Source organism: Peromyscus eremicus, chromosome 8b (genome assembly GCF_949786415.1).
Source record: "Peromyscus eremicus chromosome 8b, PerEre_H2_v1, whole genome shotgun sequence".
NCBI classification, from domain to species: Eukaryota; Metazoa; Chordata; class Mammalia; order Rodentia; family Cricetidae; genus Peromyscus; species Peromyscus eremicus.
This window is the reverse complement of record NC_081424.1, coordinates 43650101-43794279: the sequence shown is the minus strand read 5'-3', so window position 1 is coordinate 43794279 and position 144179 is coordinate 43650101. Positions and strand designations below refer to the sequence as shown.

General features: G+C 40.4%; 2 protein-coding genes and 1 non-coding gene across 6 annotated transcripts; 2 read left to right on the top strand and 1 right to left on the bottom strand.

The window, feature by feature from the left end:
* Positions 1-22223: 22223 nt before the first annotated feature.
* Positions 22224-22356, bottom strand: LOC131918926 (small nucleolar RNA SNORA70). The gene has a single exon (XR_009381145.1). It is a non-coding gene; the product is annotated as a small nucleolar RNA SNORA70 (small nucleolar RNA).
* Positions 22357-34642: 12286 nt separating this feature from the next.
* Epm2a (EPM2A glucan phosphatase, laforin) lies at positions 34643-139694 on the top strand. Of its 4 annotated transcripts, XM_059272741.1 has the most exons (5): positions 64902-64998; positions 80355-80529; positions 118277-118487; positions 127866-128107; positions 137897-139694. In XM_059272741.1, the coding sequence occupies exons 3-5, from the start codon at positions 118339-118341 to the stop codon at positions 138172-138174; spliced, it is 669 nt and encodes a 222-aa protein (XP_059128724.1). In that variant the 5' UTR covers positions 64902-64998; positions 80355-80529; positions 118277-118338; the 3' UTR covers positions 138175-139694. The 4 variants fall into 4 exon arrangements, with proteins under 4 accessions (XP_059128722.1, XP_059128723.1, XP_059128724.1 ...); XM_059272739.1 differs by lacking the exons at positions 64902-64998; positions 118277-118487 and adding an exon at positions 34643-34958; XM_059272742.1 differs by lacking the exons at positions 64902-64998; positions 118277-118487 and adding an exon at positions 69005-69095.
* Positions 55460-116694, top strand: LOC131918736 (zinc finger protein 431-like). The gene is made up of 4 exons (XM_059272945.1): positions 55460-55715; positions 69003-69100; positions 80355-80529; positions 114441-116694. The coding sequence occupies exon 4, from the start codon at positions 114532-114534 to the stop codon at positions 116692-116694; it is 2163 nt and encodes a 720-aa protein (XP_059128928.1). The 5' UTR covers positions 55460-55715; positions 69003-69100; positions 80355-80529; positions 114441-114531.
* Positions 139695-144179: the final 4485 nt, after the last annotated feature.

Here is a 144179-nt window from a genome sequence, read left to right as displayed (position 1 = left end):
ACAGGGGTAACTTGGCAGCCTGTGATGAAGCCTTTAGTTTCTCCCAAAGTCAAGTAGCAGGCCAAAAACCTGTCTCTCAAAGGAATAGTTATCTGCAGAGAATGGCAGGGCCATGCTCCAAATTTCTAAAGGTCCACACTGCAGTCCTCCTATTAGGGTCTGCCAAAGGGCGCAAAGAGCTTCCTTATCTGAGCTGTACAAGGTAAAAATGCAGAGTAGGGAAAGGCTTTCGAACGGTTAGGACTCAGAATGGAAGGGAAGAACTGGCAAGGAGAGAAAGGACTCTGAAAAATATTGGCATAGCTTATATGAAAGCTTTCTGTGTTCCCTAGGAGATCGTTTGGAAGTCTTGACTGCTTTTCCAATGCAACTCCTGGTAGGGACCAAGCCACACAGAAGAGTTACATTCTGTTTACAAAGCTAGGATACTAGCCTTGTGTTATTTACTGTTTACTTAGCTTATTGTTAGACTGCTTCAGAGACAGGCAAGGAAACAATTTCATGACTAAAATTCATGTGTGGAGCTGAATCTCAGTATAGTGCGGGTAATGGGAATTTTATTGCAAGGGGCTACCTATGCAGTTGCAAAAAAAAAAAAAATCGGGCGCATTCTGCATATAAAGTAGAGCAGGGAAGAAAAGAAGAAGTTTCCTAGTCAAAAGATGGAAAATACGTAATGGGTTTGGCAGTAGGGACATGAACTGTGTGGGACAGAATAAGAGGAGAATGTTTCCATTGTGTTTTCAGGAAGCTATACACATGAAAGTATCTGGCAGTTCTTTAAAAACAAATAAAAAACCAGTGCAATTTTGGCTTATGCCCAGACTTTTGCTTTGAATGTGACACTGCCAATCAAACACAGAGCTGTACCCACAGGCACACACCATATTCATGAAGAAATGACTTTGTGATTTGGTTCCCAGGTTGGACAGAACACTGTTCTGGTTATAGACCCTTTAGTGGAAACGGTTTATTAGAGAAAGCAAGAGTATCCACGATTTGAGCAAAAGAAGCAAGGCACAAAAGCGTATACACTGCTTTGTTCACTTACATGGAATTCTAGAACAGGGAGAAAACTCGGGGGACATAAAGTCAGCAGGTGGCTTTGGGGTCCAGGAGTGAGTGGATGCACATTGCCTGCGGAGCCAGCCTCCAGCTTTGCTGCCTTTCTGCCAGTGTTTGCTGTTCCCTTGTTGTGCTGCACCGTTTTGACCTCAGCCTTCATGTCCTGTGGGGTTCTCCCTGCGCGCATGCCTGTGTCCAAACTTACCTCTTCGTAAGGACACCATTCCAAAAGGATTAGCAGAGTCCAACCTACTTAAGTGTAATTGAATCTTAACAGCTGTGTCAACGGAGACCGTATTTCTAAATAAGGACACAGTTTGATTGGGAGGCACCACATTTCAACCAACAAAAAGTGGTAAGACCTGGTGAGCAAGAATTAGCAAGTAACACAGACAATTTGGTATGACACTTGTTCATCAGTGGGAAGGAAATAAAGTCCACAAAACTAAGTGGTTCTGTCACCTTAGTGAAATGTCTATGATACAGTAATCTGGAGCATGTCCATCTTCCCCATCTAAGCTGAAGCTGCTTTATACTGCCTTCCAAAAACCAAGAAAGATGCACAACACTTACTGGGTGCCTTTGCATTTTAGAAGTAGTATGTACCTCATTGGACATCTATTTCTCCTTTTTTTTTTTTTTTTTTTTTTTTTTTTTTTTGCTGCATTGTGTCAAACAGTATCAATTTTTGTTGAAGCCAGAGCAGGAACACATACTATAACACCTAGGATGCCATGAAAACTACCTTGCCAATTGGACCATACAGCTCAATGATGTTTAAAGGGTCAGAGGTGGACAGTGATGGTGTATGGAGCCTGCAACAGATGGCTAATCACAGTGCTTGGCTGTGTAATATACTACATCTTTTTATTCTTTGTATTTTCTTGCTTTCTTGTATTGAGTAAACGACCTAGTTCAGTGCAAAGCAGAAATGAGTGAGGCAAACATTTATCTCCTTCTATCCACCTTAAATGGAAAGTATTCATTTTATCGTTAAATTTGGTGTTAGCCGTAGGTTTTACTCACTGTGTTGGTTTGAATGAGAATGGCCTCCATATATTTGAGTGCTTGCTCCCTCATTGGTGGAACTGCTTGGAAGGACTAGGAGATCTGGCCTTGTTGGAGAAACTTTGTCACTGGGGGTGGGCTCTTGAGGTTTCAAAGTACACACCAAGCCCAGTCTCACTCAGTCTCCAACTTGGGGGTCAGGATGTAAGCTCTTAGTCACTGCTCTAGTACCATGCCTGCCTGTTTGCTGCCATATTCCCTATCAGGATGGTCATGGACTAACTCTCTGAAACAGTAAGCAAGCCCCCAATTAAATGCTTTTTTAAAATAAGTTACCTTGGTCATGGTGTTTCTTCACAGCAATTGAAAAGTAACTAATACATCTACCTATCTACCTTCTGTCAAACTCAGGAAGTTCTTTTCTATTCTTAATTTTCTGAAAGATTTTGATTTTTTAGATCATGAATGGGTGCTGAATTGTATCAAATGCCTTTTCTACATCTGGCAAGATGATTCTTCAGTGTTTCTACTTTATCATTACTGCAATGAATTGCATTGATTTCTTAAAGGCTTCCAGAAAGCCTTGCTTCATCATTGTGTATTACTATTGTTATGTGATATATATATATATATATATATATATATATATATATATATATATATATATCATTGGTTAATTGATAAAGAACTTTTTCAAGGTATATGAAAGATTGTGTCCTATTCTTTCCTTTTGTTTTTGTCAAAGTTTGGTACTGGGATTATGCTTGATTCATAAAAAGAAGTGGGTTTCGTTTTTTCCTTTTACAGTTTCAAAGTTTGTCTTGATCACTATTGTTTGTTTTTAATGTGCTTGATATAATTTACCAGTGCCTACTTGGGTATGGCATTTTCTGTACACAAAATTTTGTGTTTTTTTAAATTGGGAATTAAATTTTTTAGTAGATATAGGAATTCACTAGGTTTGATTTACTCAGTGAATTTTAGTAAATTGAACATTTAGGGGTTGGGGATTTAGCTCAGTGGTAGAGCACTTGCCTAGCAAGCACAAGGCCCTAGATTCGGTCCTCAGCTGTGGGGGGGTAGGGGGGAATAAATTGAACATCTCAACTGATCTACTTTAAAATGTCAAATATTCACTTACTTTTATAGAAACTTTATGTTGTTCACAATTCCCTAATACCTTTTCCCTTCTCTTCATGCATATGTATGGGTGGTATGTGTGCATATGCATATGCATGTTTGCATATATGGGTGCATATATGTGTGAAGGCCTGAACTTGGTGTTAGGAATCTTCCTCTATTGCTCTTCTGCCTTGTTGTTTAGAAGCAGGGTTTCTAAACCAAAGCCAGAGCCTCATGTAAGGCTAGTCAAACTAGGCAGCTTGCTCCAGGGATCCCATTCCTCCACCTCCTAAGGCTGTGATTACAGGTGGGACCCCTCGCTCATCCAGTATTTATATGGATGCTAGTATGGCACCTGCTGTAACTGCTTAGCCATCTTCTCAGAATGACTAATACTGTTAATATATATAGGATCTGCCTCATAACCATCTCTCATTGCTGCTACTAGTAATTTCTGGTTTTTGTTTTTTTTCATTCAATCCACTACAGGGTATCTAGAAATAAGCCATTTTTTAAAAAACAGCCAATTGGGCTTGTTAATTTTTTCCTGTCGTTCACATTCACCTTATACCATGATTTCTTTTGTTTTCACCTTCTGGTCAATTTTCTCTTTGTTTACTGTTTTCTTTTAGTGGAAAAAGACAGCTAATTTTTAAATGTTTTCTTTTATCATGTAGACATTTTAACATATAAAAATTTCTCTAACTACTGTTTAAGTAACATTCCTGAGTCTTTGATATATGTGTTCCATTATAATCCTATTCAAAAATTTCTTTTATGCCTGTCTTTATATATTTATTTAGAAGTAATTTTATTAAATTTCCAATTTGGGAGTTTTATCAGTAGTAGTTGTTATCGGTTTCTAATCCTGTTTTGCAAAGAGAATATCATATGTATAGTTACAAACATTTTTGATTTATCATGATGTTTGTGTTATAGCCAATGTCAATGAAAAGCCAGTATTCACTTGGACAGAATGTATATTATAGTACAGCCTGTAACATTTAGTAATTGCCATTCAAACATTATAAAATGTTGGTGATTCCTTTTGCACTCTACCAATGATTGAGAAAAGAAGGCTTATTTCCTAATTATGATTGTAAATGTTTAGGAATGCAGCTCAATGGTAGAGTGTTTGCTTAGCATATACAAGGCCCTGGATTCAGTCTCCAGCATCACACACACACACACACACACACACACACACACACACACACACGAAGAATAGGGGAAAAAAAAGACCAATAATAATTTGGGATCTATTTTTTTTGATCCTGTCGATATTTGCTTGAGATATTTTGAAACATTAATTAGTTGTAGACTCCTTTAGAATTACTGTCATCTTAGTCGTTGAAGCCCTGGGTTCAGTTTCCAGCACTGCACAAACCAAGTGTGGAGGGACATATCTATATAACTGTAGCACTTGGGAGGTGGGGGCAGGAGAATCAGGAGTTCAAAGTCATCCTTGACTACATATCAATTTTGAGGCCAGCCAGGGATATATAAAAACTTGTCTATGATAAACAAATAGTGAATGCTATAGTATAAGTTGTGGCTCAATTTTGAAAGATGCTGTATGCGAAGTTCAGCATTAGGTCAGGTTAATGTTACTAATCTGAGTTGAGCTTTTATGTTTTCACCTGCACTTTATTTTACCATTTCCTCATTTGATTTTCAAAAGCATATGCTATGCTCAAACAAAATAATACTTAGATTAGTATCATTTGTATATTGCAAAGAAGATCTACCTCTCAAATTGTCTTCATTTATCATTGCTTCCTTCTGCATTAATAATTCAAAATAAAAGGAAAATTATTATGACTTCACAGTTCTTAAGCATATTTAATAATGCACAAGTCTGCAACAGTAAATGGTGCCACTGTGATAATTATTATCATTATTATTAATATGTTTGTCCCAGAAAAATGGATGTTTTATTATTTATCATTCTCTTCATATTGACTTTCACTTCTTTTTGTTCTTGCTCTACCAGATATTTCTGGAAAGCCAATGAGTGCCTTGAAAAGGTGATTGTTTGTTGTCAAGCTTAGGACATGTGATGGTAATAGCAAATTGATTATGCGACACCAGAATGAGAGCTTCAAGATGATCTGGTCTTAAATTATTGAAATATTAACTTCTTCTAATAGTTCAAAACATCCTTCCTGTATTACTGCATTTACAGTGTCACTTCCTGCCATTTTTCTCAGCTCTGATATCGCTCTAATCAGTGATTTCTTGTAGCAGTTTTCTCCTTGCAAGCTATCCTGGGTACCCCGAGTATTCATGGCGTCAAAGCTGTGCAGGGACTTTTACCCTTGTGTTTTCCTTGAGTGCCATCTAGGTGACAAACAAGAATCTTCTAGACAAAACACTGAAGAAAATGTACAGTTCCTCAGTTGATCTGTATCCCTGTCGGCTAAAACAACTCCACTCCTTCACTCACAGAGGGGAAGCACATCTCTAAAAGGACAGAGAGCAGAAGAGCTGCTAGAACATGCCATCGTTTTCCAGCCAGTGAATTCATCTCCTCTTCCCTTCAGATAGTTACCCCTCCTCAATTCCAAATGGAATCCCTTTGCCAGCACTTTCCCCCTTCTCTTCCACATTCAGGAGAAATTTGCTCCACGAAGTAGCATTCTTGCTCTATGCATTCAAATCCTATCTCTGCATTAACTTTTCCCCAGCACGTCAATAAACCTTCCTTTCATCACACAAGTGGAAATGCCATTACCATCCTCATTTCATCCTCTTTTGTTTTTTCAAATGTGGTTATTTATTTATTTTTAAATTATCATACAAAGTATGATATAGGACTTTTTCATATAGGACTTAAATTATTTTTATCCTTTATTAGCTTGAGTCTTATTCTCAGCCACCTTGAGCAACTTGATTTCCCTTACAAGACACCAAAGAAAGCATTTAAAAAATGTGAAATGTTCCATGGGATATTTTTCTGTTCTTATCCTACTCAAAATCTCTGACTGAAGACTTTTGATTGCAAACGTCCCTCTACATCATCTCCTCTTGCTTTGCTATTTAGTTATCTATTTAGGCTGCTTGCTAGCTTGACTTCTCAAGGATGCGGCCTCGGTTCTTATTCAAAGCCATTTCTCACTCGTATTACTAAGTTCAGTGCATCACAGAGATGCACAAATACTTGTTTCTTCTCAGTTCTGGAAGTCTTTTAATGTGCCCACAGGGCTTAATTCTCAGACTTTTCCTTCACTCATTCTAACAATTTTTAAAAACACTCTGTCTGTCTGTCTGCCTCTCTCTCTCTCTCTCTGGTTCTCTCTTTCTCTCTGGTTCTCTCTCTCTCTCTCTCTCTCTCTCTCTCTCTCTCTCTCTCTCTCTTTCTGGTTCTCTCTCTCTGGTTCTCTCTCTCTCTCTTTCTGGTTCTCTCTCTCTCTCTGGTTTTCTCTCTCTCTCTTTCTCTGGTTCTCTCTCTCTCTCTCTCTCTCTCTCTCTCTCTCTCTCTCTCTCTCTCTCGTGTATCTCTCAGTTTTACCTGGAGCGCAACCCACTTGTCTAGGCTGGTTGACCAGAAAGCTATTTCTTGGCTTGAATGATACTTTTAAAATGAAACAAGGCTTCTGTTCACTGAACTGAATTCCCAAACCTCTAGCTCATTTTAATTGATGTTTTTGTAATGTCACATCCTTGTTTTGGCATTGTCTTTACCGTCCAGATTAGTTTAATGTCATTTGGTCTGTAGCATTTTTTATGTTAGTAAATGAAATTACAGCTTCTAAATACTTAGAGTAAAGAAAAAACAAAACAAAACAGAAAAAAAAACACATAACCTTTCAGAAATTAGTCTGGTTTCCCATGTCAACTTAGCTGCTTAATTACCTGCAAAAGAGAAAGAATTTACATAGCCACTTGATCTTGTCTTACTCAGTCAAATTGGACCGTCATTTTCTAGTTCACACAATTATTAAGGAGATTTTATTTGGTAGTGTAGACAAAGGATAAAGCTCAGTGATGGCCACAAAGTAGTTCTCATTCAATAGATGCTCCAACTGTTATTGCCAAATTGCTTGAGAAAATTCAAGTGTCTCCAAGGCTAGACTTTTTCCCAAACTTTCTTCTTTTATTCAGATGTTTTGCTTATCTAAGTGATGGTGTGTGTGATAGACTGTTCTATAAAAACAAATACCCTGCAAAATTTCTGTGTGCCTAAAATAGTTTTGTTTTTGCATATTTCTGCTTGTAGAAAAATGTCACACTTACAGTTTCCCACGTACAAATTGTTAAATAAGTCTGATGTAAACGTGAAGTTTTCTGAAGTCAGTAAATATGAGAAAGAAATTAACATTTCCCCTTATTTCACCTTGGTTTTCCACAGTTACTTGGCAACCAGCTAATGCTTTTTTAAAAAAAAAAACTTCCCGTGAATATTAAATTACCATTTAGACATAATGGGTTTTTTTTTTTTTTTTTTTTTTGGTTTTTTTATCGAGAATCAAATACACAGTCACCAGGTCCTTAAAGGACACAGTTGAAACCTAGCTAACATTATCTCATTGTCATAAGCGGCCTATGCTTTGCCCTTCCTGTTCAGTGATATTGTTATGTGCTGTTTCTTATGCATAATAAATTCATAGTAAAATCTCTGGATCTGGCATTAAAAATAAGGACATCTGATGTGGTCAACCACCCTTCTCAATGTCTAATGTGAGCTGGTCCTCCATAAACATTCTTTGCTTGTTTGCAAACATACATAAACCATGTACTATGAATAAAATGACAGTGCATTCTGATTTGCTAGGGATGGATCTAGATTATATCTGCTATCACTGTTCATTACTTTGGCAATCCTTTCCCTAGTAGCCCGTTTTAGACAATAGCTTGCATGGTCATGCTAGATTTGAAAAATTCGAGTCACATATAAGAGCACAATGGGAGTGATTAGAGCATTAGAGACAGGCCTCACAAAAAAAGTGACTAAAGAAATTGGGTTTACTTACTAAAATAAAGAGAAAAGTTAAAGAGGTTATATACTCTTTGAGGAACAAATAGAGGAAGAATGTACTATAAAAAGAACTACACCTCTACCTTCTCTCCTGCTCTAAGGGAGTGTCTGGTGCATAATACTAAGTTGTGCACAGGAGTTATACTATGTAGAAACTGGAGATTAGGAGGATGTTGGACACAGTGCAAAGTAATCCTTGGAAGGATGTCTTTTCACCATTTGAATATTCTTTAAGGAACAGACAGAATAGAATACATGCTATACTTTAGCAGTTCTGTGCTAAAGAACATACTGTAGGAAACAGTTGTGGGCAAATGTACAATTTGCACCCACTAGGGTTTATTTGCTTCATGTTTTATATTAGATCCATACTAGAGATAAGTCATCTGCCCACTAATAAAACAATTTATAAAATATGGATTATTCAAACAATGGAGTATGTCATACATAAAGTAATTTAACTATAGCTATATGTTTTATAATATGTGAATTTCAAAAGTATGTGTTGAGCCCCAAACAAGAAATACTACAGGATACAAGCAGAATAATTTCATCTCTACAAAACAAAGAGTTGATGAAAACTTTTAGTGTGGGTATTCCCTGAAGCAGACCCTCCATAAAGATTTCAAGTTCAAGTGTTAAGGCAAAACATGAAATTAAAAGTCTGTAACCATTTTTGACCTATGAGCAATGTCAATATGGTTTAATCAAGTAGTTTATTTAGTAATGGAAGAAAAATACCACAGTGATGTAGTAAGGAGTGAAAGAGAAAACACAGTGTTTGTTTGCATGCCAGCTCTCACAGCATCTAGATTTTAATCTCATTAGAGACTCATGGGGAGTCCATGGAAAGTATGGAGAACAAATTTATTTTAGGGGTGAAGAAGTGGAGCTATTTCAACATTGTTTTTTGTCTGCTTTTGTTGGAAGGCTGCTGTGGAGTTTACAGAGGCTCCACACAGCATCCCAGTCTCCTGCTAACATCTCAAATATGATGAGATTAGTTAAGGTGCATGTTCTGGAAGATGTCATTCCTGAGTCCACAGGCTGAAATGCCACTGAACCATTTCTCTTTCTGGGCCCAACAAGCAACTGGCCGTTTTCTAGTTTATCCAGTGAAGAGTTGAAGTAATACTTTCAGATGGGGTATGTGTTTTCCAAAATATAAAGAATTTTGCTTCAATCTTAGTTGAAATGTGGGGTACTTGTCCGTCACTGGTTGGTGTTGCAGAACCTTGGACTTTTGAAGATCATATTCAAATGTCCATCTAGTATGCACATGCCACTTCTTGCTCTTTGGCTCCAATGATTCTGTCTCATGCCATGGCTTGTTGAAACATTCAGTAAAATGTTCAGATGATGGAAGTTCCTTGGAACTACACCATGCTTCAGGTCAGGTGGAGACTCTGATGTCCTGCCCGCCCCTCCCCCCAAAAAATGGTACATTCTACCACCATCCATCATAATGTATGTAGTTTAGAAAGAACAAAGGTGATGAACTGGATAGAATTATGATGAGAACCATGTCCCTAAATCTTTTATACTTTCAAGGGAGACACTAGTCATTGCCATTCTATCCCCAGTGAGGTGCTATTTCTAATTGATTGTCTTATACATTAAAGGAGGTTTCAGGGGCCTAAAAAACATTTTGTACTATATTTTATATAATTTTACTCCTCAGGTCAAAGAACCAATTTAAAACTCACCTGATCTACCAGCCCCCTAAACACACCCATTTTTATTAAGCATTCAAGGACTGGTGAAATAAGTGTGGGTGATTCCATAGATTCATTGGGACCAATGTAAACTAGGCAGCGACCAGGAATCAACTTACCATGGACTGCCTTTTCTCTAACTGGCTGCCCATGATATTTTGGATTCCTAATAATTCATGCTGGGCCCTATCTCTAAGAGCTCTTCAAAGACATGGAAGTTCTGATTTCAGCAGCATAAAGTTACTCATGCGTGTCCTTTTGGTGTGAAGATTTGAAAATAAGTGCACAGATGATTGCTGTGACATTGAAAATTCCTTTGTTGAGGGGCCAGAACTTCCCTTCAATAAACAATGCGACACAGGTAGTGGGGGAGTTTGCCAGAGTCCAGCTCCCACCTGCTCCTACCTTTCAAAGGGTTCTTGCGGGGGAGGAGATTGGAATGAGGAAAAATTAGGTGGAAAGATAGATCTAGATGAAGAGGAGAAAGACAGAGACACAGGATAGCTTCACGAGGGCCTGACTCAATACCCAGACATCCTAGGCATTTATTCAAAAGGGTTTTTTATAATATACCAAGGGGGAAGGCAAAAGGCCTCCCCCCCCCTTGCAAGATCAAAGCACACCGTACAGCCAAGTGTGGACCATTTCAAACACCTGGTAAACACACCCCTGGCCAAATCGTCCTATTGTGCAGCCCTGCTGGGTAAAGCAAGCTCAGATTCTCTGACCCTGAGTAAGGTCTCACTAGGAAGCCTCTGTGGGTCTCCACAGCAAATGTATTTCCTTCCTCAAAATTGTTATTCCTATTTGATAACATGGAGCTCAGTTCCATAGTGGTCTTTGCTGAGCTCTGATCTAAAAGAAGAGCTGTCACAGCGCCTACCTGACAGCCGGGTTTCCCTCAATAGTGCATCTGTTGTTGATGGAGCAAGATGAGAACCCTTACCTCCTTCAGTGTTTAGCTGGTGGCACCTCTGGTTCTGACTACGTTCTCTTGTGCTCACCCCCGTATCTATCTATCTCTCCTTTCCTTCATACTCTGAAGTAGTCATAACTTCATTCATAATCTGTCATACGACAGTTTCCACATCTTGCTTTATCATCTCACCCTCCCCCTATATTGTAAGGAACCATTCCACTAATGTATTAGATTCTGGCCTCGGCAGTCCTTGCTAAGACATTATTTACTGAGTCTCCAGAAAGTACCCTAAAGTTAAAAAGCATATCTTATATTATTCTAGGTCCTGTTTGAGACATGTCCTCACAGTTCCTGTCTGTATATAGTAGCTAGGTCCTGTGACACAGTATTTGTTCCCTCTTGGGGGTGAATAGTTCTCCAGTTAGGCCCTAATTGGACATAATCTTAGTAATGGCTGTATAAATCCTGAGAAACAGGGAGTAGAGTCTTAAAGATATAGAGGGATATGCTCCTTCACATCTGTACAGAATTACTGGAGTAAGTGAACACACACTCTCCCCTTTGATGAAAGATCATGAAAAAATGTCTAGTTAAGTCCTTGCTATAGCACTGAAAAATTCTTCCTGAAGAATCCCTGGCTTCCCCTTCAATTGATGGGGAATAGTTATAAGAACTGACTTAGGTTTGGAAATTGGGTAAGGAAACAATGTTTTCCCATTGTGACAGATGATTGTCCTCTGCTCTGGTCTTGCAGTTATGATTTTGTTGTTTTGATGTTTTTGTTTTGGGGTAGGGTCTCTCTATGTAGCCTCAGTTGTCCTAGAACTTTCTATGTAGACCAGGCTGGCCTCAAACTCAGGGATCCACCTGTCTCTATTGACAGCATGCCAGTTAGAACAGGCTAGTAATATACAAGTCTGAAAGCAAATCCCATGCTCCCCATTCTGGTTTACTAACTTTCATCCTCAAGCAGGGAAAGGCAGCTGTACTGCAGCTGGAGGTAGCAGTTATGCAGCTGAGGGTGTCCAGATAACCTGCTTCACAATCTTTAGGCCCAGGAACTGGAGAATAGTTCAATGGCTAAGAGTTATCAAACAGCAATAATAATAATAATAATAATAATAATAATAATAATAATAATAAATAGTTCCTCTAGTTGTTCTTCCTCCAGAGGACCTGGGTTGGATTTTCAGCACCCACATGGCAGATCACAACTGTCTGTAACTACCATCCCAGGAATTCTGACACCCTCTCCTGGCCTTTGTGAGCACCAGGCACACGGGTGGTACAAAGACATACATGTAGACAAAACACTCACCCACATAGAGACAATTAAAATAAAAATTTTAAGCCTGTAGGGCCAGAAATTGGGTTGTTCCTGTCCTAAGTCTCAGGGTCCCACTCCTTTATCAGGACTTTGGTTTGACATGGGACAATTGCTGGGACTTCTAACTCAGCATTTGGAACTCACAATTCGATCTTGTGCCTGATTTGTTAGTCGTCTACCCTATAGCCAAAGACAAGGAGGCAGAGTGTCCCCTTTTAGAATAATCATGGTCTTCCACATCCTGTAGTGAGCTGAGCTGTGTCCCTAAAAAGATATGTTCAGATTCCAATCCTTAGTGTCGGTCAATGTGACCTTATTTGGAATTCTGCAGATCTGGAGTTTTTTGCAGATGTAATCAAGTCAAGATGCAGTCGTGCTGGATTAGAGTCGGCCCCACGTCAGTGGCTAGCACTCCTATGAGGAAGAAAAAGGAGATTTTGAGATAAAGAGACAAAAGTGCAAAGGGAAGACTGCCATGTGGTCATAGAGGCAGAGCCTAGAATGGTTCAAACTGAAAAGCAAGGACCATGAAGGATTGCTGGCCCCACACAAAGTTAGGAAGCACCAAGGGACGACTGTCCCCAGAGCTTTCTTGGGAGCATGGCTGTGCCTCAGATACTGACTTCTGGCCTCTGGAACTATGAGAGAATGTGTTTCTAGTTTGCATTAGTTATGGAAGCCCTAGGAAACCAATATAATTAGTGTTACCAAACATGTATCTAATGATAGCATTCTGCGAACGCTCCATATTTGGCATTGATATGAAACCTCGGGATGAGCCTCTTCGTATTTTTTATTCTGCTTATTTGCTAACATTTTCACATATATAAATCTCATTCATTAAATCTGAAAAATCATCATTTTTATGTGGTGTTAGGGATTGGACCTACGGCTCTGTTTAAGCTAGGTAAGTGCTCTGCCACTGAGATTTACCCTCAGCCTTGAAAATGCATTTATTTTGAGACAGGCCTAGTTAAGTTGCTCAGACTAGCTTTGAACTCATTCTAGATTTTAGAAATGGACTTGAATCAGTGATCTTCCTACCTCAGCCTCCTGAGTACCTGGGAGTACAAATCTGTGCCACCAGGGCCTGTGGTGGTATTGTGTTCCCCAAAATATTGTGTACCTTAATAAATTTATCTGGGGTCAGAGAACAGAAAAGCCACAAGATACTTAGGCTAGAAAATGTTAGCACACGCCTTTAATCCTAGCATTCCAGAGACAGAAATCCCTCTGGATCTCTGTGAGTTTGGAAACAGCCAGGCATGGTGACTCATGCCTTTAATCCCAGAAAGCAGCCTTTAATCCCAGGGAGTGGTGGTAGAAAGCAGAAAGGTTTATAAGGCGTGAGGACCAGAAACTAGAAGCATTTGGCTGCTTAAGCATTTGGGTGGTTAAGCATTTGGCTGGTTAAGCGTTCAGGATTTCGAGCAGCAGTTCAGCTGAGAGCCATTGGGATGAGGACACAGAAGCTTCCAGTCTGAGGAAACAAGACCAGCTGAGAAGTTGGCCAGGTGAGGTTAGCTGTGGCTTGTTCTGTCTCTCTGATCTTCCAGTGTACACTCCAATATCTGGCTCAGGTTTGATTTTATTAATAAGAACATTTAAGATTCATGCTACAAGGGCCGGCTTTGAAAATTTGACCAGGACTTATTTATAATTGTCCTGCCCAATTCTCTCTCTTCTCTCTCTTGGCGCTCAATTATACATAACTGAGACATACTTTAATCATGAAGCCCCCACCTTTGGGGTTTCCTTGTATATGGCTCAATATAATTTTTCTTCTCTCTTTTAATTTTCGAACAACTTTAAACTTACAGAAAAGGTGAAAGAAGATCTTGAACACAAAACAAAACAAAAACACAAAATCCTTTGATGCAAGCTGTAGCCAGACCCACTGCGGGGAATAAGCGGTACACAGCTCTAAGCTCCCACCCTCCCCTAAGTTTCGGTGCCCTCTCTAAGTTACTGTCCTGTTCCCAGTTCCTGCATATCGTGTAACACCGTGGCTTCCTGCATGTGCCTGCCTAGCATGAACCTTCTGATAACTTCCTTGTCTACTTGTTAAAGTAGATTGGGAACACGTGAGCATGTGGGTGCGTTAAAACTTTACCAGAAAAACCAGGTCAATGAACTTATCAAATCTACCAGAGCAAGAATGAAACCTCTTACTTGGGTCATGTGAGATAAAAGGGGGCACTCCCAAGAGTGTGGTGGCAGTGGCAGTGGCTGCTCTCCCCTGCCAGTTCACCATTGGGCACATGTGCAAGGGATGAGCAGTCAGCTCTTGACTGCACCTGGGGCTTCAGTTCCACACAGCTCCCCGAATGATGCCACCCACTCGACTTTCTGCTCACCTGTCTGCCTTTCAGTCTGACTGTCCATCCTGATCATTCCTATGCCCTATCCATCCACAGTCCTGAATGTTGGCATCTAGGCACTGGGCGGATTACTGTCATCAACCACCTTCAGTGACTTTCTTTGTTTCATTTATTCATTTATTTGTCTGCTTTGTGTGTGTGTGTGTGTGTGTGTGTGTCAATGTGTGTATGTGTGTGTGCATGCATGTGTGTGTATATGTGTATGTGTGTGTGTGTGTGTGTTGGGGACTCTAAACTCAGTCCTTAAGCTTGTAGAGACAGCACTTTACCCACCTTGTTGTCTCACCAGTCCAATCCTTTTACATCTTTACTAGATCTCTGCTTCTGCCTTCAGTGAGGTTTCTTTGGACACATGCTTTAATTTTTTTTTTTTTTTTTTTTTTTTTTTATTGCTGTGAAGAGTCGCCATGACCAAGACAACTTACAAAAGAAAGAATTTCATTTGAGGGCTTGCTTACAATTTCAGAGGGTGAATCCATGACCATCATGGTGGGGAGCGTGGCAGCGGGTAGGAAGGTATGGCGCTGGAGCAGTACCTGAGAGCTTACATTTTATTGGGAAGTTGGAGGCAGGGGGGCGGTGGTATGGGCCTTTGAAACCTCAAAGCTCCCATCCCCCCTGAACACACCTCCAACAGGGCCAGCCCTCCTAGTTCTTCCCAACAGTTCTCCAACTGGAAACCAACATTCAACTATATTAGCCGATAGGTCATTCTTATTCCAACCACAACAATATGAGACCCTTTTAACCTTAGCCCATGCACACCCCCTCCATCTGTCTGTTTCTCTCTGTCTCTGTCTTCTACCCCCTCCACACACACACTACTGTGTACAGTATAATGCATGAGTTAATTTTAGTGATTAAGATTGCTAGTGGCCTCACTATCAAGAAAAATATGATTACTGGTAAACTGCAGTCAATGAAACTATTGTAGCTTGTGAATTTATTATTAGTCCAATAAATTTTAAAATTACAGAGAGATGCAAACATATTAATTTTTGTTTCTGACAGAACATATCCACCAACCATGAACAATGCATATTGGATATATAACCTTCACCTCCCTTCTAATTTTCTCTCACTTTACCTATGTGTTAATTATATTTATATTGAATACATATATATCTATATTTATGCACATAGTAGGTATACTATATAAACATAAACATATGGTTATGATGGTTTATAAAACATGCAGTCTGTTAACATCATATACATGTTAAATATTATATTAATATTACATATACATGTTATATTTATATTTATGATTATAAAGTGATCTGAGAAGAGTCCATTCTAAATTTTTCATTGATGGTTTCCTGATAGTAAAAGGCTATGTTCTCTTCATGAATGAATATTATAGAGTCATTAAAATTAAGAAACTTAACATAAGTACAATAATCCATATAGTCCTTTTACACCTTTGCTATTAGGTCCAGTAATGTCCTTTAGTGCATTTTTTCCAGGGTCAGGGTCCAATTTAAGATCATGAATTTTATTTTGTCAAGCTTTTATCACCTTTACGCTGGGTGACTCATCTGGCCTTTGTCTATCCCGGTATGGCATTTCTGAAAGGTATAGATCAATTAATTACGAAAGGAGCCTCAACTTGGCTCTGTACATCCTAATGAAAATGCCAGATCAATTTGGGTAAAGATTGTACATAGGAATAGTATATAAAGTTATATTGCATTACCCTGCACTCCCTTTCTAGCCCCAGATGGCATCTGTATAGTAGCCTGTGTTCTTTGTGGAAGTGTGGCTTGGCCTACTAGCAAGTGTGGCCTGAGGGTTCTGCCATGGATAATTGCACTGGACTCTAGCCGTGAAACCAATCAGATACGTACTTTCGATGACTTGGATTGAGTGACATTCAAGAGAAAGTTGGGCATAGGAAGAGCAATGGAAGGCACAGGAAAGAAAGGCTGAGTCATGCTCAGTGGCAGAACACCAGAGGAGAGATCAAAGGTTGCCAGCTTTTCAGCATTCAGTTCTTAGAGTTGCTGGGACACCAGAACCACACTTAGATCCAATGGAACATACTTTGGCTGTTTGAAACTTAGTTGTGTTTCTCTTCCTTCTACAATGAGACTCAAAATGAGCTAAATGTATAGCTTGCAGGATGCTATAATATAAATGAGCAGGTCCATACCCACTGACTACTAGGATTAAAGGAAGCTATGTGCCTAAAAGATAAAGTAAAGCATAGGAAACTCACTGCTGAGCATATGGTTTCTGCTTCAGCTAAATGTGCCAAAGCTGCTCTTCCTGTTTTAGATGGATGTAAACTGGAAAGATAGTCTCAAAACTTAGAATAGTATCCCAGCACAAATACTGCTTCCTAGAATGTTCTTTAAAAAAGAGTGAGGCTTAAAATGCTGTTTAAATACGGAACTGTTGCCTTCAAAGAGTAGTAGAAAATATTCTAAACAAAGCACTCTGTGGCTATATTGTCCATGGAAACAAAATGCAAGGCCTTCGTTCCTTCCTTCCTTCCTTCCTTCCTTCCTTCCTTCCTTCCTTCCTTCCTTTCTCCCTCCATCCCTTCCTTTTTCCCTCCCTCTCTCCTTCCCTCCCTCCCCCCCCCTTTCCTATTTTTGATACAGGTTCTTGTGTAACTCAGGTGGGCCTTGAACTCACTATGTGTTGCCATGGATAGCCCTAAATTTCCTCTAGTACTAGGATAACAGGAATTAACAACCATCCTCAGTTTCTGAAAGACCCCCTGATGGCAGTCTTCCCTCAGGAGAGACCCTTGCCCAAGGAACACACCGAAACCACGAATCAGATGCAAACAGCAAGAGGCTTTATTCCGGAACACGGGTACCTGGGGCGACACAGTCTCTCAAGAAGCTCAAGGGACTGGCGCGCCCACGGGCTGGAGCAGAGGGTTTTTATAGGGTTGGGCACGGGTACAGAAGCAAGAAGCCTGGTTACAGGGTTTTGATTGGATGATGCAAATGAGGCCAGTTCTGATTGGATGATTCATATGAGGCCAGGTTCAAACCCAGGTCAGCTCGTGGTTTCTCCCCGAGCTCGCCCACACCTAGCTTCTGTCTAGGGTACAGGGTGTTTTCCTGACCTTTTTCTGACCTTTTAGTTCCTCGCTCTGGGGCCAGGTGGCTAACTGAGCTCCTCAGTACCTCTCAGGCTTTATTCAAAAACAGCCGAGCTAAGCTATGTTAGGCGGGGAGGCTGGGGGTCTTTCATTTCCATGGTGCTGGGGCCAGAATCCAGAGCTCCGTGCATGTCAGGTGAGTGCTCCTCCAGCTGTGCTACATCCTCAACAGACTTTCTTTTCTTGAAGTAATGACTCCTCTCTGTCACAGACTGTATATGCTACTACATTAGGTGTTTCATGGACTCTTGATGTTGTGGTGTAGTCCTTCAGTTAAGGAGAAAAATCATTCATGTTAAGGGGACTGTATCTCTGTTAATCCCTCAGTTTCAGGAATCTTAGTTTATAGATGAAAACAAATACATAATAAACTTCCATATGACTCTATTTTCTAATGTATCAGACAACGCAACTGGAACGGAGGACTATGCCTCTTGTAACCTGTAGCTCTAAGCATAACAGTTCTGTCTTTGTTTAGCCATACAACTGAGTACATTAAACTGACTATTAAAGAGATTGATATATTGAAATAAAATTGTGTTTTTTATTTATTGTGTGGAAAAATTTCTAGTTACGATTGTGGCATAGAACCAATTGCCACCCCACCTGGAACATGTAAACTTGATTAAACTGTGAGCTGTTTTTTCAGGTGCTTTTAGGTGGCCTCGAAGTGACCTGGACATTTAACTGAAAGTTAAAGTTTTTTGAAATAAGTCAATCATCTCCTCAGAGCGAGATTACATCATATTTTCTAAAAAGAAAGTATGTTTTCAATACAAACATATTTACTTATGAAAAGCAATTTCATGTACTGAACACAGAACAGGATTGGTAACTTAGGGAGACTGTTAATTGTGTATTAGTCTCTCCACAACTGATAACATTTGCCAGATAAGCTTCTGGGTGCATGAACACACATACTCCTGAAAGTAATGAGCAAGTAGATTATAACAGCTTACACTATGCAAATTTCTGCCATCAGGAGAAAAGAGACAGCACCGCTGAACTCATGTCTTATTAAACAGGGGCTATGGAATGGTTTATCTCTTGATTTTAATAAGACGCATGTTCTCTCTGTTCACGTTAAATATCCCAAATATTATATCTTTATATATTTTCTTTGTTACAGAGATGTCATGCTTACCTCCTCATCTATTGTCTACATTACAAATTTCGAATTGGGAAACATATAAAGTGTATAATTAGTCTAAAAAGTGATTGAGAAAGGCAAAATATGTTTGCCATGTAATTATCTTAACATACAATCTATGAGACTCTGAAGTGATTACTCTAAAAGTACATGCTTGAGATGTTCTGCCCCTCTGCTTTTGCTGATATTGGTCCCTGGCCTGGAGACCAGCTTCCTTCTACCTGCAGAGAGAACATCCTTTTTGTTTTTTTCTAACACTCCAGGGTTTAGTCACAAATCCTCTGTGATGACATCTCAGAGCTGCCCAGGCCCTTCATGCTGCAGCCTATTCTGACTTGTAACAGGCTAAGGGGTAGGTTAGACATTACTCCATCACAAACAATTTAGGATCATTAAAATGTAAAGCCTGTGTTTTTATGTTCTCCAGCTATGCTGAGCTCTGTGTGGGCAAGGAACACCTCTTGGATAGATCTGCATGCTCCATGTAACCTAACTCAATGACAAACTTCTCAAAAGTATTTGTAATAGATTGCTTTACAAATAGGCCGGGTGGTGGTGGTGCATGCCTTTAATGCCAGCACTCAGGAGGCAGAGGCAGGCGGATCTCTGTGAGTTTGAGGCCAGCCTGGTCTATAAAGTGAGTTCCAGGAAAGGCTCAAAGCTACACAGAGAAACCCTGTCTCAAAAAAACAAAAACAAAAACAAAACAGAAAATAAATAAGCATTTACAAATAGATATGTCTTTGGGGGAAGAATCTGAATAAATAAAAAATTATTGTTGTTATCTACTTCTACAAAGTGCAAATCAGCACCCTGTTGTAGGGTAGCAGGAGCACATCTGCTTTTCTAAATTCTGAGTAATTAGATTTACGGGCATTCTCCATTGAAAGTTGGTGGACTGAGTAATCCTAATACTTCAGATTTTGAGGCAGGAGGATCATTGTGAGTCTGAGGCTAGCCTGGGTTACATACCAGACTCTGTCTCAAAAAAACTAGGGATTCAAAACTCAAAGAACTTAAAAACGCCAGACAGAATAATTTAGTAAAATTGACATATAAGTCATCTATTTTAAAAATCATTTTGATTATTATCTGTTTTATATGTATGGGTGTTTTGCCTGCATATGTGTCTGTGTGTCATGTGTATGAGGCTCCCATGGAGGGCAGATGTAGGCATCAGAGCTCCTGGGACTGGAGTTATAAACACTTGTGAGCCTCCATGCGGGTGCTGGGAATTAATCCAGTCCTCTGGAAAAGCAGCCGGTGCTTTCTAACCACTGAGCCATCTCTCTACCCCCCAAGTTATCTATTTAAAGTGTACAACTTAGTGACTGTGAAGAATATTCACAGTGTTGTGTAACCATCACTAAAATTAATGTTAAGACATTTTTTGTCATCTCTCCAAGGAACCCCAAATTCTCTAGTAGTTATTTTCCATTTTCTCTACTGTTGCATCCAATCCCTGGCAACACATAACTTCCTTCCTAAACCCTGCAGATCTCCTGAGTCTGCTCATTTCATACACATAGAATCATACTATCCACAATGCTTTGTGTCTTATTACTTAGCACCATGCTTTCAGGTTCATCTGTGTTGTGACAAGTATCATTAGCTCATTGGTTTTATTCCATTCCATCCCATGATATAACAGTTGTTGATCCATTTATTAGTTGACAAATATTTGGGTCGTCTCAGGATAGGTTTATTCTGGGTGATGTTTCCATAGGAATTCATGCAAAAGCTTGAGTGACATGTTTTCTTATAGAGGAAAGGAAGTGATGGGTTGTACAGCTACTGTATGTTTCACTTTCTGAGGAATTGTCGAATTGATTTCATTATTTTACGTTCTCATGAGCATTAGACGAAGCTCCCCAAACTCAATATTCGTGCTATATTTTAAAAAATGCCATTGGCTGAAGGGGCCTACCAAGTGGACTCTTCCAGTAGGAGACTCAATAAGAGCCTGGACTTAGTTTGTGGAACACAATTTGAGCAGTAGAGACTGGAACACCAGGACAGTCCAGCCCACCTGGCCCAGGCTGGGCTGGTATTTGCTTGTCTCCTCTTGCCTCAGCCACCTCCTTAGAGGGATTTGCCCAGCTAAGGATTATTTCATTTTCCATAAGCTTTCAATGCCTTTATTTATTTTACTATCTATTACTAAAGGCCAAGGTCCAATGTTTATTAGGTATGAAATTTTGTACATATTTATCTGTTAACAAAGCAGGCACGTTCTCTCTGGTATAATAGATCAACTGATAATGCAGTTTAATAGCCCAGTAGAAAGTTAATCAGCTTTTGCACTGTAACCTAGTCATCTTTCTCTAAGTTCCTTTCATTGTTGAATTCTCTTCAACTAGTTCACCAGCCTACCCATTCTCTCATTTTATTTACGTAAGAGCTACTTTGGAAAATTGTACGTTGACTGTATCCTTATTGCATGCTCCAATAAATATTTATCTTGGCATATATGGTTGGTTCCACTAATTAAATATGAGTATCTTACCTCCAGCTATTACACAGGTTCTTTAGAGGAACAAAAGCAATTGCACCTGCACGTGTCTGCGTGCGCATGCATATGCCCATACGCATTATAAATGGGGATCTATTAGATCCGCTTATATGATAGGGTCTTAGTCCAACAGTGGGCATATACACACTGGAGAGGTTGAAAAACTGCTCAGTCTATGAAGCTGGATACTTCAACAGTCCCAAAACAGCACTGGAGACCTGGAAGATCCCTCGAGGGTCTCTGGTATTCAGTCCACATTGGAAGGCCGAAGAAGCTGGAGTCTGATGACAGCAGAAGGTGGAGCAGAGGAGGTAGGTTCATAGCTGCACCACCCTCCTAGAGGCACCTTGTACTTGAAGGGTGAGACTCACCCAACTAAGCTCCCCTATACCCTCTTCTGGCTTCAACGGGGCACCTGCAGGCATATGAACATGTGCATATTAATACACACAATAAAAATGTCTAAAAAGAATGGTTTCAATCTTACCTTCTGTCTGGACCTAATCTACTTCATGTCTAAAACAGATTGATGTGAGAGTTATTGCTAAGTATGACTGGCAGAGTGTGGGATTCAGCACACAGACGTGCAGGGCCCACTGTTTGCTAGGAGACCATGATTGGGGATATATTTCGTCCCACAGCCACCAAGGATGAGCCACTTTTCAGTTACCACATCTTCAGACTCACCAGCTTTAAACTTAGTGGAGCCCCACTCACTTCCTTGAGATGTGGATCTTTGGGTTTCCAGGGAACTTGAACATGCTCTGCACAGGGCCTCCATCACATGTTCCGTGTTCTACAGCTTGGAGTGGAAGGACATGATGGCCTTGGCCATGTGAATCCTGGCCACTGTGCCCAATGGCACTGCATAAGTGTTTGAAGCTTTGCTTGGGAAAGCATGGAGATCAGACTTGGAATATCCACCAGAAGCAGTCTCCACAGATCCTCATGGAAACCCAGACAAGCTTAGGCTACACCCACCACTCCCAGAGACTTGTTTACAGCCATTGCTCACCAGGTCTGCATGAGGAAAGGAACGTGATGAACGTAACCCGAAATATGTTTATTCAGTGAATGTGGTGGTGGTGCACGCCTTTAATCCCAGCACTCGTAAGGCGGAGTGAGTTTGAGGCCAGCCTAGTCCTTATAGGACGTCAAGATCATGTGTCAAAAAGCAGAACAAAAATCTATGTTTATTCTTATTATAACACACACACACACACACACACACACACACACACAATGGTTAGGGGGGAAAAAAGCAAACAATGAATTACAGAAAGTTCAAATTGTTAAGTATATATTTTTTTTCAGGTTTGCCCCACCCATGGCCTCTTTCATCAACCTTCATCCTTGGTGCTCTAAATCTTTTCAAGGGTCTGTAAGAACATCCCTTCCAGCATTAGTTAGTCAGTTGTCAATCAAGTTACCTCAGACTTGGGATCTTTTTTATACCTGAAGGAAGCCTTAAACCCGTGTCTTTAACTTCAAGGTCCAACCAACCACTTTGTCCCTCACTCTCTCCTGGCAGAGTCCATTTAGGTCACAGCCTTAACTCGGGCTTGTAGGGGTTCTCAGCTGAGGGAGGAGGTGTGGTCACAGTGATGGGGGTGGGATGGGATGGGCAGAGAAAGGGCAGCACTGTGTCTTTTGAAATGGCGTATGCTGCACTGTAATTGTATCCCGGGGATCTTCCTTTTGTTCGTAATTATGTGTATGCATGTGTGTCTATGTGTCTGTGTGGAGGTGTGTGCAGCTGTCTGAACAGGCCAGAAGACAATGTCAAATCCTCTAGCACTGGAGTGATAGGCAGTGGTGGGTGCTGGAAACTGAAGCCCAATCTTGTGCGCAGGCAGGATATGCTCTTAACCAATGAACCATCTCTCCAGCCTCTTGGGGGATAGCTTTTAAATGAACATTTTTTATAGTATAAATGAAGAATATAAACATAAATAAGGAAAAAGGAGCATGACAAAGACGCTGCCCCCTCTTCTGTTGACTCACATTTCCAGAGGGGTTTCGAACAACCTCAACCACTGTTTCCAATCCAGGGGAAAGAATTAGCTATGATTAACTAATGCACACTTCTTGATAATGCTGTATCAAACTTTCTCTGGGTTTTGCTCTTTAAGGCACAAAGTCAGGAAAGTATATGTGCCACATTTAACTTTTAGATATGTTCTTTGAAGTAATAAACTGATACTTAAACAAACTGTGACTTCTATCAGCCAGTGTCCATCTATACACACAGTATCACAAGGGAAGACTAACAGCTTCCTGACTAGTGAAACACAGAGTCAGAAACATGTATCACAACCAAACCAGGCAATGGCTTTCTCCAAGGGGACTTTGAACAAATGCATATTTGAATTGGATCCTGAAACTCTTAGGTTTGAATTTATTACCCATTCTCCAAGAAATATTATAGCTATATATAAGATGGCATTATAGAAATGGAATAAAAATGGTTGGTTTTTTTTTTAAATGATGTTACTCCACTGGGCTCAGTTTTTACTCTAAATTCAGCATGTCACTCTAGCATTTAAATCTGACTGCAGCCGGGCGGTGGTGGCGCACGCCTTTAATCTCAGCACTCGGGAGGCAGAGCCAGGAGGATCTCTGTGAGTTCGAGGCCAGCCTGGGCTACCAAGTGAGTTCCAGGAAAGGCGCAAAGCTACACAGAGAAACCCTGTCTCGAAAAACCAAAAAAAAAAAAAAAAAAAAAAAAAAAATCTGACTGCAAATGGATTTAATAAATAATCTCTTTGAATAAATACCAACACTTTTTGAAATATAAAGGGAAATTTGACAAAATCCAAGAAAGAAAAAGACTGGGTGTAATGCAGTTTAACCACTGGATACTCTATCGTGGCTTCTTCAACCTGTGTTTCTATTATTAATGAAACAAATGCATAAAGTGGGTATGGAAGTTCAAGCCTATAATCCCAGAACGTAGGAGGTTGAGGCAAAAAGATCGGGAATTTAAGGGCAATTTGGGTCAAATGTTGAGTTTGAGACCAGTCTGGGCTATATGAGATTCCTCAACAGGTAAACGTGCTTGATGCCAAGTTTGATGACCTAACTTCAATCCCCGGACACACACATATCACACACACACACAGAATAAATGTATTATATAAAATTGAAAAATATACATGGATTTAAGTGAATTCCATATAAAAAATTTCTTACCAACCTGCCTTTACATATTTAACTGTTAACAAAATGGATGTGTTTTTTTTAGCATGTGACTTTTTCCTTTGCTTCCTGTGGACTGACCCCTTCAGCACTTCGGTCTCCTTGCATCTGAAAATGGGGATAACATTGTAGTTACTGTGTCTGGCTCATAATGAGTTCTCAGTGATTATTACTATGGTTGATATAGCCGAATGATTGACAGTCAAAATTTGATTGAGGCCTGACATGTTGTTTACTCCCTGTTTTGGTAATCTGCTTTATACTTGCACTTTGCTTGGTACTCAAATATAGTGTGGGAGCCCATTTTCAGGTTCCTCATGGCTGCATAGAGAGGATGATTAGGACCGAGTGCAGGTGTCTGAGATGGTCTGCATATTGGCTGGGCTGCAGGGAGGTCTTTTTCTCTATAAATACCCTGAGGCAGACACAGTCAGGGCCCATTGGAATAGGTTCCAGGCCCTCTTGAGGCTATCCTATATTTTCTATCTGTTTATCTCCACAATCTAAATCCTTCTATCTAATATTTCCTACTGCTTGCACTCAAGAAAACTCTGGGGAACTGTGAGGTTGGTGGGTAAACGCCCTGCAGAATGGCGCCCGAACAGGGACTAAAGGAAAAAGGAAAAAAAAATCGAACAGGGACTAAAGAAAAAAAAAGAGACTAAAGACAAATGAACAGGGACTAAAGACAAAGTAATAGGGACTAAAGACAAAGGAAAATAATAGTTTTATTACAGAGTTTTTTGCAAAAGTGCTGAATCAGCCCTGCAAGTGGAAAAAGGGGCATGCCCGGTGTTATGGAATATATATTATATATATGCACATATATTATTAAGGGGCAGGGGTTTTATCCTGGAAAGAAAAGGAAAACGGACTGGAAGGATGTCTGATGCTGCAGCGCAAAATTCTCTTCTATCAAAATGTTCTATCTTCTATCCCTTTCTCAGTTTCTATCTGTGAAAAATAAGTATAAGGTATAGATAGTGTAGGAAAAACTTAGAAGTGTAAGATCGTGTACAAAAAATAAGTAAGGCAACTAGACAGAAAAACTCTTCAATTTTCTAACTTTGGGGGCTATGAACACAAACTGGGGGGGAAATCTTTCTTTGAGCTTTACGGGTATTAAAAAAAACTCTTCTTTGAGCTTATGGGGAAGAAAAAGTTTCCTATGGAAGCTTTTGACCTGGGGACAGCTGAAATGCTAAGTCCAAGTGACAGGAGAAAGTGATTTCACCCTGAGGCAAAAATGGGGGTGTAAAAAGCCAAAAAGTTTGAAGTTCAGAAGTTTTGGGAAAAGTTGGTCTTTCTCTCTTGGGGAAAAAAAAATCTTTCTCTTAAACTAAAAGCTTTCCTTGGAAAATTTGGGGAAAAAAATCTCTCTAACAAACCTTAATCTTTCTCTCTCAAACTAAAAGCTCTCTTAAAACAACAACAACAAAAAGCCCTTAAAAACTAAAGCCTTTTTCTCTCTCAGAAGGACAAAAATTATAATCACCTGAAGATATTAGTATGAAGACCACCTGTGATTAGCTCTAAGGGAAAACGACACAACTCTTAAGACAGCAAAACCTCTCTAAGTTTTCTTTCAAGCTTTAAAAATCCTCCCTGTAGGCCGGGCAGTGGTGGCGCATGCCTTTAATCCCAGCACTCAGGAGGCAGAGCCAGGCCAGGCGGATCTCTGTGAGTTTGAGGCCAGCCTGGGCTACAGAGTGAGTTCCAGGAAAGGCAAAAGCTACACAGACAAAACCTGTCTCGAAAAACCAAAAAAAAAAAAAAAAAAAAAAAAAAAAATCCTCCCTGCAATGCAGGAGGCAGGGACAAGTTCCTAAAACCCTCTTCTAAACTCTGTCTCTCACGCTAGTAAAAGACAGTGGGTCAGAGTACCCTGAAGGAAATGCTTTGGAGAGTGTGGGTAAAGAGCCCAATAGGGCAGGAAACTCTTTACTGGGAAAACCAAAAAAAGCCAAGCTTTTCAGTTGCAGCTGAGCTGAGGCATCAAGGGTTTTGAGTGAGGGTCAATGAAAGGTACTCCTAATTGCCCTAACACAAAGGTCCCCTGAAGCAATGCAAACTCTTTTAGCATTGTTTCCTCGCTTAAGACCAACACCCTAGAGGTGCCTGGCCAGCGTCTCTGAGTTGAAATGCATTTCGGGGATACTAGGGTTCCTGCAGTTGCAAACTTCCTGGAGCACAGAGCTGAGGCAGGAAGGTTCAGGACCCAGGGGAAAGCTGCTAATGAACAACCAAAGCTAACGCCAGTGGGAACAGCATTGTTGCCCGCTTTCCTGCAAGTCCCGGGTTGACAGGTTCACAGCTGCAAAAAGAAATCTGAGAAAAGCTTTCCTATCAGAGAGAGGACCTTTCTGGGAAAGCAATAAAGCCAAATTGCATCTGCAGTTGGACTGCCAAAACAAGAATGCTGTCGGGGAAACAGCCCAGCCAGGGCAGAACAGAACTATCCAGGAGTAAAGCTTTCTTTTCTATCAGAGAAAGCATCTTTTTGAGAAAAGATTTGTTTCAACCGACTCCCGGTGAGGTGAGGGAGTGTAGCCCTGAGGGGTTGATTGCCTCAGGTGGATAAGCTCTATCTGAGGGCAGGACAAACAAATGCAACCCACTGGGAGACCCGGCCAGGTGAAAGGCCTGAGGGGAAAACTGCCTGTCCTAATGGGAGTTTAGAGATGGCAAAAACCTCCCGTTAGAAAAGCAGAAGCTTGGGCTGGAGAGATGGCTCAGAGGTTAAGGGCACTGACTGCTCTTCCAGAGGTCCTGAGTTCAATTCCCAGCAACCACATGGTGGCTCACAACCATCTGTAATGAGATCTGGCACCCTCTTCTGGCCTGCAGGCAGAATGCTCTATACATAATAAATAAATAATTCTTAAAAAAAAAAAAAAAAAAGAAAAGCAGAAGCTTGATTTTCAATCTGTAAGCAAACCACACAGACCCTGAAAACAGAAAGGGACTAAAGCCCCTACCTTCAGAAGCAAAAGCTGTCACTGTGGCTTTGGGAAATGTTTCTGGGGCAGAGGGGATAAATTGAGACCAAACTGGGAATTGTCTGGGAGAAAGACTCTGAAGAAACAGAGAAGGGATATAATCCTCCCCAGAAAATGTATGACCTGAAAAAGCTGCTAGAATTTGAGGCAGATTCGGGGGGAGGGGAAAAAAAGCTCCTACCTCCAAAGGCAGCTAGTAGAGGAACAGAGCCGCCTGAGATATCTGAAGCTCTGCAGGGGGGGGGGGCGGGGGGGGGCGGGGGCGGGGAAGGAACAAGCAAAATGAGAATAAGATCAGTGGGAGAAAATCTCTGAAGGAGCTAAGGCAAACACAAGCCCCCAGGAAAGTTGCTATCAGGAATGCCAGCCTCAATGCTAAAGAGGCAGGTGCAGTTCTGATCCAGGCTGGTGTCAAATGAAGGAGAGACACCTGTTGAAGCCAGCTGAGAAGAAAACAGAAATCTCCCAATGTCCCATAGTTGAAAACTTAAAACACTTGTTTCAAATCTCTTGTAGCAAAAGCAAAAACTTCGTAAGCAAGTCCAGTAAAAGTATCAGAAGGTGACTCGCAGACTCGAAAAGAACTATGGGAAATGAAGTCCGAAAGCTAGCTTTTTAACGGTGAGCTGATGAAGAGAAATGAATTCTGGGAAATGTAGTATTTCAGCTAAAGATGGCAAAACTGTCCAAAAAACTTTTCAGCTCAGAATGAAGTTTCTTCTCAAAGCAATGCTAGAAAGCTTAATCTTACCTCTTGAGAACTCAGATCAGACAAAAAGCTACCTATAAGAGCAAACAAGCCACTTTAAAATCCTTAAGAAAACAAGAGAAAGCAGTTTATACACTGAACATGGTTTCAGATATGAAGAAACGTATGGGAAATTAAAGTTCTTTACCTCTTGAACAAACAGCCTGTAATGAATGATTTCTTTGCAAATCTAATAAGGGAGACAAGGAAATAGGCATTCAAAAAAGAAATGACTGATTTATAGATGGAAACAAACTTCAGAAAAGCTGTCTTAAAACAAAAAACAAAACAAACAAAAAAAACCCAATTGCTTCACCTGAAAGTTCCTTATAAGAAATCAATGCTAAATATTACAGCTGCTAATAATGATAACATCAGGAGTTAAAGCTAATGAAGTGAAAATACTAAATCCTGAAAATGCTTTTTCTCAAATATGTTTCATGAAAGAACATCTATGTTCTTGACTCCTTTGAATAGTAACAGTTTTGGTGAAAATATTGGAACTAACAACAGTCAAGTCAAAATGTTTCAATAAACTCAAGACCCTATTCACAAAAGAAAGCTGCCATGTTTTGTGGGCCATATTAGAGCTCACTCCAATCTTCCTGGTCCTTTAGCTGAGGGTAATGCAATTGCTGATAAGTTAACAAAGATAGTAGCATTATCCCAAGTGGAAATGGCTCAACACTCACATGCTCTTCATCAACAAAATAGCAAAAGCTTAAGAAAGCAATTCAATCTTATCAATGAAGCAGCTCGTCAAATAGTTAAACGATGTGGGATATGTCCAAAATATTTTCCTATCCCTCACTTAGGGGTAAACCCTCGAGATCTTCATCCTAATCATCTATGGCAAATGGATGTTACTCATATTGCAGAATTTGGCAAATTAAGATATGTACATGTGACCATTGACATTTATTCAGGATTTTTAATGGCTAGTGCACAACCTGGGGAAGCTACAAAACATGTAATTATGCACTGCTTGAAGTGTTTTTTGTATATGGGTATACCAAAAATTATTAAAACTGATAATGGTTCTGGATATAGAAGTAAGGCATTTCAACAATTTTGTACCCAATGGGAAATCGTACATAAAACGGGTATTTCTTATAATCCTCAGGGACAAGGTATTGTAGAAAGGGCTCATAGCAGTCTTAAAATACAACTTCAAAAAATAAAAATAAAAAAGAAATTTACCTTCAGTCACCACATAACGTATTAAATCATGCTCTTTTTGTTCTGAACTTTTTGAATATGGATATCTGTGAGCAGTCTGCTGCACCTAGATTTTGGCACAGTGCCACCCAAGCGACTTTTGCTCAAGTGAAAAGGAAAGATCCCTGCTCGGGATTATGGAAGGATCCCGATCCTGTTTTAATATGGGGTCGAGAACATGTTTGTGTTTTTTCACAAGAGGAGAATGAAGCTTGGTGGTTATAGGAGCGTTTGGTAAGGAATGTGGAACTAACGAAGGTCAGCTCCAATGACATTCCTATAAAGGATCCAGAATGAAAGTGGCTGGATTAGTGTTTCTGAGGTTTTGTCACTGGTTAATGTAAACAGTGAGGAAATAGAGTTAGGAGCTGTGCTGCTTTTGGCTTTACTAGAGCCTTTAGAAAAATACTTTATACCACCTAGTAGCTGTGCAGTATTTGTGTGAAGAGCTTTACAGCAGCTAAATACGGTAATTTCACCCTCAGTGTAAAGTGAAGTTTTTCGGTAGAACAAACCAAAAATACTGCTGTAATAGAAACGTTTGTCTGAATTGAAGCACTTAGGGGAGCTATTATGAATTTGGGTGAAGGGGCAGCCTCTAGTTAAAAACCGTTTACCGCTGACAGTGCATCTCTGCTGGTTCCGGAATGGCTGAGAGAACTCTCCAACTTTGGGGTGTGGCTTTGTCCCGAGAATGTTACAGTCTACTAGCAACAAATATCACAATTCTATAGTGACAACACTCACTAAATCCCAGTGTTGTATAGTGTTGGGCCCTGGCCCCCATTCCTTGGGGAGCTGTTGCCTTGCTTGCTGACCTTGATCAGATGTTCTCCCTATGCTAATTCCTTGCCGGTTTCATTCCTCCTAAACAGCTTACCAAAGGTTCCTTGTTTGCGTATCCTGCATATTGGTGTAATGCTAGAATGTAAAACATCTTAGCTTACTTTTGCCCTCCCTGGTTCTTCCACTGTGCTGTAAGTCTGTACTTAAGGCCTCCTCCCTCCTTCAATAAAGGGCATTCTACTGAGACGAATGACCCGCTGTCTTGTCTGTTTAATCTTCAGTCCCTCGCTTGGACATGGTGAATTGGTAGTAATGTAGGCTTTGCTACAGTATAGCAAAGCTGACTATAAACTCTAAACTTTAGAAATGATGTATATACTTTCTGTCTAGTTAAGAGAATCTTTCTAATAGAGATAGTGATAATAAAGAGTAAGAAGTAGAAAAAGATGAAATAAGATATGTGAGTTTGTAGAAATTCTTCTGTCTTGTTAGATCTCTGTGTTAAGAAATCTTTAGGTGTTAGCTAAGTTAGATATATGCTAATGGTAGCCCTATATAAGTTTGTAAAATAGATCTATAGAGTTCCTTTAAGAATATAAGCTTGCAAGAAGTATCTAAGGTAGTCTGAAGACATGTAGTAATAAGCTTGTAAGAAGTAAAGATACTAGTTTTAAATTAAGTTTAAATAAGAATTTGTAAATATAAGTTTAAATAAAAATATAAGAAGTAAATAAGTAAAGATTCTACTTGTAAAAGATGAAAATAAGAAGTAAATAAGAAATATATTTGCTAAAGTAGTTCTATAGTTTCCTTAAGAAGTATAAATAAGTAGATGTTAATGTTATATGTGAGTTTGTAAAAAGCATAAATATTGAGTGTGAATCTATGCTTAATGTATATGGTGAAAGAACCTGAGACACAGAAGGTAGTGTCCTAGTAGACTGCAAAGTAGACAGTCTGAATGGTTTCAAAAGCTCCAGAAGCCGCTAAGAAGCTAAGAATGGCGCATGCCAGAACCAGCACAACAAGGCATCCACAGCTGAGATCCATGGGAAATCAACGCAACATAGAAAAACCTGAGCTAACATCAAAAACGGTGCAGTTTAAAATATTACTGTAACTGAAAAGGTCTCCAGCTTGAGAATGAAAGTTGCAGATACGCTTGTTGAAACTAAAATTGTTAACTGCAAAAAGTTTTGGTTGTAAAATGCTTCTTCATATTTGGAAGTGAAAGTCTGATACCAGAATTTACTACTTTTGAACTTTTTGAACTTAAAAAAATGAGATAAAACTACAAAAAGATTTTTGTTATGGATTTCTTCGTATTTGGAAGGCTCATACCAGAATTTATCATTTGAATTTTGGGACTTAATGAACAGTAGTGATTTCAGTGCAATGGGACAATTTTGAATTTACTTATGGTGATGACTTAGGAACTGTTTTCTGGAATTATTTGTGTTAAAAATGGAACTGTTTAAATGAAATTTATTGTTTCTACCTAGAATCAAGATGCAGTTTTGTGTATGCATATATGCTTTATTAACTGGTGATTCATGAATTGTTTTTATGGAACTGTTTATGTAAAAACAAATGGTACTGTTTAAATGGAAATGTTTGGGTTTTCTAACTAGGCTTGAGATTTTGCTTAAAAAACTTACAAAGAAAGGGGAGAAGTAATATTCCTTAGTGTATTTAATTTAAAAAATATTTTCTTGTTGTTTGAGTGGATTATTGTCATGTTTTGTTAGTAAGAAATGCAAACGGGGTATACTAAGAGACTACTTTTAAAGTGTAAAGAGTTTTATTAAGAAACTGCTTTTGGATGTTTTGCTAAAAGTTTTCAAAGTGTTAATGTTTAGATTGAGAATATTACTTTTCAATATGGGTTTGTAGGAATTGTATGTTTGGGTTTTTTTCTAACTAGGTTCAAGATTTTGTTTTAAAAAATTATAAAGAGGCGGGTGGTAGTGGCGCACGCCTTTAATCCCAGCACTTGGGAGGCAGAGCCAGTTGGATCTTTGTGAGTACGAGGCTAGCCTGGGCTATAGAGTGAGTTCCACAAAAGGTACAAAACTACACAGAGAAACCCTGTCTCAAAAAAACCAAAAAAAAAATTTTTTTTTTTGGTTTAAAGAGGGCTTGATGCAGCTAAAGACTGCTGTAGTGACTTTGGACCTAATCCAAAAAAGTTAGTGCCATCTTTATCATCCTCTGCTCCGATACTGGGAGGTATAACAGCTATGGAGATTGCTCTAAGCCATTAATAATGAGTTATTTTTTATATATTAAGAAAGGGGGACCTGTGGGAACCCGTTTTCAGGTTCCTCATGGCTTTACCCAGCAGGTCCGCAGAGAAAGGATGATGAGGACCACAGGTCTGAGTGCAGGTGTCTGAGATGGTCTGCACTTGGCTGGGCTGGGGGAGGAGGTCTTTTGCTCCACCCCTTGGCGTCTTTATAAATACCCTGGGGCAGAGACAGTCAGGGCCCATTGGAAAAGGTTCCAGGCCCTCTTGAGGCTATCCTGTATTTTCTGTTTATCTTCACAATCTAAATCCTTCTAATATTACCTGCTGCTTGCACTCAAGAAAACTCTGGGGAACTGTGGGGTTGGTGGGTAAACGCCCCCCAATGTAGCCATCACATTTCACCATATTCAGATCCATGTCTAAATAAATGATCACATATTTTGTGTAACGGTTGAAAAGGATACTTCTTTCAATGGTTAAGACACTTAATATCTTTATAATGAGAAAGAAAAAGTCAAAGTCCTTTGAACCAACATACTATTTTCTTTCTGCCATTATTTCACTTCTGAGAGGGCAGGGATCACTCTGGAGGTCTGGTGGGAAGGCATCTACATGAAAAACACCCAGTGCCAGCAGCACCCTACCCAAGAAAGCTGCAAAAGAGCTAGAGCCTGCTTCCTGAAGAAATAAACCACTCAAGTCTGGATTTCAAACTAGACAAGTAGTCCTCTTTGCATGGCCTAATGACTATTATCTTCCTAAAATTACTCCAGGAATGTTTTGTAACAGAGACTTTAAATAAACTGACCCACCCGTCTGCCACTCTCAGCTCACTTCTGTTTTGTTTCTGAATCAGCCAAGTTTGGCCGGCCTTACCGTCTTCACATTTTCATCCGTAAACACAGCAACCAAACAAGCTCTGAGTGGAAGGTCCCTGTTTAAAGAGTGACTTGTTGTATTCCTTTACTAACTGTTCTGTAAACGGAGTCTTGTATATTTTGCGTTTTTTTCCCCTACTTTTGTCTTACAGATTTTCTGCGTGCATAGAATTCTGGTTTTCTCCTACACCAGCTTCCAAATACTGACAACTATGCTGCTTGTGATTTTTAACTCATTTAGGAGGTGTGTATCAGGTTAAATATTGGTGAACATATCAAGAATACCAAAGTAATAGTATAAAGCAATTAAGAACAGAACATTTATTTATTCATATCAGTAACAAATTGGAGTATATCCCCCTTGCTTCCTGCAAGATGTAGATTTTTTTTTTTTTTTTTTTTTTTGGGCAAAATAATAAAGCTGTTTCTTGACCCAAAGATGTTTTATGAGAAAAACCAGTGCCAGTGCTAATATTTACAAGAAGCAACACACAAACACGGAAGTAGCCTTAGCAGGGCCCTGGGCCTGTAAATACACACACACACACACACACACACACACACACACACACACACACACACAGAGCTGGGCTCTGGGTCTGGAATCCTAGGAAAGACAGAGGCAGAAGGATCTTGAAAATTTGAGGTCAGTCTGGTCTCCACTGTGAGGCCTTGTTTCTAAACTTACATATTTATCATCTCACAAAGTTTTGTCGTGTTTTGATCTTGGGAAGATCGTTTTCCATAGGCTACACACGAGTTTGTTTTTTTTACTCTGCAGTCTCCCTGTGTGTTTGCTGAACTCTGGGCTCTGCGTTTGGAGTGGAACATCTCTAAAGATCATTATCCATCTGCATTATTCCCACTTTATAAACAGAGGCCCACAGAGACTGAAAGTTGGGCTGCTGAGAGCTACTACCAAGTCCGGGATCTTTCCCCAACTTCACTGCGGGTGAGGTTGGGGGCTCAGCCTGGATACTATTTCCTCCTTCCGGACTTAGTGTAAAGGTACTTCCCGATCTCCAAGAGGACGACTGGACAATGTGTCCAGATTGTCCGGTGCCATTTCCCTCTCCCCTAGTCCCACGGTGGGCCCCGAACGCTCGCTTCCCGCGGCCGCAGCTCCCGGGTGCACGGGGAACGCACACCCGCGGCCGCGTGACCCGACCCCAAACGCGCGGCGCGGTACGCGTCCGCGCGCTGCCCCGGGGGCTCGCACCGCCGCTCGCCAGGCGCCCAGGACTGGACGTGCTCGGGGAGGGGACCACCGCCATGCTCTTCCGCTTCGGCCTGGTGGTGCCGCCCGCGGTGGCCGGCGCGCGGCCCGAGCTGCTGCTCGCGGGATCGCGGCCCGAGCTGGGCCGCTGGGAGCCACGCGGGGCCGTGCGACTCAGGCCCGCGGGCACCGCGGCGGGGGCGGCCGCGCTGGCGCTGCAGGAGCCCGGCCTGTGGCTCGCCGAAGTGGAGCTGGCGCCCGACGAGGGGGCGGCCGGCGGGCCGGAGTCGGGCCGCGACGACGCGGGCCGCGTGGACACGTTCTGGTACAAGTTCCTGCAGCGCGAGCCGGGAGGCGAGCTGCGCTGGGAAGGTACTGCGCGCCCCTGGCCTCCGCCGTGCTCCCCGGCCTCTGCCTCTGGGCCTGCGCCCCGCAGCTCCCCCGTGCGCCCCGCAGCTCCCCCGTGCACCCTGCAGCTCCCCCGTGCACCCCGCAGCACCCCCGTGCACCCCAGCCGCTCTCTTGGGGCCCGCACCCCGCAGCACCCCCAGTGCACCCCGGCCGCTGCCTCGGGTCGCGCGCACCCCGCAGCTCGCACGCCCCCCGCACACCCCACTGTCCTGCCTGCCCACCTTGACCCCACCCCGCTGCACTGCGTTCCCCCAACGCCGCTCTAGGCCGGCGTGATCGGGAGCTAGCTCTTGTGGTTCGCGGCCTCAGCTCCACCCCAGGTCTCTAACCCACTCAAAAATCCCCAATCCCAGGCTACAAAGGGCCACTAACTGCAGGGAGTTTTCCCTTAGATTTTGAGTGGGAAATAACAAGCTCCTCCCCCAATGAAAGCTTGTCCTGATACAAGGGAGTTGAGACGTGACCTGATTTCTTCAAATACATGAAGAGTAATACTGGTTGTAAAGACATAATAATATCAATAAAAATAAATAACCAGGTGTGACGGCACAAATCTGTAATCCCAGCTTTGTGAAGCTAAAACAGAATTTCTGGGAGTTCCCAGCCTAGGCTACAGAGTGAGACAAACAATATATTGTTTCACAAAAATATTATAAAAATAAAAATATGAGTGAAAGCAGCATTTCTGCCATACAACACTGTAAACACACTGCCAGCATGCATGTGTATGTGTAACTTTTTGAACAAATACTGTACAATATATCATCTTGAATATATTTTTTCTCCTTTAACCATATTATTAATACAGCTCAGGCTTATTGCATATGGGTGTGTTTTATTTGTTAAGTGAAAAAGTACTGTGCACCTGTCACTCTGTATTAAGGCTCCTTTTACTTTTAGAGATTCTTGGATTGGAATCCAAGCACATAGTTTTCTTTCCAGCATTTGGGAGTATTTCTGTACAGTAGATTCAGAGAAGCCAAAATGTAGCCACTTTACATTTCAGTAAGGAATGTCCTGAAGAAGCAGTACCATCCTGTTTGCCCACAACACAGGTGGATTGAGGCAGCCTTTTCTTTGAAGGAAATGAGCAGGGTGAAAAATTGAGAGTATATGTGTGGTGGTTTGAAAAAAAAAAAGGCCTTCAAAAGCAGAGGCACTACTAGGAGGTGTGGCCTTGCTGAAGCCACATCAGTGTCTCAGACCACTTCCTATTGCTTGCCTATCAAAATGTAGGGCTCTGAGCTCCAGCACCATGTCTGTCTCCATGCCACCATGTCGCACCATGATGATAATAGACTAAACCTCTGAAAATGTAAGTTACCTCAATGAAATGTTTTTCCTTTATAAGAGCTGCCGTGGTCATGGTATCTCTTCACAGCAATACAAACCCTAACTGAGACAGTATGGCTCAGTGATTGTTTAAATGCTACAGAAGGAGTGCTTCTTGAGAAGTTCCTATCCTATGGGCAGAAAAACAGGCCATTAACCAGTAATGATGTAGAAACCAAGAATCCAGAAACAAAACAAAACAAACACCACCAGAAGAGCATGGTTTACTGGCATATGTTTATTACTTCTGCTGTTCTTTTTGGCCACTCTTGGATTTGATGGTCAGCTAGCATTACTGTCTTTCATTATACCAGAAGTGAGAGGTGCCTGCCGTTGCTTGTCCTTCCTTTGAAGAGCATTTCTGTTAATATTACTGTGGACCTCTCCACCTTAAAATAACATCTGATAATTTTAAAAACAGTGTAAGGTATATTAGGTCTTCCATTTCCAGCTTCTCTCCTTTATTAGCTTTTCTGACATCGCTCAAAACGCCCAATAATTTGCTTCATTGCTATTTCTTAATGCACCCACTTTAGCTCGTCTGCTTTCTATTTTTCTGATAGTTACCATATACATTATATATAATTTGTAAAAATTCGTGTCTGTTGACACCTGCTGTAAATGCATAAAATTAACAACTGCACCTGCTAAAAAATATGGAGAATTTAGTCTGCGCTCATTACCTCTTTCTTCCCTTCTGATTTTGTATCCTCATTTTAAATTACAGAAATGATACTGACTTTTATTTTGTAAAGGGTTCATTATTACCTTATTAAAGAAAATTGCTCTTTAAGAGATTTCTAAAAATAATGCACACACCCCTCTTCTTTTCCTTACCCCATCTTCGTTTGTACGTTAGCTTTCACATGTTCATGTTCTGTTTTCTCACTGTTACCAATGAATGCCCTCTTGTAGATGGTTTGGTTGGTGCTGAGGATTAGACATTAATGAGGAGATGTGGCGATGCTGGAGGTTAGGATGGCAGGCGACCATAAGAGATTCGAGGGAAGTTTGTCTAATGTCGAGTCCCACTCGACCTGTTGAGCAGTTCTGAAGTGGGGAGTGTGGAATTGGGAAATGATAGGTATGAAATAGAGATGTAGATGAAGAAGACAGAGATATAGGATAGCTTTGGGAGGGCTCTGGGTCAATACCAATACTCACAGCCTTTAAATACCAAAGCAAGGGGTGCAAAAAGACCTCCCCCTTTGAAGGACATTGTGGTGATATTTTATTTGTGCTCTAACAAATAAAGCTTGCCTGGGGATCAGCGGATGAAGCCAGCCACTATATTAAACATAGAGGTCAGGCAGTGGTAGCACACGCCTTTAATCCTAGCATTCAGGAGGCAGAGATTCATCTGGACCTCTGTGAGTTCAAGACCACACTGGGAACAGAGCCTGGTGTGGTGGTACACGCCTTTAACCCCAGCACTAGTTAACCATAGGGGTCTAGTGGTCTCTCTCTCTCTCTCTCTCTCTCTCTCTCTCTCTCTCTCTCTCTCTTTCGTTCTCTCTCTCTCTCTCTCTCTCTCTCTCTCTCTCTCTCTCTCTCTCTCTCATCATGGGTCAAAGTACAAAGTAAACACCTCCTTAGTACTCAAGACATCTGGTGACCATGCCTTATGGCAAAGCATCTTGTAAAATAGGCCTTGAAGTAGAAGACACCTGGTAACCAAGCCTTTGGAGAAAACACCCAATTTATGTAGCCTTGCCCAGGAAAACAAGCTCGGACTCTCTGACTTTGAGTCAAGGTGAAAACAAGTCACAAGCCGGGATCTCTGTGGGCCCCACGGTCAAAAGCCTCTGGCTCCTTGACCATTGGGTCATGTTACTAATATTTTCCGAAACAGTCTAAAGAGACAGGAAACAGTTATCATTATGGGAAGGATAGAGACCAGTGGGCTGAGCAGAGGTAAGGGCAACGGCCCTAGAGGGGACATACTGAGAGTCCTGCATTGGGATTGGCCCATAGAAGTCCAGGTTTACAAGCCAGTTTATGTAAGAATTTTTTTAAAATCCTTTCTTCCACTTGGCCAGACTGATTACATAGCTCCAACCATATTTTTAGTGAAGAAACAAGCGCCTCCCTCTTTGGCAGCCAGTGTGTCCAGGGCCCTCCAGTCGTGTAGGACCGTTGAGGTAAGGGAGGTGAGTTCGTTCTGGAGCAGTTGTAAGGTTGAAGTTGACTGCTGGCTAGTGTCTGCCAACTGGGTAGACATCTGCTGAGGTAGATCTAAGCTGTGACCCAATCTCCCCCACCCCCTGAGCCAGACCTGTAGCTGCTACTGAGGTTGCCGAATTTAGTCGTTACTGGGAGAGCTGCAGCCCAGCTGTTTCTGTGTGTGACTTGGAAGAGAGTATGAAGTTCTCCCTTCATATGTAGGGTGAGTTGAGGAAGCAAGTGGGGGGTTCAGGGGCCACATTGAAGTAACTGTCTGGGAGAACCCTAAGGAATAATACATGGCCTGGACTAATGACGTGTTAGTTATTACTGTGGACTGTGAAAGCGTATGCACTTCCTCTTCATCAAAAACTCAAAGTTTTTTTTTTTGTTTTTTTTGTTTTTTTTTGGTTTTTTCGAGACAGGGTTTCTCTGTGTAGCTTTGCACCTTTCCTGGAACTCACTTGGTAGTCCAGGCTGGCCTCGAACTCACAGAGATCCTCCTGGCTCTGCCTCCCGAGTGCTGGGATTAAAAGCGTGCTCCACCACCGCCCGGCTCAAAGTATTTTTTTTTTTAAAGATTTATTTATTATGTATACAGTGTTCTGTCTGCGTACCAGAAGAGGGCACCAGATCTCATTACAGATGGTTGTGAGCCACCATGTGGTTGCTGGGAATTGAACTCAGGACCCCTGGAAGAGCAACCAGTGCTCTTAACCTCTGAGCCATCTCTCCAGCCCTCAAAGTATTTTTAAAATAGAAAATACAAAAGAAAAAAATGTCACCAAATGTACAACATTTAATCCTGCCAGACTTCCAGACAAAACTTATTCAATCTGTTACCTCTCTGAGACCAATCAAAGTTCTTAGGCATTAATTACTTCCTGATGTTGAAGGGTCAAAAAAAATATACTTAAAAATAGAAATATCCAGTAGTATACCTTTGCACTAAAACATTTTTTTAAAAAGACCTAGGAGGGGAAAAATATTTTCTATCCCCAAAAGACGTTTGAATTTTTGTAAGACTGAATCCCGTGATCTGCATATCCATGATTAGTTTTTGTGTATCTACAGATGGAGGCAGACACCCTGAAAAAGTTATAGAGTATTTGAGTATTTTTCTCTCTTATAAAGACATACCTAGGCTTGATGGGTTAGCTAAGGGATGTGCCAGTGGATTACACTGGCAAGGAACCCTTGGGGGAGCCGTGTCCTCTGTATCAAATTCTAACAGAGAGGAGGCCGAGGGTTCTGTGTTTTGAAAGGGTTTGGAAGGAGACTAGGCTTTCGCTAGGAGAATCTGGTGGGTATGACCGGAGGCGCACAGGGACATATGGGAGCAGAGAGAAAAGAAATTCGGATCTCTGAGAATTTGGAAGTTTTATGTATCATTTTTCTGGCCATTGAGACTAGTTATTAAGTTTATATTGAAGCCAGACTGTATTATAATAAAATAAATTAGGCAGTGAGGTTTAATTCTATCCCTGAGTCCAAGGCGGGGAAAGAGACTTAAGCCGGGAGGAGGTGAAGAGTGCTGTTTTGAATGAGAAGAATTAGAGGGAGGAGAGAAGATGTCCTTGAGGGAAAGGTAGCAGTAGTAAGGGAATTCCAGGATTAGAGCAAAGATAAGATAGAGAAGAATTGGGAGAGGCTTTTCTCTGTCGGGAGTAGAAGAAGAATGTTATCAGGCCGGCAGGGAGGTCCGCCTGAGGGAGAAAGAGCCAGAGGGGACAGGAGCAGAAGGGAGACATGGACACAGCTGAGTGGAGAGGGGAAGTGGGTTGGGGGGAGTGGCAGAGGTTCAGTGCTGTTGGATGGACTCTTGATCCAGAGGGCATCCCCAAGTAGCTGTGGTTCATCTAGAGAGTGTCAAGATCCTGAGGATGGGTGTCCTGACCGGGTGACAGATGCCAAGGAGGTCGTAGGGTCTTGTGGGCCACAAGAATATATTATAGAGATTCAGCTGTATGTTAAAGCTATACTTTGGCCGGTCAAGGGCCTATCAAAAGGCAAGCCATTTATGATGAATATTTGGTGATACCCAGCCTTTAATATTCCAGCTGTCTTCTGCTATGAAACTCTTGCAGGCCCAGACCAATTGGCAAACAGTTCAGCTCCCCAGACCTGCTGAACTACTAAGTTACTAACTCCCCCGCTGAGTTTAGGAGACAAGCTGGCTGGAGACACATAGCTTTGTTTCTTGTGCTAATGAAGCTCAGGCCATCCCCTCGCCTTGAGGAGGCCTACTGGTTCTCCAGAGCAGTTGACTGAGAACAAAAGAGGTTTTTTATCAAGGTGGGAGATAAAACAACATTCCTGAAGAGGCAGAGAGCCCAGGGAAAGAAAGGGCAGGCATTTTCTGTAGACACAGACAGAAGGCAGCGTGGCGAGAGAGGAGAGAGGATGACAGAGGTTCTGTGGAGGGTAAGCAGGTCTCGGGTGGAGTCTTCTGAGTGCCAGGAGTAGAGAGCAGCAGAGATGGAGAAAGAGGACACAGAGGACGAAGATGAGGCTGGAAGCATAGGAGTTTAGTCGTTAGCAGGACTGACTATGAGCTGGGGAACTGGACGGAACTGAAGCTATGGGGACAGGGTTTCACCCCAGAGAAATAAAAGTAGACCGATAAAGGGCTTGGTGTATCTGTATTTAGTCCTGTCCTGAATGCCTGCCGGAGCTATAGCTGAATTGATAGAATTTTGTCTTAGAGGAATTACGTTAACAGACATCAGAACACAGTGTATGTAGATTTTTGTTTTCCCCCTCAGATATCCCACGCCGGACGTACCTAACACCCGGACCCCTGGGACTTCCATAGTAGGGAGACTACCCAGCGTACAGACTTTACAGAGAAGGAAATGTTGAGCAGACAGCTCTGAGAGACACTTACCAGAGTAGACGGGGAGAGGCAAGAAGGCAGGGAGGAGAAAGAAATGGTGGATGGGACAGACTGAATCTGGAGTCACATGTGACGGGTGAGAGCCGTCAGCAGAGGGAAATGAGTTTAGACACCACACGTAAGCATGCATAGTGAAAACCACTGAACAAGACACTTCTGAGGGAGAAGAAGCAGTTTATTGGGGCAACAAACCGCCGGCCTGTCTCTCTAGAGTAGAGAAGAGCAGCGCAGCCACAGGGAGCAAGATGGTGTTACAGAGGGTGTCTAAGGGCTGAAGGGTAGGGCTTTCCACACCAGGAGAATTTCCCTTTTAAGGCAAAGCAGGTGTTAGGCCAGTTTGTGTGTGTCTGTGTGTCTGTGTCTGTGTGTGTCTGTGTCTGTGAAGTCATCAGGCCAGTTTCATGAGTGACGAATGCTCTCTGGCCGGTGAGGGCTGAGGAAATGAGGGAGCTGTGGTTACCCAATAAACAGAGACTCCAAGTCACAAGGTTACTGAGCAATGTATTTAGGTTTCTGATTCCTGAGGGAGGTCTGTCTGGGCTAACATTGGGTAGCCATCTTTCCCTATCCTGTGACCAACAGTAGGATGCTTGTTACTGAGCAGAGTTCCCATTTCCCTTGATCCCGGGGCTGATGGGCAGGGCCTCAGCTACCTCAGTGTGCTGGTGCGGATCTCCAAGCCTCACTCACACTAGGACCTTTCCCAGGAAACCTTCTCCTACTGCCTTTACTGCACGTTCATTTCACGGAGGCCATTTGAGGGTGCGGAGGGATGCAGATGTGGAAGCTTACCTTCTGTGCTTCTCCAGGCTGGCATTTACTTATTTGTTAGGTCTCCGTTTTTTTTCTGGTTGCCTCGAAGTCTTCCTGAACATCTGTTTGGAAAAGGTTTATTTTTATGTGTATGTTTGTGCCTGCATGAGATGATTTATACCGTTAAGTGTGCAAATGCTCAGGAAGGTGAGAAGAGGGAGGCAGATCTCCTGCAGTTGAAGCTACAGGCAGTTTTGAGCTGCCTGATGGGGGTGGGTGCTAGGAACTGAACGAACATGGGTCTTCTGTAAGAGCCGTAAGTGCTCATAACTGCTGAGGCATCTTTGCAGCCTACCTAATGTCTTTTTGTTCTATATACGTCTTTTTCCTCATATCTCCTATTACAACTTATTACAGTGTACAGTCATGTTGGTTATGTATTAGTTACTTTTCTTGTTTCCATGACAAAATACAGAACAAAAGCAACTTCAGGAAGGGCAGGTTTTACCGCTGCCTGGAGGACCAACCCCCAGCAGCACAGGGTCCGAAGGGAAATCCATGGAGTTGGTGTGTATTAGACTTTTGAGACACTCACTCTCTCTTGATGGTTTCCTCCTTTATTCTCTGTTCTCTATTCAGAAGGAGCAGGAAGCTGGTTGGTCACATTTTATCCACACACAGGAAACACAGAGAAAGAACCAGAAGTGAGGTGAAGCTATAAACCCTCAAGGTGGGTCCTGTACCATACTTCCTCTAGTATGTCCGTGCCTCCTAGAGGTTCTGTAATCACATCACTGCTGACTGGGGACCAGAAGTACAAATCCATGAGTCTATAGGGGAAATTTCTCCTCACACCACCATGTTTATACTATAGAATTTTACCCAGCTCTTTGCTGCTCTCCTGAAGAAAGTTGTGGTTTTGGTTTCCAAGAAGAGTAAGGGGAGGAGGTTCGATGTAGGTAACTAAAACAATGTCCACTACATCTTTAAAACAAAAGAGATCAAGTGCAATGTTTGTTTGTGTAAGATAGGTCTTCTTACCAAACTGTGAGCCCTACTAGGATAGGAATTCCATGTTTTGTTTTTCATTTTACATCTTGCTGCTGTAGTTGGTACATAACAGCTGCTCGGTGACCATTGGATGAGGGGATGGAGCACAGAGCAGAAGAGATGGGTGTTATCGAGTGTCTACCACTGTTGAGTGTCAGGACTTCTTCAGTGCTTTCCATGAAGTCACCCTTGGTCATCAGGCCAGCACTGGGGCTGGTATTCCTTTCTATATTATACAAATGAGAAGAGTGAGGCTTTCGGTGGGATTCAGTCTGCTGTCAGTCACAGGCAGTGGCATTTCCCCTGAGATCCTGTATTTTCTTTCTTTCTTTTTTTTGGTTTTTTCGAGACAGGGCTTCTCTGTGTAGCTTTGCACCTTTCCTGGAACTCGCTTTTGAGACCAGGCTGGCCTCGAACTCACAGAGATCCGCCTGCCTCTGCCTCCTGAGTGCTGGGATTAAAGGCATGCACCACCACCGCCTGGCCCCCTGTATTTTCATTTCTAGCAGTTTTACCTAGTTTTTTTTTTCATATTTCTTTCTGTCTTAATTAGTCATGTTTAAATTCTTGACCATACTGAACATATGGCTAGAGACCTTGTCTTCTGGTTCCTATGAGGGTGTCACATTTAAGTGTAGTTTCTAAAATATTTTCTTATATTATGGGAAATAATCTGTTTTTGTGTATAACATATCTGAGCTTCACTTGTGGATTTTTTAAAAACATATTTTGGGTTATATTGCATGTATTTTCAAAAATATACTATTAGTATAGTTTTAGGTGTACAGGAAAGTTAGAGTCAGTACAGAGCACTCTATGTTAAGTGTCGGGTACTTCTCTTATATTGCTAACATTTCATATTGATTTGCTACATTTGTAAAAACTGAAGGAACTGCTATTTATTTATGCATTATTAATGAGAGTGCATATTTATCCAAGTTTTCATTTTTCAACCTAATTTACTTTTTCTTGCTTTGAATCTTATTCACGAGGTTAGCATGGAGCACACCGTTAATACCAGCACTCAGGAGGCAAAAGTAGGCAGATCTCTCTGAGTTTGAGGCCAGCCTAGAAGAGAAGAAGAATCTCAACTATATTACCACTGTATACTAACTGCTTCAAGCAACCTTTCTTGTTTCTTTTTCTTTCTTTTTTTTTTTTTAAAGATTTTATTTATTTATCATGTATACAGTGAGTGTTCAGTCTGCAGGCCAGAAGAGGGCACCAGATCTCATTACAGATGGTTGTGAGCCACCATGTGGTCGCTGGGAACTGAACTCAGGACCTCTGGAAGAACAGCCAGTGTTCTCAACCTCTGAGCCATCTCTCCAGCCCAACCTTTCTTGTTTCTAAGATGACCTTGATAGTTATAAAGAATTCTTATTGGGTGCTCTGAACATGTCCCCAGGATCCTTCTCATAATTAGAGTGTGTGTGGCTTGGAGGAGGAAGACCTATGAGATAGAGTGCTGAGTGCAGTGTTTATCACAGAGTAAAGTGGGACTGTTTTAAAGGGTGAGAGTGGACAGTGATTGAAGTACAATTGCAGAAGAAAACACTATCAAGGTGAGAGCAGACAGGGGCAGAAAGTCCACTGTGGAGGAAAACACTTTCAGGAGGTCAGAGTTGGCAGTAGTTGAAGGGACAGCTACAGAGGAAAATGCTCCTGAGGTTGAGATCCTTGTGCTTACATACATGTTTTGGTAGGCTTCATAGTCTTTTCTTTCTTTTTTTTTGGGAGGGGTGTGTGTGTGTGTTTGATTTTTTGTTTTTTCGAGACAGGGTTTCTCTGTGTAGCTTTGCTTGCTGAAACTCGCTTTGGAGACCAGGCTGGCCTCGAACTCACAGAGATCCGCCTGGCTCTGCCTCCTGAGTGCTGGGATTAAAGGCGTGCGCCACCACCGCCCGGCCATAGTTTTTTCTGCGACCTCTGGACCCCTAGACAGGAGCTTTCGATGGTGGTATTTCCTGTACAGGTGAGTCTCAGGTTTATTCGAGTTAACTCTTAAGGGAAGCCACAATGGTTGTGTTCGTTCTTTACTAGAAAAATTCATGCTAGGCAGTAATCTTATTGTATTTTAGGTAATTTAGAATGTCATGTCTCCATCAAGAGTGAAATATATGACTCAGATCTCATTCTGTGGATCAGGCATTGAAGTCCTATAGTCCTGGTTTTGCAGGCTGCTTGTTATGAAGATGGGTCCATCCTCAGTGACCTTCAAACCTAGTAATTCCTAACTAGATACCTGACATCCAGACTCTCTCACACTTGAAAGACTGGACTAGGATGTTACACTGTTGGTTGTACCATCTTGGATTTGGAAGTTTTGTAAATGTCACCCACTGAATGCTGAGCTAAAGGTAATTCTGAAGAATGTGTAGAAGACATTGGTTTAACTTGAATTCAGAATAATTATTTAGATAACTGAGACAATGTATATAAATAATCTTTGTAAATACTCTATACACTTTGTATAAAACACTGACTGAATATATAGTTATGGGTTTATGTTTGTTATTTATTTATTTATTTTTCCGAGACAGGGTTTCTCTGTGTAGCTTTGTGCCTTTCCTGGAACTCACTTGGTAGCCCAGGCTGGCCTCGAACTCACAGAGATCCGCGTGGCTCTGCCTCCCAAGTGCTGGGATTAAAGGCGTGCGCCACCACCGCCCGGCTATGTTTGTTACTTTTTATGATCTCTTACATTTTCTCTGCAGTCAAGGTAGATTGGATTAGATGGATATTCCTTTTAAAAGTGCTCTTCACAAAAGCTGTGTGTTTGTGTGTGTGTGTGTGTGTGTGTATGTGTGTGTGTGTGTGTGTGTGTTTGTGAGTGCTCCCGCAGGAGCAATAGCCTTCAGTTTTACTCCTTGTGAATTTGGACATGAGATTTTCACTTGATTTGATTGTCTTTGGATAGTGAATAAAGAAAATCTGTTGTCAGAGAAAGACACTTAGATACTATGCACAGGTCAATCGAATTGGAAATAAAGATGTAGAAAGACACAATCCACATTAAACCTTTTTAAAAAGAGAAACTAGATATTCTAGGTTTGCAAAGGGAAAGATGCTATACAGTGAAAGTGTTAATTTCACAAAATTCCATGCTTTCATATTGCTTAGATCTTTGAAGTAGAAGCTGCTTCTGTAGAAAAACACCAGCTCTCATGAGGTCACAGAAGCCTGTATTCTCTGCCTTCATTCTGTGTGTCCTTCCCTTTGGGGCACCTGATTATATCTGCACTGTGGCATGTTACTCCCTCAGAGCTCTGCCTAACTATTTCATCCAAGGCTGAAGGAATATGGGTAAATCTCTTTCCCCAATCTGTAGTCACCTTAAATTCCAGGAAGAATAAAAGTTCCTGGACAGACCCACTCTCCTACCCCTGGAGGGTAACTATCCATGAAGGCAAAGCTGCATCTTGCAGCAGAATTGGTCATCTGGTAGGATCCAGGCTGAACTCTTCAAATGGTGACAGATAAGGAATATTCCAGACCACCTGTAGAACCAGAGCTGAAACAGTGACTGAGCAGAACACACCTTGAGCAGGACTGCTTGTTTGTGCAGGTCTCTGGTCCCCTGGATGTATCTCTGCTCAGACCTTTATTTGTTCCTCTTCCCAGTGTGGCCACACCTCTTCTCTAGGCTTGTATTACTAGTCATCTATTTAGTTGGCATATGGGAACAAATGGCTTGTTGGGGTTACTAGAACTCAAGCTCTTGCCCTAAAAATCCAGTGCTCCCTAAATTTGATTTTAGTCATTGCGAAAATACCACCATTACTTCTTCTTCCCAAGTAAAAAAAAATAGGAAACCCAGGATTAGTGGTCCGTGGCTGTAGTCCCAGTATGCAGGAAGTGGAGCAAGGAGATTCAAGAGCTCAGGGCAAGCCTGAGCTATAGGAGACCATGCCTCACAAATCCAAACAATAAGCACACTTCCCCAACATAAGCCTTGTAAATCAGAATCATCATTTTATTTATTTATTAATTAACTTTAACACCTTTGTGACTACCTTATACACTTGGAATTGTGGCTGCTGTTGTAGAAAAATAAAGTTTTATAACACACACACACACACACACACACACACACACACACACACACGGCCTGTTAAGAACTGTTCAGAAGTTTGAGAAGCTATAATACTTAGAGATGTGGAAGAAGGTTATTCTTTTTGGGAGTTTGGGAAAGAGGGTTAAGGAAGGCTTTGTAGGAGACATACTATTTTGAGTTTGGTATCTAATGAAAACTATAGCATATCAAATTTATCATTTCACTGTAATTATAGAAATGAAGATAAATCATTTTAAAAAGTTGTCTCCTTTGAGGACCAGTGGATGAGATTGCTTAGCAGCTACACAAGCCATAGGAGCTGAGTTGGATCCCTGGAACCCATAAAAAGATGGATGTAGTGGCTAACCTCTGTAATCCTGGCACTCCTACAGTGAGATGGGAGGTTCAGATAGGAGAAGATCGGTCAGCCTGGAGAACACAGCATACACAACAAGAGAGAGTCTGCCACAAGGTGGAAAGAGAGAAATGTGTTCTCAAAGTCATCTTCCTACCGCCACATGTTCATTGTCTCACACACACACACACACACACACACACACACACACACCTGTTTTGAGTAGAAGAAGAAACAAGGGAGTTGGTGGTGAGGTGAGACAAAGTGTATGAATACATTTTTGAGTTTTGTGTATCCCCAGCACAAAGGTGGGGCATGGACTAGTGTGGCAGCTAATGCCCTAACATTAACTTTGAAATGTATGCATTGGTTTCATGGAGTTCTTCACTTCGTTGTAAATAAGTAAGGTGGGATGGTTTAATGTTAACAGAATGGAATTATCTCTGGGGTACATCTACCCTTTCCCTGTTGTCGGTGATTATGGGGGTCCAGCCCCTCGATAGTCCCCTCCTAGTGTCCAGGAAGAATCTAATAATAGATTTTTATTTTTATAATTAACTTTTGATGAAAAGAAATGAATCTATGTACACGAAACTCCTTAGTCTATAAACTTTATTATTCTGTGTGAGTCCTCTCTCTCTGCAAGCTTCTATTCTGCTCGCATGCCTAGCTCCTTCCTTGCCTGAGTTCTCTCTGTATTTGTCTACTGCTCCCTCTAAGTTCTATCTTAATTCTCTCGTCTTTTTTTTTTTTTTTTTTTTCGAGACAGGGTTTCTCTGTGTAGCTTTGCGCCTTTCCTGGAACTCACTTGGTAGCCCAGGCTGGCCTCGAACTCACAGAGATCCGCCTGGCTCTGCCTCCCTAGTGCTGGGATTAAAGGCGTGCGCCACCACCGCCCGGCAATTCTCTTGTCTTAATTTTGCCTCATCTAGGTCCTTTTTATCTCGTTCTTACCCAACTAGTACTTCCCCATCTGACTCTTCCTCATCTTCCATCTCGTCCACACGTTCTCTCTGGACAAAATTCTCCTTGTCCCTTTCCGTTCTGTCTCTCCGTTCCCCCCAAGTCTCTCCAGAGTCCAGTTATAAACCCAAGCAATAGCAGTCCCCTGGTCGAGCAAGGTCACCAGGTTTGAATTCTTGTGTGGTCATAAAGGCAGGTAAGAGTTTCCCCAGGCAGTGATTGTCAGGCTACCAGGGTTAAATGGAGGGGTGATAACAATTACATAGAGGGGCAGTAATTGTTAATTATTGTTTGCAACCCCAAAGGGAAGTGACTAATGAATTAACTAAAGGCTAAATTTGGGTAATATCTAAGAAGAGGGATCTTATGTGCTCAACTATAATCTTAAACGTGATTGGTAGAAAATGTTAAAAATCTGTAAGTTGCCGGGCAGTGGTGGCACACGCCTTTAATCCCAGCACTCAAGAGCTAGAGCCAGGTGGATCTTTGTGAGTTCAAGGCCAGCCTGGGCTACAGAGTGAGTTCCATGAAAGGTGCAAAACTACACAGAGAAACCCTGTCTCAAAACAACAACAACAACAACAACAACAACAACAATCTATAAGTTGCTAGGTCAATGGGAGAAAATAAAACTGTCTTCTTTTTTTCCAGTGGCTCCTATCTGTCCAAGCTATCTGCCTGCCGTTTTTCTGCAGGGTGGGGGAAAGTGCTCGGTCGCTAGGCAGCCTGTGTACAGCTAGATGCCTCTGGTGATAGTTACACGGAGATCTGGAACTAGAGGTAAGATTTGGGAAAGGAGGAAGTTAAGCTTGATTGGCACATCTGCCAGGCCTTCTCAAACAGTCTGGATGCTTAAGTCTGTTCTTAGAGAGTACAGAGGTATCTCTGATAAGGTACTTTCCTCTGTCTGGGGATGGACCTGGCCGGATGCTGCCAATAACCATAATTACAGGGAGGCTTGAACTGGGGTTCTGGCTGTGCATAGCTGTCAGCGCAGGTTATCTAAATATTCCTTTAGTGGAGGGGAAATGGTACCCAGTAAACAATGGGAAAGCTACAATAGCACACAAGAAACTCATAGCAGAAAACGACTGATAATCAAAAGCCAAATATCACCAAGGCTCCTTGAGCCTCAGCTTGACCTCTGGAAGGCCTTTGGCTTCTTCCAGGTATTAGCTTTGTCATAATCAGGTGAAATCCTACTTTGTATATTTTTGCGCCTTGCAGCACTCTGTCAACCCTTAATTGCCGTCTTTCTGAGCATTGAAGTCTAAGTGTTCTGTAAGCGGAAGTTTCTGCCCCGCCAGCAACTCCCAAATACCTGGCAGCTGATTGCCAAATAATTGACACAGAGGCTTAATATTACTTATAAGTGGTTGGCCTGTAGGCTTACTGCTAACTAGCTCTTACACTTGAATTAACCCATAATTCTTATCAGTGCTTAGCCACGTGGCTTGGTACGTGTTCTCAGTATGACATTCCAATCTTGCTTCCTCTGTGTCTGGCTGGAGACTCCTAACTCTGACCTCCTTCTTCTCATCATAGGCTTTCTCACCTAACTTCCTGCCCAACTACCAGCCTGTCAGTTTTTTATTAACCAATGAGAGTCTTCATATTCATAGTGTAGAAAAGGATTGTTCCATAGCAGTGACCTTTGCTCTTCTTTCTGCACATTGCTTATTTCATGCTATGTTCTTTCTCTGAAAGTACATCCATCCTCCAGTCTTATGACCATATGTTTCTAGTTCATAGAGCTTTTCTGGGCTGCATGTTAACACATTCAGTTTCTACCGGAGTTTTACACATGGAAGTCATGTGACTATGTGAAAGTCAGTATATGTGAACCATAATTCTTTTTTTAAAAATTGATTCCTTGTGGGTTTCACATTATGCATCCCGACCCCATGAACCATACTTCTTTATAAACCCTTGCTGGACTTCTTTCTGTGTTCCTGAATTAAACATCCTGCATCCTAAGTCACTCAAGCCTATGGAGAGAGAACGTAGGTTGGGCTGCCTGCATTGTAAGATCCTGGGTGTGATAAATATTTCTTTGACCACACTCATAGGGATTTTAATTTAATAGTCCTGGTACTGATTGTAGAATGAAAAAAAAAATTATAGTTATCCAGGTACTTCTGATGAAGAACTGGTGTGAATTCAGCTGTTAGATTCTGCAGTTAGAATATACTCCGCATCCATCCCAGACATTTATATTTTCGTTCCAGTCCTTATGCTATAGATGTCTAGATCGTTCCTTGTTATTTCAGTGGCCTTCCACATGCTGTCACTATTGCATTTCTTTTCTATCAATCCTCACATTTCTTTTTTTTTTTTTCTTTTTTTTTGGTTTTTTCGAGGCAGGGTTTCTCTATGTAGCTTTGTGCCTTTCCTGGAACTCGCTTTGGAGACCAGGCTGGCCTCGAACTCACAGAGATCTGCCTGCTTCTGCTTCCCGAGTGCTGGGATTAAAGGCGTGTGCCACCACAGCCTCGCAATCCTCACATTTCTATGAAGAATTATCTTCCTAAAGTTAGGTGGGATAATGTCACACACTATCAAAATTATTTGATGGATTTTACTTCTTAGAAAATAAAAATGTAAACTTAATACAGTCTAGTTACCCCCAGACTCCTGATTACATACTTTTGCCCACTTTTTCTTCCCATTTCCTGAAGTCGGGCTGTTAATAGTTTAATTTCTCGTCAGCATCCTATGACTTCCTTTCTTAGTGCCATGCCCATCCCATGGATTTCTGTTTCAACTATGGCAGTCTCAGTTCCACAGAGAACTAGGCTATCTTCATTCCATCGGTCTTGCTGTGGTGTGAAAACCAGTTAGAGGTGATGTCATAGTCTGTTTGCCTTGATATAACAAAAATACCTTAGTTGAGGTAATTAATTATAAATGAAGGAAACTTGTTTTTCATAGCTCTGGAGGCTAGGAAGCCCAAGGCCCAGCTGGCCGATGTTGGATATCTGTATGTATGACTTGTGTACTTCCTGTCTCTGTTGACATCACTCAACTCTTTATGGACTTGGAATTCTGTTAGTTAATTAGCTAATATATTGATTCTAGATATCACATGTACATGCAGGCCCTGATGCTCCCACCTAACTAGGTATATGTACAGTAATCCACGTGCTATGATGTAGACACAAGTGGTTCTGATGGGTTTGTGGTGACGTAGTGATGTGTGCAGAACTGGATCTCAGAGCCAGGCTCCATACTCACAGCATTATAAAGACCTTTTTCCTGTCTGCTTGTCTACTATATATTAGCACATCACATCTAAATACATATTTTAAAAGAATTGTCCGTCTACCATGTGAGAACACATGTTATTCTAGCATGTCTGAAAGCCTAAAACAATTCTTGATACTTTATTAGACACTCGGTGAATGAATGAACTGATGAAAGTCACTTTCCAGGATCTCTAACTGAAGTATTCACACTCTTCTTCAGTTCTCTTCTTCAGTGTCATCGTGTGCCAGTGAGCCGAGTTTGTTATGCTGGATAAGGATAGAACATTGTCCAGAACTCCGTTTTTTAAAAGAGACATTGGAAAACAGAAAACATTTAAAAATTAGAATCGATATACTCATTCTTGAAATAGAACCAAATTTTACAATTTTTAAAGGAAAATAATAGAAGTCTTCCAAGCATTTTCATGTCAGTGACTTCCCTCTCAGGCTGTTTTGAGATACTTTGGACGTGCCTGGAACCTTGGTGGCCTGAGTCTCAGTCTAACCTCTGTGGAGGTCAGAGTTTGGGCAAGAGCAGGACTCACAGGCTCCTTAGGAGTGGCCCTGTGGGTGAACAGGGGATACTGGGAGCTAGGAGCTCTAGGTTTTGCTACTGCATAAACATGGACTCCATTATCAGACTCAGGTAATAACCGTTCTGCTGTATGTACAACTGGATTTTTTAAGCTGTCAGACATTGCGAAGATTCATTTCTGTATTCTGACTGTGCCGTGAAATTCTTGCCGTCCTTTAAAGACGTTTGTCTGTCTGATTCCACTGGGTGGCAGTGTTTCATTGGTGCTCTCGTGTGCAGTTTGTGTGTGACCTCACTCTGTCTCTCTTCCTCTCTCCACTTCCTTTCTCTGGCTGGCCTGAAAGTCAGTGTGAAAGTCAATATGCAGACCACTGCGGCCTTTCACTCACACAGACCCACCTGCCTCTGCCCCCCAAGATCTGGGATGAAAGGTGTGTACCTCCACATCCAGCTTGTTATAGTTTAAATGAGTTCCTCTTTCTCTCCCAATCCTCTTTTTCTCCCTGTTTCTACATGCCCACTGCATCCCAAAGAATTCTAAAACAAATTTCCCATTCAGTCAAAACAGAGAGTTTCATAAGATTTAGTACTTCTAGAATGATTTCATGCGAGAAGAAGTAAAGTATTAGTTTTATGTTGCTCCAAAGTATGTAAATTACTTTGATGTGGTAATTAAGATCACTTAAAATATCCTTAAAATAATCCTGGCATTTGTTCTTTCTGTATGCTTTAGCAACTATATTTAAAATAATCTCAGGTTGTACACAGCTTGTTATAGAATCTTTGGGAGTGTGTGTATGATGTGCATGCATATATGTGTGTGAGCATGGGCACACATATGGAGGTCAGAGGGCAACCATGGCTGTTGATCTGAGCCTTCTACCCTGTTTGAGTCGGTTGTTGGCTTCTGTGGATGTCAAGCTGGCTGGCCTGTGAGCTTCTGGGCAGTCTCCTGCCTCCTCCCATCTTTGGGAGGTTAGCACTGGGATGACAGATGTGTGCTAGAGCGTTCAGCGTTAAATGGGTGGTGGGAATCCAAATTCAGTTCCTCACCCTTGTGAGGTCAGGGCTCCGTCCACTGAGTCATCTCCTGAGTCCTTGTGCGGATGCTTCTGACAACGATGTCAACTGTGCTCTTTATGTCAGATCACCCCACTGTGGTCACACCTGTGCCTTTGAGACCATGATGACAGGGTCGAGACAGGCGTTATCGTGGCTTCTTATCGGTTCGCTCTGTGTCAGAATTTCCTGGAGAGCTGATTCAACGAGATGAATTGCATGAGAAAAGTGCTGTGTGAACCACAATAAATGAGTCCTTGCTGATGTCTGTTGATGTTAAGGCTTCTCTATGAGTGAACATCTGTGTGTGTTACAATATTCTTACCCTGTTACAAAGGACAAATTTAAGAGTTATTCAGCAGTGTAGTGACTGTTAGTGTCCACTCAGGCGGGGGCACTTTTGATAGCACCACAAGTACTGCATTTTATCCAAGAGAAAATAGCTGCTTTGAAGTATTAGGCCGTTTAAAGTTGTTTATAAAATTTGATCCAGATAGAGGTTATGTTTGCTTTTAAACAACTGAAACATGATACAAAAATCTTAATTGCCTTTTGTCAAATAAACTCTTTGCTGTTTTCAGGAAGGAAAAAGGTCATTTTACTTTAAAATGTCTGGAGTATGTTTCTGAAGCATGTCCCCCACCTCCTCACTTACCTTTTTTTTTTTTTTTTTTTTTGGAGTTATGGTCCCATGTAGCCTAGGCTAGCCTCGAACTCACTATACAAGGGAATGACCTTGGTTTCTCAGTCAACCAAGTCCACCTCTAAATCCCATAGGGTTACAGGTGTGTGTCATCAGACTAGTTTTCCTTTTTGTCTTTTGTAAACTACATCCTTGTCCTATATAGAACCATGAGGACTTGTGGACGTTATGTGGGTAAGTGCCGGGGACGGCATATAAGATGCCTGACTTGCTGCCAGCAGAAACTGGAGATAAGGGACCCGAGATTGTGGACCACCAACCCTCCGCGTGTTGCTCTCTGGATCTTCTGCTTTGCATGCCTCTAGAGGGCCAAGGCAGAAATGCCTACGTGTCCCAAGGTTGTGATTTATGGCATGCACATGTCAAGTTCTCCATATAGTTACTTCTTGTGGTGCTAGTCTTTTTCTTCTATCTGATCTTCATGTTCTGTGTTCCTAGACCAACAGTACTTGCTGTGAAACGGGATGGGAATGAAACAAATTTCATGGGAAATTATACAGAGATGATCACCCAGGCTGGGGTTAAGGCAGTTATGCAGGTCATGGGAAAGAACTTGCAGCCTGGGGAAGCTTTTCAGGCTTGGATAAACTGTACCAAATGTGTGGTCAACTATAGCACATGGTATGATGTGTATCAGCGCACTGGACTCAAATTGGCCATGATGAATATTTCAGTTTCTGAGGATATTCCAAGGGCATTGTGTAAAACTTGAGACCCTAAGGGGTACTGGCTGAAGACTGTGGATGGAGTAACATATAGATGGGATGACAAACTAAAAGTGTGGGAACCTAGAATAGGAGGAAAATAGTGGCCTCCACCAAGAAAGGGAGATGGCAACTTTAATCCAGATATTTTGATTCCTTTTGAAGGAGTGTGGAGACAAGGTGGCAATAGTTGAAGTGATTGCTGCAAGTTTTATTGGGTTCCTAGATTAAAAAGAGCTGCCAGGAAAGGTGAGCTCCTTTCATGGAAGCTCTGAAAATTGGATCAGGTCTTCCTTGGAACTGTTGGGATAAGAAAGAAAAGTCGCTGACTTACAGGGGCAGATTTCTTGTCTGAGGTCATTGTGGCCCACCAGTCATGGGGCTTGGTGTTTGCAGAGGGCTGAGGAGGAACTTAGGCGGCCGTAGGGGTCTTGAGGTCAGGGCAGGCTGTGCGAGAAGGAAATGATTGTCTGGTACATTAACCACTGTTCTTATTTTTACCTTTTTTGCGAAATTGCATGTTGCTAGCCTCTGGGTTAAGTGCTCAGAAGATTGTATAATCATTAATAATAAAAATAAATTATGCTTGCTTTGGTGTTAAACCTGGGGTAGTTTCTGTGTTTAATCAAAGATGATGAAGAATATATTGGTGATTTTCTAAGAATAATCTTTGGAATCATGAGAACACTCCGTATTGGGTGATTTCCCCTTTTCTGTTTCCCCTTGCTTATGAAAATAAAAGAGTGAGGTTACCAAGGCAAAAGCAGAAGCTGTAGCAGAAGCTACTGCAGAAGTCCCAAGTGACCTGTCAGCTTGCATGAGCACTGTCTCTGAGTCGTTACTACACCTTCCAGGTATCCCGTCCTTCAGACCCCTAAAACTGCTGAGGCTGGTCCCCGGCAGGTAAGTCTTTAAAACCTGTTTCTGATGAGTTAGTTCATAATTTTGCACTGATTTATAAAGGATGTTGTAAACCACATAAAGTGAAAAACCTCTTCAATTTCATCATCATTATGCATTTCTGATGTTTTGAAAATCACCTTTGAATTCATTTCTGATAAAAGACCAGTCCCTGTTTGTCTAAGGGGTAAAATGTGTCAGGAATGGTGACTTTCATTTTCAGGAAAGGATTCCAGAGACCCCACACGATTTCTTTGTCTATAAATTTGAAAATGGAGGTGCTTGCCAATGAGTTAGTTAAGAAGATTCATGGAAGGTGAACAAGTGGGTTCTCCAGGACTCTGATTGATATACCAGTGTGGAGATAGAGTGAGTGAGAGCCAGAGTAACCTTCATCAGGTCCCTTCCTGCTCAGCTCTCGTCAGGAAGCATGTTTGTCAAATTTTCTGGCAAGGAAAAATAGGGAGAGTCAGTAATTTGTTTGAGGGAATTAGTATTCAAATATGTTCTCCCCCAAATAGGATTAAACCAGTAAGAAGAAATCAGTAGAAATGAATTCTTATATTTGCATTATTTTACAAGAATAGAAAAGAAGAAAATTATTAACCTTTAATGTAATCAAGAGGAAAGATTTTGGAGTTTTAATTACTTTCAGTTTTCAGGGGCAGTTTCCATGGTTTGGCCAGAAATTTTTGTAAACTAAATGAATTACTGGGAAAAAAAAATCACATGCAGCCGGGCGGTGGTGGCGCACGCCTTTAATCCCAGCACTCGGGAGGCAGAGACAGGCGGATCTCTGTGAGTTCGAGGCCAGCGTGGGCTACCAAGTGAGTTCCAGGAAAAGTTGCAAAGCTACACAGAGAAACCCTGTCTCGAAAAACCAAAAAAAAAAAAAAAAAAAAAAAAAAAAAAAAAAAAAAAAATCACATGGGCCCATATGGAGTTACTGTTACTATGATCTTGTCTGGAAACACAGTCTGCACAGAGCTGTTGTCCAAATCATCTAAACATGTTTCAGTAGTGTTCTACAAATTAGTGTGCAGATTTTCCTGCAAGCTAGAAGGATTGGGATTTGCTAGAGAAGAGTCATAGATAAGAGCTGCTACTGAGTTGTGGAACACCAACTGTGTTAGTTCCTGTGTTAAATCCTTTTAATGGACTATCTAATTGATTCCCTCGTAGCAACCCCATGAGGTTGTTAGGACTATTTGTCCTTTTTCTGCAAGTGAGAAGACACAAGCACAGGTTGCTTAAATGATTTTCTCATTACTGACTCTGTACAAACAGTAAACAAGGCACTCAGCCTTCTCTATTGTTAGATTCCACATCTGGCATGTACCAACCAACCCTGAGTCAAAAATATATGAAAAAATTGCATCTGCACTGAACATGTACAGACTTTTCTCTTGCTACTAGTTCTTAAATGATAAAGTGCTACAACTATTTTTGTCACCTTAGGGTCATATTAGGTACCACAAGAAGCCTAGAGATAGCTTGAAGTATACTGAGGATGTGCATGTTATATGCAAATGCCCCACCACTTTATGTACGAGCATGAGCATCCCTGAACCCAGAGAGATGACCGTGGGGCTTGGAATGAAGTCTGAGTCCGAATCATGAGGTCACACTTGAGGTCTTCCGGGACAACAGCATGATGAATATGTAGAGGAGGGCTTCACCAGAGGATGCCATGGTTTTGAGTATCACAGGCAGGTAAAAAAAGATGAAAAATTAATGTGGCAGTTAGGAGATGATTTCATTTAAAGTCTCCAGTGGAGTACTGAGGAAAAATGCCATATTGTAGTGTTACCAAATGAAGAGTAATAGGGAATGGGAGTGTTGGGTGGAGGCAGGCTAGCCATAGAAAAGGTAGTTTAAAAGAAATGATGGTATAGCTGGGACCGGTGATGTAGGCTGATACTCCCAGATACCCAGGGGCCTGTTGCAGGATGATCATAAACTCGGGGCTTATCTGGGCTATGAAATGAATTTAAGGCTAGTTTGGGTGACTTAGTAAAATGCTGTCTCTAAACAAAATAATTACAAAGTAGGCTGGGGAAAGAGCTCAGTGGTAGAGCACTTACTTAGCATGCTTGAGGCCCTAGGTACAATTATAAGTGGTGGGGAACAGTTGGAAAACTAGGAGAGGATGGATTTGGGGGGTGGCTTAAGGCACGGGTTTGGAGGAGAATCCCGTATTATAGCAAAGAGTTAGTAAAAGTAAGCACAGTTAAGAACCAGAAAAATAATCTGTTTATGTGTATGTGAGTACCTTCAGTTTTTTTAATCAAGTACATTAAAATGATGTTATTTTATTATTGATTTACTTAACTGGAAGTTAAATATATCTAACAGTGTAATGTACTGGCAGACAGGAGGGATGGCTCAGCAGGTAAGCACCTGCTGCACAAGCCTGACAACCTGAGTTTGATCCTTGGGTCCCACGGAGGAAGACGAGACTGAGGTTTCCTTTAACCTGTCTATGTGCTCTGCAGCACGCTATTCATGCGTCATATGCACACACATCCATGGTAGCTCTAATAAACAAAACTTTTTGAGTTAAGTCAGGTTGTCCCACAGATGTCTTCATTGCAAAAGATGATGTACTTACCATGGGAAGCGTTTACTTCTCCCCATTTTCCATAGCTAGTAGAATTTTTTATCTTACTCCCATGCTTAGCCATTGACCTATATATAAATGCCGTTAATTGTAGGCAGTGAGATGAGTGAAATCTTTTGGAATAAGTTGCCATGAGAGCATCAACTTTTCTCCTAAAATGGGACATTCAACTACTTGGCATGTGCTTCTCCCTTCTTTGGGGTTCCAGATATGAAGCTGAGGGGTCACCCTCTCTGGATGGGTTGACAAGCATGACAACAGAGTCTGTGTGTTCAGGGTGACAAGGCTTTGGGTTTTACAAGGAACTTAATATTGACTGGTTCTGGGCCATCTCGTCTTCCATCCTCATTTTGTGGGACAGACTTCGGTTTACGTCACCATGATTAATAATTTTTTTCAGGTGTAATCCTACACCTGTGTTATTTGCAATGATGGCAAATTCTAAGAAACAGCCCCATAACATTTATCTGCAGAGTTATGTTCTAGAAATGTGTTGTTGCCGGGCGGTGGTGGCGCACGCCTTTAATCCCAGCACTCGGGAGGCAGAGCCAGGCGGATCTCTGTGAGTTCCAGGCCAGCCTGGACTACCAAGTGAGTCCCAGGAAAGGCGCAAAGCTACACAGAGAAACCCTGTCTCGAAAAACCAAAAAAAAAAAAAAAAAAAAAAAAAAACCAAAAAAAAAAAACAAAAACAAACAAACAAAAAAGAAATGTGTTGTTAGGCAACTTCATCATTGTACAAACATCAAGAGTATACTACAGAAACCAAGATGTAATAACCTTTGTAGTGGTATAATTTTATGGGATCATCCTCATAAATGCAGTGTATAATGGGATAAAAATCTCTGTGTGAGCCGGGCGGTGGTGGCGCACACCTTTAATCCCAGCACTCGGGAGGCAGAGGCAGGCGGATTTCTGTGAGTTCGAGGCCAGCCTGGGCTACCAAGTGAGTTCCAGAAAAGGCGCAAAGCGACACAGAGAAACCCTGTCTCGAAAAACCAAAAACAAAAACAAAAAAAAAGAAAAAGAAAAAGAAAAAAAAATCTCTGTATGACTTGAGCTCCCTAGTTATATAACACCTCATTGAAAGTCTTTAAAACAACGTGATTTATCATTTTTCAAGAATAGTTTAGTGTTTAAAAAAGTTACATGTGAAAGCTCAGTCCTCTACCACAATTAGCTTTGCATTTCTAGTTCCTTTCCAGGAACTAGATCAGGGTCTATGTGATGCTCACTATAGCTGCATGTCCATAACACTCCTGAAATACATTGTGTAGCAGAAGCTGACACATAAAACGGATGGTTTTGACAGCAGAACTAGATCAACTGAAGGGAATGTTTTATTAAACTACTTAATCTACATTGTAAAAAAAAAAACTTAATTGAAGAGATATTTCATGCCAGAATACTTACTGTGAAACTGCTAAAATGAATGTTTGCCAGGCTGCGTTAGGGTGGAGTTGGAAGCAAGATAATTCTTCATGTTCTGAGGAATTCCTGGGATCAGTATGATGGCTCTATGTTCTCTGCATCCTAATACTGGCTGTGCCGAGATTCGGCTACCTAGGAGGATACTGGCTTGTGGCTCAGTGCTGGGAGTACACTTGTTTATACAAAGGGGTGAGATGGAAGCATTTTCATAGGCTTCTGGGTATGTCAAATGAAGCAGCAAAATATGATTTGGAGCATTTTTTTTTAATTAATTGTTTTTTTTTTGTGTGCTTCCATGTGTATGTATGTGGGCACTTCTGTGCCATAGCACATGTATGGAGGTCGGAGTATAACTTTCAGGAGTTGCTTCTCTCCTTCCAACATGTAGATGTCAGGGATGGAACTCAGGTGGTCAGGCTTAGTGGCAAGTGCTCTTACTTACTGAGTCGTCATCTCATAGACCTAACGTTTGTTTTATTTAGCGAGACTAACAGTAAGGTAAGCGTTGTATCTACTTTTAAAACTTGGACTTGTGTTCATGTGTTAAACACAGTGAAATCACTAGTCAATTCTGGGAGAGCTACGGAGAGAGGAAAAAAAAAATGACCTGTCAATCTGACAACAATAGCAAAAGTCTAGACACAACTGTAAAATTGTTTTAATGGCAATAGAAATACCAACATTAAAATGTATTAGGCCAATTAAATTTATTAAGCTCATTAATAAACATCTCTGTGTGTAACAGACAGTAAATGCAGAATTCTGCAACTGTCTCCAGTCATTCAAAGTAGATCACGTCAGCAAACTGGCCTTCTTTGCTTCATCCCTTGAACCACAGTACAACTAGCTACCAAGTGATTTGACCCTCTCACAATAGGTGTCCAAATCTTTTGGTTTCTTGATAAGTTGTAGTTCCACTGAATGGGGAATTAATAATTTAGTCTTGATGCTTTGAGTCAAACTGTTAAGAAGAATTTAAGTTTCTGATTTTCCCTAGAAATTATAGAAGGAGAACTTGGTTATTGTGTTTAATTTCAAATGAAAGTGTAACTGACGGGTAAAAGTATTATTTGCTTACTATCTCCCATAGCTTGGCTTGCTGCATTAAAACATTAGTCCCCAGGGTGGCCCTATTCGAAGGTGCTTTTAGGAAACCCTTGGGTTACTGGGGATTTACTCTCGATTGCAGTAGTGTGACTCTGATTTCCTCCTATTGTTCCTGCTTCTTGATTCCTGGCTTATGAGGTGAGCAGTTTGGTTTACCGCATGCAGACTCTCCACCACTGCCATATCGTACCCCTTCCAGAGGCCAGAGCACGTGATGAGCTGGCTCATATTTGGACAGGAGCTTCCTGAACCATGGAACAAAGTAAACCTTTTCTCTAAGTTAAATATCTCAGGTGTTTCATTATAGTGAAAGAACTTGTGAGTATGCCTTTTTCATGATTAAAGGTAGATATCATTCAGTTCTTCTCTTACCCAAGCCATGAAATACAGTTGTATTATAGTGTATTGCTTTGGTAAGTAATATGCATTGCGGACTGAATGGTTGTTGCTTTCTCTACCCCTTGGATTAATTTGGTCTCATCATTGTCTGCTTTGAATTGTTCTCATTCATACATTGTTGTACTCCTCATCATATGTGCCAATCACAGCCTAAAACCCATCCCATTTCTCTGTCATAACCCCTAAGTTCCAGCTCTCACTGATGCTTCCTTCTCTAGTGTGTTCCATCTTTAAACTTCTCCATCTATGAAAGACTATCTTAATTTTCTTTATAATGAGCTCGTGCTTCTAAGAGTCTGTTTCAATACCACTTTGTAGTCTTCGTACTTGGAAAATGCTATGGAGGCATAGCTTCTCTACGATCTCTGAATATTCTGTGTATAATTTATACAATTTACAATTTCATAATTTAACTCATTTAAATAATAGTTGCCTTATAAAAATTTTGTCTAATCAGCAAGATCAGGCTCATCCCAGCTTGCACATGACTATGTTCTCAGTGCTTGTGAGGGGTGTTGGGGAGAGAAGGGTTAGTGTCTCTTGTTCTTACTTCCCTGATAGGGACTTGGGACAGGTTAGATCGTGGCCTGACCTTCCTATCTCACCTTACCTTCATATTTTCCTGTTTCCAAATATGGGCTTATGGAGTTAGGGCTTCAGTATGTGGGATTTGGAGAGGCACAATTCAATCCATGTCTATGAGACAGTAAATGATTAGTAAATATCTTTTGGAAAGAAGTCATTCTCCACCCCCATTTAAGTCTGCCTCCTTCATCATATTAAACTTTGATTTAGATAGAAAAAAGCTTCCATTATCCCCATTTCCTTAATCACAGAGATCTCCCTCTGGTGTTGTCTGGCCTGCTTGACAGGTCTTTAAAATGAAACATTTCTTTAAAATTCAGAGCTGAACCAACCTAGGGTCTCTTTTTTTTATTTTTCAAATACATAACACTTTATTAATTCTTTGAGAATTTTAAACATACACGTATTGTCTTTAGATCATATTCACCCACACCCTTCCATCTAACTTCTCAAAGATGCATTATCTAATGTCTTCCTTTTTTTTTAATTTAAGAATTTAAGTTCATTTTACATACCAACCACAGATCCCCCACTCATCTCTCTTCCCACTCCCTTCTAGCCTTCCCCATTCCCCTCATCCCCTCCTCCCAAAGGGTAAGGGCTCCCATGGGGAGTCAGGAAAGCCTGGTACATTTAGTTGAAGCAGGACCAAGCTCCTCCCCACTGCATCTAGGCTGAGTAAGGCGTCCCACCACAGGTAATGGGCTCCAAAAAGCCTGCTCATGCACCAGGGATAGATTCTGATCCCACAGCCAGGGGCCTCTCAAACAGACCAAGCTGCACAACTGTCTCCCATATGCAGAGGCCTTAGTCCGGTCACATGCAGGCTACAAGCTGTTGGTCTAAAGTTCATGAGTTCCTATGAGCTGGTTCAGTTGTCTCTGTAGATTTCCCCATCATGATCTTGACTCCTCTTGCTCATATAATCCCTCTTTTCTCTTTTTGACTGGCCTCCTGGAGCTCGGCCTAGTGTTGGTTGTGGATCTTGGCATCTGCTTCCATCAGTTACTGGATGAAGGCTCTATAATGACAGGTAGGGTATTCACCAATCTGATTATGGGGTTAGGGAGAAACCTGGTGCTAGGGAAATTCCCAGAAATCCACGGGGATGAACCCAGCCTAGACTACTAGCAGTAGTGGAGAGGGTGCCTGAACTGGCCTACCCTGGTAATGAGATTGATGAATACCCTGGCATCATAGAGCTGACCTAGGCTCTTTGGGAGTTTTCCCCTGGAGAGCTTTCCTGAAGGCAGGGCAGTGAGTCCAAATCTGAGCCATGTTATTCCTGCCTCCTGTTCTTTTCTCTGTGCCTCAGGCTTACCTTCGAGAGGACCAAAGCATTGCAGCAGACTTCTAAACAACTGTCTCAAGAACTTAGTTATTTTCTCCAAGAATCCAGAGTGTGGTTGCTAATGGGAACAAATGAGGCCAAACCAATTCTGTACAGAGCTGTTAGTCCACTAACTCGTAATTCCATCAAATAATTGCTTTAAGGCTGTGTGGCTCATTTGCAACTAAAAAGGCTAGACAAGTTTTCATGTACAGATGCACAGAAAGGCTGATGATTATGTAGTCTACATTCATTGTACTATTTATTCCCCGTAAAGCAGTAGCATGTTCCACAGTAAATTTTCTACCTTGAAACGTATATGCACAGAGCATTATACCAACTGTTTATTGCTGTGATGACTCTGTTGTGCTTGATTTTTTTTCTCCCTGGTGCTTGAAATCCTAGCTTTGTTAAATAATGTTTTCATGTATTTTATTGATATTTTAAATGAATAATTACTAGCCATGTACATTTATGTGGTACAATGTGATATTTTAATTTATGTGCATGAATGACTGGATAAATCAAGTTAATTAAGATGCCATGTATCACTTACTATTTTTGTGGAGAAGCTTTCAATGTTTACTCCTAGTACTTGTGAAATACATATATTTTACTGTTACCATCCTTCTATGCTGTAGATCTCAAAAACTCACTGCTCTTGTCTAAGTGAATCTGTGCACTTTGAAAAAAAATCTCATTATTCCTCTTGAACCCTCCAGCCTCTGGTAACCACTTTCCTACTTTGTGTTTTTATGAGTAAAGATTGTTTAGTTTCCTCATGTGAATATGATCTTGAGTTGTCTTTTGGCACCTGTCTGTTCTGCTTAACATAAGGTATTGCAGGTTCATGGATGTTATTTCAAATGATGGGTTTGTCTTTTTTATGATGCATAGAATCCCTTATGTATGTGAACCAGATTTCCTTTATTTGTGCTGACGAACACACAGGCTGTTGCTATGTCTTGACTATCGTGAGTGATGCTGTAGGGGGTTTAGGAGTTTAAATACCTCTTTTGTGTATTAATTTCAAATGCTTTGACTGGATATATCTAGAAGTGGGTTGCTGGCTCTCATGATTTCTGTATTTAGCTTTTTGTTGTATCTCTTTGCCATGATGACTGCACTGACTGGGTGTCTACTAATGATGTTGTGAGCTTTGTTTTACTCACTAATGCTAGCCATCTTTTAGCTTCTGTAATAGCCATTCTGACAGGTGTAAAGTGATGACATCACCTGACTTTAAATTTGTATTTCCCAAATGATTACCAATGTTGAGTATTTTTCATGAACCTCTTAGACATTTTAAAGTCTTATTTTGAAAAATTTTCAATTTAAAAATTAATTTTTATTTTTGATTGCGAGCCTAGCCTTTAACGGCTGAGCCATCTCTCCAGCCCATTATGCCAGGTGGTGGTGGTGTACACCTTTAATCCCAGCACTGGAGAGGCAGAGTCAGGTGGATCTCTGTGAGTTCGAGGCCAGCCTTGTCTACAGGGCGAGATCCAGGACAGGCACTAAAACTACACAGAGAAACCCTGTCTCGAAAAAAAAAAATTAATATTTAGATTAGTGTACAAAGTCGTGAGTTTCATTGTGGTATCATGATACTTTGTTCTCATTTGTCACCCTCCCCCACTGCCCTCTCCTAGGACTGCTGCTGTGGATGACTCATTGATAAATAAAGAGCTGATTGACCAGCAGTCAGGCAGGAAGTGTAGGCGGGGCAAGGAGAGGAGAATTCTGGGAAGTGGAAGGCTGAGGCAGAGAGACGCCGCCAGCCGCCACGATGAGAAGCAGATGTTAAGATACCGGTAAGCCATGAGCCACGTGGCAACTTCTAGATTACTAGAAATGGGTTAATTTAAGATGTAAGAACAGCTAGCAAGAAGCCTACCACGGCCATACAGTTTGTAAGCAATATAAGTCTCTGTTTTTACTCGGTTGGGTTTGAGAGCTGTGGGACTGGCGGGTGAGAGATTTGTCCTGACCGTGGGCCAGGCAGGAAAACTCTAGCTACAAATGGCACCCAACGGCTCGAGTTTCCACCTAAAACCTGAAAATACTTAATAACCAATTCTAAAAGGAGCCGGAAACATGTCTCAAGCGGGTGGCGAGATGCCGCAATATGTGGGCTTCAGCTACGCTATGGCGGACTCGAGACATGTGGGCTTGACCTATTTCCGCCTAGTTACACAGAGGTTTCTGTAAGCCGTGCAACATGGTGCGTGGTGGAGTTAGCCTTTGCTAGTCTAAAAAAAAAAAGAGAGGTTTCTGGGCTACACACTGCTTTGATAGAACCGTAGACCCACTGCTTCTGGGAGTTGGCTCCTAGACCTGGCGGTAAACGCCCTACCGCCATGTTGGAAAGAGGGCATGGGCGGAGCCAGCAGCCACAGCGGCCATTTCAGTCTTAGAAATGCTGCAGTTTAAGCAATAGATTCACAATAAGACAGATTCAGGGCTGGAGAGTTGGCTCAGGGGTTAGGAGCACTGCTCTTCCAGAGGACCCGGGTTCAATTCCCAGCACCCACATGGCAGCTCACAACTGTCTATAACTCCAGTTCCAGCAGATCTGATACCTTCACACCAATGTGGATAAAATAAAATAAATTATAAAAAAAATGACAGATGCAGATGGAACAAGACTTTAAATGGCTTGCAGTGTGTGTAAAAGTGTATGTAGGCTTGAAAGAGAAAAAAAAAGGAATATAGACTGTTATAGTAAAGAAATAGAAAGTTTAAAAAAAAATTCTTTAAAGACAAAGTAAAAATAATATAAAAAATAAGCCACGTAAAGATGGATATCACACAGAGAATCTGGGTTGTGTTGTCTTTGGGGTTTTTAACTGCAGAGAGATTTTTGATTGTAAAGATAGCGGAGTTAATCCAATATATATATTTTAAAGATATCGTGACTTCAAAATTTGGATATAAGGATATGTTACTTTGGAAAGGAGGCTCTGCTTTTGTTTCCACAGAAAGCCAGAGGCTATGGATTTGTTCCAGATTAAGATACATCAGGTTTGACCAGCCAAGACCCCCTGAAAGGTCTCTGATGACACCATGGCCCAGATGATCCAACAGCCAGAATGGTTTCAAGACAACTGGCTCAGACAATACAGCCTCATGGACTACTCCATAATCCTAAAAATTTCTTATGTCGTGATAAGAATATGCCAGGCGGTGGTGGCGCACGCCTTTAATCCCAGCACTCGGGAGGCAGAGCCAGGCGGATCTCTGTGAGTTCGAGGCCAGCCTGGGCTACCAAGTGAGTCCCAGGAAAGGCGCAAAGCTACACAGAGAAACCCTGTCTCGAAAAACCAAAAAAAAAAAAAAAAAAAAAAAAAAAAGAATATAGTGCTCTCATCCAGCAGGAAGTAGTATAAAAAAATCATGCTCAAAATTCCCAGATATACCAAGCTGGCTTTAGAGATGGAATTGGCTGACTCCTTCTATAAACCCAAACATATTCCTAAAAGAAAAGGTTGAGAGATTCTTGTGTCCCATATCATAAGAGCCCTCTAGTGTGGGACAGAGAAAAACCAATATTTTCATTTAGAACAGGTTAATTATAAATACAATATCGTTCTAAAAGAGGAAAGGGGGATATGATAGAGATATATAGGATATAGATATGATAGGATAAAAGGGTAGATTGTTGAACCTACTTTTAAAGAGCAACAACTTGTTTGAAATGTTTTACATTGCTGTGGATTTTAGTTTATTGATACAAATTTAAAGTTAATTTTGTTATACGGTATATATATATATATATTTCTATTCTCATTTGAGGTATTATGTTTGTGTAACTCATTTAGATTGTAATGGATAATTAAAAATACAGATTAATAATTAATCTTCTATGATAATCAAAATTATAGTCATGTTAGTTTAGTTTTCAGGGTCTTTTAAAGAACCTGAAGTTCACTGACTCAAGCTAGGCAGTCTGGCCAGTGTTACGCAGGAATCTGTGGATGTCTGCTCCTCCAGTGATGAAGTTACAGATGTGAGCTGCTGTGCCAGCCTTTTGTGTGGGTGCTGGGGATCTGAACTCAGATCTTCACACTTCACTGTTTTCTGGTTGAAAGCCATTTTGACTGAGGCGAGATGGAATCTCATGGTGGTTCTAATTTGCATTTCCTGGATGGCTAGGGCTATTAAACACTTTCCAATATTTATTGATCATTTGTATTTCTTCTTTTATGAACTGTCTATTCAGTCCATTAACTCATTTATTGATTGGATGACTTGGGTTTTAGGTGTTTAATTTTTACAGCTTTGCATGTAGCCTGTGTATTAATCCCTTGCCTGATGTGTAGTTAGCAAATATTTTCCCCTCAAATCTCTAGGTGGTTTCTCCACTCTGGTGATTGTTAGCTTTGATTTGTAAAAGCCTCTTAATGTCACGCAATCCCATGTGTCAATCTTTGCCGTTATTTCCTATGCTATAGAAATCCTGTTTATGCATATTATCTCTACTAAAGATTTATTTCTGAATTAATTATGTGCATTTGTGCATGTGACTGCAGATCCCTGGGAAGACCAAAAGATGTCATCAGAACCCCTGGAGCTAGACTTTTTGGGAATTGTGAGCCACCTGACGTAGGTGCTGATAACCAGATTCTCGTCCTCTGGAAGCACAGTTTGACCTCTTAATGGCTGGTCCATCAATCCAGTCCCTGTCCTTGTATCTTGAAGTGTTTTATCCATATTTTCCTATAGCAGTTTGAAAGTTTTTCGATCCATTTTGGATTGGTTTTTTTATGAAAGGTGGGGAAATGAATCCCATTTCATTCTCCTGCACGTAGAAAGCCAGTTTCTCAGCACTGTCTGTCAGTCTTTTTTTCTCTGAAGGATGCCTTTGGGAGCTTGGCAAGAAGTAGCTTGCTACAACTGACTGGTTTTCTCAGTCTTGTATTACAGTGTTCTCATGTTCGTTTTTGTGTCAGCACCATGTTACTTTTGTTTCTGTGGCTCTAGAATATACCCCGAGATCTAGTATGTGATGCATTCGCTCTCATATGGAAGCCTTTTGTTTTCTCTAGTTCTGTGAAGAATGTCATTAGGATTTAGATGGGGATGCTGTCAATCTGTTGTTGTGTGTGGTCATATAACGTTTCCCCCAATGTGCATTCTCATTCTTTTGCATGTGAATTTCCTGATTTTTTTTTTTTTTTAAACCATTTGCTGGAGAGATTGTCCTTTCCCTGTTTTGTGTTCTGGCTACCTTTGTTGAAATCACCTTCCTGTATGTGCATGCTTCATTTCTGTTTTAATTCTAAGATTCTTTTTTTTTAAAGTTTTGTTTATTTATCATGTACACAGCATGTATGACTGCAGACCAGAAGAGGGCACCAGATCTCATTACAGATGGTTGAGCCACCATGTGGCTGGGAATTGAACTCAGGACCTCTGGAAGAGCAATCAGTGCTCTTATCCTCTGAGCCATCTCTCCAGCCCAATTCTAAGATTCTAATCATGGTATTCCTTATCAATGTAATCCCTAATTATTTTAATTTGTAATTGTCGTAAGTGAGCTGGACTTTTAAAAACTCTATACCTACCTGAATTAGTACAGAACTTCCATCTCCTAATGGGTCTTTGTCTTGCTAATTTTTATCAGTCCATTTTTCTTTTGCCATTAGCACAACATGCTGTTCACTGAAATTTTGCATTTAGTTTGTGCATCATAATGATTGAGTGATTTAATGAGATAAAAATCTTGTAAGTAAAGATGTTCTAGGTAAGTCATACTTATGATTTTCTATTGTGATTGCTTTTTTTTTGAAGCACTTCGTTCCATCTGTCTCTGCAGGCTCTGAAACTTATAAAGTACTCCACCAAGAGTTATCTTTGAGTTCTGGCCTTCCTACAATATGGGAAGATAGTCTGCTCTCTGATCCTACAGGTGAGGTAGGATGGAAACTCTCTCCGGATGCCTGCATTGTGAGAACGGTTTACATCCTCTGAGCCATCCTTTGCTTTATTATTGTGATATTGCTCAGTCTGGCAAATATGATTTCTTACAGCTTTGTCTATAGCAAGTCAGCATAAGCAAAGACTTCAGTTTTTAAATAAATTTTCATTAGTGTACCCTCTATTTTCTCTTCACACTAGAATTCTGTGAAGGAATACAAAGGGTTACAATGAAGGTTGGAGAGAAGAGGATAATTAATTGCAAGTGCAAACAACGTCCAATTAAACACTACGATGCTTGCCCTGTAGGGTTTTCCTTTGATGGTCTCACAGCCAGAATGTCTGCTGTCCCGTTTCACCTTAGACTGTTTGCTAACTGGATTTCTTCTTCTTCTTTCTTTTTGTTCTGACATAGTCTTCTCTTCACCCTCTGCACAGCTTTCTCTATTCTCTCCTTTAATTTCACCTCAGCCGATTTTCCTATTATGTGCGACAGCCCGGCCCTCTCCACCACTGCAGCCAACCTCAGCTGCTTTCTACGGTCACATTCTAGTTTACCAAGGCCTGCTGCAGCCTGACCCACCCTCAAGGAGCAAGCAGCTGGCAGACGACACATCTCGGATGTTTGTTTTCTGTTCTTTCTCTCTCTCTCTTTATTTTTTTGCCATTAGAACAATATTACAATGCCAGAGAGTTTGCAACAAGTCTCCCATATTTTTTGCTGCTTTATCCACTGATAGTTTCTGAAGTAGGGACAGATGGGGTGAATTAATAGCTAAAATTAGAGATTAATGTGTTAGGCTCAGGATTTATGTTCATATGCTAGAAGTGAAAACTGTAAAGTAATTAAATTCCAAGGAGGATATATTTAAACAAATAGCATGAATAATAAATACGTTTTATTTTGCTTAAGAGGTCTACACTTACCCGATAAATGATGCTTTTTCATCATGATTTCAGTTTATAAAAACTAAACTTACTTTAACCCTAGTCTTCAGCCTTATAAAACTTGTGAGAATGATGAGTTTGTTCTGGGGTTTCTCCATCTGCAGTGGGCAGTGGAATGCCAGGTTTTGGGACCGGTCGCCATTTTCTTGAGACTCACCCGATTTGACTTAATCAGCAAATGTGATGGTGGCCAAACACGCTCTGAGGAAGCTGGTGCTTTGTTGGTTTAACTGATCCTTTTCTACAGTTTAAGCAATGATACAGATTGGTTTGTCTTTATTTCAGCCTTATGAACTGTTTTTATGTTTATTTATTTTAAATGAATGATAATAAATAATTGACATTGACCAGTCTAGTCTGGACAGATAACATGCCCAGATAAAAATCTGATTTTTAAAACATATATCTATTTTTAAATGGTGTTTATATCTGTCTGTCTGTCTGTCTGTCTAATCTATTTTAAGACAAGGCCTCACTGTGTAGTTCGAGTTGGCCTGGAATTCACCATATAGACCAGGCTATCCTTGAACTCAAAGAGATCTATCTGCCTGCCTCTGCCTGCTGAGTGCTGGGATTAAAGGCTCTCACCACCACACCTTGCCTTCTCCTGGTCCTCTGTTAGTCAGTTTTAAAAGTAGTTCATCTAGTATCAGTAGCTTGGGGGGAGGCAGCCTCCAGCTACCCAGGGTATGAAAAAAAAAATCCATGAATGCGTCGAGGGCTTAGGGAAAAGTCTTATCTGAGGGCTAGACCTTTTATATCTGAGAGGGAAAAAAAAAAGAAACACACACTTTCTGATGGTAACTTTCTCTTTTTCTTAACCTTAAAAAGTCTCGTTCTCTGAAAAATTTCTCTTGCTCTGTCCCTGCCTAGCTACCCATTTTCTCTTCTCAGGTCCCTCTGCACATCTCCCCCCACACTCTAACACAAGCTCTTTATTTTACACAGGTCTTCTACATAGCAGCAGTTCCTTCACACAGCTCTCTCTCTCTGTCATCACACACACACACACACACACACACACACACACACACACATTTCTACACCATCACTCACTCTTTACTCACTCATTTTCTTACTTACTCTCTCACTTCTTTATATTCAGCTACATCAGTCTTTCAGCACACAAACACTCTCTCTCTCTCTCTCTCTCTCTCTCTCTCTCTCTCTCTCTCTCATTGCTTCTGCAAATTCAGCTACATCTCCATTTCAGCACACACACACATTCACTCACATACTCCCTCACTCCTCCTCCTTCCTCTCACAGCCAACTCTGGACAATTATATGTTACATATTCAGGGTCCGACCCATTCTCATAACACATGATGTCACACAGTTTTTCTCAGGCTAGGAAGGTCACACTGACCGGTTAGTGAGTAACACTTGGCCAAGCACATAGCCTGGGTGGCTAGTGTTCCCAGACAGAGAATGACATTGAAATTCAAGACTTAACAGCAGCAGTAGTTGACTGAACCTTGAGTGGTTGGGGTACATGCAGAAAGAGAATTACTGCAGAGGGTTATGTCTACCAAAGTTGCTTCAGTTCTGACCTTGATTCATCAATAAACACCTGGAACTTATCTTTGTGTATTCTCTGCTAGTCTGTTTTGAATTTGTTCTGAAGTCCAAAATTAGCATCTTTGTGACTGAAAATACTGTTACTTTCCTATGTCAGTTATGGAAAATATTCTAGTATTATTTCTAATCATCAGAATTATACAACTTAAACAAATCATCTTCCTGACCATCCACAACTATATGTGTGCCCAAAGATGGAATATTTTTATGAGCTAAACACAGAAGTGGGGGACATACCCATAGCTGTTACTATGTTTTGTATAATATTTAAGGTCCAGCCTTAAATTTATACAAATCCAGGGGCCCAAGAGAGACACTACTAACGGCGTGGGAATGAATCCAGTTGCTTCGGAGCATTTTAGTTCAATTCGTTTATTCCTCAGTCACATCGTTCAGTCACCAGTTCAACTTTCTCAGATCTCTCTTTATTTCCTTAGTTCCCTTCTTGTTCCCTCAATTCTTAATTCTCTCTGATCTTCAATTCCTCAATCCTTCAGTCTTCAGTTTCTAGTTCCCTCAGTTCTTCAGTCCTTCCATTTCTTATTCCTTCAATTCTTTATTCCCTCAATTCTCTGTTCCCTCCATTCCTAGTTCTCTCCAATCCTAATTCTCTCCCATCTTCAGTCCCTCAATCCTTCATCCTTCAGTTCTTCCTTCCTTCAGTCCTTCCTCCTTCTCCTTCCCCTGGGACTGGTTTATATCCTATCCCAGATAGTAACACCCTATGTTTTGTATACAGCATAAGATGGTAGGGGTCCCTGCTAGAGGCTTCCTGGCAACTTTATTTGCAACCTAAAAGGGGAGAGATAAGAGTGGAGTCAGTTAGTAGTTGGGATAAATCAGAAAAGGAATTTATGTGCTAGAAATGTATCCTTATTGTGGTCAGGTGAAGACACTGAGAATCTATCAACTATAGACATACAGGTGATGGGGTAGGAAAGTCTATAGGTTACTAAAAGTTAAAACTCACTTTTTTCCTCTGCCGCCAGTTTCCTGTCAGGGTGGCGGTGGGTGGTGGGTGGTGGGTGGTGGGGGGGTGGGGGTGGGGGTGGGTGGGTTGGTGGGTGGGTGGGGGGACGGGACAGGACAGGGACACAGTACTGATAGCTAGTCAATCTGCATCAGAGCTCGAAACCCCTGCTGAGGGGAAACTCCCTTTGACCTAAGGTTCTCTGGGACAGTGAGAGAGGGGAGAGGGGAGACCTTGATTTGCACAAGAAACAAAGCTTGTTCATCTGGTTGGTAGGCATTTGGCCTGTGAGGCATGTAGTCCCAGAAAGGACATTCTATCTAAGTTGGGGGGTTCTCAGGCATCTAACAGATGGCCTGGTAGCTGTCTGTTCCTTGCTCTTCTTTTAAGACTTTGTTTGGGGCTGACTTTATCTTAGGAAGTAGCTCAAGGAGGATATTTGCGAAAGGCAGATACCCAAAACAAATGCTAAAGAGGGGGCCTGGAGCTCAGAGGCAGAACACACACACACACACACACACACACACACACACACACACACACTCTTTAGGAGAATTATGAGCACAAGGAATTCATAGCAAGACACAACTGAATATTAAGCCGCCTAACACCAATAGACCTTGCTGATTGGCTTTCCCACTCGACTGACCCTTGGCTCGTCAAGGTATAGCTTATAATATACAGCTGGACTTCTATTTCGTATTCCTGTGGCTCGCCACAATTAGGGAAGAAATGAAGTGGCATATGAGAAAAGTTACAGACAGGAACAACCAGTCATTTACAGTCAGTGACTCCATGGCATTGCCAGGTTGGGCTCTTCATCAGGTGAGGCTGGCGGGTGGACCTCTTAAATACTATTTGTCACCTGCTGTATACTCACTCCCATGGCCTCCTGCAAACTAGCAAGAAAATTTCCTAGATTTATTTCATTGAGCATTGTTTTGTTATTTTTTTCTTTGTTTCTGGAGAATGCATTTACTGAATAAGAGGTTCTTGGTAAGTAGTTTTCTTTCAGGGCTTGAGACCTGCCATGTCCGTTGGCCTGTATGGCTTCTAATGGTAAATTTGCTGATGTTAGAATAGCCTTTTTCTTCCTCTATCCTCTTATTTCCTTTTGTAGCAAGGATGACTTTGAGTTCTTCCTGCCTCCACATCCCAGTGCAAACTTCTGAGATTACAGGCCAGCACACACTCCAGGCCGGATCTGCTTTTATTATTGTACTCTGCCTACTTTTTAAAACTTTCTGTTGCCAGTTTTAAGAAGTTACGATGTGTCTTAATATGTATTTCTTTTGAGTACCCTGGTTAAGCTTCACTTAGCTTCTTAAATCTGTGTTTGTTTCTTGATAAATTTCACAATTTTTGAGGCATTATTTATTCCAATGTTTTCTTCAATGCCATCTTTGCCTTGTCTTATAAGAATGTTAAATATTTTGTTATAGTAGTAAACATCTGTTTTTTTTGGTTCATTCAAAAGTTTATTGAGCAGCTGAGGATACAAAGGTATTAAAACATGGTCAGAGATGAGGCATTTGCACAGGTTGTGAAAGGCAGTAAAGTTTTCTACAGCATAAGAGTGGGGAATGGATGGCCAATCAGGAAAGGGGATTGAGATGAGACTAGGAGACGTCCTGATTGGCCATCCATTCCCCACCCCACCCCACCCCTGCATTCTGGAAGCAATCTCTTATTTCCTAAAGCATTTTTATTTCACTCTGATGCTGTGGAGAAGGTAGTTTTGAGGCCTAACAGGGCTGGTGTTCATGTCCACTCAATTTTCCATGAGGTGGAGGTGCGTACTTTGTGAGAGAAGTCAGATGGGGAAAACTGCCTATTGCTCCTCAGAACAGACTCGCAGGACAGAGTCATGCCAGGGCAGTAGTGAACATCTTTGAGGATTGTTTTGTCTAATTTTTTTCTGTTTTCTCTGGATGGGTAATTTCTGTAAGTCACTTGAAGTTTGCTGATTCTTTCATTTTTCAATTTTACTCTTAAGTTTATCCACTGAGTTGTGTTTTTAATAATCTCTTTTTTTTTAGTTGTAAAATTTCCATTTTGATTTTCATTATCTTTTTTCTTTGCTGGGACTTTATGATTTTTCTTTTGTTTGAAATCAGTCATAAGAGACAGTTGAGTCTTTATAATCTGTCATCTTGGTGCTGGAATCCACCAAACATCTTCCTTAAGAAATAAGCTTGAGGTTGTCATGGTTCTGGATACAGTGGGTTACTTATGCTTGGAAATTGAACATCCGGGGTAATACCTAATGAGATACTGGATCTTGTGAGAACCTTGTTTTTTTGTTTTTTTTTTTTTTTTTTGGTTTTTCGAGACAGGGTTTCTCTGTGTAGCTTTGCGCCTTACCTGGAACTCACTTGGTAGCCCAGGCTGGCCTCGAACTCACATAGATCCTCCTGGCTCTGCCTCCCAAGTGCTGGGATTAAAGGCGTGCGCCACCACCACCCGGCTGAGAACCTTGTTTTTGACTTGGCTTCCTCAGTGGCAGAGGATGAGACACCTGCTTAGGCTACGTGAAGGTAAATGTTTACATTCTGCCTGTTCTCCACAGACTCTGCCAGAAAAATTGTTGGGAGTCTCAGTCCTCTATTTGGCCTCCTGTAGTCCTGCCCTAGTGAGTGGCTTGTAGGGCCTCACTCCAGCCTGGTGACGGTGGAGTCACACATGGCTGTTGCTTGTGTGGGTGAGTGTAGGTCCATGCCTTGGTGGTGGTGTGTGACTGGCACAGAGCAGGTATTAACCTACAGATCACAGTTGTGAGGTGGAGATTTGGTAGGGTGGTTAAAATACTTGCTGTGCAAGAGTGACAGTGTGAATTCAACCCCCAGCACCTGTCTAAAAGCCAGGTGTGGCAGCACATCTGTAACTCCAGTCAGGAGGTAGTGGTGGCGGGGTCCTAGAGGTTTTCTGGCTAGTTTACCCTGAATGGCAAGCTGTCAGTTTAGTGAGAGACCTTTTCTTACCCACAAAGGCCCATGGACCTGTACACTCATGTGCATAGTCATAAATATATGAACATATGCACAAACACATAACACATAAGAACACTCACATATAACATATACATACATACATGTTTACATAAACATAACACATACATGGTTATACAACACATGCATGAACACATATACAAACATACAATACACATACACAAGCATACAGTGCATATACACATGCATACACATTTCCACACATGGAAACAAACATGTACATGTACACATATACAAATACACAAACATACAACATGTACACACAAACATACAACACACATAAACACAATACATATATTGTATTTATATGTGTGTTGTATATTTACAGACCACATACACACACACACACATACACACACACACACACTCACTCTCATACTTGTGTGCACACATACAAGAAAGAGGTCTGTTTTTCTTAGCCACCCCTCTCCTTTCCTTGCTAGAGACTGCAGTTCTGTTGTGTTTTCTCTTGTCTCTCCCTGTTGGTGTTAGCAGGTCACTGGCTTTTCAGATCTGAGTCTGGAGTATGAAAAGCAAACAAAGAACGCCTCACAGAAGCCAAGAGTGCGCTGTCCCTGTGCCCCAGAGTCTCCAGGTGGCTTATTCTGCTCCTTGATCCTCTAAGTTCTCTTACGTTGGTGTGCATTAAATGTCCAGTTCTGGAAAAAGAACAAATAAATCTGCTCCATAGTCCTGGATGTAGAAATTCCACCAAATAAAATTTATTACTAGCTTTTGGTATTTCCTTGGCTAAATTCAAAAGGTAATGATTTTATTGTAAAAAAAACTTTAATCGCTGTAACGTAATTTGTATAACATGGATTACTAGGTGTAAAAGACTCCCATAAAAATTGTCTAAAACATCTGTGTATAAAAAATGAGTATTCGGGGGCTGGAGAGATGGCTCAGAGGTTAAGAGCACTGACTGCTCTTCCAGAGGTCCTGAGTTCAATTCCCAGCAACCACATGGTGGCTCACAACCATCTGTAATGAGATCTGGTGCCTTCTTCTGGCCTGCAGATATACATGCAGGCAGAACATTGTATACATAATAAATAAATAAATCTTTAAAAAAAAAAAAAAAAAAAATGAGTATTCAGCCGGGCGGTGGTGGTGCACGCCTTTAATCCCAGCACTCGGGACAGAGGCAGGCAGATCTCTGTGAGTTCGAGGCCAGCCTGGGCTACCAAGTGAGTTCCAGGAAAGGCGCAAAGCTACACAGAGAAACACTGTCTTGAAAAACCAAAAAAAAAAAAAAAAAAAAAAAAAAAGTATTCAGAAACACAAATTCTAGCAGTGAAAAATTCTTTGGAAGATAATATCTACAATTTTTATTGAACATTATAATTTATATTTTAGTTCTTCAATAATTATGTGTACTTAGGAGGTATTTAAGTCAGCATAAGTCTATTATAGTGATGACTTGATATATTCTTTTTTTTTTTGGTTTTTTTTGAGACAAGGTTTCTCTGTGTAGCTTTGCACCTTTCCTGGAACTTGGCTTTGGAGACCGGGCTGGCCTTGAACTCACAGAGATCCGCCTGCCTCTGCCTCACGAGTGCTGGGATTAAAGGCGTGCGCCACCACTGCCCGACAATATATATTCTTTTATTAAGCTAGTAAAATATTGGATACTTCTGAGAATGAGCTATTCATTTATTAACACCTGCTCTTTGTAACAAATCAATTAGTTTGGATAGTTTAGGAATGGATACTTTTCTCTACTGAGTTACCCTTCCCAGGAATAATCACTGTTAACAGGACACATGCCTTGTCTACTTTAGTCTACATTTCATTTTAACTCAGGCTGGTCTTCTGCTGTGGAATAATCCTCTTATACATTATAAAGATTTGTCACTCAAATTGGTTTAATAAGATCCTGATTGGCCAGTAGTCGGGCAGGAAGTATAGACGGGGTTAACAAACTAAGGATGATGGGAAGAAGGGCAGAGTCAGGAGATGAGACAGCTGCTTGAGGAAGCAGGATATGTAGAAAATGAGGTAACAGGCTATAAGCCACGTGGCAAAGCATAAATAAAAATATGGGTTAATTGAAGTGTAAGAGTCAGTGAGTAACATGCCTGATCTATCAACTGCACATGTAGAAGTAATATTAAGCCCCTGAGTGGTTATTTGGGACCTGGTTGGCAGGAGAGAAATGTCCATTTACAATTCTTCATCTTCTACCATTATTCCCCTCCATTTTTTTCTTCCTGAGTGTCTGTAAGTTCCTTTTCCTTTTCCAGGTATTGAATGAACAAATGTATTGTTTCTCTCAGTGACTCATGTATATGCCTAAATGCCGTTTATACACAGGTGATTGCTAGCTATTTTTAGTCCAGGTCCTTAGTCAGGGTGTCAAATCCATAACTCCAGCTCTATTAGATATTATCCTTTGGCTGTTTGAGTAGCACTTGTAATCCATTATTCTCACACTGATCTCCTCCAGATTTTTCCTCTCAGCAAATGGTACTACTCTAAATACTATGTTGTTTGCTGAAAGTTTAGAGGTCTTTCTGATCCCCTGCCCTCTTCTCTGTCCATGTCTGATTATTCACAAGTCTACTAGCTTTTTCCTTCTGAATCTACCCAGTCTTTTATGTTTCTATCAACAATATTCGCTCATCACATTCCTGGCCTAATGCAGTTATTTTCTAAATAGACTCACTACTTCGTGTGCATGCCTGTGTGTGTGTGTGTGTGTGTGTGTGTGTGTGTGTGTGTGTGTACATCTGAGTATGTGTTCAGATATTTGTGGGAGCAAATGTACATATATGTGTATGTGTGTAGAAGTCAGAAAACAACTTCAGATGTCATTCTTTAGGCACAATCCATCTCATTTTTGAGACTGGATCTCTCATTTGCCTGGAGTTCACCAAATAGGCCATGCAGGATGTACAGTGGACTCCAAGGACCCACCTGTCTCTGTCTCCCCTGCTTTGATATCACAGCATGTGCTGCTGTGCCAACTCTTTGTATGAGCTCTTGGGATCAAACTCAGGTCCTCATGCTTGGCAAAGCAGGTACTTTACTAACTGAGCTATTGGCCAAGCTCCTGGACTCTCAACTTCATCGTTCCGGAATTAATTTTTTCACTCTAATTAGAAAGTTATTTCTGAATAAAAGTGTGGTCTTGTAACATGGCTACATAAGACTGGAAAATTTTAAATTTCCTTAAGCTAAATACCTAAATCCTTACTATGACTTTGCACACTACCTGTCTCAAATGTTTATTGAAGGAGAAAACATATCGTTGCAGCATTTGCTGTTAAAATAGTACTGCTATAGATACTTCTGTGTTGGATATTCTCATCGAAGTTGAGTTCCTGTTGTTCTGTTTGGATATCATCTATTAAATATCAAGGTACTCACTGGACAGATAGTGTAGTGCCTTTTAGCCATCAAGAGAAGAGAGAGGAGTCTTGTTTAGGAAGATCAGTAATGATTTATTAATCGAGTAATTCCATGTCTATTAGCTGAAAGGAGGCAGTTATATTCTAGAGAATCAGCTACTAGTTAAGGAGTATTTTTAGATTTTATGCCAAGCAACTTTCAGTTGAAAAGTAGCAATTGAGTCAAAATTTTTGTATGCATAACAAGTACAATTTATTCCGGCAAATCACAGACATTTGTTTAATTTATAATATGTAATAGGTGGGATAAAAAAGGAGATAATTTGAAATGAGATGAGCATGTAAGTTCTAATTATAATATAGTATGAATTTTAATGTACATAGAAATAAAGGCTCCAATGTCTTATTTGCCCTGCTCTAATAAATTCCATAGTCAGAGAGATTTAATACACTGGAAATATATTTCTCAGAGTTATGAGAGTGGGGAAAAGCAGGATCAAGCAATATTTAGTATCTAGTGAAGGCTTGCTTTTTGGTTCATAGATGACATCTGCTGTATTCTTATAAGAAGGGGGAATGGAGGAGCTTCATGACTCTGGGGAGCACACAGACATTGAGGTAGCAATATCTAGTGTGACTGATATTGGAAAAAACAGCAAAGTAGGCAGATGATGTTCTTAGAGACATGTGCTTCTGTTTCTCCTTTGCTCTATTTGGGAAGGAGGAGCGTGTGTTTTTGTGCCTGTGAAGGAGGCAGGGCATAGTAGGAGGACATCAGGGGCCTGAAAGAGAGGCCCAGTGGGAGTCAGCTTAATAATCACACAGAGCTTAGAAGTTCAGCGGGCTTAGGTAAGCTAATTAACCTCTGGGAGACTTAGTTTCCTCATCTATAAGTAACACTAATCCAGGTTTTACCTGCAAATTAAATTGGTTGTGATCATTTATTTTACTATTTATTCATGTATTCATATTTATGTATTTACTGTTTGCATTGGCACTAAGATACTTTATTTCTGACCTGAATAGTACATTTGCATACTATAAAGATAACAAGGAATCCAGGCAAATTAATGACTGTTTAAACTGTTTCAAATAGTTACTGGGTTGTAAAATGAGTCATAGCTTGTTGTAGGGTACTGAGAGGGTCCATGGAGTTCTGAAAGAGCTAATAAGCAGCTTTTTATTAAAACCCATTACTTAGAGGGAACATAGGCACTAAGATTTTCATAAGTAACTTTACAAACGCCCACTTTTCTTTGACTCTAGTCTGTTTTGTTTTGTAATTAATTGACTTTGTATTTATTTTTGTCTTACTATTAATTTTATCCCAGTCATTTCAAGGTTGTCTAAGCAAAACACTGACTTAATTGCTGTTTGTTATTTCTTGTTCTAGGCAATGGACCTCACCATGACCGTTGCTGTACATATAATGAAAACAACTTAGTGGATGGTGTTTATTGTCTCCCAGTAGGACACTGGATTGAGGCCACTGGGCACACCAATGAAATGAAGCACACAACAGACTTCTATTTTAATATTGCAGGCCACCAAGCCATGCATTATTCAAGGTAAAGATAGCGCCATGTGTATAAGCTTCAAAGTAGGACGAGAGGTAGTGTCAGGACAATGGAAATGTTTACTGAGTTCAAAACTGCCCTGCTTTGAGCAGATAAATAACAGTGTGTCAGTACATGAGCCCTTTTGGTTCTCTGTGTGAAAGATTTTTATAGAATTCTTTATTTCATGTATATGCAGCTATCTGCATATTTAGACAGAATAGTAGTTAACCAATCTGCTGATTCAATGGGTTGACTATAAAAATTGCTCTACTATATCCCAGGTCACTTTGTGTCCTTTCTATTACTTTATACAGGAGGGAGACAAATGTTTGTGGTCTCCTGTAGTGGACCAGCCCCCACACTTATTTACCCCAGGAACTCTTGAGGAATGAGGGACAAGAGATTTAGTTAGAAATAGAGAGGGAAAGTTACAGGGAGAAAACACAGGATAGACTCAAGAGGGCCTGGATCCTTATCCACTGGCCCAGAACTTTATTCCAAAGGTCTATTTATAACAATGCCAAGGGGTGGAGCAACAGATCTCCCCTTGCTAGTTAGACCCTTACAAACACCTGGTACCCAAGCCCGTGATCCAATCAACCCCTTTTGCTGTCCTGCTGGGTACAGTTACTAGGAAACCTAGTGGGCTCCAACAGTCTCCCTATTTAAGTTTTCTCGAATATTTAGTGTGAAAAATAAGACAGATAAATAGATTGTCATTTGCTTATCATTCATTACTATTTTATGTGTTTGTTTTTTTAAATATTGTGATAGCAACACATACCCTTAACAAAAATGCAGCCACCAAAGAGGATGATAAATGAGAGTCATTACATTTCCTTCATTGTCACTCATCAGAAGTGATTATGTTAAACCACTCCATGGCGAGTTTCTGTGGAATTTAAAATACCATGCACATCCTTTATTTGTTCATGGTTTATTTTCCTCTATTACAAGTGTGAATTTTAACCCTCATTTGTTCCTGTCCCCTACTCTAATCTCTATCACACGACTTTGTAACATTCTGTTTCTCACTTTCATAAAAACTGTAATTCTATGAGCTATCAGTTCTTGGCCATGTCTTCTCATTTCCTACTTTATAAGAGCATATTATGTTTTGTGCGTTTGTTTTTTCCAAATCTGCCTCCAGTGATTCATTGCCATTACTTTTACATTTTAAGATATATAGAAATTATATGTAATATAGTAAATAAGTCTTTCATATTTCAATTGCCTAAAATGTAAACCAATCTTCAAATATTATATATTATTTCCTGTTGAACACGTAATGCTTGTGCCAATCGGCAAGAGACATCAGTGTGTTCTTGAAATTTTTTTTTCGTTATACTTTATGTGCATGGGTGTTTAGCTTGCATGTATGCGTGCATACTACATGTGTGCCCAGTGCCTGAGCAGGCTAGAAGAGAGAATTGCATCTCCTGGACTGGAGTTATAGACAGTTGTGAGCTGCCATGTGGGTGCTGGAACTAAAACTTAGGTCCACTGGAAGAGCAGCCAGTGCTCTTAACCACTGATTCATTTCCCTAGCTCCTTTCAGTGTGTCCTTCGTAAATGTATTGCTTTGGATGAGATCTCTTGAGAGGAAGGAAATAGGCAAAGACTGTAAATTCTTCAAAATATGAGAACATTGCTATTCTTTTTAAACATACTTTCTTCCAAATTCATGTTTGATGTTAGTCTTGCTGGATTAAATGCATGGTGTGAGAAGGACAGGGGTTACACATGAACCATGAACGTGAGCATCTTTGAAATGCTCCTTAAATGACAGAACAGATAGCAGTCTGGTTCACAGAGACATGGGGGGCGGGGGATTTGAAATGCACCTGCGAGTTTTCACTGTGGCATTGACATTAAGAGTGATAAGTCTAGTGAGGTAATGGCGCAAATGAGTGAAATAAAGGAAAAACAGATGAACTGAAAATATGAACCATTGTGTCCATACAGTTTAGATGTCAGGGAAAGCAGGTATCACAGCAAGGTTGAATAGCAGCCCCACTGAGCTGTTCTAAGCTTTCTGAGGATGTGCTTGGGGGTTGTCTCTCATTTGTCATGAGCAAAACTCCCTAGACCCTCCAAAGAGCTGTGTCCTGGGCTCAGAGACTTCCTTCTAGGATGTGATTACCTTATCACTCTCACTGCCTTTGATGGCTGTCCCTAAAGATTCTTCTTAGATGTGTGTTGGATTCACATTCCATTCTTAAATTCTATATTCTTCACCTGTGGTTTTATTGTTTTATATTTTGGAGACTTTCTCAGTATTTTTTCCCCAAAATAAACTATAGAATACTTTTTTTGTATAAAATTTTGGGAATTTTAATCTTTTGATTTTGATTTTGATTTGTTCTAGTTTATGAATGAATGTATTCATGGATCTTTCTTACAATACTTATAATTACTCAAACGTTCTACCAAGATGATCCTTTTTCCTCCCCCCCAATTAATTGTTTTTTTTTTATTTAAATATTTCTCTTCTATAGCTCTAAAATGGCCAATGATTTTTATTTGCTCATATTTATTGCATGAAAAATTAGGTTGGTTATCACATGTAGTTGGCATGAGCTTCTACGATTATTGGCTTCTCAATCTGAGAGTGTTGGTTGAATGCCCGACACAAGTAGGTTCTGTTTCTCTCCACCCAACTGTGTCTCTTTGTGAGTCTTTGCTCTTTGAGATCACTGTAGATTACTCAGCTCCACATACACTAACAAAGCTGTATATGAGGTGGGAAGGAATGATGGGTCATGGACTCAACTGCGTAAGGAAGGTAGAATTTGTTTTCCTTAAAGCAACTTGGCTTTACACCCAAACTCTCTTACAGAATTCTTAGGTAACTTAATCTGCTGTTACATATCATAACACATAAAAATGCATTTATAGTTTGTATTCTCATCTGATGTTTTTGATTGTCAAGTGTCATAACTAAGTGGACTGTTGGGTGTGTCTTTTTTTTTTGTTTGTTTGAAATGTGGGGCTTGTGGGATAGCCCATTGGGTACAGACATCTGCTGCCAAGGCTGACAATGTGTGTTTAATTCCTGGAACCCACATGTACAAGGAAAAAACTGGATCCTGCAACTTCTAACCTTTCCACGTAGGTTGCAAAGGGTATAACAATGTGAAAGCAAGCGAATATGTATTTAACTATCCACGTTATATTTCTATATACATCTGTGTGTATATGTATATATTCCTCCAAGTCCTGAGGACTTTCATTTGCATCATCTCCATGTGGTTATTGTGCACACAGTATTTGAAAACTATTGTAACTTCCCCAAAGAGGCAGCATTTTTGAATAAAGGAGGAATATTTTTACATATATGCATATATTTTAGTTTAATTCACATTGGATATTCCAACTATAATATACCTTCATTTTAAACTAGACAAGATAAAATGTGTATTTAGTTTTAAATGAAAAGCTATGTATATAGGTCCTTATTCATTTAAAAATACCCGATTGATAGGTTTGTCACGTTCATCTGAGTATAATGTGTGAGTTTATCTTAGGTTTTGAAGTAGATCTACTCATGATAGGTAATATGCTTGAGCATATGTAATAATATAGACATTAAAACTTTTTTAAGAGGATACAAACACAGACTATATAGTTTGAATATGGGAAGAGAATTATGCCTGGAATTCCTTTATGATTAGGGGTAAATTGTATTGAAATGAGTAGTCAGGATCTATTTCATGATTAGTCTTCCAGGAATAAAAATACATAACCATTAAATAGTATGTCATAGGGTGTACGGAAAGTATGTTCATTCAGTAAGAGCTACAACATAGCCCATGTTGAGTGCTAGGCTATCAGAGGCCTCTGCTCTCAATGGACTCATAATATATTAAAAGAAGAAGACAGTCATATATGAATCTATAATGCAGAGAGATTATTGTTGCAATGAGGTTTTACATGCAGTGTAGTAAGGGGTAGAAATTTTAGTTCAAAGAAATCTTCAGAGGAAGAACGTAAGCTGGAATATGGAGGGTTGGGCTTTTTTTTTTTTTTTTTCCTAGTAGGTATCTGGGGAAGATAGGTCAAGTTAAGGAGAGTGTCCAGTGTGGATGAACAGAGGAATGATAGCAGAATTCAGATGACCAAATTGTTTTGTATTGCCAGGTTACTTTGAAGGGCAAAAGAGGGATGTTTGCTACTTAGCCTGGATAACAAGTATAACATTGGACTGTTTCAGTATCATTGGTAAACAAGGCAGCTGGCAGGCATTTGCCTTAGAAAAGAGTATCTTAGTCCCCCTCAATATTCAAGAGTCAGAGATTGTTATTCATCAACATTATATTTCCATGTTCAGGCTATACGTGGAAAAATGGCGCCTCCCTCTTCAATAGAACTTTTTTCGTGCAAAAGAACAGATTTGCATTAAAGACACAGACAACTAATTTAATGAAACATTAGTGGTAAAGGGCTATAATTTCTGTTTCTTGAAAAGGTTTATTGCCAATTGAACACACTTCAAGAGACATAAATTAGACTTAATGAACATAACACTTTAGGCTCTTGACATGTTACAATTTAGAAAATGTATTGTAAAAGCCTGCTTATACTTTACAGGCATTTGCTTTATAAAAGAAAAAAAATGCATAGTTATTTTTAAAACAGTTATTTTAAACAACACAGCACAGTGGCTTTGTATACTTTAAAATATTGTTTTATTTGGCATGTTTTTAAATGATGAGATTAGTTACTCTGTAATTAATTACTATGGAGGAAGTAAGGATCAACTTGCATTCTACTCTCAGTTTTTTATTTTCTCCTGGATAACCTTGGGACAATCCTTGTAATGGCTCTGCAAGCATTAGCTTTCCAATTTGCAAAGCAAGATGTGGATCTGTATGACTGTAAAGGCAGTGCTAGAAATGGACTAAGGTTAACGACACAAGAGAGAAGGCCTAGGTGACATTTTGTCAACAAGTTTTGTTCACCTAAAATGACTATGTCATGTTAGCTTTTCTGGTTTCAGATCCAGGAACCAAATGCTTCATCTCCAAATGATACTTTACTTCACTTGTGTGGCCCTAGGCACATATTCAGTTCAAGTCTGTAGAAGCCATGTTTACAAATACACATCTTATAGCCAGTGCAGAGTTGCCTTTAGTGAGTATGCAAATGCTTCCTACATTATATAATATTTTTTATATTACTCATGTTTGTAATCAAACCTTGGCAATAACTTTCCTTTTGGAATAGATAGAAACAGGCCCCAAAATTCTTTATGTATTGCTAACAGATTGCATTGCTTTTATTCTGTAGTTCAAAAGCAAAATATTACTGGTCAAAGGACGCCAACCAGTTTCAACTGGTATTTATATCTGGTCAAATGATTTGAGATTCTTTAAATCTTAAAATGAGATTACAGTTGTTCATAGTTGAAGGAAGGGGGACTGCACGTTTCTCCTGACTAGGGAAGGCTTTCTACTGAGTTTTAACTAGATGTGTGGGATTCCTTTGAAGGTCTCTTTTTCCTATTTACATATGTTGCTGTTCATGTTTCTTATGGCCAGTTATTGACAGGTGTCCTTTTCTTCCAGATTTGAAAGTAAATTTTATGTAAAACATTTAAATACAATGTTTTGCACTACAAATGTACTTATGCTGGGATGATTCATAAACAGTATCATGTGAAAGGAAACCTATTAATGATGAAAGGCCCGAAATTGGAGTCACCCATCTACTCAAGTGTGTGAAGATGTCAGTTTTTGCTGATAAAGCTGTCGTGGTGCCAGTGCAGTTATAAAAGAAGCAGCTGGATTCTGTGCCGTCTTATACATTATCCACAGCATTGGCATTTAAATTATGATTTTGCATTGTCTTCAGATGTCTCCATCAGTGGCGAATGAAAGGAGATTGAATGAGAGTGTGTGAGCATCAGACCTAAGGCCATGGCTGTAAGAATGATAGCGACTGGAGTGTTCTTTTGTAATAAAGAAGAAAGGAAATGAGGTTCACAAGGCATTATGTGGGTAAAGTGAGGCAGTGTTACTGTCACCTGTGAACTTTATCACAAAAGCATGAGCAGTGAGATGAGGGTATATTCAGTAAGAGAAAATGGCCTAAAATGATAGTTATTGTAGAATAACTTCATGCTAATGAAAATGATCCCATAGGATGGGAGAGAAGTGATTAACCAGAGAAGGGGGAGAGAAACAGATGCAAAATTTTTTCTGTAGCAACAGAGAACAGACTCCAGGAGAACAGAGGGTTCCTCCATGATCATGGGAGGAGGAAGCAGGGAGTTTGGGCTTGGATGTGGTAGGTTGCCGTAGTAGTGAGAGCATGTAGGAGTTCACGTTTTGATTGCTTTCTGCTTTCTCAGTGAAATATGAAGCACAGTTTTAGCAAGAAGAGAAGGGAGTAAAAAGAGTTTTAGGTGAAAATGAGGTATCTAGACCAAGTGACTCATGGAATGCAAATGAAATGACTTATGAATTTTAAGTTTCACAAGGTTCTCTCAATTCCAATATCACAGTGTCTATGACAACCACAGAAAAGTTATTCTCCCAGATTAAATGAATACAGAAGGCAGAGTGAGTACTTTTGACAAGCTGAGATAGCCTTTGTGTAACTCCAGATAGATTATACAGAAATCTAAGTAACATGCCATCACAGTGTGGTGAGGTAGGATAGAGTTAAATGTGTCCTGCTTTTATGGCAGGTTCACTTTAGAAAGCCAGGCAGTCTGCTTATGTTAGTAAAGAACAAGTCAAAGAATGTTTTGATCTTGTTTTTAGAGGCTTGGTGTGTTTAAATCACTTTGTCAGTTATTGTAAGCAATCATTTAAATTGGTTTAAAATAACTGGTTCCTTGATTATGGTCTTCTCTGGGTGAACAGAATGGAAGGATTATTACCTTAATTGAGAAGATCAATAAAGGACAGCAGACATGCATGCATTTCTTCCTTCATGTGAAAATGGCTTGCCCTTAGCTATTTAGGTATCACAAAAGCTTTGTTGTGACTTTTTAGTTCACTGATAATTAATTTTGAAAAGATAGATATTTATTTTTGTGTTTTGATGTTATAAAATACTTCTCCATCCTTGTTTTCCCAAGATCTTAAAGTTTTTCTCATTAAATGTCATATAGACTTCTTTGTTCTTGATAAGTGAATCAATCGTGATAAAAATATTCGCTTAATTGATCAACAGGTATGAATATCACTGAAAGTATTAATATTACCAAAAATATTGGGCTTATAAATACACAGATGCACTTACACACACACATAGTATCTATTTATATGGAGTCTCAGTTGCATAATAAGTATTGTATTCTGCCTAAATACACATATATGAAACAGCAGTTGGGGCAGGGTCCTGCAATTCAGACTGAAATTAGAGGATCCTGATCAGATGTTGTGTAAGGACTGCACTGGGCAAGTTGAACTATATTAATATTTATAACCCTTGACTCTGTGTGTGTGTGTGTGTGAGAGAGAGAGAGAGACAGAGACAGAGAGACATAGTGTGTGTCTTTAGTGTTCTCCTAGGTTACAGGATAAGAAGAATGGAGGCTTCTCTGAACCTCTCTAGCTGAACAGTGAAGAGCCCCCTCCTAGACCTGTCTCTTTCTGCCTCTTCCTCCTTTTATTCTCAAGAGGTGGAGCTTCCACTTTCATATCTTATTATGTCCCATAACATCCCTCTAAGAGTTTCTCATCAGATCACAAGTATAGACACAAATAATTGACAGAAAGATTCTATTTACAGTGTTTCACTTATTCAATCGTAACAATGACTTCTTATCATTTTGTTTCTTTTTAAGAAAGCAAGGCAGGATGCTGTGGATGTGAGAGAAGCACTCTGGTAGAGAGCAGGGTTCACATACATTCCTCCATGGTCCTCAGTCAGAATAGCGGTTGTTTACAGTTGCTGCGGTTTCTAGATCCATCTGCTAATTGGATGAAATCAAATCAAATGCTGTTAATGAGTGATGAAAGTTTAAATGGTAGGATACAGTGGTATCACAAAATTGAAAGTTGTGCACTGGAGTGCAGTAGTACACTTGGACATCAGAACATCTGCTTTCAAAGTGCTCCTTTGTGAGTTTGTCTATTATTCCCCATTTTAAAGAAGAGGGAATATGAATTTTAAAGCATAATTTTGATTATATATCACACGTATATTGTGTTAGGAATTATAAATGCTCTAGTTTAACAGTATGGTCATATTTAGATATAAGCAAAGGTGCTTTTCGCTCTATATAAATAATCTTTTATGTCAGGCAAGCAGATACACTCAGAATAGATCTCCCCTCACCTAAGTGAATAGTAACTGAGGGATATTTTTGGGTCCTTTACTGCTATATGACTTGAAAAAACTAAAGAGAAGCACCCTCCGGACTGTGAGCCATGATTTCCTAGTTAGTTCACATTTCAGCAGTGAGCAGTGGGATGTTTGAACAGCTACTGGACTGCTTTGCTGGATGCGGGTCTATATTTGTAAAACTTTACGTGGGAAGGCTGTCACTGTAGTCTGTCACATTTGTGCCTGTTCTACATCCCCCTTCATTTCTATTTTTCTACCATTTTCTGTATTCCCCCCTACAGTCTCTCTGCCTTACTCATCTTTGTTTTCTTTCCTTCCACAGGTTGGCCATCTCTCCTCTCTCTTGTCCTCCTCTGTTCTTTTCCTGACTTCTCTTTTCTGGCATGTTCTAGTCAGCTTTTATTGTCAATTTGACACAGCCTAGACTCTGTAGACCCTAGAGTCGTCTGAGAAGGGAATCACAGTTAAGGGTCTGCCTAGATGGCCTGTGGGGGATTATCTTGATAGGTGATTGAGGTAGGCAGGCCCACTTTACTGTGGACAATCCTCTGCCTTGGGGTGGCCCCGGGCTGAAAATGAGCTTGCAAGCTCGCCAGTGAACAATGTTCCTCCATGGTTTCTGCTTCAAGCTCCTGCTTGAATTCCTCAGTGAGGAACTGTGACTTGAAAGTCTGAGCCAAACACATCCTTCCTTCCCCTGAGTTGCTTTTGTTCGGGCTGTTATCACAGCAGCAGAAAGGGAGCTAAGACTCCCTTCATTCTTACGCTGTCTTCTTGACTCTTTATTAGTAAGGCAGTGTGAGACTGAACTTCCTATCTGAACACATCTTTGAGATAGTTTGTACTTCCTGGTCGTGTTGTGTAGTTAGGTGACTTGGGACCATTTTCCTTTCATCCATTCGGTGTTTGGATAGTTTTTGAGTACTTTTCCCCAGAAGTTAGGTATGAGAGGTACCTGTTCTGTCTCAAAAGCTAATGGTCTCGTGGTCGAGGCACATGAAATATACATTTCTATGAAAATATTAATGCAGCTAAGTTACTTTTTATGTCTCTGAATTTTTTTCAGCTTATTTTTTTTAAGTGGCCCAAACGGTGTCAAGGACTTGGAGTCCTGTTTAAATCTTACTACATTTGCAATGTAACTTTGGTTTCAAAAATGTATTTAATATTTAATAGCCAGGAGCAATTTTTTAAAAATATGGAGATATCGTGTTAATTAAAATTGTATGAAGTAAGGAACTTCATAAAAATTTAATTTACCTCACATTCTTGTTTTCTCATCCTAACAAAGTATTTTTAGTAATTGTAATATTGAAAAATAGGAAAAGGCTTCTAGGTAAATATAATGCTATCAAAATTATGTTTTAGGCTTTTATTGTTAAAAAGTAAAATTTAATATGTTGCTGAGAATCAGACTTTGCTTCATATGACATCAAAGTATATGGTTTATACAATATTTTATGTGAATTCTTCCATTTCATCTCATCTTTTCTATGTTGTACAAAATCTACCTTGCTGTATTTGAAAAGATTGCTTGGATAATTATTTTTGATACCATGCATCAATATAATGCAAGTCTTAGAAGCGTTAATAGTTTTTATTGTATATATAATATATTATAGTTTTTATAATGTATATTACATATATATGATATAGTAACAGCTTCTAAGAAATTACCAATATTATTTTATTTGAGTTTGCCACATCTCCATTGGAAGTGTTTGAGTTAGTTAAGGTCTCTTGTGTTGGTAGTTTTTAAGCTTACCTAGCTTCACAGTCCTTCACAAATTGTTTAGGAATTTGTATGGGAAACCAAGTCAAGAGAAGTATTTCTAAACATAGTAGAAAATGGAGCCTGTGATGGTTAATTTTAACTGCCAGCCTGACAGGTTCTAGAATAAGCTAGAAAGAACCTTCCAGAAGTGTGTGTAGTTTCAAGTTTGGTTTAACTGTGTTAGAATGATCCATCCTAAATGTAGGTGAGACCATCACATGGGCTGGGGTTCCAGACTGTAAAAATAGAAATCAAGCAGAGCATACACATTCACTCTGTTTCCTGACTGTGGGTAAAATGTGAGCAGTTGATTCATGGTCCTGCTATACTGTACCTTTGCCACCATGAGTGATTGCACTCTGACCCTCAAACTGTGAGCCAAAGCAAGCCCCTCCTCATGTCACATTTGTCCCATCAATGAGAAAGATAACCAATTCAGGAATCTAAATCATTATCTCAAGTCTGTTGGCAAGATCAACAACTGCCATTGTGTTTCTATGGAGAGGATCACTTAGGGTGGGTGTACTGATGCTCAGGTGGTACGTTTACATCTTACTGGAAGCATATTTTCTCACAGTCGAATATTATTTAGCCACAAAAGAACAGTATCCTATCATTTGCAACAAACAGATGGCGCCATATCATAGGAGATAATATTAAGTGAAATAGGTCAGGAAATTCAGTGTATTTCACCTTATAGTAAGATGTTTAAAAAGGAGCACCTGGACTCTATAAAAGAGATTGCTGGAGGTTGGGAAGTGTGTGGGAGGCTAGGTAGTCCAAACTAAACACTGCTATAAGGAGTAAGTTCCAATGGTTCAGTCCATTCTAATGAATGATGAGGAGACATTCCAAGGCTCCACACACAAAGTAGGAGATAGAGATGTTACGTACTCTGACTTTATTAGTGCATATTGTATACATGTATTGAAATATCACACTGTGCTCCATAAAGGGGCATTTTTATGTGTTAACAGATTTTAAAAATGTAAAAAGTTGGAGATATTAACTAACTTTCCTCATTATGCTGTAAATGTGTAACATGAAATTATCACACTGTACCCCATAAATTTGTATAGATGAAATAAATGTTAAAAATTCAACTGACATTATTTCAATTACACATAAAACTAATTTAGTGTTTGAAATTAGAATGCTGTTGCCATTTTCTATTACTTGAACAACAAAGGCAAAATAGAATTTTCTATGTATTTAACTTGCAAAATGGCCCAATAAGAAGTGTGTCATCCTAGAGTAGATTTTTTTATTGCTTAATTATGAATTGAATTTTAATGAAAAGAGCACAACATTCCTCTAAAATTCAATGAGCTACACTATTAGGAATAAGAACAAAATAAGGCTTTTTGTTTATATCTTAAATGAAAAGAATAAGAAGGGCATCTGTCAGGTCTTTTGTTTTTAAGAGGTGAGTGAAATCAATCGACCCTCTGACTAGAAATGGTGCAGAGTCATGGCAATGAGGAGAAATAAGCTTAGGAGCAAAAGCCATCTATTGTGTTATAAATGGTGAATCCAAACAACATATCCTCATTAAAAATAAGAAGGCCGTAAATTGAAAAAATGCTCTGGAGTGCAGAACAGGTCAGTCATTTAATGGAACCTATCTATAATTAAAATGCAAAGTAAAGAGAAGGTAAAATGTGGCTGTATGCTTGGGCAGATGCAAACAGAATTTAATACCCAACTTTGGTTTGAAGTATTTGTCTTATTCATCAAAATAATTTCTTTAACATATTTAAGATATTTGTCTTAGTCTGGCTTTTTGCTAATGCAAATGGATTTTTTGGGGGGAGGCGGGTAGAACAGAAAATATAGACACTGTACAAGTAGTTAGTGTACATACACAAAAAAATCCAGGGAATGAATTTTTATTGCAGAGCCTCTTGGGGAAAAAGAATAGTGCTATGTGCTAAGCTGATGGGAATTAGTTTTATCATCTTTAACAAGGTTGAAGGTCAATCCAAAGAGATGTATTACATGAGTACCTGCTATATCTGAGTACTGTGGACCCTGGGGTTGAAGGCTGTAAATCTTCTACCATTTTAAGATCAAAGTGATGGTGTTCTGATTAAAGCATGGAGTTGGCCCTGAAAATGAACTTGAAGATTTTAAACAAAAGACTGTACTGTCTTCTTTTAAGTTCTAATGCAGATCTGCCCTGTGACAGCCTCAGACCCCAACTGACTGAACAGGTGCTACAGAAATGCCATGGATACTGAAGGCCGATCCATTATTAGGGATAGAAGCATTTGGAGAAGTTAGACTTGGAACGGGGAGACAGAGAAGATCAGTGGAAGCAAGCAAGCCTAAGAAGAGAAGATAAATAAGTCTTTGAAGGTGAAAATAAATCCTGGAAAAAGGTTCAGAAGGAACAGCCTTCCCCAAAGGAAAACCATCATGTTGGTTTGTTTGTTGTCTTTTTCCAACTATCTAGTCAATTCTGGACTTAGTGAAAATCTTTAAAATGAATCACTTCTTTACTAGTGGATTTGGAAAAAATAAATTTAGCTTTTCTAAGCAGTAAGCTCTCAAGTGTAAGAGGCATATGGATAGTTTACCTTAAATACTACAATATCCAATTATGCCCACTTTTATTCATAAGATTGGGAAAAGTCCCTGTTGCAGTGCCATCTAGGGATCTTTGAAGATCTTATGAATTAGAGATTTTTTGAGACTTCAAATACAGTACATGAATTCTAGTAGTAAGGACACTCTGGAGAGTTACTGGCTTGGGACATTGTTAATAGCATTACAAATGTGACCACAGTGTGTCACCTGTTTGTCAGGATTTAACATTATGTCATCATATTGACCAGGCCCCCTGTCTGATGTGGCCAGCCCTGTAACACCTGTCTTGGTAGTGAGGGTAGAGACTTTGTCTCATTCTCATTTGCTTTCCTAGCCCCTCTGCCTGCAATTAGCGTACCTGGTGTGAAAGGCATTCAGTGATTCATTTCAACTTCCCCATGAAAAGGCTTTGTCCTGTTTCAGGGTATAGTTCATGTCTGAGTTCAGCTTCATCACTAGTCAATGCTGTTGATGTGTTGGGTGCCCGACTCTGGCACCTCTATCTAGATTGAGCTGTGAAATTGGTGAAGTCTAATGACTCACTGTCTTTTGCCATCCTGGGATGTATTCAGAGCTTTTGAACTCACTAGTAGGCCTTGTGTGGCGTAGCAGAGGGTGAAGCTGGGGAGATGACAATCAAATTGCCACAGAGCTGGAGAATAGCCATCTAGCAGGTGCAATGACTTCTCCCCTTTGAATCTTCTGGGCGACTAGAATCTGTCCCTACACTGACGGCAACAAGAAGTGGGGTTCCAGAAAGAACCAGTTATTGTCAGTACTAATTTTAGTGGCCTAGATGGCTCAGTGGATAACGGTGCTTGCTGCAAAGCCTGAAGACGTGAGTTCTATCCCTAGGACCCACCTGGTAGAAGGAGAGAACGTCATCAAGTAGTCCTCTGACCACCACAGGCATTTATTGGCATGCCTGTACCCACACATATGCATACACATACCCACATAAATAAGTAAATCGGTGTAATTAAAACACAATGATTTTCAGGGGCTACTGTTGGCAGTTTGGAGTGGAGAGTAATAAATTTATTACAAGAATATTGGACCTATCATTGTAAACTTTCCCAGAGTTCATCAGTCTCCAGTCATAAAGGCAAATGAGGAATCAGGCGGTTGGGTGCTTCTGACTCACTGTTGGGATAAAACTTCAGCAGTCCGGAGACTAACTGCTTTTAGAGAAGCCTGAAGGTGAGCATGGCCCTTTTCTGGACTCCGAAATGTGGCTGGAGAGGCTTCTTTCCATTGGCATTACATAACAAAGCAAAACCTAAAACTTCCCTATTCAAACATAGCTCACGATGCCTAAAACAGCAAAAAAAAAAAAAAAAAAAAGTGTTGATGCTTATCCGTTTTCATTTTGTGTGTGTGATTGTGCATGCACATATGTGCACATGCATGTGGAGGCCTGAGGTTGGTGTCATCGCTGTTCACTGCCCGGTTGGCATTTATGTAGATTCTTGGGATCTGAACTTAGGTCCTCATGTTCATATGGCAATTGCTTTATAATCGCTGTACTGTCTTCCCAGCCAGAATGTGTTTACGTGTGATACCTGGTTCCCTTCTGGGGAAATTCATTATGTACTAGGCAGAGGGTGACCACCTCTCAGGATTCAGTAGAAACTGTAGGCAGAGAGCCTCCAGTGAGGCTCTTTGGTAGACAACACTTCTCATGTGAAACCCCAGCTCTTTGCTGGGGGAGTTAAGCATGTCCTTGGCATTTCATTGTAGAGGGGACCCTGGGATGTTTGCACCTGTTTGCTCCAGTCCTCTCTGCATGCCCTTTTCTTTTTTTGGTAACTTGCTTTGTATCTTTCCATCCTACACAGTGAACTCAGCTGTGAGTAAAAAGGCCCTTGTGTGAGCTAGAAAATTACAGAAACTGGATGTTGGCTCACTCAGGATGATCTCATAAAGTCCCAATAAATGTCTAGGTTATAAAGAACAGAGAGATTTGTTTCTCCATTCTGGAGGCTGAGAAGTCTGAGATCAAGGAACAAATGGATTCAGTGTCTGGTAGGAACCCAGTTTCTGGTTCATACACAGAACCTTCCGGCCATGAAAACATCAGGGGAGCTTTGCCATTTTGTTCCCCCATTCATAAAGGCACTAATCCCATACAGGTTCTGCTTTTTTGACCTACTCATGTCCCACAGGCTTGACTTCTTAGCATTACCACCATGGAGTTCATGACTTCAAGTCATGAATTTTGAGGACTCAAACACCCTTTCTATAAAAATAAGGGTAGCTTTGGGGGAGTCCTGACACATTCACTTTCTAGCAGCCGGCCCAGCTGATGTGCTGAGTCGATCCTGGTGCACACGAACAGGAAGTTCATGGCCTCCAGTCAGTAGCTTTATTGCCATAGCTGGTACCTGTGTAGTTTATAGGAATCCTGAACATAGGTGTGCCTATGGTCAGAGTGGAGTGTTTTCATTTCATTTTCTAATTCATTTCTAGTGTGGTTATTAAAAATCCCAACTCCGAGTTAGATTGCCTGGTTTGAATTTCTGCTTTACTTTACAAGTAGGATTTGGGTAAGTTAGTTAGCTATAGTGTACCATTATTAAAGAATGTTAACAATAAAATTTTTGAAGTTGGTGCCCAGATTAAAAGTAATAAAATTGTAACACTTTCCTATCCATTTATTTTACAGATTTTCAAATTACTTCCTTTTCAGATTTCATTTTATATTTTAAAGGCTTTGTTATATTGACACAATTATTTATCATAACAGGTATTAAAAAAACAAGCACAAAAGTTATTTTATCTCCCAGAATTAAATATGGAAGTCCTTTCCTTGTCTCTGTAAAATATCTAAATGGATCAACAACAAAATCCACATATGCTTCCAACAAATAGAAACTTAGCTTCCTAGACAGAAAGCTTACTGCTGTGGAATGGTCAAGAGTTTTAAATTTCATGTAAAGTAAACTTTTATAATTTTTGTGTTGAATTCACCCTTGCATGTTATTAAGTTTTAAGCCTTAGCAATTTGTTCTGAGCCCATTTCAGTGAGGCAGGATTTTGAGCAATATAGTGAGATAACTTTCACAAGCAAACATCCTAAGTCTTAATTTGTTTCTTAAAGATTTATTTTTGATTATGCCCTTGTGTATGTATTTTTGTGTAAACAAGTGCAGGTGCCCTTGGAGGTCAGAGGCATTGATGCCCCATTGGACTGCCTTTCAAAGGCAGTAGTGAGCTGGGAACTGAACTTGTGTCCTCTGCAAGAACAGTGCATGCTCTAAACTGCTGAGCCGTCTCTGCAGCTCAGCTTAATTTATTCTTATAAGCAGTAATTTAGTAGCAAACAAGTAATAAAAAGATAACATCTTCCAAAGCCATTGCTGGGGACATTTCCAAATTATGTTCTTTTTAGTATGCATTTTATATTTAAAGGCTTCATTTTATTATGTAGTGATTTTATGTTTATTAATAACGTTTGGGAGGATATATACAGCCTATTGATACTCAGTGCTGTATAATACCCAGTTTAACTACACGATTTAACTTTTAATTTTTTTTATTGTAAGACTTTCTAAGTTTTCCTCTGTTTTATAAATTATCATCTTTCTGAAAGATTGGAAGGCATATAGAATGGGTCTATATATTCTTTCTTATTCTGCTAAAGGTTATCTTTTCAATGTCAGCATGCTCTTGCTTCAAAGATTGTAGATACTATTGCACAAACAACTCCTCCCCTTGGCTGTGATCTTACTTCTTTGTTCTTATTAGGTGGTGTTTTCTCTGTTCCTTCTAATCATCTATTTTTATTTTTAAACTGCATAGAATTTTATTTTGATGATACATTGTTTTGACATTTTAATCAATTGTTTAAACTTGATTACTTATTTAAATTAATTGCTTGCTATTAGTGAGTCTTTCATATGATAATGATATTTATCTCAGCTCCCTTTTATTTTTAAACCATTATTGGCTGGGCTACGAATATGGCTTGGGCAGGTAACATATTTGCTGTGCAGGCATGAGGACCCGAGTGCATCTCCAGCACCCAGTAATGTTTGTAATGGCAGTCAGTGCAGGGTAGGTGGGGGGTGGCAGCTCTCCGAAGCTCCCTGGCTAGCCAGCCTAGCTGAATCAATGGCTCCCAGGTTCAGTGAGAGACCTTATCTCAAAAGAGAAGATGTAGAGTGATTAAGAAGACTCCTGAGGCCTCCATGCATTTCAGGCCCCCCATGACACATAGCAACATACACAGCAACATGCACATGAACATACACATGCATGCACACCTGAGTGTGCCCAATTTTATATTTCTTCCAGGGTTAGGTAGATTTATCAAGCAGAGTTTTCAAAGAATTCATGATGATGAATTTTTAACCTTTTCTACATATTTAATATGCTTTTATATTTTGTTTATATCGTTTGGTTAGATATAGTGTTTAAATTGTCTTCAAACATCTTCAGCTGTTTTGTGTGTATATATACTTATGTGAGAGTTCGTGTATGTGGAGGCATGCATACACAGGTGTGCACATGTGCATGAAAACCATAGGATAACCACAGGTACTGTTTCTCAGGTTCAGTGAACCTTGTTTTTCAAGAGTCTCTTACTGGCTATAATTTCTTAGGCTAGACTAACGAATCCCTGAGATCTGCCTGGCTCCACCTTCCCATAACTGGTACAAATTTGTGTAGCAGCAGCACCCCTGACTTTAAATGTAAGCTCTGGGGGTTAAATTCAGATCCTCATGCCGGCATGATAAGCTCTTTCCTCAGTACTCCTTGTTGGTTTTTACTTCATCCTTGCTTATCATATGGAGAAACTTGAGGCTGCTAGGGTGACATCTGTCTTGTCTCTGTGTAATGACTTCTTTTTTCAATACATGATTGTTCTTTGTAGCCCTGGCTCTCCTGGAACTCCCTCTGTAGATCAGGGTGGCCTTGAACTCACAGAGGTCAGCTTGCCTCCTCTTCCTGAGTGCTGGGATTAAAAGCATGCATCACTACCACCTGGAGACAACTTATTATAATATATTTCTGTTTGAATCTCAAACATTCACTTAACTTTTCCAGGCTGTTTCCATCTTGGTCTGTATTCATGCTTGTTATTTTTCCCCTGATTCATGCATGTTCTAACTCTGCCCAACCAGTTAGTTTGGATGCCAGTCTGTCCAGAGTTACAGGATTTACTGCAGCCACTTTTGAGCCTGTAAAAGAGACATCCTGGACAGAAATGACATTCTGATTCTTTCCCTCTACTTCTGGATATAAGGTCTACTCTTTTTTTTTTTTTTTAATTTTTTATTTCCTTGGTTTTTTGAGACAAGGTTTCTCAGTGTAGTTTTGGTGCCTATCCTGGATCTCGATCTGTAGACCAGGCTGGCCTTGAACTCACAGACATCCGCCTGGCCCTGTCTCCCGAGTGCTGGGATTAAAGGCGTGTGCCACCATCGCTCGGCTTAAGGCCTACTCTTAAGTGTGGTTGATAAACCCAATGAGACTCCATTGGAAAAAATGAATTTTTCCTTTTCAAGTGGGTATCCATTGCAGATAAATTCTTAATTAGGAGTGGGAGCCTGTGTCCGCTTCTTCCTCTCAATGTTAGGACCTCATGTGGCTTGAACATGTATAGGTCTTATGTGTGCTGCCACAGTCTCCGTGAGTTCATATGCACATCAGTCCTGATGTGTTTGGAAGATGTTGTTTGACTTGGAGTAATCTGGCTTTTGTAGTCTTCCTGCCTCCTCTTCCACATAGTTCTCTGCCACAGTCTCCGTGAGTTCATATGCGCATCAGTCCTGATGTGTTTGGAAGATGTTGTTTGACTTGGAGTAATCTGGCTTTTGTAGTCTTCCTGCCTCCTCTTCCACATAGTTCTCTGAACTCTGAGCGGAGGGATTTGATAAAGACAATCTTATTCAGGACTGAGTGCTCCAAAGTCTTTCAGCCTTTGCACATTGTCCACTTGTGGGTCTTTGTATTAGTTCTCATCTACTGCAATGGGAAGGTTCTCTGATGATAGCAGAGATACTGATATCCATGAGTATGGAAGAATGTGTTAGGAGTCATTTTATTGCCATATTCCCTTAGTGGAACAGTGAGTATTATTAGATTTTCCCCTAGGTCTGTGGCCTATTTAGTATCAGGTTCTTGGCTAACTGAGAAACGTTAGGCGTGAGTTCTGTCTCCTGGAGTGGATCTGAAATCCAATCAGATAGCTAGCTAGCTGTTGGTTACACCACAAGTTTTATACCACTACTGCACCACTGTATCTTGCAGGCAGGTCACCACTGCAGATCACAGGGCTTGAAGCTGGCTTGGTATTTACCTCTCTTCTTTGGTAGTGTGAACAGTACCTTCCAGAACCATGAACACTAAGGGTGAAGGTCCTCGCAAAGGCACTGGCTCGACTGTGTTCAAAGAGAAGTGTAAATGTCATCTTCAGCAATAGGACATTACCATCTGTTTTTGGAGAGCAACCAATAACCTTGCAATAGCCTGGGTTGTTTGGGGATTTACATGGGGCCCCTTTGGCTAATAACTCAACTAAATATAACCCATTCCTGACATTGGAGGTTTCACTTAGTGATGAAAGATATCTAGTTGAGACATTCTCTATATTTTTGGGTGATTCCATTTATATTTATTTCATATATGTCTATATTTTTAGAAACTTACAGTAGTAGGTTTCTATATGACCCCACACATGGCCCTTAGTGTTAGCTATACCTCTCAATATCTACTCTTTTTCTCCTCATCCATCCCCCCCCCCCCATTTAATCCTCCACTCCAGTTACTACTCTGTCTCTCCATAATTATATATTCTATTTCCCCTTCCTTGGAAGATCCCCTAATAACCTCCTTACTAATACCTTACTTGATACCTAACCTCTGTTGTTTATATGGATTGTGCCACACTTATTGAAGGCTTAAATATTAACATTCACATATAAGAGAAAACATACAATATTTGTCTTTTTGGGTCTGGATTACCTCATTCAGTAAGAATTTTTCTAGCTCCATCCATTTACCTGTAATATTTATAATTTCATTTTTAACAGATGAATAATATTCCATTGTGTAGATGTACCACATTTTCATTATCCTTGAATTTAAATTCTATACCCATTAGTTAAGGGATTAACTAGTTAAGGGACATCTAGGCTTTTTCCAATTCCTGTCTATTCTGAATAGGTCAGCAGTGAACACTGATAAGCAAGTGTCTCTGTAGTAGGATGTAGAGTCTTTTGGGCATATGCCTAAGAGTGGTATAACTGGATCTTGAGGCAGATCTATTTCCAGATTTCTTAGGAACTGCCACATTGATTTCCATAGTGGCTTTACTCAAAGAGTTTTTATATTTTGACCATCTCTTGAAGTTGGTAGCATAAGGTTGTAGTTGCAGCCCTTGTCATATATTTTTGGTGTATATTTGGTTTGTGAAGGAAGCTTTGAAAATCTGGGTCTGCACTATAGCGCAGACTTTTTCCTGGAAGTGGTCTTACTTTAAGATGTTAAGATCTATTAAATAGATGAGACCAAGTGTGTTACAGGTAGTAGAAATTGAGCTCTGGACACTTAGCCTTTAACAGCTGAGCTAACTCCCCACCCTAGCATTATTTTAAATTGGAATATAAAATGATTTTTTTTTTCAATTTGAGATATTGAACACAAGGTCTTATGTACAGTGGACAAAGCTCTACCACTGAGCCACATCCCTAGTCCTCAAGATGGTGATTTAGATAGTCTTCTATTGTTTATATATTTTTCTTAGCTCGTAAAAGCAAAATATAAGATACTTGAAAGTAGTAGAAGACACCCACATTATTAGTAAGAAAGGAAATATAATTTTGTTGAATGTTTACTAACTGCAAGGTAGTGAGCCAGACAATTCATTGCATGAATTCCCTTAATTCTTTCACCATTTAGTGCCTTCATTTTAATGACAAGGAAGGAAGCTCATAATTAGTAAGGTAAATCCATTAACCATCCTTATTTAACCAGTGAGGGGATTCAATCCCACGACTGTCTGATTTTAAAGAGATTCATCTGTGTGTCTTGTTGTCTCATAAAATGTGATTAAAAGTAAACACTAATTTTCAGAAATGAGATTGGATAGGCAGGGATAAAGACTCATTTACTGAATACACATTTTTTTTTCCTACAAAATTCTTGATGAGCTCTGAGATTTTTGCCAGGAGAGTTTGTTGACATTTCTGGGCCTCGTCTTTATCATCATCCGTAGACTTTTGAAAACCAAACCTTGAGCTTGAATTCTCTCTCTGTGGAAATGTTCCTGGACTTCTGGTTTGCTCTGAACATTGTCATTTCAAATCTAGCTGTAAAGATGGGCCCTAGCTCAATGCCCAGACTGTATTTTTGAATAAACATAGAAAGATTTTCTAATAGCAACTCTCAGCTCTAAGAACCAGACTTCTTTCTTTCTTTATGATATAATGTTGATTCCATAAACTAACTGGAAATAATTTTTTTCAATTTATAAGTACAAGGGGTTCCTCCCCCCTTTTTTTAAACTCAGCATAACTTTGGTCTTGCAAGGACAATTTTAATAAAATTGCCAACCAAAAGATGGTTTTTTGATTTGGTTTTGTTCTGCCAGTTCTTCAAGAGATTCTCCTTTGAATCATTCAGAAGAAGCAACGTCCTCATGAAAGAACTAAACTTACCCATAAATTTGAGCCCTTTGGCTAGTCATTTATGATGTTGTTATGAAGTCGTTTTGTTTTGTAAATTTAAACAGTTGTGGTCTCTGCCTCTCAAATACTGTTTTAGAGAGTTTACACTCCCCTCACTCCTTGGATAGTACCCTGATTGTACAGTAATAGATGTTTAAGTACTTAGACAGATGTGGTAGACTGTCATGGTGGTCAGTCGCTGGGAAAGTCAAGTCTGCTGCCGTTTTACTGTAAAACATTGCTGTTCGATGCATGCTTCCTACTGCTTTCAGAATTGAAGTTTTGCTCCATTGTTGGCCAATGTGAGAAGTGTGGGGCATTTGCTTTTGCACACGCTTCTGCCAACATGCATTCATGCATGTTTTTCTACCCAGACCACATTGGAGAAAACAGAACAAGCTTGGGGAACAAGGAAACATTTCATAATGATGCACAATATAATTACCCTCAAGGGGCTGACAGTCCATAGCAAGAAAATGACTGTGTATCACTGGGAAAATTGTTCCGTTCTCCAAAAGGGCAGTTTCATACACAGGAACCCTGGAAGCTTGGGGATATCATCGGAAATATCAAGATTCTAAGAAAAAGAAAATTTGTTAGAATTTAAGACTCAAGCATGAATTAGTTGTTAATTTACATTAGCTAGTGACCTAATAGACGCTTATCAAATTCTCTGTCCAAGCCCACTTTCCTGCTTTCCTGACTTAGGAAGTGATGTTAGTGAGTAGATTCCTCTTGCCTCCCCGTGCTTTGGAAATAATAAGTGAGTGTGGGTGGAGGTCAGATGTTATAAGCGTAAAATGTCATAAAACAGCCTTAGTGCTGTAGGCAGCTGGGGATTCCTCTTGAATTCTCAGTGTGGCAGATCAAAACATTTTTAAAAAATATTTTATTATTGTCATCATTTTGTGGTGTGTGTGCGCGCGCGTGTGTGTGCGCACGTGTGTGTGTGTGTATACATGCATGGACACGTGCATGTGTGCAGGTGGCTGCAGACATCAGGAGAGGATGTCAGATTCCCTGGAGCTGAAGTTTCAGGTAGTTGAATGCCACCCTATATAGATTCTGGAAACTAAACTCCAGTCCTCTGTATGACCACTGAGCCACGGCTCCAGAATTCCAACCAATATTTGTATTACCTAAATTCATGAAATTTTTCAGCAGTATTGAATGTTAAATTATTGTTTGGACCCTGGTAACCTGATCCTAAAATCATTTACCACTTGTCCGTGCTTTCAAATAGTTTGGATTATAGTCTGTGCATCAGTAAATGTAAAATTGATGAAGAATACGCCACCAAATTCACAAATAATAGTGAGCTCCGTGGTTAGTGCAGCCAAGGAATCAAGGAAGTTCAAGAAGATCTACTTAACATTGGAGCTGATGATACACTGCTGATCTTGTGTGTATGTGTGCATTCTTTTTCTCTGGAGAATCTGATGAACACTGAACAATGACACTTGAGTGCTGTGATCTGAGCAGAGAAAATTACCTGAAAGCATGACTATAATGCATCTATGGCTTCTCTTCCTGGTGCTTAATCTTCTCTTCTTGATAGATCTGCTAGAGGTTTAGGGGGAATAATACAAATGTCTACTAGAGATAGGCTCTGAAGGAGAGCATCCTTTGATACTTTGAAACAGTCAGAAGTTACCCAAATGTGCAGAAGAGGTTATCTTCCCAGATGATTTTTACTGGTTCTTAGGGAGGCTTTTAGAGGCCAAGGTACTTTCCTTGAATGCTCACTACATGGAGTCGTTCTTTAAGAGTTGTGTGGTGTTGTACAGTTAATCTCAGCTCTCCATGCCTCTGTGTTGGCAGATGAATTGATGTAATGGAAGTTCCTTGACAAGGAAGCAAAGCCAGTCTGTGCTGTTGAATGTTGGGATAGTCATGATCCCTTTAATATTAGAAATAGGTGTGAGTGGAGCCTTCCTGGGGCTCGAAATAGTTCTGTTTTTGCATCTGGGTGTTGCTATACAGATATACCCAGTTTGTTAAGAAAATGTAATTGAGCAGTATGGTCATGGGCACGTTTAGTTTATGTTACATTTCAATAAAGGATTATTATAGCATTATACTTAGCTTTGCAAATGCTCTTAAAATCAGTACAGTGTGGATATAAGGATAAATAATCCAAAATGATTTGTTGCAGTTTTTTCCTTCAGTGGTTTCCACCAGAATACTGGGTACCCATTACTGGCAAACAAAAAGAGCTGGTAGAATACAGATAGAGGACGAACTTTTCCATCCACTATGGATTTGGAGCAGATTTGCTGAAATTGGGCTTTAGATCCTTGGGACTGTGGTTACTTACGTACTGTGATACTGTGTACTGTAGTTACTTATGTGCATCTCAAGAACTCAGAGAGGCCAAGTGGTTCTGTTTGTGAAAGCGCTCTTTGGTATCCATTGGAACCTAGTGGAGAAGCCATGTAATAGTGGTGCCTCTTTATAGGTTATAAAAGGACAAATCACCTTTTAAAAGTACGTTTGAAGCTTTACAAGTCATACTTAGAAATGGGATAATTTAGTTCTTCAATAGTGCATTGGGACCACCTTTCCTTTGTGAGCCACACATCCCATCCAATTACCTGTTTTTTTCATGCCATTGAAAAGAGGAAGGATAGAATTTTCACAGACAGAAAATCTTCATTGCAGACAACGAAATATGCAATTCCTGCTGATCTCCCTTGAGTTATTTAATATATCAGAATCTTAATATATGAGGTTTTGTTAATAGTTCCCAAGTAGTTGAGGGGCATTGTTATTGAGGCTGTGTTGGTCACTAGGGTTGGGTGTCAGTTTATCTCAGTTTTCTCTTTTAGCATCTCATATTCCTGACCATTCTTTCTTTTTCTCTTATGCAAATATAAATCAGTATACCATGCAATTCCTGATTTCTTTGAACTGAATATCCTTGCTAGGAAGGCAGTTCATGAATACGTCACTCTGTATTTCAGGTTGCACAAAGCTAGCAGAGAAGCAGGCTCTCAGGAGAGGCTTCCTTTGCATTGATTGAAGCAGGTGTTCTCTTTGAGTCGTCAAGGCAGCTCCCTTCTGAGAATTTCAGATAAGTGGTCCAAATTACATCTAAGAGGAAAACTCGCCAAAGCATAATTACTTTTCATCAGGGTGCCACAAATAATGAAAGGACAAGGAACAGTGGAAGTACATTGTAGGCTACTTAATCACCATCATTTTAAAAAGCTGATGTAGAATTCCTTACTTCAAGACAAATTGTATAGCTTTGGTAGTAAATTAGACATATTTTCTAAACACTAAATTATATTTCTTCTCATTTACATTTGCCTAAGAAAAGCTGACTGGCAGTGGAGTCCAAGAGACATGCTTGCACCTGCTGGTTTCAGTCAGTGCAGTTTTTCATTCTCTAGTAGCTTCCTGTGTTTCTATTCACACGAGTGCACCCCCTACTTTCTCTTTCCTAGTAAGATAAATCTCATGAGAGTTGCTCTCTACACAAGATGCGGTCAGATTCCTTACTCTCACTTGCCTCTCAGTTTTCCATCCTGTCATCAAGATCTGAACTTCCTGAGAACAATAGATTAGTATAGATAGAGAGCATAAAGCTTTGTCCTGTGATGAACCATTGTTTAGTACCGTGTGGGAAATCCTAGTCATCAGAACTTTATGCAGCGTTTCTCTCTACGTAAGAGTTGAGCAGCAAATTCTAGAACCGAAGAGTTTCAAGAGGCCCCATTAAAAACCCGAGTCTCATAGAATCAAGTTATTTGCTAGATCAGCCATTGCTTAGATGGCAGAATGTGCTTAAAGTGTATGCCCTGGTTTATTCATTAGGGCAATAACTGCTGTCAAATAGCAAAACAGAAACGTCTTTGCTGAGCATGTACTTACTAATAAGTGAATAAAGTATTTTTGAGGCAGTTCATATAAACCATTGCAGAGAAATTGCCCAATAAACCAGAACTTTTAAAGGATAGCTTTTATTTATTCTTTGACAGTCTCATTCATGTTTATTATATATCTTGATCATACCCATCCCAACACCCCCTAGACTCCCCCAAATACCTCCTCCCTCCTTCATGTATCTGTGTCTGCGTCTGTGAGTGTATTGGCTGTGCCATCTCCAGAAGACAGCATTTCACAACACTCCTCCCCATCTGCTGGCACTTGAATTCTTTCTGTCGCTGAGCTTTTGGCAGGGCCAGTAATCCATGAGATTCTTAAACCGAGTTGAGAACTTTGACCCACTTTTTATTACTGCCTTTTTCCCCCCTTTTCCCCATCTGAAGCATCTCTGTGCTTCCCACTGTTGGTTTTGCCAGCATGTATCTCCTTCAGCGTGTATCACACAGCCTGCTTCCTCCATAGGCAATCCCTTTTATGCCTCTAGATAGAGTAGAAATACATACTCGTGAAATAAAACTGGTCTTGATGATTAAGTTTCTATGGGGTAGAACTGTGGGCTTTCTAGTATATTATACCTCAAAGGTAGAGACTAACAATTTTCTTTTCTTTTCTTTTTTTTAAAATTTATTTATTTATTTATGTATAGTGTTCTGTCTGCATGTATGCCAGAAGAGGGCACCAGATCTTATTGTAGATGGTTGTGAGCCACCATGTGGTTGCTGGGAATTGAACTCAGGACCTCTGGAACAGCAGCCAGTGCTCTTAACCTCTGAGCCATCTCTCCAGCCCACAATTTTCTTTTTAAAGGAGTAAACAGGATATAGGCTTTGTGAACCATGTAGTTTCTATCGCAGTTATTCAGATCTGCTCTGGTTGTAGAAAATTTAGTATAGCCAACATAGTGTAAATAAATGAGTGTGTTGAGTTCTATTAAAAGTATCCCCTTATACTTGAGTTTAAAGAGGGCAGTCAGTCATGTGATCCAGTTTTCCTCCAAACACTGAATGCCATCACCCTATAAGGAAATAGTCAGTAGTTGGTCAAATATAATTTTGAAGAGGCTGATTAAACACTAACATACGAAGGGCCCTGAACCCTTTTCAAGGGTAATATCAATAATCAGATGAGAGATAATGCTTTAATATTGATTAATAGGTATCCAGAACTAGTCTGTTTCATCTGTATTACTTCACTTACACAATCCTATTCAGTATTTTGCACCATAAATCCCAGCCATCTATAGATGATGAAACCAAGATGCTGGCTGAGGAAAGGAATGGAGCTAGACGCCAAGTGAGCTACTACCCCCTCATCTCCACAAATCATCTTGATACCTGTTTGTGATACCAGAAGCACTGGGATGGTATTACCAGTCTGGCCTTCTCTGTATGGACAGACACATGAGGCCCAGAGGGATGCAAGCGACTGTGCAAAGGTCACACGGTCATTGATAACACATAAACAGGTCTTGAAATCATTGAAGTCACCACTGGGAAGGCCTGGAAATAGGAGTAATTCTTAACTGTCACAAAGACAAAATCCCTTTAAATATGCATAATTGCTTCTAATTTCTCACTTTAAATTTTATTTCTATAGCTTCATTTCAGTTTGATAAATACACAATAGGTGGAGTTACTTTTATTTTTGACATCTTGAGAGGCAGTGTACTCTCAAAGAGGGGGTGACATATTTTTCCCTTGACCCTTGGCCTCCACTGGGCTCTACTGAAGCCCCAAGGTGTATAAGAATCACTTGGGAGTGATTAGAATAGAGGATGCTGAGCACTAGCTCCCTGGCTCAGAGACTAATTTCATTGAGGATCTTGCAGAATCATGACAACAGAACCTTCAGGAGAGTCTAGCATATAGCCTAGACTGCAAACGCTACCCCAGAATCTCATTTAGTTTTTGTAAGCTGAAATGTCCATGTGCATTAACAACTTGACTTTAAAATACCATATGGCATGAAATAAAACTGCACTCAACTGTGCATGGGTTATAGTAATAAAGATATGACCACATTCCAAGTAGGAATGGAGCTTTATTATCACAGGTGAACTGTACTGAGGGCTGTAATATTTAAATCAGTTCTGTTTGAGGGTGATTTTTGGATTGACAGGCGTTGCTGCCATACTCAACTGACCACGGCTTGGGGATTCTCATGGGTGGCTATGCATCTTTGTGGTCAGCTACAGGGTCTGTTTTCTACCTTTCTGTCACTGTCTTACTGGGAGAAACTGAAAGGGGAAGGAACAAGTGTTTCAGAGGATTAGATTTTGCTACCATTCTCCACCTACCTACAAATACATAATTATTTATAACAGAAGACTTTAGAAAAACAATTGTGTATAGTAGAAGAATTTAGGATAGAAATAGACCATCTAGGAGAACAAGCGGCAGAATGCAAATTACTAGTGTAATTACTACTATTAAATTTGAAATTTAAGTTTTCTGGCAATGAGGGCAAAGGGGGAAACATGTTGGGTTATATTGTTTCATACTCTGGGTAAAACCAGCTTTCACATTTGTCTGCAGAGAAAATTGTTATTTTGAGCAAAACTCAACCAATAATTTAACACATATGTTCTTGGGATAATACAGTTGAAAATGTCTTTACTACAGCTTTACAAAAGTCATAGAAGTGCTGTGGGATTGACTTGAATGAGTCATCAGCTGATGATTCGTTTCCTTATTTCTTCATTGCCTTTGCTTTTAAGGCGAATAAAATGCTTGCAATGTTAATCACCGGTGATATGGTGATAACCATGACATTTCTTATTCTTGGGGAGTTCGCAATACAAAAGAGGAAAAGCAGTAATTCAGAGTTGAGGGGCAGGAGCCTGAACCAAAGGTGTGCAATTATTTGTACCTCCTTTTAACAAAAGAATAAACGAGATGCTGTGGGATATCAGAAGGAACACTGATGGGGTTGTGAGATAGAATCAGTTAAATCAGACACATGAGTACTGCAAATGCAATCCAAGAAGAGTAGTAGAGGAGGCAGGAGAAAGAGGGGTATGGCACCTCAGCAGAATTACTCTCCTAAACTGGATGGAAAGCTCACATGGTAGCATGGAATCAGAGAAATCCATAAGAGTTAGATTTGAGAAGATTGGCACAAACAATTGTGATGTCATATGAGAGCAATGAGTAGTCACCTCAAGTATTTTTGGCTGGGAACGTGCATGGTTTGTGTTTTAGAAAGAACACCCCAATACAGTGGGGAAGGAAGGTAGGCCAGGAGGTCACCTGGAGGCCAAGGGATGGGTCTCTTTTTAAATGCTGAGGATCTGAAGGAAAGCCATGACACTGAGTATCAGCTGAGACCACAACTACACAGGAGAATGACCTGTGGATCTGGTTCAGTGATTTGCAGGGAGAGGAACTGGAATGAACCAAATGAAGTTTCCTTGCTTAGGTGTCTGGGTGGCAGGCACAGTTCATGGAGTCAGAAGAAACAGAGGCAACTGTAGATAGCAAGGAAGCCCATGTAAGTTGGTGAAAATGAGTTCAGATAATGCTGAAGGTTATATCCAGTGGGGAATTTTCAGGGTTGAAATCTGAGCTGAGGGCCATAGATTTTGAATTTACCAGAATATAGACAGCAGCGAAAACAAGCTAGTGAGATGTCTAGGTAACAAGAAACTGATGAAAAATCAGAGCTTGGAACCCGGAGAAAATTTCATTCTTAGAAGGTATGTAGAGAACAGAGGAGATAGAAGTGTGGTTAAGAAAAATAAGCAAGGAATTCAGGTTAATGGAAGTGACCAGTGGGACGTGTGTCAATACATAGTGATGGCATTTGGGACAGAGGAAGTTAGCATGAAGCTTTCTCTGTGACATCGTATCTGTGACAGGTGGGACTTGGTAGACATTGAGTCTCTTTTGAGTTTTCTTTTGAGATGCATATGATAGTTTATATTGTTTAAAGGATAGGTGATTTACATATTACATATGTTCTCCAGCTTCGACGAGATCTTCACACATTTGAACTCAGTAGTGAATGTACAATAAATCTACCTCTCATATAAAACAGAGATGACAGTTGTCCTGGGCCATGAAACATGGAAGAAACTGTAGTTTACAAAATTTTGAGGCTGATAGTTTTCATCTATGAATCACTTCACTATAGAGAAATGAAGTGCTCAGTGGAATGAGTGATTTGAAAGGAAACTGTCCTCAAGGCCTTGCTAGGGTGAGTTTAATAGAAAAGGGAACACCTTATCAGTAGAAGGTAAATTATAGGACCACAGTGACTTTGCCACTGTTAATCTTCCCTTTCTGTCATTACATATGGTCATTCTGGAGGTTCCAAGGTCACTTTTGCTGGCATCCATCTTGAATGCATTCATGTCCTCTCTGCACACTAACTATATTCCAAGCCATCCCATCCCAAGGTTGTTCCTTTCCTCTAATATAGACTGTACTACCTGCTTCACCAGTTTTCCACCAGTAGCCAGGCAAATCTAAGTCCAAGTCACTCTTCTACTTAAAAGTCCTCCATTGAGTCTTCACTGCCTTCTATTACTATGTAGATTTCCTGAATGCCAATGAACTACCATTTTGTGCTTCCGGCCTGTCTGATCTGCTGCCGTGTACTCTATGTCTCTAGATTTTTCAGTTCTCTCTAAATGTACGTTGTCCTTTACCCTAAGGGCCTTGATTGTTGTGTTTCTTTCCTATGTCAGTTCTGATGTCACTCTTTCTAATGAGTCCTTCCTGTGTATTCTGTGGTCTGGCTTTAAGAAGACTGACCTCAGTGAAGAGTGAGTTGAAGTACAAATGTATAGCCCCCGAGTGTTAGTTGAGGGTTAGGCTTATCAGTTCTTAACAGTATTCAGTCCAACAGTTTGGGCTTCTTGATGCTGTAAGCATTTTCCCCTTAGATTTGTAGTTGCAAAGAAGACAACTGTTTTATTTCTTTAAACTCAACCACAGAGAGCACCATACACCAGCCCTATCAGACTGATGTTTCACTTTTTTAGATGGTGAGAGGTCTGCAGCATTGCTTTGTTTTGAGGGCTGTGAAAGAGTACTTGCTAACCCCCTCTTCCTGGCTCCCAGGAAGTTACCTTCTGTGTCATCACACTCTTAGTGTCTCTGTGTTGATGCTTTCTTCTTATGATAACACCAGTCATATTGCGTTAGAGTTCCCACGAGTGACCTCAGTTTAACTTCATTGCTTCTGTGGAGAACCTACCTCCAATAAGGTTACAATTTCAGAAACCGAGTCAAGAATTTAGCCTAGAGAAAAGTATTGGTCTAGTTCCAATATGCTGTTTTGACAAAAGACTCTGACCAAAAGCAATTTGAGGAGGACAGGGATTATGTGGCTTACGCTTTCAGTTCATAGTCCATCATTAAGGAAAGTCAGGGCAGTAACTTGAAGTAGAACCTATAGAGTAGTCATTTTTTTTACCTCCCCAAATGCTGTTTCTTTAATACAGTTCCTCATGTTGTGGTGACCCTCCCAACCATAAAATTATTTTTGTTGCTACTTCGTAAGTGTAATTTTGCTACTGTTATGAATTGTAATGTAAATGTCAGCTATGCAGGATATCTGATGTGTGACCCCTGGGGAAGGTTGAGTACCACTGCCAGAGAAGAACCAGGCTAGCTGACTTACTTTCTTTTCACATGTTCATGCTCAGTGAGCTTTTTCACATAGCCCAGGTCCACGTTCTGCCATGTGGTTTGTTCATCTTCATGCTGCCCATTCGGCTTCCTCTGTGTGTGGCTGGTGACTGCCTTTCTTCTTCCCAGAGTTCTCTCTTTGTCCAGAAGTCCCGCCTATACCTCCTGTCTAGCTATTGGCTATTCAGCTTTTTAATTTACCAATCACAGCAATGCATCTTCACACAGTGTACAAATATTCCACAACAGTGACCCATAGCAAACTCTAACAGAGCTGTGTTTTAGCTAGGAAACTAATTAGTACCACTCTCCAGACTGGAAATTATCTTCAAGAGTTAACTGGCATGTGTTGCAAGCACCCTTTAAATTTGACACTGCTAGAGGACAAACTTCAGCAATGGAGACTGTATATGTTCATAAATCCAGGAGTATATTAGAGGCAGATTTTAATATTTCTCTTTTTATATTAATTAGATAAAAATGATGGGACTGATAGAATTTTCTTCTTTGCTCTTCATTTATTAGATTAGCCAGGTCATATTTTAATTTCATATTGAGTTGGCCATAAAATGTTAAATAAGCTAAACACAACACAATTATCCAGCTTAGGCAGTTTTCTGTACACACACACACACACACACACACACACACACACACACACACAATTTTCTCTTTCTCAGGTTTTCACCTGGGTTTTGAGTTTTGAACAGGATTCCAGCAAAATCTGTTTTCTGTTCTGAGAATATACTTTGCTGCTTTGTTTATCAAGAAATAATTCCAGCTCCATAGTTAGGTTTTTTTTTTGTTTGTTTGTTTTATTTTGTTGTTGTGATAGCCAAACAAAAGCCTATTCCATCATTTCTCTTCTATCACTAATCATTTTATTATCTATGGCCAGAAATGATGCTAATTTCCCCTCTTAGGAGATAGATATTCTGCTGTCTCCAAAGGCTATTAGTGGATGAATTCTCCAACTGCTGTGTCTGTATAATAAACTTGTTGCTTCCATGCCAGCTTCTCCTGTTGGTCCCTCGGAGTGGATTTTTGCAGAGTGCTTGGACGCTCATTCTGCGTGATGTCCTCATTATAGCCTGTGAGGTCTGCTCTGACTGACAGCTGATGCACAGCGAGCAGCCCTTATTCTTACGCCTCAGTAGCTCTTGTGCCACAGGTGCCAACCTGGCAGGTGAAGCCAACAGCAGTGTTAACGATATGACTGCCTGGCATCCCAAAGTCATGTTCATTCAAATGAATTAAAGTGATTTTGATTTGCAATAAGAAAGCAAGATTTCAGAGTATTAGCCACTCGTTTTCCATGGTCTTCAGTTAAGTTTTGGTATTATTAGGTTGGGTTTTTATTGACCTGCAGGTTGGTTGAATCACAAAAGAACCAGTACTAGTCCTAGTTGGTAATTTTTTTTTCTACAATTTTCTCTTCTTATAAAAAAGTTTAGGGCTGGAGAGATGGCTCAGAGGTTAAGAGCACTGGCTGTTCTTCCAGAGGTCCTGAGTTCAATTCCCAGCAACCACATGGTGGCTCACAACCATCTATAATGAGATCTGGTGCCCTCTTCTGGCCTATAGTCATATGTGCAGGCGGAATGCTGTATACATAATAAATAAATAAATAAATCTTTTTTTTTTTTTTTTAAATTTTTATTTTGCAATACAATTCAGTTCTACATATCAGCCACAGATTCCCTTGTTCTCCCCCCTCCCGCCCCCCTCACCTTCCCCCCAGCCCGCCCCCCATTCCAATCTCCTCCAGGGCAAAGCCTTCCCCACAGACTGAGATCAACCTGGTGGACTCAGTCCAGGTAGGTCCAGTCCCCTCCTCCCATGCTGAGCCAATAAATCTTTTAAAAAAAAAAAAAAAAAAGTTTATTCTTTGAATGTTGTTTATATATATGATGTATCTTAATTTTATCTTAGCCCTCTCTAGCTTCCCCTAGGACTTCTCACCTTATCTTCTCAATTTCATGTCCTTTTATAAAATTTATTTACTTATTCCATTGAGTTCTTTTAGTGCTGCCCACATGTGCACATTCATGGGGTCATCCACTGGGGAGTGGGAAACTTTCTAGTGGCCACAGTCCTGAAAAAAGTGACCCTCTTGTCCCAACAGACATCAACTGTCAATAAGTCATCTGGGTAGGATCTCAGGAGTCCCTCCCTGCTCCATGCTGGAAAATTTAACTGGTTTGATCTCGTGTAGATTAGTCCAGGCGCCTCCAGCTGCCATGAGTTCATATGTGCAGGAGTTCCATCATGTGCAGAAGACAGGGTTTCACGTCATGTCTCCCCTCAACATTCCATCCTTCTGTCAAGTGTTTAGTGTTAATTGTGTGTATATGTCTCTGTGTGGATTTATGCATATGAGTTCAGTGCTCACAGAATTCAGAAGAGCGCATTGAATCCACTGGAGCTGCAGTTACAGGCAGTTGTGAGTGACCTGATGTAGGTACTGGGTGCCGAACTTGGGTCTTCTGGCAGAACAGTACAACCTCTTAACCACTGAGCCAACTCTCCTGCCTCAACACAAAGTTCTGTTGTCATAAAAATATTTTTTTAGATGTATTTATTTTATTTTATATGTATTAATGTTTTACTTGCACATATATATGTGTATCATTTGTGTACCAGGTGCTCAGGGAGGCGATAGAAGGGTATCATGTCCCCTGGAACTGGAGTTATACATGGTTGTAAGCCATCACTTTGGTGCTGGAAAATGAAGCTGGGTTTCAATTTTGCAAGAACAACAGTTGTTCTAAACCACTAAGCCACCTCTCCAGCCCCCAGCATTCCATTCTTGATGCATATAACTTTATTACCTATTTCTCAAGTCTCACAAACAGGCTTATTTTGGACATTTTTGAGAACAGTGTACCTTAAAATATGAATACATCTCCTCTTCTGAAGTACTATGTCATGAATAGTTTCCAGTTTCTCATTCTGTGTTTGAATCTTTTGGAGAAGGGTGAGGACTTGAATTTAGGAGTGTAGGTGTTGAGCTGAGTAGTCCCTCTTATTTTATTTGCAAATATTTATTCTCTTTAAAAGGAACTAAATTCAGGCTTGGCTTTGAAGAGGAGCCGGTTTAATTGGTTTTGTGTGCTGTGCAAGTTCTGCTGCAAGGAGCTGAGCAGAGAGCATGGGCGAGCTGGGAAGCCAGGACATGAATGCAGTGACGTATGCCGATGTACATGTCAACTTCGATCGGGAAGAGTGGGCTTTGCTGGATCCTTCCCAGAAGAAGCTATACAAAGATGTGATGCTGGAGACCTACAGGAACCTGACTGCTATAGGCTACAGTTGGGAACATCAGAATACTGAAAATCATTTTCAGAGTTCTAGAAGATGTGGTAGGCATGAAAGAAATCATACTGGAGAGAAACTCTCTGAAAATACTGAATGTGTTAAGACCTTAGCATATCACAGTCATCTACAAATACATGAAAGTACCTATACTGAAGAGAAACCCTATGCATGTAATCCATGTGATAAAGCCTTTGCATATTACAGTACTCTCCAAAGTCATAAAAGAACACATACTGGAGACAAAACTTACAAATTTAATCAATGTGGCAAAATCTTTGCCCATCAGAACAGTCTTCAAAGAACATATGCTGGAGAGAAACCTAATGAATGTAGTCAGTGTGGTAAAGCCTTTGAATGTCAAAATAATCTCCAAAAACATAAAAGAACTCATACTGCAGAGAAACCCTATGAATGTAGTCATTGCAATAAATCCTTTGTATGTCAAAAGAATCTCCAAATACATAAAGGAAAACATACTGGAGAGAAACCTTATGAATGTAACCAATGTGGTAAAGCCTTTGCATATGATAGTCTTCTCCAAATACATAGAAGAACACATACTGGAGAGAAACCCTACAAATGCAATGAATATAATAAAGGCTTTTCAGAACACAGTAAACTCCAAATACATAAAAGAAGACATACTGGAGAGAAACCATACAAATGTAATCAATGTGATAAATCCTTTTCACAGAATGGTCATCTTCAAAATCATAAAAGAACCCATACTGTAGAGAAACCCTATGAATGTAATCAGTGTGGTAAAGCCTTTGCCTATCACAATGGTCTTCAAAGACATAAAAGAGGACACACTGGAGAGAAACCTTATGAATGTAATCAATGTGGTAAAGCCTTTGGACATCAAAGTCGTCTCCGAATACATAGAAGAACACATACTGGAGAGAAACCCTACAAATGTAATCAATGTAATAAAGGCTTTTCAGAACACAGTAAACTTCAAATACATAAAAGAACACACACTGGAGAGAAACCCTACAAATGTAATCAATGTGATAAAGCCTTTTCCCAACATATTCATCTTCAAAATCATAAAAGAACCCATACTGGAGAGAAACCCTTTAAATGTAATCAGTGTGATAAAGCCTTTGCCTATCACAATGGTCTTCAAAGACATAAAAGAAGACACACTGGAGAGAAACCTTATGAATGTAATCAATGTGGTAAAGCCTTTGTATGTCAAAGTGGTCTCCATGTACATAAAAAAACACATACCGGAGAGAAACCCTATAAATGTAGTCAATGTGATAAAGGATTTTCAGAACTCAGTAAACTTCAAACACATAAAAGAACACACACTGGAGAGAAACCTTATGAATGTCGTCAGTGTGGTAAAGCCTTTGGATGTCACCGTATTCTTCACGTACATATGAGAACTCATACTGGAGAGAAACCTTATGAATGTAATCAATGTGGTAAAGCCTTTGCACATCAGAATAGTCTCCGAATACATAAAAGAACACATACTGGAGAGAAACCCTACAAATGTAATCAATGTGATAAAGCCTTTGCTTGTCAACGTAGTCTCCAAATACATAAAAGTACACATACTGGAGAGAAACCTTATGAATGTAGTCAATGTGGTAAAGCCTTTGGACAGCGTAGTCATCTTCGAATGCATAAAAGAACACACACTGGAGAGAAACCCTACAAATGTAATCAATGTGATAAAGCCTTTATATGTCCTAGTAATCTTCGATCTCATAACAGAATACATACTGGAGAGAAACCCTATGAATGTAATCAGTGTGGTAAAGCCTTTGCACATCAGAATAGTCTCCGAATACATAAAAGAACACATACTGGAGAGAAACCCTATGAATGTAATCAATGTGGTAAAGCCTTTAGATGTCATAGTCATCTTCGAATTCATAAAAGAACACATACTGCAGAGAAACCCTATGAATGTAATCCGTGTGGCAAAGCCTTAGCATGTATCACTAGTCTTCAAAATCACAAGAAAAATCATACTGCATAGAATCCCAATAAATAAATGTAGTCAGTATGGCAAAGTTTTGCAAGTCATGGTAGTCTTTATACAAGAGTAAAACTTTCAATGTATAATTAGGCTGTTAAAGCCTATGCATATCACATTAATCTCTCTGAGGATCTAAAAAAAAAAAACATACCAAAGAGAATCTGACTATAAAGGATTTGGTAAAATCTTTAGCCAACATATTTACATTCAGTTACACAAGATTATTGATTTTGGAGAAAAAAAGTCTGGCAATTGTCAACAATTTGTTCAAGTATTATGATATCACTATTTTGTTGGTACCTGCAAACTCTCACAGACAAAAGACCTATTAAGTTAAATTATAAATTAACTTTTTCAGATTTCATATTTCTCTTCATTCACAGGAAATAAACCCATGAGCAAGACTTTATGGATATGTATTAGTACATTTTCTGTTGCTGTAGCAAAACGTAATATCTAAATCAACTCATAAAAAAACTTAATTTGGCCCTAGAGAGATAAAGGATCACTATGAAAGTGGTATGGCAACAATTGTCAGACATGGCTGGCTGCTAAAACAAGAAGCTAACATCTTACATTCTCAACTGGCACCGTGAAGCAGAGAGTAGGAGCTGGAAATGATGTGTGGATGGAAACTCCCAGGCTCACCCCCAGTGACATATTTCCTCAGCAGAGCAGCATTTCCTAAATCTTCCTAATACCATGAGCTGAGAAGGACTGATTTCTCTGACTTTAAGACTACATACTAGCATTCTATTACATTCTATTTCATGAACCACTCCATGATGGAGAAAAATTTTGTTAGCCTTTAAAAGTTTCAATACCTGTGTTACAAAAATGAATGCTTAGAAGAGAAAGACACAAGAAAAAAGTTTGTTTAAAGTTTTCAATTATGTGATGTCAATGTGTGCACTGCACTCTAGTTCCCAAGAAGGTTAGACCCTGGGAGCTTCATATACCATAAATTACAGGAAGTTTTCAAAAACCTGAGTTTGGTCCTGGGAATGAACTTGTCTTAATTGCTCAGACATGTTTCTAGCCCTTTAAAATATTTTAAAGCCTTTTTATATCATCTTGATGTCAGGAAATAGGGAAGAACTCATGCAAGAGGAGAAACCTTTTCATATAAATGATTTTGTAAAGAACTTAGACATCAGAGTTGTCTTCAAGTTTAAGAAAAAAACCTTAATTCATCAAAGCCTTGAAGACAGCAAATTACACACCACGTTCACTCAAGACTGATGGTGGAGATCACTGCATTGTGGTTTCTGTTTTGCAACATTTGAGGAACCTATTAAAGTGGGACAAATCTGTTTAGTCAATTTATGGTCCTTATATTTCTCCTGTGGTTTTTGTTCATCTTTGATTGTGCTTTCACTTAGAGATAGATATTTTTCTGCTGTAATGTATAGAATGTGATGCCCATCATCTAAGTAGTCCATTGTTTATTTAAATATCAGGCCATGTGTGATCATATTTTTCAAGTAAAGGTGTCTATGAAAGGGTGGTGGGTTTTTCTCTTTGGTTTTGTTTCTCATATTTTCACAAATTCCCTTAAGATGTTGTTTGTTATCCATCCTAGGTTGTAATTAGTCTGCGATATATTTGAACTCATGATCCTCCTAAGTAGAAGCCCAAGGGCAGATGATATACCCCCAACATTTGCTGTTTTGTCAACATAGTTTGAAAATGTTAATGTTAAAATGTTTAACAGAAGAGAAACATGTAAGAAATATTGAGTACCTCATGTGTGTATCCAAAACACATTTTCATCTCTCTGGAAGAAATATAAGGTAGGATAATCACCAATCAACTGTATATTTCACAGTATAACTTGATGTACTATGGATATGTATATATTATTTGAAGTTCAATACATCTTCATGTCCCCATCAGTGATCCATTTGGCCCTTCAACTGGAAGTACTGCCTTCTAAGGGAATTATCCAAAGATGCCAGATAATGTAATGTCAATGAGACTTATTTTTTTTTTTTTTGTTCTTGTTTTTTTTAAATTATCTGTTGTGTATGTGTAATGTGATTATGAGGTTTTAGGCTATGTCAGATATATGGAGACAGGAAGAAAACTTTGAGGGTTCTACTTTGTTTCATATTCATGTGGTGATCAAGGTAATGTTACCAGCCATGCACACCACAGACATTTCCCACTAAGTTGTCTCACCAATTCTCAAATAAGATTAAAGATCACATCACTGAAATATCGTCTTCTTTTCAGATTGTAAACATTTTAATCAAAGTATAGTGTAAAATGGGCAAATTGAATCCTATTGCAAATGAAAAAGAATAAAAGGAACTAAAATTTATACAGTAAGTTCCTCCCACCCCTTCTGAGATGTGTCAGGCCAGTGGGTCTGAAATAGAGTTATATAGATAAATCGGTAATTTCTATACAGGATCCTGGTGAATAGATGCCTTAATAAAGGTACTTTCACTTCATTCGGGGTTGACTGATTATTAACATTAGTTTGGCACACAGAATTTCATCTGACCTTTCTAAATAATCTATAATCCTGCGGACAAAAAACTATCATAACTTAAAAATCTATGGTAAATTATTCATAAATATTTCTCCGGGGGTCTTATAATGTAATTTGTAACATAACTTTACGTCATACCATTTGTTCGTTAATTATAGGCTTACATTTATCTAGAGGAGATTTTCTGTAAATTTTGTGTTTCAATAATTACTTTTACTTTAAAATCCTTCATATTAAAAACTAGTTAAACTACCACCAAAAGAAAATTGGACACAAGATGAGATGAATAAAAATGAATTTTTAATGGTGTCAAATTATCCTTTTGAGTGAACTACAAGCTGAGTTACACTTAAAGAAAGCATGCTGTGCACCTCATCACTTCCAGTGTGTCATGCAAGTAGGACCACATTACGTGCTGTGAGAATGAATGGAAACAGAATGGCCTTAAGGGACACTTTGGCTGTCTGTTTAGCACTGATTTGTATGTTTCTAGCAAGCCTCAGCCTTTATCTACATGACCCATAAAATACTAAGTTTGATTCTATGTATAACTCATTCTGTCTTTTAGTACATGCTTGCTGCAAAGTTTATCTTTAGTTATCTGTATCCTGGGTTCACAGCATTTTTTTTTTTTAAAAGAATCAGGTATCATTTAATAGTCTTTCTTAACCGTAGAACTTCACTCATCATATTACTGGAGGAAGAGTCCTGTAGGTTATGAAAAATGTTGGAAATATTTAACATAGAGTTGGCTATTTATTTGTGATGCAGGCATGTGGTTGTAATGACTTATTTTCATCAGAAATACAATGTCAGATACATAGCTGTCTGTCTGTCTGTATCTATCTTCCTACCTACCTACCTGCCTACCTATCTATATATCTTTCTATCTAATGTTAACCTTTGGCCTAATTTTTTCTTTGGCTTTCTGTATTGTTTAAAAAATTATTTTAAGAGCAGAGCTGAATGGGATGACAGAATAATACCCCAGTACCCTTTTTAGAACATTGCTGTCCTATATATTGCCTCTGGAAGCGGTTTTGTTTTGTTTTTCCCAGTGCTCAAGTCAGTTTACCTTTTGCATACCTTTCTGAACTGTTTTTCAGTTTTTATGCCAATTGCAAAACCTTTTAGGAAAATCAGTCAGCCACTTTATTTTTGCATGTAATGACTAGGTAAATATTAAATGCCCCTCACTCAAAGAGAACAGAATTTAAGAGAACTCTTGAGTAACGTTTGAAATTCAATTTTCCTGTCGTCAATAGCCATTTTGACATTTTTACCAGTCCACCTAAATTTTTTTTCCTGGGAAATATTCATCACTATTCAAAGGTTATGTTACTCGATTATATAAATGAGTTTCCTGCTTCCCTTTACCACAGCATGGGATGACTTAGTGTGCTCAGTTCAGCTCCAGAGTACATATATGGAAGCCCTACACTACCATTCCACAAGCATTCTGCAGGATCCTGGTGGTGGGGTCTCCAAAGAGTAGTAGAAACTTGGATGTGTCTCTAGATGGAGCTAGATCCTGTTCCCATTCCTCAGCAGAGGGAAGAGATAGTAACAAGGTGCTGTGAAGTTTGAACACTTGTGCGAAAGTTAAGTCCTCAGGACCATTGTCCTGCCCATGACATGTCTAGACGTGTGTGAGTGCCATGCATGTGACCTTTCTCTTAGTCTACTGTGCCCAGTGGACTATCTCAGAATTCGTTGAGGTCAAGAAATCACATGCCCATCTTTCCAGCACCATAGTTCTTTTTACTTTATTACCTTCATTTTCAACCTTTAATATATAAATAAGGATTTCCATAAGGCTACAAGCCTTTTAGATAAGAATCTAAATATAAAAAAAAGTTACCTTCCCTATCTGCTAAATAGGGCTTAGAAAGATGACTAAGTCCTTTGAGATATTTCTACTGAGGACGAGAAATATCCACATTTGAAGTGAGTCGATTGTTTTCATGTTCACATCAATAACAGCAAGAGTTGCCGAAAGAGAGAACGCAAAAATGAGCAGACAGAAGAAAGGACAAAGGAATGAAAAGCCAACAGAATTCATGCTAAAAAATAAGTGACTGCTCTATACCTTGCAGCATTCAAGTGAAGAAAACAAAAAAATGAAAATGAATTTTGGTCAGTATGATACAGTCATTTGTCAGTATTATTGATCAATATGTATTAATATTATAGCTTGACATAAACTGTACTCATGGTTCTTGTGTATCAGTGAGTCCCTTATTCAAATACACTAGTACTTAACTGTACTTATTTTGTATAGAATTTCTGTGATTTAGTTAATTTTATATGTATCCCCAAAATGAGCACATCAGAAGCTTAGAGATGGGAAATGATTTGGCCTAAAGTCATGTGACTGTTGCTAAGTACTAATACTGACATTTGAACTTGGTCTGTCTGGCTCTATGTAACACCATTTCCCCTACAGCTGTAAACATGAGAGTGCTTTACCGGTATCTAATATGGAGCTCCTATTTCACTATAGATCTTTCTTATATTTATGCATATGAATATTTAAAGATTCTTTTCTTTTAATTTTATATATAGTATTTTGCTTGAGTATTTCTTCTGTGCCCCTTATGTATGCAATGCCCAGAGAAGCCTGCAGAGAGTGTCAGAAGCCCTTGAGCTGGAGTTAGAGACAGTCATTAGCTTCCTTGTGGGTGTTGTGAACTGCACATGGGTCCTCTGCAAGAGCAGTAAGTTGTCTTAACAACTGAGCCATCTCTCTAGCCCCACATGTATGTATTTTAAAATATAGCATGAGCACACAGAACAGCATGTACTCTGAGCCCCACATCCCTGGTGAGATATCGTGAGCTTACACTTATTCCATGTTGCTTTCCTCTCTTCAAAGGGGAAGGAGTTCAGTGGCATTTTTATTTTTATAAGGCAGGGTTTTTATTTTTGTCCATGTTTGTGTTATTAACATTTGGTCTTGATGGTGGGCCCTGCCTCTGCACTGTAGATGCTCGGAAACACTACTGGTATTAAGCTTCCAGGTGCACATGGCCACCATCTGCCAAAGCTTACTGACCCAGTACATGACCACTGCTCTGGTGCATTTATCTCATTTTAAATCAATAACAAATTGGGAGTTGCATATCAAGATAAGAACCTCAATGATCAGAGAAGTGGTGATAAGCGATCAATGTCTTCCTATCTCCTTCATCCAAAGGGACTGAAATCCTCTCTTATCGCCCCCCCCCTCCCACACTACTTCTGGACTCTATCTTCCCTCAGTCCTCCAAAACCTCTGGTTAATTTTGGTTAGTTAGTGGGTAGCTTTGCCCTCTGATTTGAAACAAACTTTATTGTCAGAATGCAATCAGGACTATCACACAACACTGCTCTAAAGTCAATGTGAAGGGACCTTACTGCAAATGCAACCCAGCTGCCCAGTTTCTGTCTTGCATGTTAGAGATTTCAAGCCACTAAGGACTTAGCTCTTGTCTTACCAAAACCAGGCAGGTGCGTTGCTGAGGTAACAAGTCCCAACTGGATCCACATAGCAATCTCTTTGCTCTCTAGGTCAGGTGTTCTCATGACTGCAGCTTGGAATTCTGGGTAGCTTCAGTGTTCCAGAAGCACATTCACATGCATATTCAATCACTGCAGCAGGGGAAGAGAACGCAGGGAATCATGCATGCAGTTTTAAATGTACCCAGTGGGAAGTGGCACTTGTCACTTAAGCTCATTTATTAACAAAAGCGAGTTGAGTGGGACACGTCTAAAGTTAGACGATTGGTCCTCCATCTTTGAAGGGAATACCAAGAGATGCTGGTGAATATGAATAATGTGCACCACTAACCTCAGTTAATTCCTGTATGATGTGATTCTGGAATTTGAAATACAGTATCTATCCCTTCATTCTGGAGAGAATGTATATGTGAAGAATAAGCTTATATGTGAATTTGATTATATAAATGTGTTAAATTATACATTCATTATGCTTGCTGGTTTGTGAAGTATTTACATTTTTGGTAGCATTTACATGTAAGATAATAGATTTTTTGATTAATGGCTATGATAAGCTTCATTTTTTTTTTTTTTTTTGTTCTTTACATGTCTTTTGATAAGTTTTCATTATCTTTTTGGGTTAAATATACTTTTCATTGTCCTAGAGTTTGTTCTTATTTTTTACACCAGAATCATTTTCTTTCTGTTACTTTTCTTCTTGTCTGTTGCAAGTACAAACAAAACTCTTATTTGTTTTTTCCTTCACCTGCGTATCTTAATCTGAATGATTTAAGGACTTCATCGAGTCTCTAGAGAAGCATTTCTGAAGATTTAAAATTTGAATAAGCAACATCACCCAGGAAATTGTTGGGTATTGGAAGTTCTCAACTTAGAGCTACAGAGTGAGAAAATTAGCTTGGGGCTCAGCCTTGAGCAATTTTAGACGTAGAATCATACTTGACAAAATAATGGCAATATTCTTTCTTTCTGTCTGTTTTTCTCTCTCCTGATAGCTGATATTTTTAAAGAAAACTGATACTGCCCTCTCCCTTTAAGTCACCTGTCTTAGTGTTCTATTGCCGTGAAGAGACACCATGGAAAAACATTTAATTGTGCTGGCTTACTGTTACTGATTTCTTTAAAATGTTTATTTTAAACCTACAAAATAGAATATAAGATACACACCGAGGTGGCTTACACGCTGCTGCAGAAAACCCCCAGCACCAGTGCTTCTTGGCTCTCGTAAAAGCCCACCCCCTCTCTTCGCCATGTTCATCCCTAATGTAAACCCTGACCCTTGGACCAAAGCACTCTAATTGGCTAGAGGACTGATGACAGGGTTCCCATGGCATTTCCCCCTTTTTGTGTAATTAAGTGGGAAAGGGTCTAACTCTAACATAGTAAAATTGTATACAATAAAAATTATTATCAATTATTGTCCAGATAGAAAGGAAAGGTAGTAACCTTAAAAAAGATGAAACTACATACAACAAGAATAATTATCAAGTAAAAAATACATTCTCAATGTCTAGTCCATAAGTAATTGGCAAATTCATAAAGTTTACTCCATTAACATTAATCATCCTCTTCTGAAGAGTTCAAAATTTTGTACCTAATATACCTTTTGCCAAGGTTGGGGAGAACTGTAACTGTCTAGTCTTCAGCCCAATCAAAGACCTGAGAAGGAAATAATATTACCTGAGTAAACAGGAAGTGCAAATAAGCAACTTCAAAAATTATGAGAAATGACAGGAATAGCTGGCTGCCTCAACAGTCACCAAAAGTTTCTCTGCAACGTCGAGGCTTCCCTTTTTGGCCTGCAGGCCTAGAATATCTGATAGACTCTTTTAGAAGCAGGACATTTTGGGGTAGTGTCCCATCCTGTCTTGACAAATTTCAACAGTCGACTTTCTTTGTGTCCTCTTGTCCAGCTTGGACAGCATACTGTCGTCAGTCAAGGCAAGGGCAGTTTCTTTTCCTAACGGCTAGCTTATGCCACAAAGAAAGCAAACTCTATGTAGAGTTTCTTCGATGTCCATCCTCTTTTAAAAGTAGTTAAGTGTTACCAGGAGCAGTCATGTCTGAAGTTGAGAATAGTAGAAGTTATTAAAATGTTTCAAGTGCTATACTCAGTAGGTTTGAAGATTACCTATCTATCTGAAATGTATCTCTGTATATCTAGAAAACCTAACTAACATCACTATAAGGCCGTTAGATATGGGTGACTATTAACCTGTATTTCTTTATTATCCTAAATAGTTTTTAAGGACTAAAACTTCACATTGTGTAATTAGACAAGCTGTATAGGTACGAGCTGTATAGGTAATACCTTAAGCAAAAATAGAAGGAAAGGAACAGTATAAGGATGATAACCTTAAATTTGTATCAATATACAAAAATCCATACCAATGTAAAATATTTAAGACTAGTTGTTGCTTTTTTAAAAAAGTAGATTCAATAATCTTCCTTTTTATCTTATTATATCCCCCTTTCTTGTTGACCATATCCAATAACAACTTGTAACCAACCCCTCACCCACACATACTCGATGACAAATATCCATAACCCAGTGAAAGACCAAAAGCTATCCATCCTGTTTGGAGTTGTGGGTGTCATGTTCTTAAAATTACTTCCTGTAGTCTAGGTGGGGAGGGGGTGATTGCGTCTCTAGGGGACCTGAAAAAACAGAAACAATGGTCAAGTCCTGGAAGAACATCATTTGAGATTAGTGCATGAGTGTGGATTATCTCAGCTAGCCACCTTGGAATTGTCCTGAGTAGTTTGTAGTCCAAAGATGATCTTTGGATAATGTTTATCAGATTAGTGGCATTATCACAGTCCAGGAAAAATCATCTTTGTGGGGCCCCATTATCCTTTTGGAGACTTCAGACATTGTTAGGAATGTTTATCGTTCACTGTAGAAAACTTAAAGATACTAAATGCTATATGCTGTAAATCTCAGGGAGGGTAAAGGACCATGATATATTAAATATATCTTGGATATCCAGGCATAATTCCTAAATATCTGTTTGAACTTAAGCCTGAAATCATGTATAGGAAGCTACATGAAACCTAAGGTTAGAATTAGTACTTTGTAATATCATTAATGTATAAACAAATTTCAAATTTTGAGATAGTACTTATACCTTCAAAAACGTTTTAAGGATTTAAAATAAATTAGAGGGCTATGTTATTAGTGACAATATAATGGTCCCTAGATTTTGGTTTTCTTCTGTTCCATACCAGGTGGCTATTTTGATATGAATTTTCTTTTAACAAACATGGTTGGGTTTAGAGAAGGAGCGAGCCACACTCTAACTCCAAAGCCAGCTTTGGTTTTTAATTGAGTCAAGACTACATAAAGACCACCTGTTTAACATGTCTGTAGAGACCAGCAAAAATAGACATTTTGAAAGGTGTATGAAATTTTACCCTGTAGGGAGTATTATATACCATTAGGTAAGATTACTCCTTTTCGATGATTCATTTGTTCAAAGCTCTTTAGATTCCTCAATGAGATGTTTTCATTTTTCTGGAAAGACAAAAACAAAACCCTGCCATGACCCTAATTTGGTGAGTTCTCCCTTTCATCAGGTTGAATCACCACATTGATTATCACCTCTCCTAATCAAGAGGTCTCTTCTGTTCAAATTGAATCAATTTTGATGACATCCATGACTTTTCTACTCCTGTGAAAACAAAAGCAAACCTTTTCCCCAATGTAACACATATCCTGGTTTCCATTCTGAAGTCAGCACATCTTTAAAGTATATCAGCTGATTTAGTTCAGTTTTTTTTTCTATTATCCATCCAATGTCTTTCTGCAGCTGTTGTTCCCTTTTCATTAGCATTTAGAAAATTTAAAGTCAATAAAGCATTGTTGAATCTATGTTTAAGGGTTATTATTACCCTTTTTTGTTTATTAAGCATTTCTTTTAAAGTGCAATTAGATCTGCCTATAACATCTTGTCCTGTAGGATTGTGTGGTATACCTGTAATATGTTTTATGTTGTAACATGCAAAAAGCTGTTTAGTTTTACTAGAGACATATGCTGGAGCATTGTAAGTCTTGTATAGATATTCCCATGATGGCCATAAACTTCTAATAGATGTATAATTACAGAATCTGCCTTTTCAGAACTCAAAGCAGTTGCCCATTGAAATTCTGGATACTTACATATGGCATGGTGTACATATTTTAATTTTCCATACTCTGCAAAATGAAACACATCCATTTGCCAAATTTCATTTCTTTGAATACCCTTTGGGTCAATTCCTTAAGGTAGTGGAGTTTGGTTATACAAAGAACAAGTAGGACATTTCCTTGGCTTGTTGCCAAGTGATAGTTTGTTTTTAAAACCCTTGCTATTAACATGGTGTTTCTTACAAAATTCTGAGGCTTCTAGTACATATCCTACTAATAGCTGGTCAATTTCATCATTTTCTTGTGATAGAGGACCTGGTAGACCTGTATGGGATCTGATATGTGATTTTTATATATGGGATGATTTCTATTCCTGATTGTTTTCTGTAGTTGTATAAATAACAAAGTTAATTCCGAATCATCAGGAATAAGTTCAGCGGTTTAGAGATGTAAAAGAACTCTTTCTGCATATTGAGAGTCAGTAACTATATTAAGAGGTTCTGAAAAATCTAATAATACCATGAGAATAGTATGTAATTCTGACTTTTGAACAGAATCATAAGGGCTTTGAGCCACTTTACTTAAATTTTCTGATATATAGCTGCTTTTCCCGATTTATTTGCATCAGTATAGAATGTAGGTGCTCCAGATATTGATGTTCCCTGCACAATGTGAGAAAAGACCCAATTAGTTCTTTTTATAAATTGAAGTCTCTTACTTTTGGGATATCACTTGCCAGTCTCTCCTAAAAAACTACTCTAAGCTCTTTGCCAATGTTCATTTTCTGTCCACAATGAGGAAATTTCCTCACTCTTAAAAGGTACTACGATTTCTGTTGAGTCCATTCCTGCTAATTGATGAAGTCTTAATTTTCCTTTCAAGATCAATTCAGAAACTTAAAAAAAATAGTATTGTCTCTTATATCCTTAAAAAAATGCAACTTTTCCTCATCAGATTAAAAGATTACTTGTACTTCACTAATACATGTTGTATGCAGATACTGAGATCTCAAGTTAGAGCAGCAGTAATTGTTGATCCCATTCATTCTTTTAGAATTCTACCAAATATCTGGCTGGGTAGCTGCCCTCGCCAACTAGAACATGTGACCATCAAACTGAAGCATGAATTAGGAATTACAGCTGTCATGAATTTCCAGACCGAGTGGGATATCATCCAGAATTCTTCAGGCTGTAACCGCTATCCTGAACCCATGACTCCAGACACCATGATGAAGCTGTACAAGGAAGAAGGCTTGGCCTACATCTGGATGCCCACACCAGACATGAGCACTGAGGGTGAGGGTCAGAAGAAGCAGTCTAGTTCTTTGCTGGACTTGTTTCAGAGACATGCTTATTGTCTATCTTTTAGTCATCTGTAATTGAATGTGTTAAATATTAATTATAAAGATGGAATTAATTCAAGGGTTTGGAGTTAATATGTCTTTAGACACTTTGACAGGATTCTGTTTTACATGGTTTCTTTAATTTTTTATACTATGTATACTGAATATATCCTTTATAATATATACATGTACTATAATATATATTTATTGTATATCTACTCTGTGTGTGGCATTATGCTGGTGTCAGGGAACAAGGAGTGTATAGTCCCTGAGGGATGGCAAGTGTTAATGGAATGAACAAAAATAGGAGTTTGAAAGCATAATGGGTTAGTTTTAAAGAATCGCACCTCTTCTGCAGAGCTTGAGTAGATGATCTAGAAATCCTTTTGAGGAAGTGGTGTTTGAGGTCATATCAAGGCAGTAACTGGTGAAAGGACAAGCTGGGAGAGAATGCAAGAAGGAGCGATTTCAAGACTCTGCCTGAGGTGTGCGAAGAGGATGTGGCATGTTATGGACTGAGAGACCAGTGTGGCTGAGGAACTGAGGATGTGGAAGTACCACCAGGATTTGGGCTACAGTAAGAATGTCAAACTGTTAGAGAGTAGCTACAGCAGGGGGAAGGATGAGAAACTGGAAAATGCCAAGGTTCTTCTTGCTTTAGTGTTTTCATCAAAAGTCTACTTCCATGGCAGCGCGGACAGCTTGGAGCTGTGTCTGGCCATCCAGTGAGGTGGGTGCAGTAAGATGGGTGATAATGTGAGAGATGAGGTGTGGGTGCTATGGGGAGGATGGTAGAGAGTCGTCACTGAATGATCAAGTACCAGAGAGCAGTCTTTATGAATGGGTTACCATGGTTGGTTGCTGCTTGGGAAGCGGAGACAAATAAGTCACAGTTGTGACATAAGTAGATGCAGTAAGGCCATCTCAAAACAAATTACAGTACAGGGGGGAGTGGACAATGAATAATATGATGTGCCCTGGGGTTTATGGCTTCCTTCTGAGGAGGGCAGGTAGGCAGGCTACATGAATTCTATGGCATTTGACGTGGGCCTGGCTTGGACAGAGATAGTGCAATGTGGGTCATAGGCACAGAAGCTTGGAGTTCTAGCAGAGCCATATATACATATGATAGACAGTTGCTGAGTTAGGGGTAACTTTTTAGGTAAGAGAACCACATCCTGATGACAGTATTAACAATGTGTCAGCAGAGGGCAGCAGAGAGCTGTAGAGAGTGCATTGGTTTGGGGAGGGAAGTGATTTGCTCTTCTGGGTGCCTCGCTAAGAAGCCAGAAAACATTTCTTCCCTCAGCTTTCTCTGTACCAGGTATGCTATGCCTCCAGCCCACTCATGATTGACATCCTTTAACTCACCAGGTTCTCAGCAGGTTCTAGGTAGACATTGTAGTCACCTCCGTTTTGCAGAGGGAGAGACAGGTACAAAAGGTTGTGTGTAGTGGGACCAGGTCTTCAGACTGGAAAGAGTCATGTCACAACCAGGTTTTGAGGGTGGCAGTCCGACCCACAGCACTGCTCCCCAAGCCAGGCTGTGAAGCAGCAACGACGTGTTTCTTCGTACACCTCAGCCAGACTATACAGATGGACATGATTTCAATGCCTTGTGTTCATGATTAGCTAGAGTTATGCAGAGCTGAGAATTGAGGGTCATAGCTTATCTTCCCAACAACCAGTGGTCTGTAAAGAAGAACACCTTGAGGACCGTAGGAAACCTGTGTCACTGGCCACTTTTGGCCCTTCAAAGATGTCAGCTGATCTTCCTGACCAGACACTATCCCCTCTGTAGATTTGAACTATACCATCATTAAAGAGAGATATAATTTATGTTCCCTGAGGTGGGGAGAGATATTGGCACTTTGGTTATTTCTCTTAGTCTTCTGATCATATGAATCTTGGCCTAGTTTAAGAGCCCTGCCTTTTCTCAAGACTAACCCCCAAACCAAATAGAAATCGCATCAGCTGAAAACTGGCTGGGTTTGCTCTGCACAGATGGGCTCTCTGGTTTTAAAACAGACACAGATTTGTTAGGACCCTTGTAGCCCACACAGAGACTTTGATTTGGCCTCTGTGGTTCTAATTTCACAGCATTGTTGCCCATCAGGGTAAATATGAGGGCAACGGGCAGGGAGCCATTGAGCTATTAATTCTAATTGCTGCTCACCCCTCTGCATCCCATGCTGTGCTAAATGAAGGGTCTGCTGACAAATAGGCAGTTTGTTCAGTAGTCTGGAGTCTATCCACTAGGACCCATTGGAGTTGTGTTCGAAGAATTTTGGGGGTGTCACTGGTCACCAGGTTACTGCATCTAAGGCCAGCTCCCATGTAGAGCTAGCACAGCAACAGGGTGAGAGCAAGAAGCACCCTCTGGCACCCCCAACTGCAGCAGGACAAACTGACACTGAATAGAGTCTTCCTTTACTTCAGTTGAACCTGGAGAAGTGATCAAAGACTTAACTCTTCCTGAGTGCTAGGGTGATGGTCTACCAACAGATTAGTCTATGGAGCTCACAGTTATAAACCAATGCACATACAGATTAATCCACCGGGGTATTTTTAGAACTCTAGGGGAGAGATGGGATCCGTCTGGAAGCATTCTGAGCTGCTGTGTACTGCCGTCAGGTTAAGTCTGCAAAGGAGAGTGTGTTAGACTCAATTGTCGCAGACCTGCTACAATCAATTGTCTTGCCCATACTCCCTGTTGTACATTTTGTATAATGCTCAGACATCATCCTCTTCATTTCTTCTTTTGTAAAATGTGGTTTGTCTCTTTCACCTGGGAAATGAAAACTCTCTGAATTCCAGTACTTACCTTGGTGAAATAAACTGCATTTGCTCATTAGAACTCCCTTCTCAGGGGAAGTCAGACTCAGGGTTGATCTCTGTTCCAGGAACAGCCTCTTCCCTTCCCAGTGAGCTCTAAGATTCCGGCTGTTGTTTAGTTACCACAGCCTCGGTCGGTCACTCTCTCATTCAGCAGGCTGAATTCATCTCTTTCTTTATGCAGAGATACTGACCATGGGACCAGAAGCTGGGCAAGCTGGAGCTTTCTAGGCATTGAGTAGCTTGGAATATGGGCAGGTTAATTCCTGTATTAGATAGACACCCAAAGGTGGGAATCTCTACTAACTAGATTATAGTGGACTGTAGGATTAGTCACAAGTTTTTTTAAATAGTTTATTAATTCATAAAATTAATTTTTTGAGAATTAGAATTTTATAAAACAGAAGTTTCATAAAACATATCTTGATCAGACTCACCCTCACTCCTCCCTGTAATTCCTCCCAGATCCACCTGCATGCACACCTTCACCTTCTACCCTTCCCACATTGTATTCTCTTTTGTTTATTTTGTGAATAACTCAAGGGGTCTGTTTTGTGCTGACCATATGGTGCAGGGCCATCCTCTGCAGCCTGGTCAAACTACAGGAGACATGTTTGTGAAGAAAACTGACTGCCTAGAAGCTGTCATGGGCCCATAGCTCCTCAGTTAGGGGTGGGAGTTCTCTAAGTTTCTAGTGAAGGATGTTACAGATAAGATGGACTCTCATCTATACTATAGCTCAAAGGTGGAAAACAAGTCTGTCTAAGTAAAATAACAATGTGTACAGTTATATATTGCCACTCCCCCCCGACCCCCGACCCCAGGGTAAGAAAGGAAAGATGTGCATGCATGGTGTGGATTTCTTTCTTGGTCAACCTTAGACAAAGCAAAGCATCCCCTAGGGGTTTCTGCCCTCCCTTATTTCAGGTCCTAAGGTGTCAGATACTAAAAATATCTTCTTCTTTTTTTTTTTTTTTCCTATTAATAACCTTAGCTTGTTCGACACCTACTTCCCTTTTAGGAAGTGTTTAGTCACCTCAGACTTAGATTAGCCTGTATCAGGTTTGGAACACCAGGTAGAACAGAGACGTCTAATGGTGTCTCAGATCAAACAAGTGGTGCTGCTTTGCTGTTGTTCCTTGTTTGGTTGTTAGTGAGGTATTTAATGATTGTTGAGCGAGCATCTACTCACACCCAATGCTTGTTTTAAATTTCAAGGGGAGAAACACAGATGGTGGAGTGTTTTGGTTGACCTACATAAGGTTTGTAATTTTTTCAATTTAGTTAGCAACATTTAAAAGCTAGAATATTTTCCATAAAAAAGAATCTGGGAGCTGGGGAGATGGCTGGTGGTTAAAAGCACATGTTGCTCCTGCAAAGCACTCTCGTTTGGTTCCCAGCACCCACATAGTAGCTCACAACAGTCAGTCTGTAACAGTTTCAGGGGATCTGACACTCTCTTCTGGCTTCTACTGGTTCAAGGTACGAATAGGGTACACGTATAAACCTGGAGGCAAATACTCATGCACATAAGATAACAAGTAAACCTTTAGAAAAAGAATCTGATTTTTTTTTTTTTAACCTTACTGTTTAAAGGCTGGAAACTTATCAAATTAAGTTTCATGTGAAACACACACACACACACACACACACAAACACACACGGAGGTGAAATGTAACTTTGTGTGCTCTGGTTGACACAGACTCTCTTGTACAGTGAGGAACCTCTTTTCATTCCTTGGTTTCTCAGGCTCTCTGCACTGTTAGAGCTGGGAAGACACTGAAGTTCCACAGGGTCACAGCAACATGGAGGGATTTTGAGAATCCAGACTGAGATGAGAGAAAGTGCCAGCAACCAGGTAGATTAGGAAGGAGCACGGAACGGAGGCGTCGGAGTCAGGTTGGCAGCATTTGAGAGGCCACTTCAGGATTTCAATGGGCCAAGTCTCTGCCTTGGCTCCTTCATGTAAATATTGACAGTGACAGTCAGCACCTGTGGTAGGACACCCTCAGATACACAGGATTCCATTCCTAACTCCTAAGCTGTGGACTTGCTTCTTTATTTATTGAAAATAGAATTTTTCATACAATATACTTCATTATGGGCTCCCCTCCCCCACCTCCTTCTAAAGCCTTCCCGCCTCCCCACCCATCCAAATCCTCAACCTTTCTCTCTCTCCTTAGAAAACAAATAGGCATCTAAAAAATAAAATAAGATAAAGTAAAAACAAACCAGAATAGGACAAAACAAACAGGAAAAAAAATGGAGTGGTGGTGGGGGGAAAAAAAAGCACAAGAGGCACAGAGAGGCACACACATTCACACACAGAGAACCCATAAAAAGACAAAACTGGAAACTGTAATATATAAGCAAAAAATATGTAAGCTTAAAAAAAGCCCAGGCAAAGCATTCTCATTCCCCCCGCCCTCTCTCTCTCTCACACACACACCCTCCCAAAATGCCATTGAGTTAGGTGTTTTTGTTGTTTTTTCCATCCTACGACTGAGCATGAAGCCTGTCCTTACATATGATCTGTATACCCAATGAGATTCCACTGGAGAAAACTAATTTTTCCCATGGAAGCGGTTATCAGTTGGAGATCTGGGTTAGGGTTGTGGCATGTGTCCACTCTTCCTCTCAGAACTGGGACGGTATCTGGGTTAGACTTATGGAGGCCCTATGCCACAGTCTATGTGAGTTCATATGTGTGTCAGTTCTAGAAGACATTGTTTCTTGGGTGTTTTCCACCCCCACTGACTCTTACAATCTTCCTACCTCCTTTTCCACAGAGTTTCCTTAGCCCTGAAGGGTGGGATTTGATGAAGACATCCTATTTTAGACTGAATGTTTCAAGGTCTCTCATTCTCTGCACAGTGTACAGTTATGGGTCTCTTCATTCATTCCCATCTATTGCAGAAGGGAGCCTCCCTGGATTATGGCTGAGCAAAGACACTGATCTATGAGTCTAAAGGAATGTCAGTGGGAATCATTTGATTGCTACATTCCTTAGCAGAAGAATGGTATTTTGTTTCCCCTCGGTCTGTGACCCCTGTAGTCTTAGGTCCCTGACCACCCAAGTAGTGTTGGGCATGGGTTCCATGTCATGGAGTGGGCTTTAAATCCAATTAGATGGCTGTTGGTGACTCCCACAACTTCTGTACCACTATTGCACCAGCACATCCTGCAGGCAGGACACCATTGTAGATCCCAGGGTTTTCCGCTGGGTTGGTCTTTACCTGTCTCCTCTGGTGGCCTGAAGAGTGCCTTCTAGTACCGTGAATGCTAGTCAGGACGGGTGAAGGCTTTAGGTAGGCACCACCTGGACTTCTCTGTCTTCAATGAGTTGGGTCTTCATCAATAGGGCCTTACTAGCAGTTTGTAGAGAATAACCAATCGCTTTGGTAATAGACTGGGTTGTTTGTGGGTTTCAGTGGAGCCCTTTGGCCAGCAACTCAATTATATGGAACCCATTCTTGGCATTGGCAGTTTCCTTTGCTGGTAAGAAATGTCTAGTTGGGCCTTTTTACTTGATAATTCCATTTAGATTTCCTTCAAATATGTACATATTTTAAGAAGCTTCTACTGTACTGTCAGTTTCCATATGACCCCTCAAATGGCCCTTAGGTTTGGCTCTCCCTCCCTGACCCTCCTTTATCCCCTTCCTTTCTTCCCTCCACCTCCCTGTTTGATCCTCCTATTCTAGTCCCCTCCCTATCCATCAGAGATATCTATTCTATTTTCCCTCCCTAGGGAGATCCTCCCTTTACCCCTAGTCCCTTCCTCCACACCTAACCTCTGGTTATACAGATTGTAGCCTGTTTATCAAAGACTTAAGAGCTGACATCCACATATAAGAGAGTATGTACCATATTTGGCTTTTTGGGTCTGGGTTGCCTCACTCATGATGATTTTTTCCTAACTCCTTCCACTTACCAGTGAATTTTATGATGTTGTTCTTTTTTAACAGCTGAGTAATATTCTGTTATATAAATGTACCACATTTTCTATTCACTCACTGGCCAACATCTAGGCTGTTTCTGGTTTCTCTCTATTATAAATAGAGCAGCCATGAACACAACTAAGCAAGTGCCTCTCTAGTTGGATGGAGAGTCCTTTGGGTATATGCCCAAGAGTGGTGTAGCTGGATCCTAGGTTAGGTACTGGTCTGTTCCCAGCTTTCTGAGGAACCATCACTGATTCCATAGCGGCTGTACAGTGTTCTTGCTTCTTGAATGATCTCCTGCAGATGGAAAGGAAAGGGGAAGTGTATTACATCACCTAGGCTGTTGGAGCAGAGCTGCCCTTTGGGAACATCTGTCTACAGAGTCCATCTGTGCTGTGGGATGTTCTGTATGTCACATGTGTTGCTGATTAGTCAATAAATAAAACACTGATTGGCCATTGGCTAGGCAGGAAGTGTAGGCGGGACAAGGAGGAGAATAAAGCTGGGAAGTGGAAGGCTGAGTCAGAGAGACACTGCCAGCCGCCATGATGAGAAACAGCATGTGAAGATGCCGGTAAGCCACGAGCCACGTGGCAAGGTGTAGATTAATGGAAATGGATTAATTTAAGCTGTAAGAACAGTTAGCAAGAAGCCTGCCACGGCCATACAGTTTATAAGCAATATAAGTCTCTGTGTTTGCTTGGTTGGGTTTGAGTGGCTGTGGGACTGGCAGGTGAGAGAGATTTGTCCTGACTGTGGGCCAGGCAGGAAAATTCAAGCTACACATCTGGATTGGTTCTGTGGAAGACACAGTCTGGCAGTTTGGTTAGCTGAGGTTCTGAGCCCCACAACTCCCACTACAAACAGCCACTCTGGTCTCTCCATAGATTGGACATTTGATTTAAAAAGTATATTTAAGGTATTCCTGTTAAATTCCTGCTGTGGCAACTATGACAGGGAGCTTGTCCAAGGGGACTAGTGGTGGCAGAACGGAAAGAAGCCATGGTTCCTAGAATTATCAGGGGCATTCTGATATATATGCCAGAAACTGCTCACAGACTTCACTGTGATGGAGCAGATCACACCCTTCTTAGCATAGTCACTCCAGCGTACTCTGGATGCTTGCCGCCTCTGATCCCTTGAGACAAGTGGTGGATCCAGCACACAGTCCTGTTACTGAGATTGCCAGGAGCAACCCACTGGCCCATGTGATGCTCTGGATATGGAGTGGCTCTGGGAGGGTCCCCTGTGTAACTGTGTGTCAGGCTACTCAGCTGAAACTAGAGGTGCAGATTGAGTGAAATTAACATCTGCGCCTCTGTGGAGCATCATGGGAGCTGGTGTGTGCCTAATGTAGATGTTTTTAGGGACTGGTATCAGGGGAGAGAGAAGGGGGAGAGGGAAGGAGGGAGGGAGGGGGAGAGAGAGAGAGTGAGAGAGAGAGAGAGAAACAGACAGACAGACAGACAGTTTGAGAGGTTGCCCTGTGTGCCCGCTCATACACATTTCCGTGAACACATTTCAGAACTGCTGGGTGGTGCCTGTAGCTTTCCGTCTCTTACTGAGGGGCTGACAGAAGTCAGGCAGGAAGACTGGAGCATCCTCATGGCTTTGCTGCAGGTTGCTTCTGTTTCAGGTCATGATAATCCTGAAGTTAGGTAGGGGACTGAGGGGACCTTGGAGCCATGGTGAGCTCCTGTGAAAACTCCACCTTCCTAGGCACAGGCTCCTGATTCCAAGGTCCTGACCTGGTCACTTCAGGGAGTTAGCACTTCTGAAGAGGATGCCCCAGGAGTGAAAGCCCCAGGGAGAATTCTAGGCTGCAGTGAAGATCTGCAGGTGAGGGAGGTGCAGCTCATCTCTTCAGTCATCCATCAGGAACCACAATATGGACACGAGACAGATGTTCTCTGTAGTCCTGAGAGATCCTCCTGGGGTCATTGTGTCCTTCTCTATGATGTACAGAGAAACTAGAGAATGCCAGTTTGTAAATGTATCATTTAAATCCAGTAATTCTGGGTAGTCACCCTCTTTCATTCCCTTCTGAAGTAATTTGCTGTCCACCAAAATACCAGGCAGATAAACACTCTCCCTAAATATCTCTGTAGCGAGAACCTCTGATCAGAAAGAATGGTCATCTCAGAGCTCAGAGGCTGGTGGTTGGTTACCCCTCTACCCAGCAGGATGCAGGAGCTGTTGGGGCTCAACAGGACACAGCATACTTCTCAGGATGAGGAGACATTTGATCATCAGAATAGCAGCCAGAGGACAGTAGCAACTATGATCACAACTCTCCAATAACATAGAAAGAAATCAAATCTGTGTCAGTATTCCCTGTATTGTGGGGGCATAAATGGTTGGGTATCCCACATGCACCACTGTAAGTTAGCCACTCAAGTACTTGAATGAAAATCAGCATCCTAAACTCTGTTGTAAATTGCATATATCTAATCAGTGAGTATGACTGAGTCGCTAACCCAGTGTGAACTAATTATGTGCTTTCCATTTGCCGGGAAGGACACTTTAGGAGTAAGAGATTGAGGGAGTCAGGATTTATCAAGTTTTCTTTGAAACCCTCTAAAACCACTGCCAAATCTCTGTGAATGCTTCTAAAAAGATGTTAAAATCCTTTCTTCTGACCCCTGTCCCCCCAAAACGTGGTCGTTAACATTGTAGAGAAATTTGCATCAATGGTGAAGCTGCTCAAAAAGCAGTAATATCCCTGGAATAGCTGGGGTCAAGTTCAGGTGCAGAACTGACTGTTGCCCCTGGGATGCTCTCTCCACCCTGGTATTCTTAGGTATTAAATTTGTTTTACTTCTTTCAATGAAAACAATAAATGAAGCAAACTGTCACACCCTATCTCCCCCGAGCTCAGGGTTCTGCTGCAGTGCATTGGTAGAATGTCTAGCTGTGACATGACAGTTTCTCTGTCCTCATAGGTTCCGTGCTTTCTCTCTCTAGGCCGAGTGCAGATGCTGCCACAGGCTGTGTGCCTCCTGCACGCCCTCCTGGAGAACGGACACACCGTGTATGTCCACTGCAACGCTGGGGTGGGCCGATCCACAGCTGCAGTGTGTGGCTGGCTCCACTATGTGATCGGCTGGAGTCTGCGGAAGGTGCAGTACTTTGTCATGGCCAAGAGGCCTGCAGTCTACATTGATGAAGACGCCTTGGCCCAGGCACAGGAAGACTTCTTTCAGAAGTTTGGGAAGATTCACTCTTCCATATGCAGCTTATAGGTGCCCAGCTTGCCTCTCATAGTTGTCTTAGTAAGGAACCAGGGGTGTGGTTAGTGGAAGGCATATATAGACAAAGACCCCATCGGAACTGAGGGGACTGTAGCCCTCAGGACCCCTGGGCATACCTCCTATTACAGCTTGGGAGGGCTTACCTTTGAAATATTTTTCAAAGGCAACTGCGTGCCAGGTGAGAAAAATTCAAAGTCAGCTGGGCAGCGGTGCAGTGGATGCCACAGTTGCTGCTCCACAGGCCCTGCATAGACTGTTATGGATTTGTGATGCTTTGGCATGCAGAAGCCGAGAGTGGTTATGTGGATTTTATCATTACTGTGAGTGTCACACACACACACAGCATGTACACACGTGCACAAACACATACAACGTTTTACTGACCTGAAATTATAGACATTTGCCAGTGGAAGGGAAAAGTATATAAACCTGAATATGACGCAGAAAGAGCTTGCCATGGGCATAAAACAACAGCTTTCTATAATTTTCTTTATTCCATTTCATAGTTGTCAATATCTCTGAGGCACCTCCTTATTTTCCTGTCCTCCTCACATGACAGCAGAAGTAGTTAGCCCTCTGTTTCTTCTGGCCTTCTAATTGCTATTTTTTCCCCCTCAAGACAGAGTTTGTACTACTCACTTTAGTATAACATAACACACAAAGGTCAGTCTTTAACTCATGGTGATCTTTCTGCCTCAGTCTCCCGAGAACTGGGGTTATGGTGTATGCTTCCATACTCAGCACCACCGTTTTTCAATTGAGTCTTTTTGAGCATAGCTGACTTGCCCAAGTCTCATGGTAAGTAGGAACAAGATGAAGTTTGTAATTCAATTTATCTGGCTCGGTGCTGCTTTCACTGCGTTTAGTTTTTCAGCAGACTGTCGTGGATGTAGCTTTGTCTGTCTCAGGTCACTATCCCTGGGGTTGTTTCTACAGTGAGAAATGGGACAATGTTCTGAACATTTCCCAAAGAATTTAGGAAAACCATTTTATTCTGTTCAACCTCCTTTAAGCTGTGGTGTGTGATCTCAAGGTCATGAGTGGAAGGAGCCTGAGGAGGCCATGTCCAGAGATCAGTGTTGGGCAGCTAGGGGCCGACCCTCAATTCAGTATAACACACATTGCTGTTCCTCCCAGACATGTGGTTTATTCCATTAGGTTTTATCAGAAGTACAAATATCAGCACAACTTTGCCTCCCAAGATAAAAAATGTAGAAACAGATCTGTGTTCCATCCCTAGGAAGACAGTCCCCAACTGACATATTAGGGCACAGAAGGGGACTTATCTTTAGTTGAGTGCCACTGTGTGCCAGTTGATTTCCTATGTCTAATGCCATCACAGTTCACTCTGGGATGGGTTATTGTGTCTGTTTAGATGGGGAAGTGAGGCCCAGAGAGATGAAAACACGTGTCAACTGCCATTGTCGTCGATGGAAGCCATGAGATGAGATGCAAAGCTAGGTTCGTCTCTCAGATCCCATACCATCAAAAGTTAAAGTGTGGTATTTAAATGTGTTTCTCTTCCTTATTTTAGAAACGTGTTAATAGATGGCAGAGATGGTGATTTGGGAGGCAGAGGGGACAAGAAGGCCACAGCCTGAGTTCTAGTAGTGTTCAGAATAGAGAGAGATGTCTCAGAATGAAGGCACTCAGAGGAGGTAGCGAGAGAGGGGTTGAGAGGGAGGGAGAGAGAAAGAGAGAGAGAGAGAGAGAGAGAGAGAGAGAGAGAGAGAGAGAGAGAGAGGGAGGGAGAGAGAGAGAGATGTCTCAGAATGAAGGCACTCAGAGGAGGTGGCATTTGTTTTGGATAGAGTACCCTACATGAAACATTTCTCCTACAGTTACAAAGTTAAGTCTAAAAACCAGTATTGAGGGATACCCGGCCTCTCCTACAAAATATAGCTAGATGCAGCACCTGTGTCTAAGAACCAATTTATAATCACAATGTATTAGGTAAAATTTAATTTTTAAATGGGATATTTTAAACGAATATAATGTGTGTGTTTGTGTGTGTGTGTGACTTAATGTCTTAATAAATCCAGCTGTACAAATTCCACTGTACAATGGCCCTTTCCAGGCGGCTTTTTATCTATGCCTCAGATGAAATTGTTTAGAACCACAGATGAACGTTTTAGAATGACCCCACTTGCCCTCAGTAAGTGGGTTGTCTAATGTATCTCAAAAATCACCTGAGAGCTTTGCTAAATAAAAGCATAAAAAAAAAGACCTTTGTGCCACAAAATTGTTTAATGCTGTCAACTTACTCTGAAATCTAGAAAAACACATTTTTTTTTAATTTGTAAAAAGGGCATTGGGCTCACCAAATTGCTTTTTCCTTTTTGTTCGTGCTCATTAACCTGTGAGAAGGGGTGGCTGACGGACGTCTGAGATGGAAGAAGAAGTGAGGGTGGCACTCGAGAATGTCTAGGAGAAGACCATGGACGATGCTGTCTCAAGTGACTCTCATTGAACACTTTTTTTTGGGTATAGATATGTGTGAGGTGCTGGGATAGAACCCAGGGCTTCACAAATGCTAAAATACACTGAACACTGAATGATACCTCCAGACCAACAAAACCTCACTCAAAGGATTCTCACAGGAAACCCTAAGAAGATCTCTTGCTTGGTGAAGGAGCACCAAGGTACCTAGATACTGTTACTGTCTTTTAGACTCCAAACACGTCTTTTATTTTGCGGTCCAAAATTGGTAAAAAGGAAAAAAAATTAGTAAAACATAAAAAAAATATATATTCTTTTTGTCCACTTGGCTTGTCCTAAAAAACAAAAATGTTGATGAAAAAATGTAGTTAAGAGTTTGGGGCCAGGCAGCGGTGGCACACACCTTTAATCCCAGCACTCGGGAGATCGAGCCAGGCGGATCTCTGTTTGGTCCAACTGGGTCTATAGAGCAGGCTCCAGGACAGGCACCAACACTACACAGAGAAACCCTGTCTCAAACAAAACAAAACAAAACAAAACGAGTTTGGGAATGAGAAGGAAAAAATGAAACGAGACTCAAAAGTGAACTAGATGGGAATTAGAACTCTGCATACACTGTGCAACAGAGGCAAAGACAGAAAGTTAAAATCACAATTCCCTTTAAAGGTAATCACATGCAGTTCCTCTAGAGGAGAAAGAGCCAACACACCACATTACAATGCAAAGTGTTGTAACTGAGGACCAGAGGAGATGGGTAAGGCAGGAACACAGGTAAGTGATGATGGTGTGGAGGAGTAGAGAAGACTTAGTGCAAACGAGATCAAACAGTATAGAGGGGAAGACTCGATGGAAGGGTTAATGAAAAGTGGGGTAAGCAGAAGGAAAAGCAGTGCGCTAAGTTTTATTCCTGTCTTAGTTTCTACTGCTGTGGAGAGACAGCATGGCCAAGGCAATGGGTTCAGAGGGTTAGGGTCCGTGCCCATCATGGTGGGAAGCATGGCAGACATGGTGCTGGAGTAGTAGCTGAGAGCTTGTATCTCAAAGTTGGAGGCAGAGAGAGACAGAGACAGACAGACAGACAGACAGACAGACAGAGAACTGGGAATGGCACGGGCTTTTGAAACTTCAAAGCCCACCCCCAGTTACACACTTCCTCCAATAAGGCCACACCTGCTGATCCTTCCCAAGCAGTTGTACCAACTGGGAACCCAATATTCAACTCTACGCGTCTATGGGGACATTCTCATTCACACCACAACAGTTTCTAAAAAGGAGGGAGGAGGGTGCTTTCAGAAGGAGTCAGGAAGATGGTACAACAATGGAAGTGAATGGAGAGCCAAGTTCTGTGCTCAAGAGACCAGCTAAGCACGCAGCGACTTCTCTGAGGCAGAAGACCCCATTTAGAAGAATCAGCACTAAGTAATGTTTCGAATCAGCAGTGGGAACAGTATACATTTTTTTAATCACCCACTAGAAAAGGAAAGCAAGTCTGAAAGGGCAAGCCTAAGAGTAGAGGAAGAAATTGATGAAGCTCCTTCTGTATAAAAATAAGGACAGTACTAAAGGGAAGAGGAAGGGCATAAATGGATCTGTTCCTTTGTTCCCTAAACCATTATAGCAAAAGTCTTTTCAAATCTATTTCATGGCTATGTATTTCTGCCTTTCATTGTTGTAATATAATACTTGAGGCTACTTTGGCTAATGAATAAAGAAGAAGACTTTTGTCTCATGATTCTGGAGCCTTGGAAGTCCAAAACCGTGATGACAAGATCTGCTTGGCTTCCGATAAGGGGTTTGTGGCACTTCAACTCGTGAAAAATGGACAAATGGTCTCAGGTGAGACTGAAATTGGAGTCATGCTAGCTAAACCATTCCTACAAGAGAGATATTTACCATCCATGAGGGCTCTGACCCCACCTCCCAGCACTGATACATCAAGGAATTAAGATTTCTGTACTTGATCTTCCAGGGGACACAATGAGCAGTAGGTTTGTACCCAAGTCCTGTTTGACTCCTCTTCCTCTCAGCCATCACATTTGATCCATCAGGATGGCATGTCATATCTCTGGTATAAATACCCTGACTCCTTTACCAAACAGCTCCTCAGAGACAGTCTGGCCACATTGTTGGGTTTCAAGAATAGATGTCTATATGCAGTCCTTGATTCTGTCACCTCCCTCTCTCCCTAATTCCCACACCTATCAAGTCTACGTAGTGGACTGTGAGATGTCAGATTTGTGCCTAAATTCCAATGACACTGAAGGTAAATACCAAAACTTCCACAGGCCCACACAATCTATATTCCTGACATCCTTCTGACCTGATAGGCTGCTATCTTCTAAGTTATTTGCTCTGCTCCAATCATGGTTTCTTGCTTTTCGTGGAATATTCTGGGCAGGTTTCAAACTCAGAACTCTTAGACTTACTGTTATCCTGATTGTGCTGTTGTTACGTTGTGGTTTGTCTCTCAGAGTCTTACATGCTGGAAACATGGTCCTCTGGGTGGCTATGTGGAGAGCATTGGAACCTTTAGGCAGTGGACACTATTGGCAGGTAATTAGATCATTTATGTCAATGCCTTCAGGAAAGGCTTAGTGTAATTCTCATGGGACCCTAGTTGGTCTTCATGTGAGTGTTGTAGGGCAAGGCCACTGATGCTCTGGCATCATTTGCACCCTGCCATTTTCCTTATTTCTCTTCTACCATGTGTGACAGAATGATGTGAATCTTCTCCAGAGGTTGAATCTATTGGCCCCTCTGATCTAGAACATTCAGCTTCTGAAACTGAGGTAAGAAAGTCTGTTTTAATTGTGAAGCACCCAGCCTCCGGAGTTCTGTTCCAACAACAGAAAACAGGTAAGTACATATAGGGATGCTTTCTCCAGATGTACACTTCCCTCCATGATGCCTACTAGGACCACTTATTTAAAACACCTTGACTGGATTTGCCTCTCCTGTTCCTTAGTCACTGCTTTACTTCTCTTTAGAGAACTTATGGTGGGATAATATAATACAAAATTTATCTACTCATTGTGTTTTCTGTGTCTTACCATGATGTAGACTTCATAGAGTCAGAAATTGATACCCTTTGGTGAAGTACTTAGGGTTACAGAACTTGGCACATAGTACAACAGAGATGGATGACAACAGTAATGATTGCAAGCATACAATGCTGCAAGCATTGTTCTCTAAGGCCACACACACACACACACACACACACACACACACACACACACACCCCTACCTTTAACTCTAGGCATATGACGTGTGCCAGTTTGCTAGAGTGGCTATAACAATGTACCTCAGACTTGCTGTCTTCAACAACAGAAATGCATCTTTTGATGATTTTAGAATATCAAGCACAGAATGTCAGCAGGGTTGGTTTTTCTGAGGACTGAGAGGCCATATTCCACATCTCCTTCCCTTCCAGAAATTTCTGACATATTTTTGGTTTGCAGAGGAAGCATCATCTTGTTCTCAGACCTCATCTTCACTCAGTATATGCCATATGCAGGATTCCATGTTCAAATGTTTTGGTTTTTATTATTTGTGTATGA

Bases quoted from the DNA above. Each gene is read 5' to 3' on its own strand.
- Epm2a (XM_059272739.1), top strand. From the start codon at position 34,643: ATGCTCTTCCGCTTCGGCCTGGTGGTGCCGCCCGCGGTGGCCGGCGCG. The intron at 34,959-80,354 runs GTACTGCGCGCC...TTCTTGTTCTAG, and splicing joins AGGCGAGCTGCGCTGGGAAG to GCAATGGACCTCACCATGAC. The intron at 128,108-137,896 runs GTGAGGGTCAGA...TTCTCTCTCTAG, and splicing joins ACCAGACATGAGCACTGAGG to GCCGAGTGCAGATGCTGCCA.
- LOC131918736 (XM_059272945.1), top strand. From the start codon at position 114,532: ATGGGCGAGCTGGGAAGCCAGGACATGAATGCAGTGACGTATGCCGAT.